The sequence below is a fragment of the Mustela lutreola genome, chromosome 12 (genome assembly GCF_030435805.1).
Source record: "Mustela lutreola isolate mMusLut2 chromosome 12, mMusLut2.pri, whole genome shotgun sequence".
In the NCBI taxonomy this organism is placed as follows: Eukaryota; Metazoa; Chordata; class Mammalia; order Carnivora; family Mustelidae; genus Mustela; species Mustela lutreola.
Genome location: NC_081301.1, coordinates 30,533,282 through 30,651,570, shown reverse-complemented (window position 1 = coordinate 30,651,570; position 118,289 = coordinate 30,533,282). Strand labels below are relative to the sequence as shown.

Here is a 118,289-nt window from a genome sequence, read left to right as displayed (position 1 = left end):
ACCAAACATTGAGTAGCAAGGATTTTAGGTCATGGTGACCTCCACGATAGCTCTCGAAGCGTGGTTTTCATATCCCCTCCCACCAGAGAATATGGGGGTGCCCTGACAAAGCAAATGCTGGGTGCACCCCAGAGCTACTGATTCAGAATCCCCAAGGCTGGACTGGAAATCTACACTTTTAACAAGCTTTCCAGTTGCTTGTTAGGTATAATAAAATTCCAGAACCACTGCTAATAGGACATCACCATGGCGTGATAACACAGATCACTTCACTTGCATACTTGTTTCCAGTAGATAAAGCCTTTTCACATCCTGTTTCTTCTGTACCTGTGCAGCAGGATGATGAAGGCAGTACCATCAGCCCCACAGTGCTGACAAGGAATCTAACATATCCTGTGGTGAAGTGCTGGACCCAGAGGTGCTCTGACTCCTAGAAAAGTGTTCTTTTTATTATTTTGTGGCTCTCTCTCCCACTTTACCATATCTTCACTTATACTCCTACACAAATTAGAAGTTCTTTTATGTCTAAAAAGCTTTGCAGAGCAATTTTCTTGCTATGATGCTTTTAAAGATTTCAATCTAATTTAATTTAGCACATTAAGAAGCACAGTTTATGCTTGTAAGCATAAAGCTACCCAAGGTCATGGCAAAAAAAAAAATGTTTGATGAAGTAATGAAGAAATAGACTGCATTGAGGTCTTTTTTTAATTCTCCACCTAGATTTACCTGTTGTTAACAGCTTTTGTCTCTTTCAAGCACTTGAAAGCTACAGACATTATGACACTTTGCCCCTAAATTATTCAGCATGCATGGACAAAGGATGGGAACATGCTCCAATATTACCATGATCGCATTATCACACTTAAGAAAACTGATATTAACTCAATAATATCATCTATGTGTAGTCTACAATCAAATTTCTCTAGTTGCCTTAAGAATGGTTTTTATTGCTGTTGATTTTCTCAGATTCAATCAAGGTTTATTGCACTTGGTTGTTTGTCTTTTTAGTCTAATTTAATCTAGAACAAACATCTCTCCTTTTTTTTGTTTTTCGTGACGTTAAATTTCTTTTAAAGTCTAGACCTTGTCAATGTGCCCCATATGCTGGACTTATTTGATTACCTCCTCAGGATTAGCTTCAGGTTAAGCCTCTTTGGCAACACTACCATGTCGACAATGTCATGTACTTCTCATTACATAACTTGGGGAGTCACATGGTTGAAAGCTGCCCCACCATTGGGGAAGCTAAATTTGATCACCTGGCGAAGACAACATCTGCTAGATCACTCATAGTTAAAAACTTATCTGTGGGGTGATACCTTAAGACTCTGAATATTGTCTCCAACCAACTCCACCCAATGATTTTAGCATCCATAAATACTCATCACGCTGATTAGTCATTTCATGGGGATTGCAAAATTATGATTAAATCAGTCTTGACCATTTGCCAGCATTCATAGGGAAAGATGGTATGCCACATCTGAGAAAAATCTGAATTTAGTTTGCACTGGCTACTCAGAGAGCAAAGGGTCCACTTTGCCCCAACCTTCTTAACGAAATATCTTCCTTAGAACTCCTCTGCTAGAGTGCCTATTAAGAGGGGTAGTTTTTTCTTTTTTCCCCCCACCAATGTTAATGCCCATCTGAGAGAAAGGGCTTCTAACTTCCTTCTAAGCACTCCTGCTTTAGGTTGCTTCTCTGATCTCTGCCTCTGATGCTATGGATCTTTCCTGAGCTCTGCTGGGAAAAACACGTTTTCTCTTCCCTTAACATCAGTGACCACTCTTCCCAAATCTGACCCCAAATTTCTCTGTAGTAGGGACTTGGTCAGTAATCTGGCCAAGAGGGCGGGCAAGAGTACCTGATTTGAAGCAGTGTCTATTTCATATATTGCGTGTTTTAGATCAGTTAAAAAAAATAACTTTGTATAAAAGATAGGGAGAATGCAATTGTCCATATCAATGATGGTAATGAAGATTGGGGTAGAAAGGCTAAGAGGGAGCTCATGGGGATCAGAGTGGGGCCATAACTGCCTTAAGCTACCTTTTGACCCAGTCCCTCCCCCACTATCCCCACTGCACCCGTACCTCCCTTTGTCCCTGGAGAACATCAAAGCCAGGATCCAGGAATTTCCTTGATATCTCAATAACAAATCTACAAACCCACTTGATTCGGCCTCCATTCACTCTGCCTTCCCTCTTATTACAAAGAACATGTCTTCTCTAACGTTAATCCCTTCAGTCTCTGCTTTGAATTCCACCTCTTCCTGTCTTCTCAAGTATCTTGACTATTTTTTACACTGTGTTGTGTATTCAATTCCCCCCACCCCACTGGATCTTTATCATCATTGGTTTTGCATTTCGTTTTGGTTTTTGAGTGAGTGAGAGGGAGTTGGGGGCAGGGAGGGACAGAGGGAGAGAGAAGGAATCTTAAACAGACTCCATGCTCAGTGTGAGCCCAACCCCGACACAGGGCTAGATCTCATGGCACTGAGATCTAGCTGAAACTAGAGTTGGATGGGCTGAAACTGGGCTGAAACCAAGAGTTGGATGCTTAACCGACTGAGCCACCCACGTGCCCTATCATCATCGTTTTAAATATTGTACAGTCTTGTCGCCCTTGGCCCGCAAGGACGACAATGAGCCTGGTATGGTGTTAATGCTTCATTTCCGTTTATTTAATCAACTTCCTTAGCTTATATACAGCAGGGTGACCAATAAGGGGTCAAGCAATGGGGAGAGCCAATGAGAGTCCTGTTACTATGCTGATTAAATTTGATACAGCCAATAACTATGTCCTCCTTTAGGCGGGCTTCCGGCCGGAGGCAGTCCCCGACACAGTCTCATCTTCCACCCACAGTCACCTCTAGCTTTGTTTTTCTTCACAGCCAAGCTGTCTAAATGTTCTGTCTCCACTTCCTACTTCCCACTTATGTTTCAGCATGCTATAATCTGGATTCTACCCTTACCACTTTACCACTGAGCAGGCTCTTGCTAAGATCACTGATGACATAAAGTGGACATATCCATTAGACACTGTTTAGTACTCATCTTGTTTGATCATTCAACAGCATTTGACCAGCTGACCATGTTTTGCTTCTTTTTTTTTTTTTTTTAAAGATTTTATTTATTTATTTGACAGACAGAGATCACAAGAAGGCAGAGAGGCAGGCAGAGAGAGAGGAGGAAGCAGGCTCCTTGCGCAGCAGAGAGCCCGACGTGGGGCTCGATCCCAGGACTCTGGGATCATGACCTGAGCTGAAGGCAGAGGCCTTAACCCACTGAGCCACCCAGGCGCCCCCATGTTTTGCTTCTTAAAACACTTTCTGGTCACTGTAACATTGTTCTTTCCCCATTTTCCTCCTAATTTTCTGGCCATAGTTCCCTCCACTGGAGATCCTCAGGGCTTTAGCCTAGGCCCTCTTCTCATTTTATAGTATTTCCTACACTTTTAAGTCATCACACCCACTTCCATGACTTTAATTAATTTATCCTCTGATGTCTCCCATACTTCTGTGTCCAGTGTAAATCTCTTAAGAACCCCAGACTTATAGGTCCAACTGGCTCAATATAGATGCCTCACTGGCCACCCAGACTCAGTGAGCTTACAACTGAACTCATCATTCTCTCTCCAAACCTGCTTCTTCTCCAGAAATGGCTATTTTAGTAAATGCCACTGGACCAAGGGATAACTCCGGCTTGACACATTCTCCCCACATCTAGTCAGTCACCAAATTCTGTTGATTTTCCATCCTTAATCTAATTTACTTGTTCCCATCATCGCTAGTCATCTAGGGATGACTAGTCCCATTATCACTCACCTAAACAACTGCAATAGCTCTCCCATGGTCTTCTCAGGTACATTGTACCTTTCTTTCTTTCTTTCTTTCCTTTTAATTTTTTTTATTATTATTATTATTATTATTATTTTTATTATTTTTTTAAGGATTCATGCCATAAGTTTATTTACAAACATATTGAGTATGTTGAATTCAAGAGTTTGATCCATTTTTCAGAGAGACTGCACCTCTTAAAATGTTCCTTTCCACATCTGTTTGATGGATCAATTAAAACATCCTTACTTCTTAAGCAGTTGATGTCTTACTATTAAAAAAGGTGCAGCAAATCCAGATCCAAAGTACAAAGTCATCATAACTAGTAATCGCCACTTGTTTTCCACTGAAAATGGCAAATTCTTCCCTGGGCCCTCCTCATAGTGGCTCCTACGGACCACAGAGGTTGTGAACCTCCGGACACTCTGTCCCAACATAGCGCCATTGGAGGTTCTGCGAAAAGCGCAGAGCCTGAGACGGTACAAATGGCAGCAACCCTGACGTCCTCCTCTTTTTAATTTTTAAAAGACTTTATTTATTTATTTGACAGAGAGAGATCACAAGTAGGCAGATAGGCAGGCAGAGAGAGACAGGAAAGCAGCTCCCTGCCGAGCAGAGAGCCCAACGCGGGACCCGATTCCAGGACCCCGAGATCATGACCTGAGCCGAAGGGAGAGGCTCAACCCACTGAGCCACCCAGAAAGGCACCCTCCACTCTGTACCCGGCAGCCCCAATGATTTTTTTCCAATAGCATCACTGAAATATAACTAACATACCTTACATTTCACACCTTTAACTAAGTGATCTTTTAAAAGCACAAATCTGAGCAGGCAATTTCCTCTTTATAATCCTAGGATAGAGTCTGAATTCTTGCTCTGGCTTGAAAGGCCCCATGTGATCTGGCCTGTGCTCCCTGAAGTCTCTAACCTTATTCTTTATGTCATTCTCCACCTCACTTTCCAAAGCACCAGCCACAGCTGCCTTCTCTGCTTCTAAACTTGCCATATTCTTTCATTTTTCCATGTGGAACTTTCTTCATGGAATACTGTTCTCTTTCTACCCCCTTCTAACTCTTTCGTCTTCCAGCCTTAGCTTCCGTATTGCTTCTTTGGCGAAGCTTCCTTGATACCCTCCATCCCTGCTGTGTGAGGGGTCCCTGTCCGATGCTTTCACACATGCTTTGCAAAAACCCTTCACAACTGTAGTTGTTTGTTTTAAGTCTGACTCCCTGTTTGACTCTAGGACGGGGACTGTGTCTGTTTTGTTCACTTGTGCATCCTTAGTGGCTAACGTAGTTGCCTGGCACCGAACAGGCAATCTCTGCACACTGGTGGACGGATGTGGGATGAATGGTGCTACTGTCACCGCTCTCCATGCACTGCCCTGACCTCTGCTCCCACTGTTGTTGAAATCACCACTACCGGAGCTGCCCTAAGTCTTATCATCATGGCTCTGTGTTGAGAGAAACAGCTTCAGAATGTAGTTTTTATTTCACCTTTATAAATTCCTTAATTAGGAACCCAGATTAAGTGCCAAGTCTAACTGTATTGACCCTGATGCTGAGTCCCGAGGCCATCAGACTGTAGGAAATAATTTTCAACTAAGAGCCAAGGAAGGAGAATTAGAAAATGGTTGACTCAATTTAAGCTCCCTTGTACATATGCAGATGAGTTGCTACATACAGTGATTGGATACATACATGTAACTGTGCATGTACAAACACAGAGCCCAGCTGTCACACTCAAATATGCATACATACGCACTTTGAGGCAACCTGATATATACTCATTCCCTACATATGTACACAGAGAGTAAAATGACATATGCTTGGCACTTTTGCATATGTACAGAGGCAAGCTGATACACTCATTACATATGTATACACAGGCAATGACATATGTTCCATACATATGTATACATACAGTGGCAAGCTGACATACTTAAATACACAGTGGTAAAATATCATTATTTAACTCCATTGGACTCACTCTAATTCCTCTATGTAGTTAGCTCCTTGCTTTGTCTCTCTTTCATGATTCTTAGCTCACTGGATGCCATTCTCCAGTTCTCAGACTCTTGGCTGTAACCTCGTGTCCTTCCCTTTGACCCACCTGGCTGTTTGCTACCACTTTTCCTCCCAGTAGCTTGACTGCCTCTGCCCGTTAGCGGGCTGCCCTCTTGCTGGTCTCTCGAGCAACCAGCCAGCTCACCCGAAGTGTTTTGACCGCTGACTTTAACTCTTTGAGTTTTGTTTTAGACCAAGGCTCTTGAGTCAGACAGACCTTGATTCGAGTACCAGTCTGGCTGCCTACTCGCTGTGTCACCTGAGGAAAATAATTTAACCCCTCCAAATCTCCGTTTTCTTAGGTACAGAATGAGGATAATAATAGCACCTTCCCCTTTAGGTTTTGGGAACATTACATTTGATAAAAAACACAAAGCTCTTATCCTAGTATATAAACGCAGGTAATGGCTCCTGCCACTAATAATAGTATTTATTTATTTTTAAAGATTTTACTTATTTATTTGAGACAGTGAGCACAAGCAGGGAGAAGGATCAGAGAGAGAAGCAGATTCCCCGCAGAGCAAGGAACCTGATGTGGGGCTCGAGCCCAGGACCCCAAGATCATGACCGGAGCAGAAGGCAGACGACCCTCAACTGATTGAGCCACCCAGGTGCCCTAATAGTTAGCATTTATTATGTGCTTACTTCGCCACTCCTTTTCCTATCCCATTATTTATCGAGTACTTACAATGTACAAAGCGTGATTCTAAGAATTTTACCCATAAAAACTCATTTTTATCCTTACAATAACTCTATGAAGCAGATAGAAATTTTATCTCCATGTTACGGATTTTGAAACTGAGGCAGAGAGAAGTTAAGTAACTTGCCCAAGGTCATAGAGCTAGCAAGCCGCAGAGTTAAGATGCAAAACCAGATGGTCTGGTTCCAGAGCTTACACTCTTAATTACTATGTCATGCCTCTTACTAACATTTATGCGTGATTGTCTTTGTCAGAGACGCTATTTCTTTGGTACCACCCTTTATGAGTTAAACCCTCGGAGAAATTTTTGAATTGCGGCTGAAATTTTCCATTTGCTGAAAGATGGAGAAAGATCTTTCTTCTGTATTCAGAGCAACACCAAAGAACTAAATGACATGAAGACCTGCCGGAAAAACCGAGCGAGGCCTCCTCAGTCTCCCTACCCACTCACAAGGACTGTTTGGGCGAGATGCTTTTCAAACTGGCAGAATTATAGTGGCGAAGCCTGTTCTCCAGGTAGAGTGAGGCTACTTCTCTGGATTCCCATAGCACTTTTTGTTCAGATATCTGTAACCCTTGTCTCCTTGGCTTCTGCCCATCTACATTAATTGAGGACCATTAAGGGGATGTGGGTAACAATCACAGTGCTTTCAACCAGAGTTATAATTACAAGCAATGTAGTCACATTACTGTAATCCCTGACTGATCCCAAGAAGACAAGGGTCTCCTGACATGCTGGCAGGGGGCTCAGGATTGTTTGCACACACTCCTTGGTGGCTGCTGTCTTAGTGGTGTCAATCTTTGCTCCATTTTGTATCTGATGATGATGCCCCTCGAGCTGCTCCTGTTAGTGACACGGTGGAGCTCTGGAGTCAGAGTCCGCTGACTCCAACCTCCTAGCTTTGTGGTTTGTCATTTAACCTCATAAACCTCAGTTTCCTAATTTATCAAGTGGAAATAATGCCTACCAACAGGGTGGGTGGGATGATCGGTGACAACAAATCCAAAGTGGCTGGCAATATCCGGGATGTGGCAGGCCTGCACTGAATTATAGTTGCTGATCCAACAATGATCAGCATCCAACAATCATTCTCCCCCACCCGTATTACTGTTACGGGGTCTTCTCACTATCCATGAGAGAAGCAGGGACTTTGTTTTGTCCCCTGCTGTTTCTCTGCATCTAGAACAGTGCCTCAATCACAGCCGGTCCTCAGTAAATATTTGTTGAATCAGTGAATGAAGTTTAAAACAAGCTGACCTTGCTCTCTGTCTTTACTACACTGGCCAGCATTCAGACCCTTTTCACTCACAGGCATTTGCTAACGATGTTCCCTCCACCCCGGAACACTTTCTCTTCTCTTAGTTAATTTCCATTCAACCTTCTGGCCTTAGCACAAGTGTCACTGTAAACAGGTAAACCTCTGACCTTTCCCTTCATAGCATTTATCAACATTATTGCAATTTTACTTTTTTTTTTTTTTTTAAAGATTTTATTTATTTATTTGAAAGAGAGAGATCACAAGTAGATGCAGAGGCAGGCAGAGAGGGAGGGGGGAGCAGGCTCCCTGCTGAGCAGAGAGCCCGATGCGGGACTCGATCCCATGACCCTGAGATCATGACCTGAGCTGAAGGCAGCGGCTTAACCCACTGAGCCACCCAGGCGCCCCGCAATTTTACTTTTATTTCGATAATTGATTAATATTTGACTATAAACATCATCAAGAAGGAGCTAAGTCTATTGTGCTCACCATTGTGTTTTCAGGGAGGAGTAGGCCTTCAGTACAAACATACTGAATGAATGACTTCACTCACTCTTAAACATTTTTTGAAAAGACTGCTTATTCTAGGAAGGTTAGGGGGGTTGGCCAATTTCCCAAGATGGGCCAGAGGTCAATTCCAGGCTTGTGTCAGTGCTGCATCATAAATCATTCCAGTGTTTCTGGACTGAGCTCAAGTGCTGTGACTCTTTCCTACCAGGGCCAACTTGTCAGTCCCAAATTGTCTCACTGCCATTTATCAGGGCTTCATTATGTAGCTAGACCCTATAGCAGGAGGTCCAGAAAAGCCAGAATTTGGGCCAACCTGGGAGTGTGGAGGAGATTTGCCATTTACTCCTACCCCTGCCCCCATACTCCGTCTCTATTTAGTGTGTATCATATTGAGTTGTAATCATTAATTTTCAGAGGTCCTCTTACTCTCCCCTCAAGACAGCAAGGCAGAATAATCTCTTGCTCCCCATGGCTACTGTGGTGCTTAGCACACAGTGGATGCTCACAAAGATTTCTCGAAGGAATACAATGTTTTCCAAGGACAAATCCTTACTGAAGACAAAAACCAACTCACAAAAGAGGGTACTACCTTCTGCTTTTTAAAATTTAAAAAATTTTAAATCTGAGTCAATAAATCTCTTTTTAAGTTAATTTGGGTTGGGTTTTCTGTTACTTGGAACTGAAAGCATTCTCTCTCTCTCTCTTTTTTTTTTTTTTTTTTTAAGAGAGAGGAAGGGGTAGGGGGAGGCAGAGGGAGAGGGAGAAAGGATCTTAAGCTGGCTCCGCACCCAGTGTGGAACCTCACCTGGGCCTCTATCCTACAACCCTGAGATCATGACCTGAGCCGAAATCAAGAGTAGAACACTTAACCCACTGAGCCACCCAGGTGCCCCAGAACTGAAAACATTCTGACAGAGCATAAATAATGGCATTCAAGTATAGGATTTCTGATAGATTACTATTAAAAAAAATATTCACTCCCTACTCACTCCCTTTCACTCACCTCCAGAATAGAGTTCCTACCCCTTTTCTTTGGTTTCTGCTATGATACTTGATTTAGTCAGTGGGATGTTAGCAGACGATGTACAAGCAGGGGGATGAAAAATGCTTGCACAGTTGGGCATGTCCCTCTGCACCACTGCCAACTTCATAGAGTTCCCTCTAGGCAGCTGCTGCCCCTTCAGCTGGGGCCCCCAAAAGAATAATCCTGGAGAAGATCAGAGCTCAACCTGCACATAGGAGTCTAGCCCAGCTGGACCTGCAGCTCGAAGCAGAGCTATTCAGCCAAGCCTAGCCTAGACTCATCAACCCAGACCTGAGAGAGATGAATGCTTATTGTGGCACACTGCTAAGGGTTTATGGTTGGTTGTTATGGAACAATAACTGACTGTTCTAGGTTAGGTCAGGGGTTTCCAAACTGGCAGTCTATCTGAGTTACTAGAGAACTTTAATACACATAAGGGGTATTTGAGTAGTCTCCTTCCCACCTCCAAGCATTTCTGGAGTGGTGTTCACAAATCTACATTCTTTTAAAAAACTCTGGGTGATTTTCATGTAGTAAGTCCCATACTCTTTTGCTGTCTAACATTTTGGAGCCACCAATATTAAAGCATGTGATAGGGGTTATATTAGATGACCAGTAAAATCTTTTTTCCTCTCTGAGTTTGGATGATTGATGTCAGAGAAACCATGTTTCTGAAGTAGAGTCCTTTTGAGTTTGACAACTTTTGAGAAATCTGAGCTGAGTTTTTCCTACCTAATTCGGAGAAAGCTGCAAATGTAAATTAATTTGTGATGTATGGCCACAGGGTTTTTGCGTTTTATTTAAGGGTTGTCTCCTCTTAGTATTTCTGCCTGGACTATGGTTGGCAGTCAGGGTGGCTCAGTGGGTTAAGCCGCTGCCTTCGGCTCGGGTCATGATCTCAGGGTCCTGGGATCGAGCCCCACATCGGGCTCTCTGCTCCTCGGGGAGCCTGCTTCCTCCTCTCTCTCTGCCTCTCTGCCTGCTTGTCATCTCTCTCTGTCAAATAAATAAATAAAATCTTTAAAAAAAAAAAAAAAAAAGAAAATTAAAGGCAAAGTACTGGGGTGGGGGGTGGGGTGGGTGGGTGGGAGAGCCAAGACGGAGGGCTAGAAAGAAGCAAAGAAGAGGTCATGATGAGCAGAGAAGCTATTGAAGAAATGCTCTGAGAAGGAGCCTGTAGCTGTGACTTAGCAGTCAGGAACCCGAGATCACACCTGAATCAGAAGCCAGAAGCTGAATTTTCATTGTAACAACTGCCATGCCCCTGCTAATAGTTTAGAGGTTTGAGGCAAATCTTAACAAAATATTAACATATGAATTTATAAAGAAGGATGCTGAAAATATAATATAAAAGAAATTAAAAGAAATTAAAAGAAAAGTTTTAAATTATAACAATAAAAATTTTCATCGCAAAAAATTCAGACAATACAGAAAAATATAAAGGATAAGTGCCAATTACTCATAAACCCACCTTTCAGAGATAATCACAGTTAATATATAGCTGTATATTCTTCTTGATTTCTTTGCTAGGGATGTGTACACACACACATATTTTAGAAATATGATTTTCTTATGCTCATCAGTATCCTTTTTTCCATGTTATTATCATAAATATGTTAATGTTAATATCATAAATAAAACTGCAAAATATTCCTCTGTACAAAGAGGTACCATACTTTATTTTCCACACGTGGACATTTAAATTATATTTACTACTACAAAAAAGTCATGAACATCCATATATACATTTTTGTGTGCTTGTACAATGATTTCTTTAGGATAAATTCCAATACATGGAATTCCTAGATTTATTTATTTATTTATTTAAAAGATTTTATTTATTTATTTCACAGAGAGAGATCACAAGTAGACAGAGAGGCAGGCAGAGAGAGAGAGAGAAGGAAGCAGGCTCCCTACTGAGCAGAGAGCCCGATGTGGGACTCGATCCCAGGACCCTGAGATCATGACCTGGAGCTGAAGGTAGCGGCTTAACTCACTGAGCCACCCAGGCACCCTGGAATTCCTAGATTTAAAGGATAAACCTATTTTTAAAAAAGATTTTATTTATTTATTTGACAGAGATCACAAGTAGGTAGAGAGGAAGGTGGGGGGAGAAGCAGGCTCCCCACTGAGCAGAGAGCCCAATGTGGGGCTGGATCCCAGGACCTTGAGATCATGACCTGATCCAAAGGCAGAGGCTTAACCTGCTGAGCCACCCAGGCACCCTAAGGATAAACCTATTTTAAAGGTTTTTGATATATACTCGAATTGCCCTCCCAAAATGTATAAATTAAGAGTGCCAGGTTTTGTTAGTTCTTTTAACTATTGTTAATCATGTTCAGGAAAAAAAAAATCTTGTGGTTTTAATCTGACGTTTATTACTAGTGGGTTTAAATACCTTTTCATATATATATTGTCTGTATTTTATGTTAAAAAGACAAGTTAGTTTTTCATTTTTCTATTATGTCAACTTTTTCTTCTTGATTTACATTCTTTATAGTAAGTATATTGTCTCTTATTCACATTGAAAATATTTTCCCTGATGTGGCTTTGCTTGTGGTGGCTTTTCACACATTTAAAAATTTTGAGTCAAATTTATCAATTTTTCAATGAGATTAAAAAAATTTCAAGGTGAGAAGCAGCATAATCTGTGAAAAAGGCAGAAGACTTTCCAACAATTCAGTCTATTATCTTACTCCCTGAGGGTCTCATCTATCATGTGACTGAGGGTCTCATCTATCATGTGATGGGAAGAGCACAGGACTGGGAGTCAGATCACTTTTAAGTCTTTGGGTCCCAACTTCCTCATCTGTGGAATGGGGATGAGAATGAAAACTCCCTTGCAGGGCTGTAAAAAATGGGAGAGAATGCTCGTAAAGAGAGCTTCGTCCAGGTCTTGCATATGGCAAATCTTCTCTCTGTTTTAGTTATTGGTGGGAAAGGACAATATAGACTTTTAAAACAGTATTTAAAATTCAGTTGGTGTATGAAGGAAAGGGGTGGGGGAGAGGAGCCTAGAAATTTAGCCATTTACCCCATCTCTAAGAACTGCAGAGTTGGAGTCCGAACTTGGGTTCCAGTTCGAGTCCGGTCCATTTCTTGGTATGCGACCTTGGACAAGTCACCTTCACCTCTCCGCGGCTCAATTTTTTCACCTAGAAATTAGATGTATAATAGACCACCTGCCCTTCTTTCCCAGCCCGGGTGCTGGGCGAAGGAAATGCTTCAAAACCACTTGCAAAGGGCGGCAAAAATGTCTGTTACGGTAGTACTTACGGAGCATCCCCGCTGGCCGCCAGTCCTCCGCGGCTCCGCGGAGTAGCGCCCGCGACCCCCGCCCTCGGCACTCCCGCCCCGCCGCAGGAACAATAGCTCCCCCGGAGGCGGTGCCGGCCGCGGGCGGGGGCGGAGCTGCCGACGCGGGCGCTAGGGGTGTGCGCGGGGCGGGGTCGCAGCCACCCCACCCGCCCGCGGCTCTGTCACGCGCCCCTCACCGGGCGGGCCGGGGTCTTTGTGACGCGGTGGCGACGGCCGCGGACACAAAGGGAAGGCGAGCGGCGAGTGAGGGGCTGGGCCTGCCCCCGCCCCACGACCCCCGCCCGCCGCGCGCGCGCCCGTTCACGCCCCCAGCCTCGGTCTCCCCCCGCCACGCGGGCTCGTACCCTCGCGCGCACCCTCGCGCGCCCGCGACCCTCGCGCGCGCCCGGACCCTCCGACTCCGTCCCGAGCGCGGCAGGCCGGGGCCTGGCGGGCGCTGCGGGTGGGACCGGGATGCTGAGGGGCTGCTCCCCGGCGCAGCGGCGTTGCTGCTAGGAGGCGCCGAGGTAGCGGCGGGGCTCCCGGCGCGCGGCTGGATGCCCCGGGCCTGCGGCTCCCTGCGCTTCCCGCCGTCCAGGGGCGCCAGCCATGGGCGCCGCGGCCGCTGAGGCGCCGCTTCGGCTGCCTGCCGCGCCCCCGCTCGCCTTCTGCTGTTACACGTCGGTGCTTCTGCTCTTCGCCTTCTCTCTGCCCGGGAGCCGCGCGTCCAACCAGCCCCCGAGTGGCGGCAGCGGCGGCGGCGGGGACTGTCCCGGCGGCAAAGGCAAAAGCATCAACTGCTCAGGTAGGAGCGGCCGGAGCCCGCCCCTGCGGCCCCTCCCTCCGCTGCCGCCGCCGCCGCCCTCCCCGTCCTGGCCGCGGCGCTGGGAAAGGCCCGGGCGCGGGGCTCCGGGAGAGAGGGGCCCCGGGGGTGAACGAGGGCGGAGGGCAGGGCGCGAACATGCCTCGGGGGGCTCGGGGCCCGGCGCTGGGCGTGGGGAGTGGCCGTGCGTGCGACCGTGTGTGTCGAGTGTCTGGGCGAGAGCGGCCCGGCGTGCGGTGAGGTGGTGGGGACCGGACCCGGCAAGGCGGGGGAAGCCGGCCAGGGCTCCTGGTGTGACCGTGGGTGTGCATGCGGGAGCGCGTGTTTGTGTTGTGAAGGCTCAGGGGAGGCAGGAGTGTGTGTGTGTGTGTGTGTGAGAGAGAGAGAGAGAGAGAGAGAGAGACAGAGACGGTGAGGGGCGCGGGGAGGGGGCGCAGAGCCTGAGGGTCAAGGGAGTGACCATGTGCTGGGGAGGTTCTTGGGACACTGGGGTCTCGGAGTGATCCTGTGGGTAAAGGGAACGGGTGGCCCAGAGAATATTGGTTGACGATGGTAGAAGTGACTGTGTGTGTGTGTGTGTGTGTGCATGCATGTGTGCATGTGTATATGTCCTTTGGGCTCAGAGGTGGACTCCGGGGGCTTGGAGTGACCGCGGGGTCTGTGGATGTGATCAGGGAAAAGTCTTGGGGCCCAAGAAATGACCCTGTGTATTTGTGCGTTCTGCATGGGGCTCGGGGATATACCCTGGGGAAATGCATTGAAGAAGAAGGATGGAAGTCCTGGAGTGAACCCCGTGTGTGTCCATTCAGAGGGAGGGAGCTAGGGAGTCATCCTGTATAGGGTTTGGGTATAGAAAGAAGTAATTAGATCTCAGGAAGTGCCTCTGTGTAGCTAGGTGTGACCCTGGGTTTTTAAGGTGGTGTGGAAAGAGGAACCGGTTCAAAGAGAATCATTTTGTGCGCGTGTTTGTATGTTGCTGGAGGGCCTGGAGATTGGCAGCAATGGGAGCAAGGGAGTCACCTCTCCCCTTTTCCGAGGCCGCCCCCCACTCCCCTTGAAAACAAAGAGCTTGCTGGGGCTCTAATGGAAGTGACTGGTGATGAGGCTATCTGGGCGGTAAAGTTCCTGCTTCCTTTCAAAAGGGGTCCCAGAGGAGCCCTGGGGCAAGGAGAAGCTTCCAGGTCTGATTTAGGGGTGGTGGGGTGGGCCCTCCTGAAGCTGGTCCAGCAGATGGTGGTCATCATAAGCCACAGTCTTGCTAACTTACCCTTTTATCAATTCTTAATTCTCCACTTGTCTTCTCTAAACCAAGGGGGCGGGGGAAGAGGCCTGGGGGAGGAGGGAGGGAGGAGGGGGGAGGAGGAGGAGGGGAAAGAGGGTGGACTTCAGGCCACTGGGGGATCCACTGGCCAGCCTGCCAGACAACCTTTGTACCTTTGGGCTATTGAAGCGGCATTGTTTCTGGGGGAGTGAGGAGGGAGCAAGAGGGCCTCAGCACAGATGCTACCCTATGTGAAGAAAACCTTTGGCCTGCTGTTTAGATTTCAAAGTCTAAAATCTCTTAGTAATTTTCATAATGGTGTGTTTTATGATGGAGGGATTTTGAGCTCTGTAAACAATGGCATGTCCTTTAAAAGCTTTTCCATCCATGTAATAACTTTCACTTTATTTTTCTAATGTTAAGTGGGATATGGGATAAGGCTTTAATAAATAATCATATATTCATGGTTAAGAATAAAAACCATTTGTATATTGGAGTGTCTTTTTGTAGCAAATATTTGTTGTTATCAAACTTGTAAGTGATCGCACCATGTCAAAATATTTTACTGGCTAATGTGCTGTGATTATTTGTTCTTGCTAAGCTAATTTGTCCTTAGCAAAACACAGTGTGTGCTGATGGATGTTTTTGTGTATGTTTTCTAATTCTTTAGTGCAAAATACAACTTTTAAGAAAGGACACAGAGGGCTGGAAACCCTCATGGTGTAGGAAAAGGGGACTGATTTGGAGATCATGGCTCTTGCTAAGCAGCTATGCTATTTAGAGCAAGTTAGTCAATTTTTCTTTATTTCCTCTTCTATTAAGAAAGGGACTTGGATTTAATAATATCTAGCCTTCTTTCAAGGATATATTAATATACATGTCAATGAATTAGGCTTATCAAATAAAATGTTTTTTAATGCTAAGATTCATTTTGATAACTCTGGGTTTAAACCTGGAGTTTTGGGCTGTCTGGGTGGCTCAGATAGTTAACCATCTGCCTTTGGCTCAGGTCATGAACCTGGGGGTCCTGGATTGAGGCCCCGCATCAGGCTCCCTGCTCAGCTTCTCTTTCCCTCCCTGGTCGTGTGCTTTCTCTCTCAAATAAATAAATAAAATCTTAAAAAAGATAAAGCTAGAGTTTTAACTAAATGATACTTGTAGATTCTTGTTATAACTGTTTCTAGGATGAAAATCCAGGAGTGATTCATATGGAAAAATAATTTTTTAAGAATTATAATGTGCATCTGTTAATGCAGCTTGAGATTCACATAGATTTTTTTTTTTTTTGTAGTCGCTCTTATTACCCAGGTATTTCCACATAAATTGAAGTTTATTCCTTTATTCCTATATTTGATTTTCAAAATCTAAATGCTGGCCTTGACTTCCTGTTAATTTTCTTTAAAAAAAATTTTTTTAAAAAATTCAATTTAATTGACATATACTATATTCTTAGTTTCAAGGTAGAATTTAGTGATTCTTAAGTTGCACATAACACCCAGTGCTCATTACTTTAAGTGCCCTCCTTAATGCCCATCACCCAGTTATCCCATCCCCCCACCAGCAACCTTCCAGCAACCCTCAGTTTGTTTCCTATAGTTCAGTTCCTGTAAATTTTCATTTTTAATTTTGGATCATCATTTCAGCCTTCTGACCTTTCTGGAGTCTGATTCTGTGAGGCTTAGTGTGTTTTGGTCACTCATAGCATTGTGGCCCTTGCAAATCTAAAAAGCAGGTCTATGGCTTTAATTAATAGAAGATGTCTAGATCCTGGAAAAAGATATAACTGTGATATTTTACATGAGACTTCCTGCTGAATTGGTTAATGTTGATACATTAATCAACCAGCTCTTCAACTACCTATGCATCCTCGTAGAGTTTAACAGATTTTTGAATTTCTGCTGTTCAACATTTTCCCATTTTGTTCACTAGACTATTATTTGAAGATTCTGTCAGATCATCTTGTTAGAATCTGTTATGTATATGTCTGTATCATTCTCCCTGTTCCCATTTTAGTAATCTAATAGCAAATGTTGTGTAGCCTGCTTTAATATTAATAAAGAGCCCAGGTGGCTTTACTTTTTATTGTGTTCGAAATGTATTTACCCATTCTAGACTTTTTCAGGGGATACATGGCAAGTTTACCCATAGATGTTTTTCTGATAGGCAATTCTCCTTTTTTGAAAATGGAGCATGCATTCCTTCATCTCTGGTCTTCTGGCATCTTTTCAAGATAGCTTAGATAATCAGCAGTCAGATCTAAAAGTTTTTTCAGTATCATAGAGTGTGATTTGTTTAGATCAGAATGCAGATTCTCCCCCCCCCCCATTCATTTTTTGTTTTTATTCTCAATTGGGCACAGCATTATACCTAATTATAAAATATTCAAGAAAAGAGGTTCTCTACCCTCGGGTTTCCTGCAGTTCTGTGGGATTTATTTATTTATTTTATTTTTGTTTAAATTCAGTTAACATATAATCCTATTACTAGCTTCAGAGGCAGAGGTCAGTTATTAATCAGTCTTATATAATACCCAGTGCTTACTATACCATGTGCCCTCCTTAATGCCCATCACCCAGTTATCCCATCACCCCATCCCCCTCCCCTCCAGCAACCCTCAGTTTGTTTCCTATGATTAAGAGTCTCTTATGGTTTATCTCCCTCTCTGATTTCCTCTTGTTTTATTTTTTCCTATCTTTCCTATCTTCTCTGTTTTGTTTTTTAAATTCCATATATGAGTGGGATCATATGGTAATTGTCTTTCTCTGATTGACTACTCAGCCATCAAAAAGATGAAATCTTGCCATTTGCAACTACGTGGATGAAACTAGAGGGTATTATGCTTAGCGAATAAGTCAGTCAGAATGCAAATTCTTTTGAACTAGCTCTGTATTCTGTAGCGATCCTTTCTTCCTGCCACTTACCTCAGATGTTAGCTTCGTTTTATCAAGAGTTCTACCCTTTAAGATCGAGCTCCTTGATGATTACCCAAGCAAAGAAGAAGCTGAATGGGTCTGTATTTGTCCTTGTCTTCTCTTGATATTACAAAATCTTCCCAAAACAGTGGGCCCTTTGTTTATTTTTTTTTATTCTAAACACGCCTTTTTTTTTTTTTTTTTTAAAGATTTTATTTATTTGATCAAGAGAAACATAGCAAGAGAGGGAATACAAATAGGGAGAGTGGGAAAGGGAGAAGCAGGCTTCCCTCTGCGCAGGGGGTCCGGTGGTGGGCTCCATCCCAGGACCTTGGGACCATGACCCCAGCCAAAGGCAGATGCCCAACAACTGAGCCACCCAGGCGCCCTAAACAAGCCTTTTTCTTTTTTTTTAAATTGTTCTCATGCTTGAGCTTTTCAGTCATTCTGGAGTTTATAATTGTTGGTTTGGTGTTTTATATCTTATTTGCACTTAATCTTTTAATATCTAACTTATCAGAAAGTTCCTGTTCCTCCAAAGAGAAGAAAGTTTAGAAATACATGATTTATGTGAAGAAAGATGAACTTTGAACCTAAGGGACCAGGTGACCTTAAACATGGCATTTTTTCCCCCTCATTTGTACCATGAAAATAATGACAGTGCTTCTTTTTGACTCTAGGTTGTTTGAAAAGAACAGATGAGGCTAAAACAGATGAGGAACACTTCCGTCTTAGGGAATGTGGTTAAAGAAGTGGAAAAATATACTGAGAGACCAATAAGTGACATCTGGCGATAGATACAAGGTGGAGGATTTGAACTAGGTTTTAAAAAAGTGACAGAATTTAGAAATGGGTCCTCTGGATTGTGATACGGTGGTTAGAATGGTACAGGTGGTGGAAACTTCATATTGAGACATGCCTTGTTAGTAGCAACTTAGGATTTCGGGGACTAAAAAGTGAATTTTTAAAAAATCTTTGTGGAATCTCGATCAGGATTTCTAGATCCCTGCTATGTAATATGTGGGTGTTTATTAATTTATTTATTGAACCTTGACTGAGTACCTGCTTTGGGTACTCTAATATGCTAGATGTTAAGGGAAATAAATGAGAGGCCATCCCTGCCTTCAAGGGCTTCATATTCTAACAGAAGTAGTTAGCTTCTTATAAATCTGTATGAAGAAATTTCTATCATTTGGGCTTTCTCTCAACTGTCCCCCTATCCACCTCCCAGTTAATAAGCTTTTGTTGAACACTGACAGCACTGGTTGTTCACAGAGTTGAACAACCATCTTGACTATCTAATGACAACATTTTCATCACCCCAAGAAGAAACACCCCATACCTACAAATAGTCATAGTCGCCTCATGTTCCTCTCGCCCCACAGCCCGTGGCCACTGTGAATCTCCTTTCAGTCTCTTTGGATTTGCCTTTTTGGACATTGCATGTAGATGGAATCAAACAACATGTGGCCTTGGTGACTGGCTTCTTTCACTGAGTGTAGTGTTTTCAGGGTTCATGTATGTTGTAGCTTATGTCAGAACTTCAGTGCTTTTTATAGTTGTATCATATTCCATTATATGGATATATACCACGTTTTTTTATCCATTCCTCAGTTGATGGACATTTGGATTGTTTCCACTTTTCATCTGTTATGAATAATGCTGCTGCAAACATTCATGTGGACATTTTTGTGTGGACATATGTTTTCAGTTCTCTAGGGTGTATGTATACCTAGGAATAAAATTTTTGAGTCATGTGGTAACTCCATGTTTAACAGTTTGAGGAACTCCCAAACTTGTTTTGTTTTCTTCTTTCTTTTTTAAGATTTTATTTATTTGCTACAGAGAGGGAGAGATCACAAGTAGGCAGGCAGAGAGAGAGGGGGAAACAAGCTCCCTGCTGAGCAGAGAGCCTGATGCAGGGCTCAATCCCAGTACCTTGAGATCATAACCTAATCAGAAGGCAGAGGCTTAACCCACTGAGCCATCCAGGCATCCCCCCCAAACTATTTTCTTTTTCTTTTTGAAGATTTTATTTATTTATTTGACAGAGAGAGAAAAACCGTGAGAGAGGGAATACAAGCAGGGGAAGCGGGAGAGGGAGAAGCAGGCTTCTCGTGGAGCAGGGAACCCAATGTGGGGCTTGATCCCAGGACACCCAGATCGTGACCTGAGCCCTGAGCTGAAAGGCAGATGCTTACTCTCTGAGCCACCCAGGCGCCCCCCACCAACTGTTTTCCAAAGCAGCTGTACTGTTGTACATTTTCACCAGCAATGAGGGTTCCAATTTCCCCATATCCTGGCCAGTACTTATTACTGTCTTTTTGATTATAGTCATCCTTGTGTATGTGCAGTTGTATATCAGTGTGGTTTTGATTTGCATTTCCCTAATGACTAATGATGTTGAGCACATGTTTATGTATTTATTGACTATTTATATATCTTGTTTGGAGGAACATCTATTCAGATCCTTTGCTGGGCTTGATTATAACATTTTGGATTGGACATTCCCTTAATAAACCATACTAACCAGTTCCTATTGCACACAGATGCTTAAGCTGGTAGATTAGCTTGAGTTGGCTTATGTTTCCTTTATTTTTCTGCTTACCAAGAATCATTTGTGTTTGTTCTCAAAATTATTTATACCAGTGGCCCTTTGAGTATAAATTAATAAAAATTACTCAGATTGGTGTAATATTAATGCAAAAATTTATTTTTTATGAAATGCTTTGGATTTCATAAAGACTAGAGACTGAGAGAATTCCCTTTCAATGAATTAGATTGTGGTCAGGACAACTGAAACAGATTGGGGAAACCTTATATATCTCTGGAAGGATTCTGCTCTTACAAAAATTTCAGTACTTTTAAGTCTCCCTTTTACTTTAAAGGAAAGGAAAATGGACATTGTAGATAACAGGTGAAGTTTATACTAGAAAGGAGGGAACTGTGTTTGGTAGACTCAAAGGTTTTGGTGCTACATGAGGAAATGTATGTTTATATTTTTGGAGTTCAAAATGTATATGTCTCATTTTTAAATAATTGGATACTGACTCATTTTAAATGATTTCCTACCTGATTCTTGATTAACTGATTAGTGGTCACTCATAAATGCTTAAAAAGAAAGTTTTCACTGTCCAGGTGACCTAAGGAAGATATGAGTACAGTTTTGAGGGAATGAGTAATTCTGGTTTTTAGGAATAAAAAAAAACACCTCCCTGAGTAAGTGGCACTCAGTTGGGCCTTCCAGGCAGAGTAGAATGTCAGCTTGAAACACTAGGCACACTTTTGCCTGAGGGCTTTGCTGTTGATACTCCTTTTGCCTGTAACCTTCTTATTCCCATTATTTATCCCCTCAGATCCTTCAGATCTTTAATGTCACTTTCAAAATCATGCCTTAAAATTTCGGTTTTTTCTATCTTCTATCCCCTCTGCCACCTTAATCTTTCCTATTTTTTTTTTTTTTTCCTGGTCCAAGGCACCTTCTCCTATGTGACCTACTCTACATGTTATTGTCTGTTTCCTCTGTGTAGCTCAGAGAGGGCAGGGAGTTTTATCTGTTTGGGTACAAAATTAGGTGCCCCTTACATATTTATCTGTAGAATGAATAACTGAATGAACATAGAAACTGAGGAGAGCTGGGAAGGGTGGGTATTCAAGCCCGAGGGAATGGTGATAGAAGGAGCACAAAGGTGAGGCAGCAAAGGGAATCTTTTGGGATATTGGGGTGTGGGGATTAAAGCTAGAGATGAATCACATGTTGCCACATTAGTAGAAGGCCTTGAAGGCTGGACCAGAGGTTTGACACTTGCTCTGAAGATGAAGGGAAACAATGGATTTGAGTGACATCATGGTTTTAGAAAGCAGAGGCTGGCAATGGTGAAGGTGACTGGGAGAAGAAAAGAGACTGGGAGCACAGTGTAGAGAACAACAGCGGACGTGGGCAGAGCTGAGAGCACTTGTTTGGCCTGCAGTGTTTTTAAAAATTGCATTGGTTACTAACCATTAAAAATCCAGAGGTTTCGCTTAAAAAGTTTGAATTGTGGTCTTCCCTTCTAAACTGTGGAGGTATTGGCAACATTGGGCTCTTGTTTCTCCAGGGCAAAAGTCGGCCAGAGCTGTCCGATGGGGTGTGAGCACTTCTCTTTGCCAGTCCCTGCCCAGCTAGGCTTTCATTGATCTTTTTCTCCCTTAGCTTCTGGATCTTTTGCTGTAGGAGGCGGTGTGAAGTGTGATGCTTTTAATTTGAGATGGAGAGCTTGTTTGGAGGAAGTCAAATTGGTGTGTATTTCTTTCCTCATTGCTGTTATTCACCATGACCAAGTTGGATGCAAGTTCTTTTTTCTGCAGTGCCCAGCCCTGAGTACCTCTCCTGCCAGTGTTCCTTGTGACTTTGACTGCACTCCATTCTTTTCCTTCTCAAACCTTTCCTTGAATCTACCTTCTACCTCTTCATATTTGAAAGCTACTCTGCATTTCTCATTATACCATTTTCCTTGAAATGTTCTCTAATGTTTGTATCATATCTATTTTTTTGATTAATTTTATATCTTAGTACTACCTTCCCTCAATTTTCCTTTTTATTCTCTCTTTTTACATTCTTTAGGTGGCAACTGATCATTATGTGTCTTTTTCCTTATCATGAGAGGCATTTCAGGCAAAATTCCTCTCATGATTGTTATAAAACATGTAAGTGTGGATATGTTACAGATACTTTTGTTTTGTGGTTTTTGCATTATGGTTTAAGAATGGGGCATAGATGGGCGCCTGGGTGGCTCAGTGGGTTAAGCCGCTGCCTTCGGCTCGGGTCGTGATCTCAGGGTCCTGGGATCGAGTCCCGCATCGGGCTCTCTGCTCGGCGGGGAGCCTGCTTCCTCCTCTCTCTCTCTGCCTACTTGTAATCTCTCTCTCTGTCAAATAAATAAATAAAAAATCTAAAAAAAAAAAAAAAAAAGAATGGGGCATAGAACTTGTAGCTTTTTGTATTAAAATTAGGTGTCTCTCTGCCTCCTAGTAGGAGAACAAATTTTGTGTGTTATCCTTGTAGTCCTGGAAAGAAAGCATTAACATCCTTGGCTTCTTAGTCCCCTGTTATATAACTATTGGTTTTACTTAAAATTTTTAAATTTTGAATTAATTTCAAACTTAGAGAAAAGTTCAGTAGTACGCCCAGGTTTCCCAGTTGTTAAGATTTTGCATTTGCCTTATCATAGTCTCTTTCTATAACTTTCCCTATTTATCTGTCTAAATCTTTTTTCCTGAATCTGATTCTGCCAGGTTGGAGCCTACCAAAGGCAATCATTTAATTTATGCTTTGTATCAGTTCCATACTTTTTTTTTTTTTTTTTTAAGGGAAGCAGGCCCCCTGCTGAGCAGAGAGCCCGATGTGGGACTCGATCCTAGGACCCTGAGATCATGACCTGAGCCGAAGGCAGCGGCTTAACCCACTGAGCCACCCAGGCGTCCCCAGTTCCATACTTTTAAAAACTCTTTGTTTTGTCATTTCCTGCTAATGAAATAGTGAAGCCTCCAATTACACTGATAATAGGTTTATTTTGTGTAGTTTTTCTGTTTTTCTTGTATTTTTGTTATTCTCTTTGGGACATACGCATTGAATTTTATTTATTTCATTTGTTGTTATACTTTTAATTTTGTGTAGGGTAGATTTAAAGTATGTCCTGTAGGGGCGCCTGGGTGGCTCAGTTGGGTGTGTCTGTTAATTTTGGCTCATATCATGATCTCGGTATCTGGGATGGAGCTCTGTGTGGGGCCTACTTAGGATTCCACACTCCACCCCACCCCACCCCACCCTGCTCACATGCTTGTGCCTTCTCTCTCTCTCTCAAAAACTCAAAAACAAAAGTATCTCCTGAAGTCATAATGATACCCATCCTTTTCTAGATTTGTGTTTGCCTTTTAGTTTTCAAGTGTTGGGGTTTGCTTCGCAGTACAGATGTAGACTGTTTTTTAAGCATTTGCCCACTGACATACAATGAGGTAATGATATTTGTGCTACCCTCCATCATCATCATCATTTTTTGAAGCGTGTAATCTATTAATCCACTATTTTTTAGTAGTATGGACACAAGATTGTACAACCATCACCACAATCAATTGTAGAATATTTTCGTCCTACTCCAAGGAAACTTCATACTCTTCAGCATTCACTTTCTAAACCCTAGTCCCCCAGCTCTAGGCAGCCACTAATGTACTTTTTGCGTATATTTGCCTGTTTTGGAAAGGCATACTACATTTTGCTTATCCATTTATCAGCTAATGGACATTTGGATTGTTTTCTTCTTTATGGCTCTTATAAATAATGATTATGAATAATGCTGCTATGAACATTCATGTGCAAATTTATGTCGGGACAGATGTTTTCAGTTCTCTCAGGTTTATACCTAGGAGTAGAAGTGCTCGGTCATATAGTAAACCTGTTTAACATTTTGAGGACCTGCCAAACTATACTCCATTTTACATTTTCACCAGCAATGTGTGAAGGTTCCAATTTCTCCACATCCTGATCAACACTCATTACTGTCCTTTTTTTTTTTTTATTATAACTAACCATTTCATATTTTTAAATCCCCCATTTCCCCTGTATATGTCCCTTTCTTTAATGGAATTTAAATTCTTAGTTTCTTTTAAGCTGCATTAATAAGTGTTAACTCATTTATTCCCTTCCTCCTTTTCCCCTTCCCCCCCTCATTTTCATTGTAAGAAACATTGTTTTTTTTTTTTTTTTTTTTTATTTATTTTTTTTTTTTGAAGATTTTATTTATTTATTTGGGATAGAGACAGTGAGAGAGAACATGAGCGAGGAGAAGGTCAGAGGGAGAAGCAGACTCCCCATGGAGCTGGGAGCCCGATGTGGGACTCGATCCTGGGACTCCAGGATCATGACCTGAGCCGAAGGCAGTCGTCCAACCAACTGAGCCACCCAGGCGCCCCAGAAACATTGTTTTAACAGAAGTATTTTCATTATTTCTACAATTAGTTCCATTATTAGCTTCTCTCATGGGATAAATGAGGCATTTAAGAGTTGGCATACATTCTCTTCTCATGCACTTTGAAATTGTTTAAATCCTAAAATTCCCTCAGTATTTGCTTTCAGTTTATTAGATGCTTTACTCTTAATCCTTTGTTACTATTTGAATAGATTTCTTTTTTACAGGAGTCATGTATTTTTCATGGCTCGGTTGTCTCATCATTTTTTGAAAAGTTTCAGGTTCTTAAGTTCTTAACACATTCTTCTGCCTTCAGAAAATTTGGCAGGTATTATGTTTTTAGCTACAGTTCCATTTCTCTTATTTTTGTGCGGATATTCTGAGTTTTCTCTTCCATGGTTAAAAAGAAAAAAAGAAAAACCCACACTTTTTTGTTGTTGTTCTTATACAGGCAGTATTTGTTTGATGTAATAAAGAACTTGAGGAATATGGAAAAATATAAAGAAGAAATCTGTGATGATTGCCGTTCTCTCCTGTAATATCTTAATGTTTATGCTGAAATTGCTTCATTTTATTCCACAAAAAATTTGAACTTTTTTTTTTTTAAAGATTTTATTTATTTTTGTGAGAGAGAGAGAAAGAGATCGCATGCGCGTGGGAACAGGTTTGGAGGACAGTGGCGGAGGGAGAAGCAGACTCCCTGCCCAGCACGGATCCCAACAGGGGAATATCCCAGGACCCTGAGACCATGAACCAAGTGGAAGACCGATGCCCAGCTGACCGAGCCACTCATATGCCCCTCTTTTGGGAATTTTAAGTTTAGTTTATTTCGTCTTAGCTTTCATCTAATACTGTTTTGCAAGTGAATGTAAACTGATATTTCTATATCAGTTCTGTTGTCCATAGCCTAAATGGTACATTTAGATTCCTCTTTGTTCACAAGTCATTTTAGTCCGTGTTTAGTGTCCTGTGTTCATTTTTTTCATACTTTTTTCTCTTTAAAGTGGTTTAAGGTATTTTTTTTTTTTTTAAGATGGTGCTGTGTGTTTAACTTTTTGGTCCCTTCTTCAAGTTCAGATCATAAGTATTCCCTAATTTCCACTTAATTAGACCTAGGGAATTTTTTTTTTTAAAGATTATATTTTTTTTTTTTTGACACAGAGAGAGAGATCACAAGTAGGCAGAGAGGTAAGCAGAGAGGGAGGAGGAAGCAGGCTCCCTGCTGAGCAGAGGGCCTGATGCCGGGCTCGATCCCAGGACCCTGAGACCATGACCTGAGCTGAAGGCAGAGGCTTAACCCACTGAGCCACCCAGACGCCCCGACCTAGGGAATTAAAAAAAAAAAGATTTTATTTATTTATGTGACACATAGAGAGATCACAAGTAGGCAGAGAGGCAGGGAGAGGGAGAGGGGGAAGCAGACTCCCTGCTGCGCAGAGAGCGCACTGTGGGGCTCAATCCCAGGACCCCGAGACCATGACCTGAGCTAAAGGCAGAGTTGGACACCCACCGAGCCACCCAGGTGTCCCCCCCCCCTTTTTTTCAAATTCTTCACTATTTTATAATGGTTTCCTGGGGTTGTGATTGTATCTTTTTAAGGATTTGGTTTTGGGAGCACTTGGGTGGCTCAATCAGTGAAGCATCTAACTTGGCTCAGGTTATTATCCCAGGGTCCTAGGATCCAGCCCCACGTGGAGTTCCCTGTTCAGTGGGGAGTTTGCTTGTCCCTCACCCTCTTCCCCTCTCCTGCTTGAGCTCTCTCTGCCTCTCTCTCAAATAAATAAATACAGGCTTTTAAATAAAAAGGTAAAGTTTTGATTTTGGTTGTTTTACCTAAAGAGGAAAAGTAACCTGTATAGTTTCCATTGCTCTTTTGTAAAGATCTCATTCGCTCCATAGAATCCTATGAGAAATTATTATACCCATTTTTACTCCAGGGAACAAGGGAGAGACTTAGTACTTGCCCAATACCAATGAGTTATTTAATCAAATAATTGGAACTGCAAGTCTGGAACTCTTCCTAATGCAGCAGGGTTTTGTGAAGTCTTTTAAGATTTTGTTTGTTTGAGAGAGAGAGTGAGAGATTGAGTGAGAGCGAGCGAGCGAGCCTGAGCAATGTGAGGGGTAGAGGGAGAAGCAGGCTCTCTGCTGAGCGGGCAGCCTGATGCAGGGCTGGATCCTGGGACTCCAGGATCATCACCTGAGCTGAAGGCAGACATTTAATCGACTGAAACACCAAGGCACCCCTGTGAAGTCCTTTTTAATGTTCTTTTAAAATAATGTCAGGTTCTCCAGTGCCAACTTGCAGCTTGTTTTGTAGATTTTTGTCTTTGTGGGTGACTTCCTGGTTTCTGGCTACTGCTTCTTCACTTAGTGTTCCAGACACTAAGGAATAGTGGTTAGAAATTGAGCCAGATGCAGCCACTATGGAAAACAGCATGGGGGTTCCTCAAAAAGTTGAAAATAGAGCTACCCTATGACCCAGCAATCGCACTACTGGGTATTTACCCTAAAGATAAAAATGTTGTGATCCGAAGGGGCACATGCACCCGAATGTTTATAGCAGCATTGTCCACAATAGCCAAACTATGGAAGGAACCCAGATGTCCATCAACAGATGAATGGATAAAGAAGATGTGGTATGTATATACAATGGAATACTATGCAGCCATCAAAAGAAATGAAATCTTGCCATTTGCAACGATGTGGATGGAACTAGAGGTATTATGCTGAGCAGAATAAGTCAATCAGAGAAAGACAATTATCATATGATCTCCCTGATATGAGGAATTTGAGAGGCAACGTGGGGGGCTTGAGGGATAGGGAAGGAAAAAATGAAACAAGATGGGATCAGGAGGGAGACAAACCATAAGAGACTTTTAATCTCACAAAACAAACTGAGGGTTGCTGGGGGGAGGGGGATAGGGAGAGTGTGGTTGGGTTATGGACATGGTGAAGGTATGTGCTGTGCTGAGTGCTGTGAAGTGTGTAAACCTGGCAATTCACAGACCTGTACTCTGGGGCTAATAATACATTGTATGTTAATAAAAAATTAAAAAAACAAAAGAAATTGAGCCAGAAGATGATATTGTGTTTAGATTTATTTATTTATATTTAAAAATTTTTGATGGAGGAAATGTGCTAATTGTGCTTGCAAAAATCTTAAAATACATATGTAAACATGTGTATGTTGTAGAATATAAGTTAGATTGTGGCCCTATATAGTTTTATAACCTGTTTTTCTTCACTTCATAGTGGATCTTGGTCTTTCCATATCAGTATGGAAATATGATTCTACCATATACTTTAATGGCTGCATAGTATTTCATCAATAATTTATTTAATTCCCAATGGGTGAATACTTGGGCCATTTTCTACTTTGCTGTTATAAAAACTGCTGTTGTTAACAAATACATAGGTATTTTTCTTCTGTCCTTATTATAATTTCTTAGAAATAGAATTATTGGATTAAAGGATAAAGGTTTATAAAACTTCACTATGGGGGCACTTTGGTGGCTCAGTGGGTTAAAGCCTCTGCCTTTCGGCTCAAGTCATGATCTCAGGGTCCTGGGTTGGAGCCCCACATCGGGCTTTCTGCTCAGCAGGGAGTCTGCTTCCCCCTCTCTCTTGTGATTGCCTACTTGTGATTTCTGTCTGTCAAATAAATAAATAAAATCTTAAAAAAAAAACCTTCATTATATACTGCCACATTATTCTGTGAGAAGTTCTGCCAATTTATACTCTCATGGTTGGTTTGAGTGCTCATTTTCCATACCTTCTCCAGTGCTGGTGTAATAATCGTAAAAAAAAGCTAACAGGGTAGCACTTAAGATGTGTCATGCAGTGCTCTGAGTGCTTTCCATATCTTTAACTCTATGCTAACATTATGAGATGGTACTTTTTTTTTTTTTTTAAAGATTTTATTTATTTGACAGAGAGAGATCACAGGTAGGTAGAGAGACTGGCAGAGAGAGAGAGAGAGAGAGGGAAGCAGGCTCCCTGCTGAGCAGAGAGCCGGATATGGGACTCGATCCCAGGACTCTGAGATCATGACCCGAGCCGAAGGCAGCGGCTTAACCCACTGAGCCACCCAGGCGGCCCATGAGATGGTACTTTTACTGTCCCCATTTTACAGATGAGGAAATAGAGGTGGAGAGTGGTTAATTACTAAGGTCACAGAGCTGATAAGTATAGAGCCAGTGTACCGATGTAGGCGATGTTGTCCTAACCCTGCCTCTTAGATATCAGATGATAATGCCTGTGCATTTTTCTTTAATTTTTTTTTCAAAATTTAATAGGACTGTTTTATCTGATCTTAAAATTATTTTTTAATTGAGACATAATTCACATAATGTAAAGTTTGCCATTTTAAAGTATACAGTTCAGTGGTTTTTAATATATTCAAGACGTTGTATAACTATCACTGCTATCTACTATATAATTATAGAACATTTCCATCACTCCAGAAAGAATTTCCATACCTATTAACAGTCAACCTCAATACTTCTCTGCTCCCATGCTCTGACAACCATGTAGAGATTCTGTGTCTTAATGGATTTACTTATTCTGGGCATTTCGTAAAAATGGAATCATACAATGTGTGGCCTTTTGTGCTTGGCTTCGTTCACCAAACATAATTCTTTCAAGATTCTTATATGCTATAGCGCATATTTGTTTTATCTGATTTAAAAAGTAATACAAGTTCATTGTAAAACTCAGACAATTAAGAAAAACACAGAATAAAGAAGAAAGTTCAAATTTCACCAAGAGATAACTGTGGTTTATATTTTCATGTATATACTTTTCAGATTTTGTATATAGGCATTAAAAAGTAGTTTGTGTCATATATTTAAAAAAATCTGCCTTTTGGGGCACCTAGGTGGCTCAGCTGTGAAGCCTCTGCCTTCAGCTCAGTTCATGATCCCAGAGTCCTGGGACTGAGTCCCGCATCAGGTTCCCTATTCAGCAGGGAGCCTGCTTCTGCCTCCACCTCTGCCTTCTGCTCCCCTTGCTTGTGTTCTCCTTCTCCTTATGTCAAATAAATAAATAAAATAAAATAAAAAATCTGCCTTTTAAAAATGTGTTACGTCAGGAAATAGGAAGATTCTTCATCATTCTTTCTAATAACTGCAATATAACAGTTTATAGATCTGTAAGAGGGAAAACACAGGTTTGCCAAGCTAGTGAGAAAAAGGAGTAGGAGAGAGAATTGCAGTTTGGAACCTGTGAATAGGACTAGATAGGACTGAGAAGACCCCGAGGACCTTTACTCCCCCTCTCTCGGGATCTGGGTCTTGTCTTCTTTCTGATCCTGCACTAGACCATCCTCCCCATCTCCTTGCCTGAAGCAGAGGCATTTAGAATGGAGGCAGCTGGGAATGATTGTAGGTGTTGGGTGGAGGACTGACACCTTCGAAGTGGTACTTAACAAAGGGTAGTTTGGCAGTAGTGTGTAGCATGGGATGACAAATATCAGAGTCAGATAATTGTGTGGCATATGTGAAATTTCTTTTGTTAAATATAGCTTAGAGAGTTTTAGTCATCTTTGCCATTAACGCTTTTTAATATTAATAATATAAACTACTTTAAAAAAAAAGATTTTATTTATTTATTTGACAGAGTGAGATCACAAGTAGACAGAACAGGCGAGAGAGAGAGAGAAGCAGGCTCCCTGCTGAGCAGAGAGCCCAATGCGTGACTCGATCCCAGGACCCTGAGATCATGACCTGAGCTGAAGGCAGTGGCCCAACCCACTGAGCCACCCAGGCACTCTACTTTTGGTTTTGTATTATGAAATACTGAGTACAGTTAATTTTCCCTCTCATATCTTTATGGTAGAGGATAACTAATATAATATGGTTAATAAATGAGCTGAGGAAACATTAATTTCTAATTCCTCTCATTGCTTAGACTCATGTCAACATTAACTAAATCTACTGTTTGATTTTTACCCTGAAATGTATTTTCAGTGATTTGTGTCATTAAATGTGTCCCTTAGATTGGTCTGGAGAAAGAAAATAAATTTTATTGTGTACCTACTTAGTCTGGGTACTGTTGCTTTTTAGAACACATCTAATCATTACAATATCTTGGGAAGGGAAGGTTTTTTTTTTTTTTTTTAAGATTTTATTTATTTATTTGACAGAAATCGCAAGTAGGCAGAGAGGCAGAGAGAGATGGAGGGAGAAGCAGGCTTCCTGCTGGGGAGAGAGCCCAATGTGGGGCTTGATCCCAAGACCCTGACATCATGACCTGAGCCATAGGCAGAGGCTTTAACCCACTGAGCCACCCAGGCGCCCCAGAAGGTGTTATTCTAAAAGGTGAAGAAGTGGCATGTGAACCTGGCCCTTGTTGACCCTTAAATGAGGGCATAGTCCATTATATAGTAAACTGTCTCTGGGATTGTGTTTGAAATCACATTCCCTCCCAGCCCCCATTAATTATAACCAATATAGAAACTTGAGAAGAATCATCCATTGCTCAATTGGTGTAAACACAGTACCTTTACCATTTTAGTTTTTTTTTCTGGCTGGATTTTCCTGTATGCTTTTTTTATACATAATCTTAGTACATGTGTATAGTTTTGTTTTCTTTTTCATTTGACATTTATAAGCCTATTTCCATATTGCCCCATATTATATATAACTTTTTAAATAGCTCTACAGTATTCCATGGCTATACCACACCATTTTGTGGTGTGGGATATTTTATTTTATATATTTATTTATTTTTATTATTTCTTAAAGGTTTTACTTGTTTATTTGATAGAGACACAGTGAGAAAGGGAACACAAGCAGAGGGGAGTAAGAGAAGCAGGCTTCCCACTGAGCAGGGAGCCTCATGCTGGACTCGGTCCCAGGACCTTGGGATTATGACCTGAGCCAAAGGCTTAATGACTGAGCCACCCAGGCGCCTCAGTGTGGGATATTTTAAATATTTAAATATTTCAAATATTTATACTGTAGAGACTGGGATCCTGTCAGTTTGGATTGGTGTATTTTTCTAAAAAAAGGAAGGTTTCCAAATACTGTTAACATCTAGACATGTGTATAAACCCCTTGAAATGAGGTTATTGTAAGAACTAAGAACAAAGTAAAGAGTTGGAACATGTCCTATGGGTAGTCAATAAGAAATCAACTAAAGATGTACTAAAGATTCACGTATGTTGATAAGTACTTCACATTCATTGTAGGACTTTCCCCCTGTAGTGCTCTGAGGACTGGAAATGGCAGATGAGATGGGTTTAATAAGGTTGGGAAAAAGCAGGTTTAAAGACTTGTAGTGATGTAAGTGGATGAGGATGCTGAGAGAGACGAAGCAAGACAAGAGGACACAGTGGGATGGCTGAGGGCAGAATGTTTTTATACATAGCAGCTCTCTTGTCTTGGTGCCTTAAGATTCTTGTAGTTAGTTGCTTAATCAAGAAAGTTATTTAAAGTGGGGAGTCACAAAAATAAACTATAAATGCATGTAGCATTTTATTTGAACTTAAAAACATAAATATATAGGTTTATTGAATACTATTTTGGTTTAAGATTTTTTTTTTTTATTTTTAGGGAGAGAGCAGGGGTGGGGGGGGCAGGGGGAGAGAGAGAGAGAATTGTAAGCAGGCTGTAAGCCCCAGCAGGGAGCTTGATCCCATAACCCTAAGATCATGACCTGAGCCAAAATCAAGTGTTGAACACTTAACTGACTGAGCCACCCAGTCACCCCTATTTAAACACCATTTTGAAAGAAAGCCCAGAATTTTTCTTTGAGAGTAGTTGGAATTTTCTTTCTTGAACATGCATACATTGGTTACAAATACCAGTTTTAATCTCTTTAAAAGGGAATGTAAAGACAGGTGGGTGCAGAATTCTAGATTTTTCTCTTGCCTGTATGTAATACAGTAGCATCTTTTTCAAAGTGGTTCCCCTTAAGTCTTGCCATAGCATTCAGTTTTGTTTTCATAACAGTTTATTTTCATTCTGTGAAATGTTGAAACCATGTAATTCCAATAACAAATACATGGACTGGTTAAAGCACAAGAGCAGCTCCCCTTGGTTGGAGCTAAAATCCTGAAGAGTGCTGTAGAGAGTGGCCTAGTAGCCTTGGAGATTCATTGTGCCATGGGCATTGGTTGGTACATTTTACAGAGAAGAGCATACTTTGGTTTCCCTGGAGAGTTGGTTAAGTTGGAGTGAAGTTCTCTGAGTGCTGTGGACATGGACTGAGCAGTAAGAGAAGGGAAAGGAGTGACTAAATGAGAAGTGGTCAGAGAGTTGGGCGAATAATCAAGATTATTAGGTTGGAAGGGGAGGCCAGGAGTAATCAGCTCCTGTGGAAAGGCCCATAAAACAGTTGGAAGGCTAAGAAAAAAGTCGTGAAACCTTTAAAATAGGAGCTTCTGCTGACCTTTGGCAGACTTTTGATAGGAAGTGGGAGGAAGCCAGGCTCACAACATGTTGAAGCATTATTAAAGGAGGGACACTCATTCTGAGCCAGGACTTGACATAAATTTGATTGCAATATATTGGGAACCCTCTATTGAAATGAAAACTAGCCGTGGTCATGCGCAGAGATCTTGGAGACTGATGTGTGACTCATTTGCTTTATAGTGATCATGTTAGAGAATGAAATGTAAAGCCTTTAATCAAGGCTTTGGTCATCTTTGTTGTTTGTTTGTTTTTAAAGATTTTATTTATTTATTTGACAGAGACACGCAGCAAGAGAGGGCCGGGGAGTGGGAGAGGGAGAGGCAGGCTTCCTGCTCAGCAGGAAGCCTCATGTGGGGCTCCATCCAAGGACCCTGGGATCATGACCTGAGCTGAAGGTAGACACTTAACAACTGAGCCACTCAGGTGCCCCTTTGGTCTTCTTTGACAGTGGTTCTCGGCAGAGGGTGATTTACTTCCCAGTGGACATGGGGGATGGTCCTGCTGACATCTAGTGGATAGAGGCCAGAGATGTTGCTAAACATTCTCCAGTGAACAGGATAGCCCCATGCATCAAAGAACTATCTAACTCAAGAAGTCAGTAGTGTTGAGGTTGAGAAGTCCTGAATTCTGTTGTAACATCACGCAAAGTTTTTTCACTTTTGACTCTCCATTAGTGTTAGCTATCTCGAAAGATTCCCCAGACTACTTTGTTTAATGGAGGGGTGGTAGAAAAGTCTCTGAGTTTCATTTTGAAATGTAGCCCAAACCTAGCTAGTGTTGCTGAAAGTTGGGGATTGGGGCATCTCAGGTTCAGTCAGTAGGGTTCCTTCCACGGGTGCATATTGTTTCCCAGCTTTGAGATTTAATGAGCATGGAGACAAGTTTTACATTTAGAAAATTGTGTGATGGGCGCATTTGCAACCAGAGCAAAATATTTTTGTTGTGAGCCACTGTTTTGAGTGCTTCTTTGTGTAAATTATTTCTATTTGGAGAGTTGATTTTTGAGGGCCTTAGTAATGGCTCATCTGTTTTGCTGAGTTTCCTTTTTGGGTTCAGGAAGGCAGCTGTGTAATCATCATCATCATTGACAGGTAATAGAGTGCCCTCTTGATGCCTGGTACTATATTGAATACTTGAAAAGAAATAACATTCAGAAGATGGTACCAAAATAGAATTCCTTCTGTACTGAGTTTGAGCTAAGGCGTTGGTTTTCAAATTTGTGAGAGAACTAAGAATACCAGGAGGTCACGATGCTCTTGATAAATGTATCACGTGGACAGAGATGTAGCACCAAATTATTTAAGACTTATGCTCAGAAATATTTATCTTAATTAAATTTTTGTGCAATCAATGTGTCAGGTTTATGTTTTATTATATGTCTCAGTGACCTGACCAATAGTGGATTAAATGATAAGGGCTTTATTTACTTATTATGTGTTTGTTTATTTGCTATAACAGTGAGTCTGAATGCATGAAATCCAGAGTAGGTGTGATGAGTCTATAGTTCTCTTTCCATACTCTTGCTCTTGTCTTTCTGATCTACCATCTGTAGCTTGTTGCTGTCATCTTTGTGTGTGTAAGATGGCCACTACAACCTTAGGCAAGGGTTTTACTCTCCAGGAAGGACAGAGAGTGAGTGGAAGAATAAAGGAGGAGGGCACAGAGATTATGTATAAACTGTGGTACATCACAAGGGGGTCTGGGAAATACAGATAGTTTAGCTGAGCATCTTGCTTCTCTGAACAAAACTGGGGTTCTCTTACGCAGTAAGAACAGATCCAAGGTAGACAATTAGCTGTGACTGCCACAGTAACAAAACAATTTAAAATGTACATTCATGAGCTTGTGACGTTCATGATCTTTTGTTCTCATAAAACGCTTGGAATTTTCCTATTAATATTCTTTATTTATTTGTGGAACATTAGTTTTGTTGATAGCTAGCAAGGAAGCAATCTCAAATATTGAAGGTTTAAGAAGTATGTGAAAAAAAACTTTTAAAATGAGAAAACTCTTGACATTGCCTTTTTTTCCCCTTGCAAATGAGAAAATGAAATTCTTACTTGATTTTAGTACGCTTCAGGACACCCATTTTCATAAGGGGCATATTTAGGGAACCACCAATATTAGTATTTATATGTACTATTTATTTACTGTTTCTCTACTTTCACTTAAATTATTTTTCTAGATAACATTCTTTCAGTATTACATGTTATGGGCAATGAAAACATTGTTTTTATTTTTATTTTTTTTTAAGATTTTATTTGAGAGAGAGAGAAAGTGCATGTGTGCCGGTGCATGAGTCGAGGAAGGGAGAGGGGCAGAGGGAGGGGGAGAAGTAGACTCCCTACTGAGCAGGGAGGCTCCATTGTAGGACCCCGAAATCATGATGTTCACTGAAGGCAGGTGCTTAACCGACTGAGCCACCCAGGTGCCCCTAAAACATTCTTTACTTTTAAATGTTGTTTCTAAATTCTGTATAGTGATCCTATATTAGTTTTTTAATCCTATATTAGTTTTATAATCAGCCAAAAAGTTTTATTAATTTTTCAAAGTCAAAGTGAGTCTTGCCATTGTTGACACTGCATCATCTGCTTCAAATCCATTTTTATCTCCTACTTCTTGAAATTCCTAGGGCAATCATAGCATGTACAACAGCATTTTCTTCTTATAGACTATCTTGAATTCATCACTAATTGTTCCATATGTTAGCAAGATCATAGGCTCTCTCTTATTTATTTTTCCGCATGTCCCAATTTCTTAACATAGTATTAGATATATAGTAGATACTTAATTGTTTCTTGATCAACTAAATAATCACATTTAACACATTAATACACATGAAAATAGCATGAGTTTAATAACTGGATAGGCATAAAATAAGACATGACTAATAACCAGTGTGATCAGAATTTCATGACTTTTACTCTTACCTATTAATGTAGAACCGCTAGCTCCCCCAAATTGCCCCCCAAATTGTTTATTCTTGGAGTCACCAAAGGCTGTTTCATGTGGGCTCACTAATGTATTCTGGCCACTGCCACATAGCATGTCTTTTTCTTCTGCCCTGTTTGCTGTCCCTAGATAGCAGAGGGGTATCTCTGTGCCCGATTATCTCCTTGGCCTTGAGCTGTCCTGCCAGGTATAAGGCTGAGCTGGGGCTGTTGAGGTATCCCAGCCTCTTTTCTCCCCGGCTATTATATCTTGTTGTGTGGACGACAAAGCAGAGCTCTTTAATCTTGTTGCTTCAAAGCTTTCAGTGAAAGCTGCTATTTAGTTTCTCTCTGTAGCTCTTCTGTTATGATGAGCTCTTGGGTCTAGGCTGGGGGAGCTGGCAGGTGATAGACACCAACCAGCCTGTGCACGTGACCACTCCTCCTGTTCAAGCTTTGGTTATTGTGCCAGGCTTCTCTGTCTCTCTCTAGTAAGCGTGATTATTGTCCCAAAATGTTTCTTATTGTAACCTCATGCAAACAGATGCTTTGAACAACTCTCAGTCTCCGGAGACAGGTGAATCTTAGTGGCAGGAATGATTTCGGTTCTAGACTGCAATCCCATTGTACTGTAAAAATACAATAGGTAAAACATACCTCAAAGAATCTCATGCCCAAGTCACAAGTCAGAGCAACTTAGAGCATGATCTTGGCCCAGAAGTAGAATAAAAACTTTACTTTTTCTTGTTTTATATGTCTGATTCTGTTGGAACCCAGTGTGAACTTTAAGGCTACGAAGGAGGAGAAATGCACTAAATTTTATTTCTTGAATTGTACATTTGTTTTTATTTCTATGTCCTCTAAAATTGGCTGTGCCTATATGGTTGAACAAAGATATTATGCACGCTTATTCTCTTCTCCCGAGCAGTTCTTTATTAATACTTAGTTAATTCCTTGAGTTTCAAGATGTACATACATTAGACAGTATTGGAACTGGACCTTGTGTAAGTTCCTAGTAGGAATGTAGGTAGATAGAAGAAAAAAAGCAAACTCCATGCTTGGGATTGAGCCTTAAGTGGTAATGCAAATCGTCAAGGGGGAGAAGGATGCCTGAGCAGAAATTGGGAGATACGGGAAACCAAGAGCATAGAGCCTCCCTAGCCAAATGGCCAAGGTGAAAGGAATCAAAAGATGAGCATCTGCCTGAAATAGTTTGTGAAACAATGAGAACAACAAAATAGCTCTAATAGTTTCATGTTACCTTTCAGCTCTTGTCTTTTTTTTTTTCATTTAAGGAAAAGAAAAATTTTGTAAACTATAGTTACATAGATGTATTCTTCACCTAGTGCAGTGCTTGGTTCAGAGTGGTTATTCAGATAATTACTTTTTTTTTTTTTAATTTTTATTTATTTATTTGACAAAGATCCCAAGTAGGCAGAGAGGCAGGCAGAGAGAGAGGAGGAAGCAGGCTCTCTGCCGAGAAGGGAGCCTGATGTGGGACTCAATCCCAGGACCCTGAAACTATGCATGACCTGAGTTGAAGGCAGAGGTTTAACCCACTGAGCCACCCAGGTGCCCCCAGATAATTACTGTTGACTCAACTCCCTGGGTATTTAGGTACTTGACTGCCGGTCCCTCAGAGGGTAAGCTAGGAGGAGTAGGAGACCCAAGATACCATGGTAGAGCAGTGAGAACAAATGGGGGCAGAGAGAGGCAAAGACATATTACTAGTCACTAGGTACAGAACCTTCTTGACTCAGTCCAGTGGGTCCTGCTTTGAAATCTAGAAGTAGAAAACAATCAGGGATGCGAGATTGCTGGAGAAATGTTCCCTGAGATCTGTTTGCCAAGACCTCATCATGATTCTGAGCTGTAGGAAAGTTTGTGCCCTCCCTGGAGTACCTCAGCTACTGAGCGACATGGTCAGAAGCTAACTCAGGCCTTCCTGTTCCCACACATTTGTTCACCTCCACAATGGGCTTGGTTTTTTTAAACAATCATTTGTTTCTTCTTTGCTATTGTTGCTGTCATTTTATTGTTTGTTGTTATCTCTCTCATTCCAGATAGGGTGGATATAAAAATTGCCTTATAGTGGTTTTCATTCAATTCAATGTGATACTAGAAAGCTTAATTTGGTAGTTCTAGAGAAAGACCAATGGTCTTAGTGCAGGAATGAAATGACCACAGGATGCTAGTATTGTTGATTGGCTCTGCTTCCTGTGAGAGTAGAATTAAATGAGTCATTTAAAAATTTTAAGAGTACTATTTTTAATTCTGTGCACACAAATGCTCCATATATATCTATTATATGAAATTCAAGTTTACTTTATAATTTTTTGGTAATTAAAATAGTCTGTCTAGAGTGAGTTATGATCATCTTAAATTTATTTGGGTAGCAAAAGGATTATTTCTTTTAATTATTCTTATTTGTTCTCCTTAAAGTAACTTAATCCTTAGAAAAATAGATTTAATCTAAGGGCTTGCCTGGCTGGCTCAGCCAGTAGAGCACGCACCTCTTGATTTGGGGGTCATGTGTTCGAGCTGCATATTGGATATAGAGATTATTTTTTAAAAAATCTATAAAAAAGAAAAAAGATAATCTAAGATAATAAGACAATAGTAGGAAAGCTGTCTTAAGCTCTTGGCAGGCCAAATAGAAAAATTCTGTAAATTTACCTTTGGGAATTCTGTGAAATCCTGAAATTTTGAGTTTTATTTTGGTTTGAGTTACTATTAGACATACTATTCTGCAAGATTCTCCTTGGGGAATTCTGAACATTTTGTGTCCTATGGGACTTGATTTTTGTATGTTATATCTTATTATTATACTTGTGAATGATGTGATCAACACATTTTAAGGTTTTTCCCCCCTTTTATATATGTACATTTGAGTACAAAATGACATGAAACTTTTTTTTTCCTTCTTTTTCAGAATTAAATGTGAGGGAGTCTGATGTAAGAGTTTGTGATGAGTCGTCATGTAAATACGGAGGAGTGTGTAAAGAAGATGGGGACAGTTTGAAATGTGCATGTCAATTTCAGGTGAGGAAACCAAATCTACTTTGAAAAATTTTTAGGTTTTTAATATTTTATTCTGCATTCTTCAAATTAAAAAGCTTAAAAAGCCTTGAACCCTGAAAGAAGTTGGGTTCACAGCCCATTGATTTTTCTTTTGTCAGATGAAGTACTATTATTTCTACCTTCCTTGCTTTTTTTCTTGAGTTAAGAGGACAGATTGACAATAATAGGTTAGAAGATGGTTTGAAAAAATATTAAAGTTCTATTCAAATGTAAGTTCTAATTGTTACTGAAAGGAAGTGAATCTCTTATTTAAAATGTTGATGTTTTGGGAGGGCACCTGGGTGACTCAGTTGGTTGAATGTCTGACTCTTGATTTCAGTTCAGAAATCCTTTTAGACTCCTTATAGACTATATTGAATCATGATCTCAGGATCACAGGATCAGAGCCCCATGTGGGGTTCCATGCATGCTCAGCAGGGAGTCTGCTTGAGATTCTCTCTCTCTGCCCAACCCCACCTCCCACCCCGTTGGCTTTTTTCCACTTTCCTTCTTTTGTAGTTTTTTCCCATCCATTAAATTTATTTTTTACATTTTTTATTCTTTTTTTTTTTTAAAGATTTTATTTATTTATTTGACAGAGATCACAAGTAGGCAGAGAGGCAGGCAGAGGGGGAGGGGAAAGCAGGCTCCCTGCTGAGCAGGGAGCCCGATGCGGGGCTTGATCCCAGGACCCTGAGATCATGACCTGAGCCGAAGGCAGAGGCTTAACCCACTGAGCCACCCAGGCGCCCCTAAATTTTTTATTCTTTTTTTAAGTTAATTTAATTTATTTGAGAGAGAGAGTGAGTGAGTGCATAGGCAGGGGGAGAGCAGCAGAGGGAGAATGAGAAGCATGCGTCCCGGTGAGCATGGAGCCCAATGGGGGGCTTGATCCCAGCATCCTGGGATCATGACCTGAGTCAAAAGCAGATACTTAGCTGACTGAGCAACCTAGGCACCCCTAAAATTTTTGTTTTATTTAAGTATATTTGACCTACAATGTTACATTAGTTTCAGGTGTACAACATGGTGATTCAATTTCTTTATAAGTTATGGTCTTCCCTTCCATTTTTATTTGCTGGTGTCTCATTTTTTTAAGCCAAAGAACATGGCTGACTTGGTGCCTCAGGATAGGCTAGGGTTAGAGATAAACTAGACAGGGAAACCTCAAACTAACATCTTCGCTTTTCAGATGCTCTTTTAAGTTGTAATTCTGTTTCTTAAAACAAAACAAAACAAAAAACTAAAGAGAAAGGATGTGAAATGTGTTACATTCAATTTTTCCTTTTTTATTTGCTGTGATTAAATTATCTGGCTTCAGAATATTGTGCAGGATCTGGTTCCTGATTCAAAATTTGAGATGAAACAAAGAAGAAACGGAAATTTTTTCCACTTGTGATCTTATTCTAATTGTACCCACCATTTTGGATTTTAAGAGAAGGAAGTGGTACAAGACTAGGGACAAACGCAAAGGACAGTCAGTATTTCTAGTAACCCTGTAACCTCAGGAACTTCCTGTATGATCCATCTGAAAGGAAAAGGCACGTCTTCTCTCCTTTTTTATGATATTGTAATAAGAATCAGAATCAGAGAGCTTGCATATGAAATCTCTTTGAAAACTATGAACTATCAGAGGAAGGGTAGGGGGTTACACTATTGTCTATCTGGACAAGCTCTTCATAGTCAAAAGAGGCTTTACAATCCACTGTTAGTGATAATAGTCACCTTTGACATGGCTTCAGCTGACCTTGTGCCCACTCCTACATGGTTACTCATGCAGTGAATGTTCCGACTAGTGTGTTGTGTCTGGCTTCCCTGCCTGCACCCCAGATCCTCATCAAAGGGATAACAGCTAAAGCAGGCTTCTTTCCTTAAAAGAAGTTATTGGTGTACATAGTGTAACTCAGCCCTCATGGAGTTTTCTTGTTTCTGTTCTTCACATTAGATAATTTTTTATCATCTATCTTCAGGTTCCCTAATCCCTTCTTTTGTCCTCTCCATTCAGTCCATCCAGTGAGTTTTTATTTTTAGATTTTTTTTTTTTTGGTAGGGGGAGTGGCTGGGAGGGCCAGAGAAAGGGAAGAGAGAAAGAGAGAGAATCTTAAGCAAGCTCCACACCCAGTGCAGAGCCCGATGCGGGGCTTGATCCCATAACCCTGAGATCATGATTTGAGCTGAAATCAAGAGCTTGAATGCTTAACTGAGTCACCCAGGCACCTCTCAGATGCTTTATTTCTAGACTTTATAGTTTTGATTTGTTTTTTTAAGATTTTTAAATTTATTTTAGAGAGAAAACAATGGTTGGTGGGAGGGCCAGAGAGAGAGGGAAAGAGAATCTCAAGCAGACTCTGCACTGAGTGCGGAGCCTGATACAGGACTCAAACTTATGATGCTAAGATCATGACCTGAGCTGAAACCAAGAGTCAGACGTCAGCTGACTGTGCCACTCAGACACCCCTCTAGTTTTTATTTCTTTTTATTTCTTTATTTACCTATCTATTTATTTATTTTTAAAATATTTTATTTATTTATTTGACAGAGAGAGATCACAAGCAGGCAGAGAAGCAGGCAGAGAGAGAGGAGGAAGCAGGCTCCCTGCTGAGCAGAGAGCCCGATGCAGGGCTCGATCCCAGGACCCTGAGATCATGACCCGAGTCGAAGGCAGCGGCTTAGCCCACTGAGCCACCCAGGCGCCACCTAGTTTTTATTTCTTGACTGAGATTTCCTATCTTTTCGTTCATTACAAGCATATTTTCCTTGAGTATAGATACTATTGCTGCTTTAAAATATTTGCTACTTTCATCTGAAACATCTCAGGGATCATCTCTGTTGATTTTTCATTTGAGAATGGATTGTGTTTTCCTTTTTCCTTGTATTAGAGTAATTTTGAATTTATCCTAACATGTCAGTGATATGTTTTAGCGTTTGAATTCTGTCATGTTCCCCTGAAGAGTATTGTTATTTTTGAAACAGTTAAGTTGGCTGAACTCAAACTACAGAATGCTGAATCCCTGTTGTGGGAAGCAACACCAATATTAATTTATTACTTTTAACCTTAGCTGATCTACTTGGAATATATCCCATGAGTGGTTTGGGAGTCAGCCAGAAATTTGATAGGAATTTATATACAGAATCTCAGAGTCCCTTCTGACTCTCTCCTTTCTGGGGTTTTCTCTCTCTTTTTAGAGGCTCTGAGGTTGCCTTGAACTCTGTCCTTTGGTTGTTAAGCTAGAAGATTATGGGTTTCTTATTGGTGTTTTAGTCACTTCTGTATTGGGAAGACTGATCTGTTTCCTCTTCCAACTGTCTTAAATTTCTCTAGGTTAAATTCTTTGATGTGGAGTTGTTGAGAAGTGGGATGCTCATGGGTAGATAACATTCTCACCAATAGCAATCAGTGTATCTGATGTGCTTGTTTTCCCTTGGCCTTCTGATAGTGGATTTTTGTTAATCCTTTTAACAAAAGGATTTTTGTTAAAATTTTGTGAATCTGTAAGGAAATGCCAGGACCCTGAGATCATGACCTGAGCCGAAGGCAGTGGCTTAACCCACTGAGCCACCCAGGCACCCCCTGCTATGTTTTTTAAAAGAGTACTATGCCCATATTAAACAACTTGAACATTATATAAGAAGATGTATAATATATTGAAAAAACGTCTTCCTTTCACTCCAGATTACTAATTGCTCTCTCAAAGGCAACATGTGTTACTTTGTATTACCTTATAGAAATATTATGTGTTATACAAGTGTATGTAGTTAATCTTGAACTGCACAGGCTTGAACTGTGTGGGTCTACTTATACATGGATTTATTATAGTACAGTACTGTAAATATATTTTTTCTTCTATATGATTTTCTTTTTATTTTTTTTAAAGATTTTTATTTATTTATTTGAGAGAGAGAGAGAGAGAGAGAGAGAGAAAGCACAAGCAAGGGGAGGGGTAGAGGGAGAAGCAGGATCCCTGCTGATCAGGGAGCACGATGTAGAACTCGATCCCAGGACCCCGGGACCGTGACCTATACCAAAGGCAGATGCTTTACTGAGCCATCCAGGCAACCTCTTTCTTCTTTCTTTCTTTCTTTCTTTCTATTTACCTACCTACCTATCTATCTATCTGTTCAAAGATTTTATTCATTCATTTGTCAGAGAGAGAGAGAGTACGAGCAGGCAGAGTGGCAGGCAGAGGCAGAGAGAGAAGCAGGCTCCCTGCTAAGCAAGGAGCCCGATGCAGGACTCCATCCCAGGACCCTGGGCACATGACCCAAGCCAAAGGCAGCTGCTTAACCAACTGAGCTGCATGGGTGTCTCTTAGATGATTTTCTTAATACCATTTTCTTTTCTCTAGCCTATTTTATTGTAAAAATACAACATATAATACATGTAACAAACCAAATATGTGTTAATTGACTTTGTTATTGGTAAGGCTTCTTGTCAACAGTAGGTATTAGTTAAGATTTGGGAGAGTCAGGTTATGCATGAATTTTTGGAGCCAAATCCCCATGTTTAAGAGTCAATTGTAGGTGGGGCACCTGGGTGGCTCAGTGGGATAAGCCGCTGCCTTTGGCTCAGGTCATGATCTCGGGGTCCCGGGATCGAGTCCCGCATCAGGCTCTCTACTCAGCAGGGAGCCTGCTTCCTCCTCTCTCTCTCTCTGCCTGCCTCTCTGCCTACTTGTGATCTCTCTCTGTCAAATAAATAAATAAAATCTTTAAAAAAAAAAAAAGAGTCAATTGTAGGTGTTTTCATTTCTCTTTTCAGTACTAACTCACTCAAAATATTTGTCTTAGGTTCCTTTTTAATTTATACAGACTACAAAAATGTTAAAGAAGTTAGTGTCATTTTCATTTTTAATAATTTTTGACATAAAGACATTTTGAATTTTCATATCATATTTTTCTATTTTTGTTTTTAGGATTCTGCTTTTCATCAGTTGAAAGTGTTTCCCTGCAACTCTAAGATTTAAAAAATAGCCTTTTGGACCTTTTTAAATGTATTTAGACAGCTAGAAAATCCTCTCATGATCTGTCTGAATCCCTAGCATTCTTACTGGGTGGCAAAGCAGGAAGAGAGAAATAAAAGTTAGGAGTTGAGATCCCTAGACATTTATCCAGTGCTTGCTTTGTGTTCAGTGCTAGACGCTGAGGATATAAAGATGTTTGAAGACAAGTTGCTTGCCCTGTAGGAGCAAACTGCCTAAGGGCTTTACAGCCTGATTTGATCCTGCTGCTGAATGAACCTTCCTTTGACAACTCTGCCTCCTTATAATTTATAAATCTGTTCAAGTTAGAGTTAGGTTATTGCCAGTTGAAGAAAAATCACCTCTTATGTCCATTAAACACTTCTCTGCTGGGTGCTTTAGCAGTATCTTTCAATTCCATTTAAAAAACTTGCTTGTGATTCAGCATGCTTTTAGTGTTAATATGAGCTTTCTGGTATATAATTTAAACACATTTTAAAAGATAATAACAGGATTTTAACTAAAGTCTAAAATTGTTTTTTTCAGTCTGCTAATAAGAGCTATTATATAAACAAAGCAACTTTTATTTTGTACCGAGAAAAATGATCAAACTTGCATTTTTTCTTTAAAACATGGTTCATGGGGAGCGCAGCCAGCTAAGCATCTGACTCTTGGTTTTGGCTGAGGTCCTTATCTCAGGGTCATGTGATTGAGCCCCGTGTTTTGATCTGTGCTAAGTGTGGAGTTGCTTAAGACTCTGTCCCTTTCCTTCTGCCCCTCCCACTTGTGCTCTCCCTCGCTTTCTCGCAAATAAATAAATCTGCAAAAAAACCCCCCCAGAAAACCCAGAACAAAACACTTGAGTTATGTACAGAGAGGGAGGACCTATGACTATTTCCCTTTTTTCTTTCTTCCTATTTGTTCTTCTCCCTGGAGTTCTCTGGATCATGTCTTTTTTCCTGTACTTATCAGTATCTGTTCTTGCTAGATGTCATGCCTTCTTATTAAGATCTTTGTATTAGGGGGGCGCCTGGGTGGCTCAGTGGGTTAAGCCGCTGCCTTCGGCTCAGGTCATGATCTCAGGGTCCTGGGATCGAGTCCCACATCGGGCTCTCTGCTCAGCAGGGAGCCTGTTTCCCTCTCTCTCTCTCTGCCTGCCTCTCCATCTACTTGTGATTTCTCTCTGTCAAATAAATAAATAAAATCTTTAAAAAAAAAAAAAAGATCTTTGTATTAGGGTTCTCCAGAGATATAGAACCAATAGGAAATATATATGGTTTATATGTCGGGGGGGATATGGAGGGGAAGTGTTTATATTATAAGGGATTGGTTTGCTTGATTGTGGAGGCTGAAAATCCCATGATCCACTCTCTGGAAGCTGGAGGTCCAGGAAAACTGGTAGTATAGTTCCAGTCCCAGTCTGACGGCCACAGAACCAGGAGAATACCCATGTCCCAAATCAGGCAGGGAGAGCCATTCTCCTTTCCTCCCCTTTTTTGTTCTACTTAGGCCTTCAGTGTATTGGGTGATCCCACCAACATTGACTCAGTCCATTGATTCAAATGGAAATTCATCCAGAAAACTGTCGTAGAGCATCCAGAAATAATATTGAATCTGTGCACCCTGGGGCCTAGTCAGGATGGCACATAATATTGACCATCCCAACCTTGTTGTTACTCTCTTATTTATTGTATTCCTGACACACAGTTCCTGACACACAGTAGGTACACAACAAATGCTTGCGTGGATGTGGCTCCAGAGCTGTGCACTTTGCACCTTTCTGAATTACTTTGGATCATGTTCTTCCGGTAAATAGAAGGTATAGGGGAGAGTTCTTTCCCCCAGTGAGGATGGCAGTGTGGAGGCAGCAGACCTCAGGTAGAGTCAGGATCTTGGGTTAAGTCAGTGCCCATGTTAGAAGTCACATGTTGTTAAAATTGTCCAAATCCTATCATTTGCCCATAACAAAATGAGACATTCCTAAGAGAGACCCCCAGACACAGACTGATAGAGCAGCAGGTCTGCATCTTCCATCTCATGCTCACTCCTAGGTATATGCTTGTTAGGTTGGATTTTGGGGTCATAGCCTCTACTAGTGAACCACCTGTTTACTACCACTGAGTGACACAGTGACACTGCTGAATAACTTGAGTGTGTAGTGGTTAGAGTACATCACACATCCTAGAGTAGGAAATCAGGTTTCCTACTCTTGGCTATGACTCTGGGCAACTACCTAAGATTCTCATTAAGATTCAGAAATGATGAGAGCATAGCAAAACCAGCTAATACTTATTGGGAATTTACTATGAGATGGATTTTACTAGAGATGGATTTCTCTTATTCCTCACAACAACTTTATTAGGTAGATGGTTATTATAATTACCATGTTACAGGTGGGGAAAACGGTGATGATACTAGTCCATAGTCACATGGATACTGGTGGACTTGGAGATCATGTATTTCTTCCTGTTTTCTATAGTGTTTACCTTGGGACTTCGCATTCCACAGGTATTGAATAAATGAATTTTGATAATAATAAAATGACGTTATATAGCTAGTGCTTCTTAGCTTATTACAAACATTGCCAAGAATTTCCCTCTTACCTAACTTGATCTTTGTAGCAAGCAGATGAAGTAGGTAGCATGGGATTTTCATTCTCATTTTTGTGGATAGTTGATAATTATTTTCATTATCAATGTGAAAAAAGGTGTGAGAAAGTGGTATAATTCTCTTTTTTAAAAAAACAAATAAAAGAACAAACTATTCTGGAGTAGAACTAAGTCACAATACTATAGTATTACATTCATGAATATGAAATAAACTATTAATATTCATGCCTAGTTTTGAGAATTTATTTTTGTTTCTTTTGCAGTGTCATACAAATTACATTCCTGTCTGTGGATCAAATGGGGACACTTATCAAAATGAATGCTTTCTCAGAAGGGCTGCTTGTAAGCACCAGAAAGAGATAACAGTAGTAGCAAGAGGCCCATGCTACTCTGGTATGTGTGGTATTTTTCTGAGTAAAATTTAGAAATGATTCTACCATGGTTTCTAAAAGGAAATTTCCAGTCAGAGGTGTATTCCCAGAACTGCTGTACGGATCATTTGTGTGGGGAGCTCTTTTTTGTCAGCATTTCATGTTGCTTTTTAACCCCAGATGGTCGAATACTGTGTTACATCCCGTACATTGTTAATGCTTATTGACATTTTCATGGGGACTTTGCATATCTTTTGCCTTATGGTTTAAATATTAGATAGAACAAGATTTGGCGTGAGAAATGATATGGGATCTGTTTTGTTGATTTTTATTTTCTTGGTGCGGGGGAGGGGTGGAGACTATCCATAGAAAGCCATTAGTGGCATCCCAGGATGTGTCTCTTTCCAAGCTTGTCTCTTTTTATATCTTCTCTCTTCTGTCTGCCAGTCTTTGTCACCTATCTTCCTCCAGTTTTTTTGTATTTCTTCCTTCTCTTTTCCTTCCTGAATCGGTAGCGATTATTTTTGGAAGGCATGGATGTAAGTTTCTTACTTGCATTTGTATTTCGGGGCAGGAATGCAGGTGATGTATTGTAATTTGAATTACTGTATGAAGATTAGCAGTAAAGGCACAAAGTACAAACAGATTCTGCCAGGAGATGCCACGGAAGAAGAACTGCAAAGGGTAGAAGGGTAAAGCTCAACCTTAAAGCATAAGACAGGAGATTTCAAGTAAACAAAAGAGAATGTTATTTCTAGCACAGGGACCAGGACTAATAAAAAGGCCAAATGAGATGAACAACACTGGCCCACTGAGCAACTAAAAAGACCAGTATAGCAGCTCACAGCTTAGGTGATTCAATCACTTCTTACATGGTGCAGTGTATTTCTTTACTTTCCCTTTATGTTACCGTGCCTGTGTTCAGAATTTTTACTGGGGCTCCATTATATAAGCATGAATGATTCATTGTCTAAGTGGTTGATCTCAAATTCCAGGTCCACTGATACCACGTGACTGAAAGTCCCCCTGCTCTAAATTACATGATTGGTCCTTGTGGCTTGACCAGCCTTCACCGTAGGACTGTTGTGTATAGCCAACCCCACCTTAAGATCTGATGTGGTCAGTGCCCTCCGTAAACATGACACTTCTATCAGGTATGATATAGATTACCTTTCAGAAGCTGAGACAAAAACCAGACCTGTCTTTGGACAAAGACAAATTCTTTTCCCTACACCAGATAATTAAGGTGCTTGGTGAAATGATTGTGTTCTTGGGCCAATAGACTATTGTTTATTGTGATTCTTGTCTATTTCGCTAAGTACCTTGTGTTTCACAGACTTGGTTTAGAAACGAAAAAAGAACACAGAACCTATTATAATCCCAAATTAGAAGCAGGATGGTAGATTTGAAAAAGCACTGCACAGGTTAAAACCTGTGGTGGGTGTTAACTCCAGCTCTTTCTTACTGTATGACCTTGGATAAGTCACCTAGCCCCTCTGAGCCCCATTACTTAAACTGTTAAATGGATATCCTCTTGGGATTGTTAAATGAGGATTGAATCACCTAAGCTGTGAGCTGCTATATTGGTGTTTTTAGTTGCTCAGTGGGCCAGTGTTGTTCATCTCATTTGGTCTTTTTATTAGTCCTGGTCCCTGTGCTAGAAATAACATTCTCTTTTGTTTACTTGAAATCTCCTGTCTTATGCTTTAAGGTTGAGCTTTACCCTTCTACCCTTTGCAGTTCTTCTTCCGTGGCATCTCCTGGCAGAGTTTGTTCGTACTTTGTGCCTATCTCTCAGTATATATCCTAACATTTCGTTTCTCTGACACATGTGTCTCCTGCCAGAGCAGTTACTTCTCAGCAGGAAGGCAGTATGCCCTGCCTAGGGAGGTACAGCCTAGTCCCTGGGTAGGGGGGGAGTTGTGTGGATGGTGGAAGGCACATGTGCAATGAAAATACAATCTACAAGAAGAATTCAGTCTCATTATCTGGGGAGTCACGATATTTAATTTTTTAAAGAATTTTTAAGGGCACTAAGGGAAAGGAAGGTATGGGGATGGTTTGAAAACTGGTTGCGCGTGAGTATCTCATGCACCGGGGCTTTCTTATTTATCATTTTATTCCTAGCATTTATCATATTGCCTAGCACTTAATATGTACTCAGTCAATATATGTAGAATAGAAGGAAAAAGGGAGTGTTTTGCTAAGAAAAGTTTGGTCCTAAAACAATTTTAAATTGAGTTCTATTCTTTCTTGTGTTTTTTTTTTTCCTGCTCTTCCAATCTTTCTTTTCCTCCGTATTTACTTAGATGTAATTGTTTATGATCAATCAAAATTGAATACAATATAAGACTTTATAAAATCCCATGAAGATTTTACAGTAGACATTACAAAAAATATGTATTTTTCTTGTTCCTCCTGTTTCTACCATGTTTTGGGAATTCGATCGTTATCTGAAGGAGATTAAAGGGGAAGGAGTGATATTATGAAGGGCATTGTCTCCTATTCTGGGGAACTCTGTGAAGAACTGAAGTGGGTTCTTGAGGATGTTTCTCCCCCATCGCCCCGAAAGTGCTGGATAAAGTGCATCAAGTGCATCACTTGCCATCTCTGCTTTTTACTATATCATGCTGATGATACTATAGCATTACCCTCTTTGTAACATGCTCTACACCATATGTTGGCCTTTTAAGGATTTATAAAATAAATGTTTCATATTAATTACATTTTAGGCTGACTTCTTGCTGGTAATATTAAGGGAGGCTCTTAAATTTCATTAGTGATGAGTATCTCACCTACATCTTGATGAGAGTCCTTCTGGTTAAGTTTCCTAGACGAAGCTAATTTTAGCAGTAATTTGAAAACCTCAGCTCTGAAGTTCTTCCCTTTTAAACCTTGAGGCTTTTTCTTACCTTTTGGCTTTTGGCCTTTGTCCACAGATTTCATTAAGATTTTTGGAGCAAGACCCAAAGCTCTTTTCCTCCCTTTCTAATAAAAGTAGTTTATTCATTATTCCTCTCAAGCTTTAACGAAATTAATTTTTTTTTCCTTTTAAGTGAGTTAATTAAAATTACTTTTATCTAGCCATTTATTTTACAGTGTTTGTTGGCCTTTACTCTGTGTAAGGCACCTGCATATTTCCTAAATGGGCTACAACAGATGTATGAGGTATAGATGATTGTGTGTCCAAGGAATTTCTATTTGGAGAAAGACATGGAATAGGTATATAAGAACAGTTTAGTTCCATATTAAAAAAAAATAACAAAAAAGCTACGTGAGAATTCCTATCATAGTTTGATTTTTTAAAAAAGATTTATTTATTTATTTTAGAGAGCGAGAGAGCAAGTGACCGCCCAAACATGTGTGAGTGGGGGTTTGGGGGAAGAGGCAGAGTGGGAGAGAGAGAGAATCTCAAGCAGACTCCCTAATGAGCAGGGTGCCCAATGCAGGGCTCGATCTCACAACCCTGAGATTGTGACCTGAGCTGAAATCAAGAGTCAGATGCTCAACTGAGCCACCCCATGCACCCATCACAGTTTGATTTTTGATAGGAAATTTTACCATTGGATAAGATGAAATTTCCAGCAAAAATATTTCTATTCATTGTTTGTTTTTATTCTCAGATAATGGCTCTGGATCTGGAGAAGGAGGTAAGTTTCAAGTACCCCTTAAAGGATGTTTGTTTTCTGTCATTTTCTGTTTTGAACAGCTTTATTGAGGTAATATTCACATACTATACAGTTCACTCATTTAAAGTATACAGTGCAGTGACTTTTGGTACATGGAGTTATGCATTCATCACTGCAATCAATTTTAGAACGTTTTCATTACTCCAGAAAGAAACTCTTAGCCATCATTCGCAACCCTAGGCACTTTGTATCGTGCGGTTATTTTTGCTAAAGTTTTGTTGACTTTACAAAAAGCGGAAATGTAACTCCTGTTAAATTTGAGATTGCATCAAAGTGCCTTCTCCTTGGGATCATCCCCACAGATGATTTTGGGTTGCATCAGAGTATTGGTGAATCTCTCACCCCTTGCTTATAAATTTTTGCTCTTAAGAAATTTTCAAGCTTTAGGATTATAAAACTCTGGAGCGAGTTGAGCATGGCAAAGAGAAGGCTTGCAGAATAAGTGTAGTAGAATCTGTGTCTTGAAATTTTATTTTACAGATATATAAATCACTTCTGTTTAAAAAAGTAACATCTGGTAATAGCATTTAACAAGAGTTTAGTCTAAATGATCGGAATTAAGAATGATTAATTTATGTCAACTCTAATGAAGCTGTCATACTTAGTATCCACGGTATGCAAAATAAAGCTGGAGGTACTGTGGAGATCCACTCAAAGAAAACTTACTCTAGTAAAATTTCACACTTAAACTGACGAAAATTACAATCATCCTTTCGATACTATCGAAACCTTACTGCAGACTTCCACATTTCATAGAATCCTAAAATGTCAGAGTTGGAAGGCACTTCAAAGGTCACTTTAGGGAATAGAAGAAATGGGATGACAGTTTCAGAGGGGAAAAATAATTAAAGCTATATCCCATAATAAGATGTGATTTAAATAGACATGTTCAAGCAGAGGCTTCATGATCACTTATGAAGGACCATCAGGCCATCAATTCTAGACCTGAGAGCTGGAAAGGATTTTAAGAGAGATCATGTAGTCTAATCCCTGTGGTCAGATATTCAGTAAGGAAATTGTTCTTATACTAAAGAAGTGGAAGTTTTGTGTATGTCAAGATTTGTGTCAAGATTTGTGTAAATAGTGTAAATACTGGATATCTTGCTCCGAGGATGTAAGGTGGACAATTTCTCTTTAGGGAATATGAGTTTAGAAAGGCCAAGTGCTTTGTTCGGATTAGTACATAAACTTAAGGGAGCTCAGGGTGACCATACCAAAGCCTCAGAAATACATAGGATTCTCTGGAATCAGGGAGTGTTCATAAGAATTTGGGTAAGATTTCTACTTAAAGTGTAGGCAGACACTAAAAAAATGGAAAGTTTGGAAGTATTACCAAACTGAGGCATTTTAGGCTTATAGATTTTTCCTTTTCCTATCTTCTTTACTAATTGACACCCCCTGAATAAGTTGTTCTTTTCCAAACCAGAATGGGAGATCCCTTGAGAAAGCTGAATCCCCAAATTGCTCTCAGAACAGAGCTCCCTGCCCAGTTTGAAACGATCAGGGTAGGATCCATTTTAGTTGAGCCCCACAAATGTAGAAGCCCTTAAATGTGGAATAGGAGTTGGGGACTTAGAGGTATGCACGGTTTTTTGTGCTGGATCGTAGGAGACCCACACACTTCTGTTTTCTGGGTACTTACGGCGTGCTAAGTGGCAAAGTAGGAAAAGAGATAAGTCTTTCATAAGGAGACCCCTTTCCTTTCACAGATTTGGAGATAAATATATATATATATTTATTCTGGAATTAGTTGTTAATAGAGTAAGAAAGGCAGGTTTGAAACTGATGTAAAGAAGTGGTTATACTCTATTGCATTTAATCATTTATTTGCTGACCAGCATCACACACACTATTTCAGTAGGGTAATCACTGGACCAAATTTATTACCCATGTTTTACTTTCTCTTTTGTATTTAAATCTTTTTTTTTTTTTTTTAAAGATTTTTATTTATTTGTTAGAGAGAGAGAGAGAGATACAGAGCACAAGCACAGGCAGACAGAGTGGCAGACTAGAGGCAGAGGGAGAAGCAGGCTCCCTGCCGAGCAAGGAGCCTGATGTGGGACTCGATCCCAGGACGCTGGGATCATGACCTAAGCCGAAGGCAGCTGCTTAAACATCTGAGCAACCCAGGCGTCCCTCTCTTTCGTATTTAATGTTATGTGATAATTCTTCTAAAGACAATTGTCAAAACCTATATTGCACCTTTATACATAGGTTAAGGGATTGTTTTGCTAGTACCAATACTTATTTTCCTCATAGATTATGTTGTACTCTGTATTGGCAGCATTTTTGGGCACAAGCATTGATAGATTTTGGAAGTGATTATTTTCAAGAGCTCAGGTTTATTTTCCTTAGAAATAGGATAATGGCTGCTGAAAACATGAAGCTTATCTGGAAAAGAACCCAACTTTTGCTTGAAAATTTAATTTTTCTTTTTAAACAGAAGAGGAGGGGTCAGGGGCAGAAGTTCACAGAAAACACTCCAAGTGTGGACCTTGCAAATATAAAGCTGAGTGTGATGAAGATGCAGAAAATGTTGGGTAAGTTGATTGAGGGAAAGGGATGCATTTTCTTGGAAGTTAATCATCAGCACTATTATATTGTAGAGAGGGATCTTTCAACCTGATTCTAGGTATTTTATATGTGCCTTCTATATTTTTTTGTTTAACGGTGTTTGTATTAATTTTTCTCTTATGTTGATATAATATCATAGCTATTGAAGTTAAAGTATTGTATTTTAGAATGAGAATTCATGTATAATTTTTTTAGGTTTACCTCTCCCTTTATTTTTATTGACAGTTTTATATATTTTATCCTACGTGCCAATTTTATTCCTCAAAAATACTTTTATTCTGAATTTTCCTACCATTATACTTTCTACTAGTATTAATACGTTTCTCTTTTTCTTAACTTGCATTTTTATGTAAAAACTTTGCATGTATTTCCATAAAAGGAAAATCCAGAATTTGAGATATAGTAATTATTGTGTAATGAGTAAAATATTTTTAGAAATCCCATTTTCACAGACTGACCTGTTGTTGTTTTATTTTCTCACTCATATTCAGCCTTCAGTAAGGTGGGTTTTGTAGCTGGACAGCATTGTCTGTCCAATTTTCACATGGTATGGGGTGAAGAGCAACAATACTGACATCATTAACACAGTTATGTTTGTTTCTTCCTGTTTATTTATTCCCATTTTCAACCTCTCATTTCCCCCGCGGTGTTTGCATTTTGCATAGTTGATTCTAAAAGCTTTAATGCTGACTTCAGGACATTATAGCCCAAATGGATCTTCACATCCCTAATTTCCCCTTAGTGGATAGTTTAAAACACTTATTTTATAGAGATTTGCACTTTCTTCCTTACTCACACATATTTTCACTGTGTGTTTTCTGGTCCTAGGTTTTATGCAGCCCTCAAATACATATTCAGGTCTTTCACTGAATAGTAGTAATATGGTTTAATTAGCATTAATGCCCATAGGGAGTTTTGAAAATCAGGATCACACCTTTTTCAGGATTATGGTTCAAAATTGGCTGTTTGGGTGGTATATGGTAAAATTAATGTCTGATAATTTACTTGGTATATATTTTAAAGGTGGTGAGAATTGGCATAAGACAAGTTTAGTAAAAAGTGAATTTAGCAAAAGTTGCATTTGCTCTGTTTCTACATGTTGGTCCCTTGGGTTGACATGTGTCCATCCATTTCAGTCAGAGTGACTTGATTGGGAAGTACATGTTTTCCAAAGTAGATGTGGGTCTGCACAACAGGAAAGAAATGATGAGTGATATGGACTTGCAGAGAGAACAGACAAGAGATGTTATGTGCTCCTCTTCTTGCTTTGTGCTAATGGTATGGCATGATGATGTACTGGGGGTGTGTGTGTCTACTTTTGTAGAGATTTGTTCTTTAAAGTGTTTTCGTTCAGGTCTGTTCTATAAAGGTGTTCAGAGTCAAAATAGTTGTCAGTGATTGATTGGCTTGGTCTGTTGATCTGTTCTTATTCCTTTGATGGTAGCTCTCTCCAGTCCTATTTTAGACATTTCTCTGCTCTCATATTTCATCCCTTAATTGAAAGAGATAGAGATCTTTTGCTTGGAAGTAGAACAGTTTCCATCTAGTCTCAGAGGCAGCTTCACATATGACATCTCTATAGTAGAATATACATCTTTCTAGGAACACCACCTCATAATATAATATGTACCCTATGCCCAGTCAGAGTAACTTCCTTGCAGGTACGAAATTCTTTTTGTGCATCTGTTTGAGGACCTGCAGCCAACGTTTTTGCAGATAACAGGCTTTAAGCATAAGGAAGTGGGCACAGACCAGGGAAGAGCTTACCAGTAGAAAGGAGCATGCAAGCTGAGGAGCCAGCCAGGGAACATGAAGACTGGGACAGGCGGCCAAGTCCAGGCCAGGACATTGGTGCGATAATGGGAAAACATTAAGGAAGCAGTTGGTACTTTTACCTAAATTTAGGTAAGTGATTAAGCTAAAATGGCTAATCCTACAATGGAAGAAGATATTTTAGGACATTAGTCTTTTATGTATAGAACACTTACTACTGATTGTAGTGAGTTTAACAATTGGGCATACCTCAATGGCTATTGTATTTTTTTTTTTAAACTTTTAAGTGGGCTGTGGTACCGAGGAAATTATTATTTTTTATTTATTTATTTGACAGAGATCACAAGTAGGCAGAGAGGCAGGCAGAGAGAGAGGAAGGGAAGCAGGCTCCCAGTTGAGCAGAGAACCCAATGTGGGGCTCGATCCTAGGACCCTGAGATCATGACCTGAGCTGAAGGCAGAGGCTTTTTAAACCACTGAGCCATCCAGGTGCTTCAGTACCGAGGAAATTATAAGGAGGTTATTTAACTCCTTCTGGGCACCTTCTGTGGGTTTTTCATGATTACTTCCAGGTAAATAGCTGCATAGTTTAGTTTGCCTAAGGGTAATTCTGACCCAGCCCACGAAACCTTTTCAGTAGGCAAAACTGAGAGATGTACATATGTAGCTGTAGCCACCCAGCCTTGATTTTTATCTAAATCACCCATTGTTTATTAGGAAAATGTTATTTAATTTTTTAATTAAAAGTTTAAACTATAGGGCACCTGGGTGGCTCAGTGGGTTGGGCCGCTGCCTTCCGCTCAGGTCATGATCTCAGGGTCCTGGGATCAAGCCCCACGTCGGGCTCTCTGCTCAGCAGGGAGCCTGCTTCCTCCTCTCTCTGCCTGCCTCTCTGCCTACTTGTGATCTGTCAAAAACAAACAAACAAACAAAAACAAAAAAAACAAAACCAAAAAAAAAAAAACAACAATAAAGTCAGAGGTTTTATGGGGCAGATTCTACTAAATTCCAGGAGAGTCGTCCGTCATGTCCCCCCACTCTCCCCACCCCGCCATTAGCCTGTTTGGTTCCCAGAAAGAATGCTGTTATCCTTTTCCTACTTCCAACGACTGATGCTTGATGACTTTTTAAAAAACACTGCCCTCTTCAACCTGATCCCAGCTGAGATTACTTTCCTTTCCTTATTTTCTTCTGGTCACTCTGATTACTGGCTGCTTTTAAATTCCTTGTTTTTACACCTTAGCTGCCATCTAGAAGGCCACATGCCTATCTGTTTTGTATCAGTGACTTTTAGGTGTTTTTAACCATAGCTCCATGTAAGAACAAGATTTACACTGTGACCTAGCACTTGTGTGTGTATACACATGATAATAATACATATTAAGTAAAACAAAGTTGTATGAAATAATAGTTACCTTTATGAAATGCGAAGTATTCTCATTTTCTATCCGATTTCCTTAAAAAATACCAGAATTGACTTCTTTTTTTTTTTTTTTTTTTAAGATTTTATTTATTTATTTGACAGGGAGAGAGAGATCACAAGTAGGTAGAGAGACAAGCAGAGAAAGAGGGGGGGAAGCAGGCTCCCTGCTGAGCAGAGAGCCCGATGTGGGGCTCCATCATGACCTGAGCTAAAGGCAGAGGCTTTAACCCACTGAGCCACCCAGTCACCCCCAGAATTGACTTCTTTATCCACTAGTGATTATGACCTATAGTTTGAAAAATATTCCTTGATACTATAATTGATACATTTCATGTTGTATATTATATTTCAAGTTATCTTTTAGGTATGGATATTCATTTAAAAATATTTTTTCTCATTTTGTAAAAGGCGAAAGATTTATGTGATCTGAAGAGAAACCAGAGTATTTTTTTTTTAAAAGAGTTTATTTATTTATTTGACAGAGACAGAGATCACAAGTAGGCAGAGAGGCAGGCAGAGAGAGGAAGGAAAGCAGGCCCCCTGCCGAGCAGAGAGCCGGATGTGGGGCTGATCCCAGGACCCTGAGATCATGACCTGAGCTGAAGGTAGAGGCTTTAACCCACTGAGCCACCCAGGCGCCCCTGGAGTATTTTTTTCTCATTTTGAAATGTGTTTTCTATTAGAAGAAATGCTTATACCCTATCTGGTTTCCTAGGGCAGCTAAAATCTCTTGCTTTAAAGCTCTCTTTTTTTTTCTACTAGTTTAGAAAACAACCCTAGCATTTTGTGGGATCAGTGGTATGTAACTTAATTCTTTGCTTATTAAGAAAAGTGCTAATTTTTTATTTAGCCATTTAAATGGAAATTTATTTAAATATATTGTTTTAGTATTTCATATTGTATAGTGTGTTAGATTTTTCAGCTATTGTTACATAAATTGTTTTTTCAGCTCTTTAGGGCAGTTCTGTCTGGTGGCAAGAAGTATTATCCTGATTTTACAAGTGAAGCTGGTCTTAGAAGAGGCTGAATGGCTTGCAGTTGCCCAGAACACAGGTCCAACGACAAGGGATTTTTCTAATGTGTTGTGTACACCCTGATGTTCTCAGTGGTGGTTGCTTCGTCCCTGAGCTTACAGCTGCATTCTGCTTTGTGTTTTGGGTTCTTTGAAAATAATTTTTCTTCTCCCACCTCAGGTTCTTAGCCACTGCTTCTGAGTACTGTTAAGGTGCTTTGACAATGAACCTGAGTGTAGATGACCCCAGCTTTTAATTTTGCTTCTCTTCTTTCCCAGAATAGGAGATAATAGATCTATAGGAACGGTGTCTAATGTAGGAATAAATTCTCAATGTAAAAGAGTAAATAGGTTCTTCTGAGTGAAGTGTATGGCCTTTATTAATAAATAAAACATGTATTTTATCTCTTGTTTGCTCAGTGGCTAATTTATTTTATAATTTAAGTTAGTTTTAGCTTTGAAAGGCTTTTTTCCCTCTCTTCCTTCCTGAAGCACATTGTGCCTCTCCAGTGACACTCTTGGTGTTCACATGGGTTAATGATAGCTATCTTTATTGATGCTTCCCTTTTGAATTTATACCTGGAGCTAGGTTGTGAGGTTCTAAGAAATTTGACACCCCCCCCCCCCTCCCGAGGTGAGGTTTTGGTTTTCTGTTGTGACCATTGTGAAGTACAGTGGATGGACTTTTTTGGGGGGAGGGAGGGGGTGTTTAACAGAACTTTATTTCTCATTCCCGTAAAGTCTGTCACAGTACTGTGGAAGTCTGCAGAACAGCTGCTCTCCTTGTGGGGGGCTCAGCATTCCAAAGCGCTTTGAGTTTCTGGCCCCTGTTTCTGTATGGGCTCCTAGGATGGAGGCAGGAAGAGCCTCAGAGTCTTGCACCAACAAATAAAGGCTTCAGCCCAGATCTGCTTAGTCTTAAAACTTGGAAACAGCTCCTGCTTTAGAGCACGTTGTATTTCTTGAACCATATGTTTGTAGCAACCCCTCCTTTTCTTTTCTTTTTTTTTTATAATTTTTTTTTTCAAGATTTTATTTATTGATTTGACAGAGAAATCACAAGTAGATGGAGAGGCAGGCAGAGAGAGAGAGAGAGGGAAGCAGGCTCCCTGCTGAGCAGAGAGCCCGATGTGGGACTCGATCCCAGGACCCCGAGATCACGACCTGAGCCGAAGGCAGCGGCTTAACCCACTGAACCACCCAGGTGCCCCAATCCCTCCTTTTCTAAACAGCATTTCTAATCTGGCCAAAGCTGAAGTGACTGCTATAGGATGGCCATCAGTTGTTTGTCTGGACAGTGGGGCCAGATAATCCTAAAACTCCTTCACATCAGTACCTTTATAGTCCTGACCTAAGTCTCTACCCACGAATAGTTTGAGATTAGGTAGAATCATCAGGCATAATGTCAATACACAGGTGAGTTATAAAAGTCCTCGAATTACTTCTTTTGAACTTCGTGTATGATGCCGTTTGTGGAAATAGTTCCTGCTCTCCTGCCTTTTTGATGTCAATCTTTTTGGAGATGCTCTTTCCCTGAGTGATGGGAGATTTCAGAGTTGCTCAGAGAATCACTGTAGGTATGCAGTGTGACAGACAACATTGATAAACAGTTAATCTACCTGCTTGGACATCTTTGTCCATCGTGGGACCATTTTCTGTTTGACACAGATGGCTGGTCAGTGTCACAGTCTGATGAGTCTCTCTCAATAGGTGCAAGGAAATCTTTTTTCTGGTTTAAGCCGAGAAAGTGATGCTATACATGTGTGTCCTCCATTATGTTTTCCTTTCTGGATGCCACATAGACTTTTTAAAAAAAGAACCAAAGAAGTTCCTCTCCTTCCATTATCTATTCTTTATTTCTTCCTAACCAGAGATGACAGTAGTTTTTTGTCATTTAACATTGCCCTTCTCTGGATATATAGAATACAGACTTCTAAAACTATTTAGGTTTAATAAATTCGTATGCCGGCCCCTTAGATTATAATGGAAAAATAATTATAGGTTGTTCTTTTTCTTCTGATAACTGAAAACAACACTATTAAATATTAGTTTATACATAATATAAGCTGGGTGTTAGCAATAGCAGGCTCCTCATCCAGAAATACTTTCCTACTACAGTACAGAGCCTTCCTACTACTACTCAACACTACACAGCTGCCAGTAAAGGTTTCCTTTGAGAGGTCTGTTTTTAAAATGCAGAACACCATATCCCCATAACCTTTTGCAGTTTTCTGAATAATGTGCTACTCTTTGATAGTTTGCCTCTTATTCCCTCTGCCTGGAGTCCCATCTCTCTTTATCTATCTAATTCCCACTCTTCCTTCTCAACTTGGATGAGGTGTGACTCAGGTCACAAGTCAGTGCCTCTTCCCAGAAGCCTCCCTTGCTCTCTTCCACAATCCCTATGAGTTAGGTGACCTTATTCTGTGTTGCTCCTTGTTCTTGAGAAATAACCTCTGCATGGCACTTACGCTGTTGGGATCACTAGCAGATGGTTGGCTCCCTAAGGACAGGGACTTTGTCTTGCTGATTTCTATACTGGTTGAACTTGCCATAAGGTTGGATTGTAGTATACCTCTGTAGGTCTTTGTTGAATTCATGGCTGTTCACACTAGGGCTTTATTACTCACTTAGAGTTGCACACAGGGTCATTGTATGGATTTAATATACATGAAAAGACTGGTATCGTACTGAACTTTTTGCAGGCTTCATAGATGTTTGTTAAATCTAAACAACTTCACATGAATTAGTTTTTTTTTTTTTAATTTTTTTATTTATTTGTCAGAGAGAGAGAGAGAGTGAGAGCGAGCACAGGCAGACAGAGTGGAAGGCAGAGTCAGAGGGAGAAGCAGGCTCCCTGCGGAGCAAGGAGCCTGATGTGGGACTCGATCCCAGGACGCTGGGATCATGACCTGAGCCGAAGGCAGCTGCTTAACCAACTGAGCCACCCAGGTGTCCCAGGTTTTTTTTTTTTTTTTAAGATTTTATTTACTTGTTTGAGAGAGTGAGCATGAGCAGAGGGAGGGGGAGAGAGAAAGGGAGAGAGAGAGAAGCAGACTCCCAGCTGAGTACGGAGCCCAATATGGGGCTTGATCCCAGAACCCTGAGATCATGGATCTGAGCCAAGTGCAGACGCTAAACTGACTGAGCCACCCAGGCATCCCCACATACACTGGTTAAGCCAGCGTTTTCTTTTCTTTTTTTTTTTTTAAAGATTTTATTTATTTATTTGACAGACAGAGATCACAAGCAGGCAGAGAGGCAGGCAGAGAGAGAGAGAGGAGGAAGCAGGCTCGCCGCTGAGCAGAGAGCCCGATGCGGGACTCGATCCCAGGACCCTGGGATCATGACCTGAGCCGAAGGCAGAGGCTTAACCCTCTGAGCCACCCAGGCACCCAAGCCAGCGTTTTCTTAACTGCTAAATAAACTTACCATATCACGAAGGAATAACATTTTTTATATAAAGTGAAGAGAAAGGAAGGGAAAGGATAGATTTTTTTTTTCAATAATAATAATACTGCTTTCATATGTACATAGTATTTGATTTCAAAGAGCTTTTTACAAATGCTTATTTGGTTCTTTCACCAGTATTATGAGGTATTATCCCTATTTTAAAGACTTAGAGTTGTGATTTGCAAAAATCATAGAAGTCATTGAATTCATTTGTGTATGTAGATATGCATTCATGCCTTTGAAATTTGCGGTGTTAGAAACTCAAAAGCTTTAAAAGGCTTCACAGTAAAAAATCTGCTTCCTTCCTCCGTTCCCCAGCCATTCAGGTGTCTTTACTAGAGGCAGTCATGTGATGTTTATTTAATCTCCCAGCGATTGTTTTAAGCGTGTACAAGCAAGAAGGTACATATATTCTCTTTCTTTCCTTTTTTAAAACTGATGGTAATACACTGTGCATATTGATCTATGCTTTATTTAAAACTTCTATTGTAAAATATGGCATACGTATGTACACAATTCAAAGAATACTACATCTGTGTACCTAACACCTAGAGTATAAAATAGAATATTGCTGTATTACCAGTGTGGAGCATTAACCCAGCTGTAGAAGGAAAGGGCTGTAGTGCCATGATTGCATAAAAGCTTATAAAAGAAGATACATGGAATGGTTTCTGAGTCAGAATCTTTCAGTTTCCTGGACAGTTTACAAGATTCCCTTCAGGGGGCGTCAGTGGGCAAGAGCTTGAGTGAGTCCTGGGGAACCCAGGGCTTCTCATGGAGGAGACACCTGGCAGGATTCTGGTGTTGCCGTGTATGGATGACTGGCAGGGACGTGGTCAGAGAAGGGCCTGCTCTGTGTTCTCTCCTTCTTATCTTGCCAGAGCTGACCTCTAGCTCTCAGAAGTCAATTAAATGAGTGTGCTCAGAGTGAGGCAGTAGGACATGAGGGGAAGAGTGGGGACACTTCACCACCATATGGTAAAGATGAGCCAAGTGTGGATCAGAGTCTGGAGCAGGCTTACCTGGGCATTCTGTGCCCTGTCTAAGAAGGGCATAGGGGCATTAGACCTCTTAGTAATTGGTAATCACAGCCATCGATAGGACTGTGCAGAGTGAAGCTGTTCAGTAGGACTGGTTGCCCTCGAATAGAGCTGTCACCCTGGTATCTAACTTGTGTTGTATCTTTTCCAACAACAACCAGTTCTCTACTTCTCCTCTACCAACCAGCTGTTCCACGACTCAGTTCACTTCTGATGCTCTCCACTTGGAGTTAGCCCAGATGATACAGAATGAAGGCACAGACCCACAAGACACCACCTGACAGTGAGGTTCCCTGCGTCTTCTCCCAGCATACTTCCAGCTTGGAGATTTTTACAACCTCCCCTCAGGCTTCAGAATTTGCAAATAGGACACACGGCGCTACACTTACCGTTTATTGGGAAGGACGCAAATGGGCAGCCAGATGAAGAGGCGTAGAGGGCGAGGTCCGGAAGGGTCTTGAGGAGTTTCTCTTCTGTCTCCATGGTATCAGGTGCACCACCTTCCCAGCACGTGGGTGTGTTCACCAACCTGGAATGCTCCTGTTCAAAGTTTTTTATTGCGGTGTCATTATTGGTTAAATTATTGGCCGTTGGTGACTGAACTCCATCTCCATTCCCTCTCTCTCTTCCCTGTTCCCAGAAGTTAGGTGGGTTGGTTTGGGGTGGGAAGTGGAAGTTCTGACTTTACCGTGGTTGGTATTTCTGTTGTCAAACTGGTCCCTCCCTTCTTTCCCACAGTGAATCTCACAGTGAGTCATTCCCTTAGCATATAAAAGATTCTCCCATCTATCAGACAGTTCCAAGAGTTTTAGGGGCTCTGTGCCAGGAGTGGGGGACAAAGACCAAATATATCTTTTGTTACCCCACAAGTATCCTAGAAATTAATTTGCCTCCCCTTCTGTATGGAATAGTCTGCTTCTTGTATTTTTGTTTTTATTTCTTGGTTTTACTCTCTCATTTTAGTCTATTTTTCAGTAGCTTCTTGAAAAAGGGTACAAGATGTTAAAAAAAAAAAAAAGCCAAAAACTTTTGAGATTTAATGTTTGAAAGTTGTTTTTTTTTTTTTTTTAAGATTCTATTTTTACATAATCTCTACACCCAGCATGGGGCTCGAACGCACAACTACAAGACCAAGAGTCACATGCCCCACTGGCTGAGCCAGCCAGGTGCCCTGAAATTGTTTTTATCTTACACCTAATACTTATAACTTCTCAAGTACATATTTCTAAATGGGAAATAATTTCCCCTCAGAATTGTGAAAGCATTGCTGTGTTGTCTTCTAACTTCTAGTCTTGCTGCAGAAGCCTGAAGCCATTCTGATTCCTGATCCTTTTTGTAAGATCTATTTTCTGTCTATTGAAGTGTGTAGAATCTTTTGGTCAGTATAGTGGAATTTTACATTGTTACACCCTTTCTTAGAAATTTACTTATTTCTGATTTGAGAAATTTTCTTCAATTAGCTTTAAAAAAATTTTTTTTTCCTTAGTAATCTCCACAGTCAATGTGGGGCTTGAACCCACAACTCTGAGATCAAACGTCACATGCTCTGCTGACTGAGCCAGCCAGGCACCCCTTCTTCAGTTAGTTCTATGATGATGACTTCTTTTCCTCTCTTTTCTATTTGTATTTCTGTTATTTAGTTATTGGACATCCTGGACTAGTCCTTTAATTTCTTACCTTTTCTCCCATTTTCTATTTTTTAAAAATTTTGCTATGCCTTCTGAGAGATTTCTTCAACTTTATCTACCTCCCCTTTTTTGAGTTTTTTTTTTTGTCTCTGCTGTAAAGCTTTATTTATTTATTTGAGAGAGAAAGAATAAGCAGGTCCCGGTTCAGGGGAGAGGCCAAAGAAGGGAAGGAGGGAGGGAGAGAATCTCCAGGAGACACTTCACTGAGTCAGGAGCCCGATGCGGGGCTTGATCCCATGACCTTGAGAATATGACCTGTGCTCAAATCAAGAGTTGGGTGCTTAACCGACTGAGCCACCCAGGCGTCCCTGTCATTTTAATTTCTATGAGCTGATCTTTGTTCTCATGGTGCTCCTTTTTTAAAATTCTTTAAATCATATCTTGCTGCTTTTTTATAATTACAGTATCTGTGCCTGTGAAATACTGGTTGGTGTTCAGTCTGCTGTAAGAATGAGATATCCTCTTTTATTCGTTTTTATTCAGTGAGTTGTAATCTGTTACTTTTGTTGATGTTTTTTTTTTTTTAAAGTTTATGTGGCCTTAGAAGGTGAGTTAGGGAGTATTCCTTCTATTCTCTGGATGACTTTGTGTAAGAATAGATTTTTCTATTTATTGAATGATTGGAATGAATGTGTTCATAAATTTTCTTTTTTTTTTTTTAAGATTTTATTTATTTGGCAGAGAGAGACACAGTGAGAGGAAACACAAGCATGGGGAATGGGAGAGGGAGAAGCAGGCCTCCCACTGAGCAGGGAGCCTGATGTGGGTCTCGAACCCAGGACCCGAGATCATGACCTGAGCCAAAGGCAGGTGCCTAACGACTGAGCTACCCAGGCACTCCCATAAATTTTCTTTTTAAAGGACACCTGGCTCTGAAACTGTCTTTGAAGAACTTTTTTTGTTTTTAGATAACCAGTTTAATTCTTTAATGATTAAAATACCATTCAGCTTCCATGTCTTGTTCCAGTTAAATTCGATAGTTAATATTTTTAAAAAGTTACTCATTTTACCTAAGTTTTCAAACTTGCTGTCTTAAAGTGTCTTATAATAATCCTTCATCACCTGTTAAACCATAATCCCCACCGGATGTAGTCTTTTTCATTCCTAATGGGTTTTTCTCTCTTTCTGGATTACCCTCCTTTGTAGATATGGAAGTCTTTTCAAAGGGCCAGATTTGGCTTTATGGATCCTTTCTTTGTAACTTTGTTTCCTATTTCTGCTGAGATCTAGCTACATATCCATATCTATATCCCCATGTATCTGTATCCATTCTTCTGTTTTTTCCATTCTTTTTTGTTTTCACTGGACATATTTCATTATTTTTTTTTTCTAACTTCTTTAATTGACTCCTAGGGATATCATTTTAAGTCCTTTTTTTTTTAAGACTTGAGAAAAAACTTGAAGTGTTTTTGTCTTGTGATCTTGGGCTTTTTACCTTTGTTCATATTCATCTTCCCTTTTTATAATTATCTGTTGTCAGGATTAAGTAAGGCAAAGGTGAGTATTTTCACACAGTGGGTGCAGAGTAAATGGTTGTTACATGTTTTGAATTTGGCACATTTACTGAAGTGATTTCTTTCCACCCTAGTGCACACGCCTATGCTTTGGGCATCCTGCCCTCCGCATTGCTGTCAGTGTGCAAACAGCTGTAATCGCTGTAATCAGTAGCATCAGCAGCCTCTGGAGTCTAATATTTTCCTCCTCTGCTCATGGTTTCACTGAGCTGGACTTCCTTGGCATAGTAATTTTATTTTCTTTCCTCGTGTGCCATTGAGAACAGTAGCCATGGTTTGTTCTCCGAGTTCTTAGTCTGACCTGCAGTGGTGCCATCTCGCCGAGGAATGCTAAGTTTCTCCTACAGTCGGTCACAGTTGTGCTCAGTGCCCACTGCTGAATCACTTGTTTCTTCTCATTGGATTGGTATGGTATCTTGCCTTTGTTGCTGGGCCTTTTCTTATTCTTGAAACAGCTCTGTAATCTTTCATTAGCCACTTTTTCTCTTTTATTGCCATTCCAACTTTGGTCCCTTATATCCCGTCAAGCTGGGGTCAGCAAGGATTTTCTTTAAAGGTCCAGATGATAAATATTTTACACTTTGCAGACCAAATGTGGTCTCTGTCACATTCTCAATCCCCACACGCCTGCTGAAATGTAAAAGCCATTTCTGACTTTAGTAAATACGAATTGTTAATTTTTTTTCTGGTGCCTAAATTTTTAAATTGTGAAATAGAATATATATTTAAAAATGCATGAAAACTTACACACTTGGTTTGATGCACAAAAAAGAAACAAAGTTTTGTGAATCCTATCTCCCAAATCAGAAATAGAATATTATCAGTACTTCAGAGCTGCCCTTTGATGTTCTCCCTGACTGCATCTTTCCTCTACCTACCTAGTATCCTGCATTCTCTTTGCTTTTAAAATGGTTTTACCACATATGATAAATCTCTTAATTGATTTTGAGTTTTGTATAAAATGGAATCATCTCTCTATGTACCTTCTTTTGCTTAGCAATTACCTTTTTGGGATTCATTCATGTGAATGCACATGGTTCATTCAGTTTCACTGCTTATTGAATTTAATTTTTGGACTTTTACAGTGCATTTTACTGTTGATGGACATTTGGATTGTTTCCAGTCTTTTGTTCTCATGAGTAATGCTGCTTTGAATGTTCTTATTTACATTTCCTGGTGCACATGTATATGAGATTTTAAGGGACCTTACCTACCAGTGAAATTGTTGGGCCCCTGCAAGGCTAGCTTTGTTAATATTACCTATGTATTTATGCTTTTGTTCTTTATTTGCATTTCAGATCTTCTTTATGAGATCATTGTTCAACTGCCTTTATGATTAACTTTACTGTTAGCCATTGCATGACAAATTCTTAAGTTATTACTTCTTCCAAATTACTTTTATTTTACCCTCATTCATGAAAGATATTTGTCTTTATATAGAATTCTATTTTATCTCAGCACATTGTGGGCATTATTTCACTGTCTGACTATAAATAATTTGGCTTCAGTATTGCTTTTGAAGACACTTGTCCCTCTTATTCTTACCTCTTTTAAAAGTAACCTTTCTCTTCTTTCTGGCTGCTTTTAAAATATTCTTTTTTGTTATTGCTGTAAAATTCCACTGTGATATTTCTTTGTCTAGATTTCTTTTTAATAATCCTGTTTGGAATGTATCAGGCTTCTTGAATATTTAGATTAGTATCTTTTTTTAGTTTTCGAAAGTTTGACAAAGAATTGCTGAGAATATTGCCCTTGCCTCATTCCTTTTACTCCTTCTTGAGGTCCAGTCCAAGTTTTCCAAATTCTGTCACTTCTGTCTTCCATGTCTCTTCATCTTTTTTTCCCTGTGTACCACCTCTATACTCTCTGCTGTGGTTTGAGTTAATTTCCTTTGACTTGTCTTCCAGTTCCCTAACTCACCTTTTGTTTATCTAATTTGCTGTTAAGTCTGTCTATTGCGTTTTTAAATTTCCTTTTATTTTTTATTTTTTGAGGGAAAGAGAGAGAGTGTACAAGCCATGGAGCGGGAGGGGCAGAGTGTGAGGAGGAGAGGAAATCCCAAGCAGGCTTCCCGCCCAGTGCAGAGCCCAGTGCAGGGCTCTATCTCACAACCCAGAGATCATGACCTGAGTCTAAATGAAGAATAAGATGCTCAATTGACTGAGCCACCCAGGTGCCCCAAGTTTTTTTTTTTTTTCTAATAATACATTCTTACCTATTCGAAATTCTGTTTGGTTCATTTTCTTCCTTCCTTCCTTTCTTTTCTTTTTTTTTTAAAGTTACTTCTACCCTTGAGAGACGCATACTTCACTGGCTTATCCAGCCGGGTACCCCTGCTTGGTTCATTTTCAGATCATTTTGTTCTACTCATGTTGTTTTGTTTGCTTATTTGTTGTAGATACATGACTGAGTGAGTATGATCTACTTATTTTTTTCTCACAAGTGTATCTTGGAAAATGTTTGAGGTCGAGGATAATAAAGTTGGTTTCTCCAAAGGAGATTGCATTTGCTTCTGTCAGCTGCCTAGGGGCCTTTCCAGTCCTTGGCTCTTAAAATAAACTCTGGGCTTGAGGTTTTTCAGAACACCCAAGTAGTATTTTAAGTTGTAATTACCCATGTGAGGGCTGGCTTGTGGCTTTCAATTCTCAGGGGAGATGTCTTTCTTCCCTCTCTTCAGTGCCATGGCTCAACACAGCATTTTCTTTCCCACTTTAAATAGTCCCTGTGGAATATGGAAACTCATTTCTAGTTTCCCCTCATGTTGAGAGTTGTAGCTTTTTGAGGTTCCAGCTTTCCCAGGGTCTTCAAACTCCCCATCTTAGGTAGGTCAGCATTGTTTGTCTTCTATTCCCAGAGGCCTGGAAGGCTACAAAAGTTGATAATTGAATTTACCCAATTTGGTAAACACTTTTCAAGGTAAAAATCAGCTTTAGCCAGCTCAGTTGACCTTTCTGTGTTCCTATCTTCATATAACTTTTATTCTGAATATTCCTTGATTTCTTGTCAACTTATGAATGCATTTGAGAGAATATTTTAAAATACTTTTCCTGTAATTTTTGTTGTTTTCAGTGGGAAGCTTAGCACAATCTCTGAGTCTACAGTGTTGCTGGAAGCAGGAGAGTCTAAATTTTTTAAATTTCATTTTTATTTATTTATCTTTTAAAAGATTTTATTCATTTATTTGTCAGAGAGAGAGTACAAGCAGAGGGAGGTGGGGGGAAGCAGGCAGAGGCAGAGGGAGAAGTAAGCTCCCTGCTGGGCAGGGAGCCTGATGTGGAACTTGATCCCAGGACCCTGAGACCATGATCTGAGCTGAAGGCAGAGGCTTAACTGACTGAGCCACCCAGGTGCTCCTGGTTTTTTTCTTATTTTTATACTCTGATTTAGATTTTTTTGTTCTTGGGAGGAGTGATCATGCCTGGGATCTCTTGTGCAGTGTCAGTGTTGAGGGGACACTCAGCAATACAGGTAGATGTGCAGCCAGAAAAACTTTGGAGAGCTTTGATTTTACATGTTTCATATAAAATTATGTTTTTTAGTCTTTCTAGTTATTTGGTGAGGTTGGTATATTATTATAACCTCTATTTTACAGATCAAACTAAGACTTAGGGGAAGAATCTGGACCCAAATCTAGTAATTAGTTGGGCTGAGATTTAGATTCATGACTTTTGACTTGGTTCTGTGCCCTTTCCACTACGGCATGTTGCTTTTTAATTAACATTGTGGACATTTGACATCCCTTGATTATTGTATCTAGATATGAAAATTCTGGGGAAACCACTGGATTAATAATATCCAGATGAAATTATCTCTAAATTATCACCTGATAGAAATTGTTAGCTGAACGTTCACTTCGCTTAATTTTTTTTATCAGTGACTTAAAACAATATATTGACTTCTGTTAACAGCAAGCAGAAAAGAAGAAAATGAGAAATACAGCACTGTGAAATACTTTTGTTGTAAATATAAGTAATTTTTGTCTTTTCCAACAGGTGTGTGTGTAATATAGATTGCAGTGGCTACAGTTTTAATCCTGTGTGTGCTTCTGATGGGAGTTCCTACAACAATCCTTGTTTTGTTCGAGAAGCATCTTGTATAAAGCAAGAACAAATTGATATAAGGCATCTCGGTCATTGCACAGGTAAAATCCATTCTACTCATCCAGAGACCTGTCTTTAATATTCTGTGTCTGAAATCTTATTTGTCATTTAAGTAGTGTTCCATATTTGTAAAATGAGAAGTCTTTGATGTTCTATTTGTTTCTTCTATTACTTTGTATTTTAGATTTCTTTGTTGTTACTAATTCAGATTTTTTTTCATTTATTTTCATCTTCTTAAGACTCAAATGATGCTTTTCTGTTGATCAAGTAGTTACTAAGCCCTTCCTAACATAGACTTGTAGATACATTTATAGTTCTTAAAGGTTGTCTCAAATTTATAGTAATGATTATAGCTGTTTAATAGTCAACTTATTTTAATTATAGTAAAACTACAAGCATTACCATATATTCATATTTTTTTCCTAGAGCATAAAAGTTCACTTTGTTTTCATGTTCTCTCAGTAGTTTTTGCCCCTACATATTTTGTACTGTTAGAGATTTTGGTGTGAGGTTATAGAATGTAAGGAAAACTTATTACTTTTAGTTTAAAATTCTTTCTTACCAAGAAAATTCTTTTCTTGCTTTTTGTCATAGTTTAGAGCCACGATGCCAGCTAAGAATTTGTTTGTTTTCCATTTCAACTAGAAATATCCAGTCACTAAAGGCAGAACTTCTCAAGTTCCTTAGTAATACACATATGGGCTAGGATAATGTGTTCTTTCCTAGTAACTTAAAACATACAAGAGCTGACACATTGTCATAGACTCGCAGGTCTTTCCTGCTTACAAGCCCCAACCCTCCTGCCTTTTTTGGACTTATTAAGGGGATATGTTTTTATCTAAGCTGAGGGGAAAATGTTGTAAGCCAGAGTTTAGTACTTTTTACTGGTAAGAAATTATTTGTGAAATACAACACTAGGGATTGCAGTATCTCTGCTTTAAGCTACTAGAGAATGCTCAAGAAGCTCCTCAGAGGATTTCCAGGTGCAGATCAGATAGGGTGGGAGAACACACCATTTGCTGATAGAGACCCCTTGTAGGTAGACACTCTACCTAGCCTTGCTCTTAAAGTGCATAGTTTGTTTTTCTTTCATAGAGTGGCATTTAGAGCCCAAGTTGAAATAGTAGCTTAGAGAAATAATGCCTTTTATGAAGAACTGGTTCATGATTGAATGGTTCTACTTGCAAATTCAAACTTCAAGTAGGTCAACCTTGAGAATTTTACTAATTGAAATTGATGCCTATTTAGAATCCTTTGGAGTAGTTGGTCCTTAGCTTTTTTTTTTTTTTTTTTTTTAAAGATTTTTTTTATTTTTATTTATTTGACAGAACACAAGTAGGCAGAGAGGCAGGCAGAGAGAGAGGAGGAAGCAGGCTCCCTGCTGAGCAGAGAGCCCGATGCGGGACTCAATCCCAGGACCCTGAGATCATGACCTGAGCCGAAGGCAGTGGCTTAACCCACTGAGCCACCCAGGCGCCCTAGCTTTTTTTTTTTTTAAGAGATTTTATTTACTTATTTGACAGACAGAGATCACAAGTAGGAAGAGAGGCAGGCAGAGAGGAAAGCAGGCCCCCCAGCTGAGCAGAGAGCCCGATGTGGGACTCAATTCCAGGACCCTGAGATCATGACCTGAGCCAAAGGCCGAGGCTTAATCCACTGAGCCACCCAGGCGCCCCTGGTCCTTAACTTTTATCTTGGTCCTTTTGGTAATACTTCCGTTCATACCTAATCACACCTTCCCTTTCCTTTCTCACTATGTAGTGGGACGCGGCAGCTTGTCTTCCAACATGCATTTTTGACATTTTTTTTTTTTTAAGATTTTATTTATTTGACAGAGAACACAAGTAGGCAGAGAGGTAGACAGAGAGAGAGAGAGGAAGGGAAGCAGACTCCCTACTGAGCAGAGAGTCCAGTGCGGGGCTTTATCCCGAAACCTCGGGATCATGACCCAAGCCGAAGGCAGATGCTTTAACCCACTGAGCCACCCACGTGCCCCCAACATGCATTTTTGGTTCAGGTACAGTGTTCCCAGTCCAAATACAGTTCAACAGTCTGGGGTCATTTCTATCTAAGTTTTGTCTGATAACAAAGCTGAGATTCCACCTTTATTTTAATCTGATATGTTTCCAGAGAAACAGTGGTAGGAGAGATACATCTTGAGATTATTGTCCCTTGGAGAGAGGGCTAATCCTTTGCCTTTAGGGTCTGTGTTATTTTAGCTTGCACAGGGAAGACTTTTTAAGGAGATGACATTTGAGCTGAAATCTAAATGAAGTTAGGTTGTTCATCTTGCAGAACGTGTATATATTTGGGGTGCCTTGAGGCCTGAGATAGAAATGGCACAACAGATGAAGAGAATGCTGGGAAATGTGAGCAAGATAAGTGGACAGAGTTGGGAAGGACTGGAGCATTTGGAATATTTGGGAGCTTCATGGTATGACTTAAACATCCCGTGTGTCTTAATCTGAAAACTTTTCTTTTATAGACACAGATGACACTAGTTTGTTGGGAAAAAAAGATGATGGACTACCATATCGACCAGATGTGAAAGGTACTGAATCGTGATTTTCCAGATTTCGGCCAACTATTGAAATACGGTCATGAGCTGTCCTTCGTAGCTCTATTTCCATTATAATGATCATTCCAGCTTTGCTCTCTCTAGCAATACATTATGGAATATATTATTAATAATATTAAAAAGCTAAGCTGCTTATTCTCAATTTACAGAGTTCTCTCATATATACTTTAATTAAAATTTTGATTGAGATACTGCAGATTCACATGTAGTTGTAAGATATTACACTGAAAGATCCCTCATCTTTGCTTTTTATTTTTTTTATTTTTTTTATTTTTTTAAAGATTTTATTTATTTATTTGACAGAGAGAGATCACAAGTAGGCAGAGAGGCAGGCAGAGAGAGAGGAGGAAGCAGGCTCCCTGCCGAGCAGAGAGCCCGATGTGGGACTCGATCCCAGGACCTGAGATCATGACCCGAGCCGAAGGCAGCGGCCTAACCCACTGAGCCACCCAGGCGCCCTCATCTTTGCTTTTTAAATCCTCTTTACTTCTTTAGAATATACTATTAATGCTTGCCCTCTGTGCACAGGTCTTTGATCCTTATTCCCTCTGCCTGGAACTTTTCTCTAACTAATATTCATCCTTTCAGTCTTAGCTTTTCCCTTAGTCATTTCCCTTTGGGAAGTAATCCTTGACCCTAAGTCTAGATTAGGTGTGTCTCTATATACTCTCCTATGCAAACACTTAACCTACTTTAATTATAATTGTCTTTTTTACTCATCTGTATCCCCCTTTAGGCTCTGAGTTTTGTGAGGACGGGAGACTGTGTCTGCATCTGTCATATTGACTTTTGTATTCCTAACTCTTGGTAGAATGTTTGGCACATACTTAGGTGCTCCATACTTGTCAAAAGAATGGAAGAAACTCAAAGAAACTGTAGGATTTATTGGTACAGAGTCTTATATGTAGTAAAAGAGCAGCAGGGATTGGATTCCAGGTATCTTGACATTAACTCCAGTGCTCTTTGATTTAATATGATTCTTAAACTACTCTGAGGCCTAAGGACCAAGGGGAACATTGAGGCTTTATGAGGCTCTCTCTAGTGAACTGAAGCAGGTCTAGATCATGGGACTCCTAGTTTGAGACTTAAATATAATTGCTCTTTCACACATGCATCTTCTACCCATTTGTTAGGTTATACTAGTGGAGAATTGTTTTTAGGTGTGTGATCTACCTTTTATGCCTAATTTCGAAAAAAATGTAAAATGAGAATAATAATAGTACCTATCTCATAGTTTTATAAAAATTAAATAATATAGGGGCTCCTAGGAGCTCAGTCAGTTAAATGTCCGACTCTTGGTTTAGCCTCAGGTCATGATCTTATGGGTGGTGAGATCAAGCACCAAGTTGGGCCCTGTGCTCAGTGGGGAGTCTGCTTGAAGATTCTCTCACTCTCCCTCTGCCCCTGTCCCTCCTTGCATGCTTACTCCCTTTCTCTCTCTCAAATAAATAATTAATCTTTAAAAAATTAAATAATACCTGTCAAATGCTTAGAAACAGTATTGGACATACTCTTAAGTGCTTAAAAAATAATAACTTATTATCATTGAACAATTTGTTATTTTCTTCACTGGAATCCTATCACACCCGAATCATTTATATCCCATGAGCTCCTGAAGTATCAGTTTCCTATGTTGATACAAGTGCTGTTTTTAAAATAGAAAATCTCCTGTATTCCCATAGGAGACATAATACATCAGCTGTAGTTTTATTCTCTATACTGTTAGTACATGACCAGAATATGAAGGCTATTTTTCAGTAGGTAGAAACTCATATTTAAGGTAATTTGGGGAATTGTATATGCCCTAAATACTTGTCTGCCTTTGATAAAACTACAGCGGTAATTTAGTGCCTAGGCCACTTTTGAGATACTGAAAATTCTTTATACATAAGAATTGACCTGTAACTCAAATGAAATTAGATCTAATTTATTATGTGCCTACTTTATAGTCGTCATTTCATCAGACCCTGTTAGTGGGTAGAAAGATACCAAATACATGACATCCATCTTTAAGAACCCTTTCGTTTAGGGACGCCAGGGTGGCTCAGTTGGTTAAGCAGCTGCCATCGGCTCAGGTCATGATCCCAGCGTCCTGGGATCGAGTCCCACATCGGGCTCCTTGCTCAGCAGGGAGCCTGCTTCTCCCTCTGCCTCTGCCTGCCATTCTGTCTGCCTGTGCTCGCTCTCTCCCTCTCTCTCTCTCTGATAAATAAATAAATCTTAAAAAAAAAAAAAAGAAGCCTTTGGTTTAGTAAGAAATGAATATAACCCTCTAACAAAGTAAAAATTTGTTATTGTTATAAATGTGGTTAAAAGTGCAATGGGAGTTCAGAAAAGGAGATTACTATTTGGTGGCAAATTGTGAGGATCTGAAGAACTAACGGAAGAGGTGTCTTAAAAGCTATGTTGTCCTAGGAAATTTAAACTTTATTTGTAGGCAGTGGAGAATCACTTTGAAATCAGCTTTGAAAAAGATAAGGCTGCAAAGTTAACCAGTTGAATGAACAGTGCCTGTCAGTAAGATGGTGCTTATTATTATATATATTGGACTGAAGACGGGAGATCTGTTAGATAGATTCAAAGGGAATAGACTTTGGCTTAGATTAGAGGGATAGAGAGTTTAGATGACTTGGATGATGGTTTCTATTTATAAAACTAAGGATGTTGGGAGGGGAAATGTGTTTGAGGTAAGGTAAGGGAGAAGTTGATGTGGAGGTGAGTAATTTTGGAGTTTGAGTTGCTTGTGGAACTCTCCGCATGGCTTCATTTAGCATAAATTTGCAATCTTCGGAGATTGAGGTGATAGATAAGTGAAGTCCTAAGGATGAGTAAGATAATAGAGCTTCATTGTTTAGACTCTTGCACTCTTGAGATAGGGCTAGGATGACTGATAAATCAAATCTTTAATTTCATTTCAATTAATTTAAATTTAAATAGCCACATGTGGCCAGTGGCTACTGTATTGGGAAACACAGACATAGAACATATCAAGAGTGGTAGAAAGTTCTGTTAGACGGTACAGTTACTACAAAGGAGAGGAGGCTTAGGATGAAGCAGAAACAGGTTCCAGGGAATACCTAGAATGCTGCAGTGGCACAGAAGCCAATACGGAGGGGTCACATAAAGGTATCAGAGGACAAGCATTGAATCTGAAGACAAGGGAATCATTGGTTATCGCAGAAGAAGGAGTTTCTCTAGAGTTATAAATATGAAATCCAAATTGTGAAAGAGTTGAGAAATGTTGCAGTAGTGGGTAGTAGAGGTCAAAATGTAACTATTTTGTATCCCCCCCCATTTGCTTCTATTTTTTGTCCTCACAATCATTTGTAGGAGGCCTTTAGTACATTTTTGTGTCCCCAGTACACAACCAAGACTAGGTAGGCAGGCAGGCATCTAGGGATGGAGGCTGCAAAGTGAAAAGCAGCAACACAGCACCAACACAAAGCTGGACAAATTGGAAGAAAGTGCTTAGTATGGAAGATTTTTAAAGTTGAGCTTTTGGAGAATAGCGCTCATGAAATGGAACATTTGACTGTCCAGCATGGTGGCTGAATTGGTGCTTTTTTGGGCTATTGGGAAATTTCTGATAAATACTGAAATTGCAGTGTTGGAAGCAGTGTTGTAGTTGTTGAAGCCACGCAGGGTATGATGGTTGAACATGAGGGATGTGGGAGATGGGTATGTGACATTTTAAAAACTTGATTGTAGAAAATTTCACGCGTATATAAACAGAATAGTATAATAAACCCTAAGTTACACAATACATACCTTCAGCAGTTTCCAGCATTTTGTCATTCTTATTTTGTCTATATATCACTACCCACTTGATTTTTATTATTCTTATTTTACAGGTTTGTTTTTGTTTTTGTTTTTGTTTTTGTTTTTTATGGAGGTCTAATTTCCATTCAGGGAGCTACATGAATGTTAAGGTATCAGTTTTGAAAAATGAATTTTATTGGAGTCTCTAACATTCCCATCTGCCCAGGAAGCTCCTTTGTTGCATGTGACATTTCGACATGACCACTTTTATCCAAAGGATATTTTCCTACAGCCTAACATCTAACCGTAACACCTTTTTTACTTCCAAGACTCTCTTGCTTCATTCCTGAGGTTCACTTCACCCCCAGCCCCCATCCCATCTTTGGCCTCATCTTCTCAATAGTCTCTGTCCTCCTGCTGACCAGGGATGCCAGAGAAACTGAGGTATTGGTATTATTTTTCCCATTTCTTGGGGACTCCCATTTGCACATCTTTAATACAGCTCTTTTGATGTGCCCTTTTTAAAATGGTCTTGATAAAGTCCCCTCGTTGAATGGTAAAACTGAGCCAGTTGCTAAAATCTTGTGGGAGATCTGAGAGTGTGTGCTGTGGGGAGTCATGGGGAGGACTTTTAGAAGGCCACCTGGGTGGATGGTGCAGACCCCTAAGGGATGAAGGTCATTGGGAGAGGAGAGTGGAGTATGATCTGGAGGTGACAGGGGAAAGTGGAAGGAAAAGGGATGTAGGAAGTAATGTGATCTTGGTCTATCAGGGAAATGAAAGGAGTACTTCCTAAGGGGATGGTTGAGGAGGTGGATGAGTTTATTCACATCAGAAAATGTGTTTCACGGGGCCGTGTGGAAAGGCTAGGAAAGGAGAAGTTAGGGTTTGTATGGAAAATAGGGGGTTTTAGGAATGAGTTGGGAGCTTTTGGTAGGTAGGCTTTTGTACCTGCCTTTATACCTTTGATGGGGTCTGAGGAGACTGGGGTTAGGGAACGATGTATGGAGGGATATGTTCGTGACAAGGCTTGGGGTGCAGGGTAGTATAGGGGAAACAAGAAAGAATATATTAAATATTTTAACTGTAGGGATCTGTAGAAATGAGCCTGAGAGTTCCTGGTACAGTGTTGATGTGGTTGTTGTGGCCTCAGCAAATGACCTAGCAGGTGCATGTTTTGGTTGTTAATAGCAACTCCTTATGCTTTATTTGGGTTGTGCATTGATGGACCAGGACAGCCCTCCAGTGGGACATGCCTTTGCAGATAGGCCATCTGCAAAGGTTTTCTTATAACATCATTGCTTAGAACCATACTCTCCTTTGTATTTGAAAACACTGCCGCTGGTGGTAGGTTTTGTTTCTGAATGCCTCTGTGGGTGGAAGGAACCACTGGGTGACCGAGTGTTCTCTTTATATCTCACACACACAAACATTGTTCAGAGACGAGCACTTGCAGCTGTTCACAGAGCCTGTCACTACTTGCCTGAGGGCATTGTTTGGAGAAGACCATTCTGTGTCCAGTTCTTGCTGTGAGAGACTACATCACTGCTATGGTTTCTGAAACTGTGCTTCCTGATGTCTTAAAGCCTTTTTCCTTTTCCTTTTTGAAGTTAATCTAATTTACGTGGTCCAGAGAGCAGGTGCTTGGACGTTCTGCTTTTGTCCATTTCCTACACATCTCCCAGGGCAGTGTGGTGAGATAATAGTGGGATGGTTCAGAGTTTGCTCTATGGAATCGGACTTGGGCTACACTTAAAGGCTGTGTGGCTTGCTTTTGCTGAGCCTCAGTGATCATATCTATATAGCTGGGATGCTAATATCTACTGCCTAGGATTACTCTGATTATGAAATGCTGTATCACTGGATTTTTCACTTGGAGATGTATGTGTATATATATATATACATACATATCTATCTCCACTTTCACTGGATATATCACTTGATGTTACTGTGGTGACTGTTGATACTTTTGTTTTCTGTTTTCATTGTTGGTACCGGGCTGTGGTGAAAGGTCTCACCATTGGTGAGTCTACCTGTATCTAGGTCATGGTTAATGTGGTTCATGGCTATTCATCAATTCAGTGGTTATTGCTTGTGTGCCCTTCCGTGTGTCAGCCGCTTTCACGTATTTGTGTTAGTATTTGATCCTCGTTACAACCATGTTATCCTCCTTTTGCAGATGAAGAAGCTGAAACTGCAAATTTGTGGCTCATGTAGAATAGCAGAGCAAGGACTAGAATGCAGGCTTTTCTGACTCTAAGCCCTGGTGCTCTTTTTCTTGTATCATAGCTATTCCAGAATTCTCTTCTGCCCTCTTGCTTGCTTTCTTCTCTTACTTTCCTTCAGAACTTTAATGTACTTTCGGCTGTCACCTTGGTGAACCTTTGTTCTCTAGCCTTAATTTAGAGCTTAATCTTAAGCTCTAGTTTCATATATTCGTATGTATTGCCTGGAACATAAAAGGTGCTTAGTAAATACTTTTGGATGACTCTAGCTAGTCAGAGGTCTAAAAATTTTTTTTAAAGATTTTATTTATTTATTTGACACAGAGAGATCACAAGTAGGCAGAGAGGGAGGCAGAGAGACAGAGGGGAAAGCAGGCTCCCTGCTGAGCAGAGAGCGGATATAGGGCTGGATTCCAGGACCTAAGACCATGACCTGAGCCGAAAGCAGAGGTTTAATCCACTGAGCCACCCAGGCATCCCTAGAGGTCTAAATTTGAACTCCGCTTTACTACATTTTTCTACTGACCCTCCTGTCATTAGGCTCATTTTTAGAGTCTTTTTTTTTTTTCAGTTTTTTTTTTTTATTTTGGTGAGATGTATATAACAAAATTTGCCATTTAAACCATTTTAAGTGCATAGCTCAGTAGTATTAAATGCATTCATGATGTTGTGCAACCATGACCATTCATTTCTAGAGCTCTTTCATCTTTTTTTTTTTTTTAATTAAAGATTTATTCATTCAGTTGAGAGAGAGAAAATACATGCACATGGAGGGAGGAGCAGAGGCAGAGGGAGAGAGAGAATCTGTAAGCAGACTCACCGCTGAGTGTGGAGCTGCATAGGGAGCTCGATCCCATTACCCCGAGATCACGACCTGAGCACAAAGCAAGAGTCAGATGCTTGTTTATATGACTGAGCCATTCAGGGTGCTCCTAAACCTCTTTGATCTTGTAAAATGGGAGCTATACCCAATGAACAGTAGCTTTCCACTTACCCTTCCTCTCAACCCTGTAACTATCATTCTTTTTGTTTCTATAATTTTGGCTACTCTAAGTACCTCCTCCCAGTGGAATCGTACAGTGTTTGTCTTTTCGTGTCTGGCTTATTTCAGTGAACATAATGTCCTGGAGGTTAATCTGTATCGTGGCATAAGTCAGAATGTCCGGGGGGCCTGGGTGGCTCAGTTGTTAAGCGTCTGCCTTCAGCTCAGGTTACCATCCCGGCATCCTGGGACAGAGCCCCATGTCAGGCTCTCCGCTCAGCAGGGAACCTGCTTCTCCCTCTCGCTCTGCCTGCTGTTTCCCCTACTTGTGCTTCCCTCCTTCAAATAAATAAATAAATAAATGAACAAATAAATAAATAAATAAATCTTAAAAAAGAAAGTTAGAATGTCTTTTTTGAGGTTGAATAATGTTGCATCATATGTATGTACTGCATCTTGTTTATCCATTCATTCATTGATGGACACTTGTGTTGGCTTCTACCTTTTAGCCGTTATGAATGTTGCTGTGAATATGAGCATATAGCTATCTCTTTGAGACTCTACTTTCAGTTCTTTTGCATATATCCCCACAAATGGAATTGCTGGATCGTATGATTAATTATATTTTTAATTTTTTGATGAACCACCATACTGTTTTCCATAGCGGCTATATCATACATTTTCATCAGCAGTGCTCAGAAGTTCTAATTTCTTTGCATGCTTGCCAACACTTAAATATTTTGTTTTGTTTTGTTTTGTTTTGGGATAGTAGTCATCCTCATGGGTGTGGAGTACTGTGTTATGGTTTTGATTTGCATTTGCCTAATGATTAGTGATGTTGAGTATCTTTCGTGTGTTTATTGACCATTTTTTCTTTGAATTCATGCATATTTTCCTTGGAGGAGAGTCATTTTGTATAATTCTGTATTAAAAGTATCTTCAAAGGATAGTTCTGTTTGCTAAATGCCTAAAGTACATTGAAGGGGTTAGTGTTGGGCAATGTTTGTAAAGATGGTTATTGCAAAGTATCTAAAGAATGGGACTGGGAAGTTTGACCTTCAGAAAAAAAATTATTGGGTGGGATTTTTTTTTTTTTAAAGATTTTATTTATTTATTTGACAGAAATCACAAGTAGACAGAGAGGCAGGCAGAGAGAGAGGGAAGTAGGCTCCCTGCTGAGCAGAGAGCCCGATGCGGGACTCGATCCCAGGACCCCGAGATCGTGACCTGAGCTGAAGGCAGAGACTTCAACCCAATGAGCCACCCAGGCGCCCCTGTTGGGTGGGATTTATGGGGTAAACAGATAACAGGGAAATCAGTAGATAAGGAGAGATTTCATTCAACATAAGGAACATTTGATAATATTGGAATAAATTGTGTTGAGTTCTTCACTTTTGAAAGTGGTAAATTAGAAACAGGATTTCTGGGTAGTAGCTAAAGGGATTCCTTCATCAGACCAGATGGCCCTCAACAGCCCTTCTATCGGGGCGCCTGGGTGGCTCAGTGGGTTAAGCTGCTGCCTTCGGCTCAGGTCATGATCTCAGGGTCCTGGGATCGAGTCCCGCATCGGGCTCTCTGCTCAGCAGGGAGCCTGCTTCCTTCTCTCTCTCTCTGCCTGCCTCTCAGTGTACTTGTAATTTCTCTCTGTCAAATAAATAAATAAATAAAATCTTTAAAAAAAAAAAAAAAGCCCTTCTATCTTTTAGTTTTGGAGAGCTCATTTCAAAACATCTTCAAGCTGTATTTATTTTTTCTCTAATATTTATTCCCAGTGCTAAGCTCTAGCTTAGCTTTTCGTTGCCATAAGTTTGGATTATGTAGTAACTTTCTAATTGGTCCCCTGATCTTCCTAGTTCCCTTACCTCTTTATCTTGCATGCTGTTACCCAGTTAAATTTTTTAACAGCTTTTTGAGACACAATTTACATACTGTCAAGTTCACCTGTTTAAAGTGTGCAATTCAATTTTTTAAAAAAGAGGCACCTGGGTGGCTCAGTCAGTTAACTATCTGCCTTTGGCTCAGGTTATGATCTCAGGGTCCTGGCTCCTCTGGCATTACCCCTGCTTTTGTTGTCTTGCTCTCTCTCTCTGTCCAATAAATAAGTAAAATCTTAAAAAAAAAATGTAAAAGTAATCTCTACACCAAACATGGGTTGGAACTCATTGCCCTGAGACCAAGATTTGCATGCTCTACTGGCTGGGTTAGCCAGCACCCTCAATTTAAATTTATTTTTAAGTATATTTAGGATTATACAAGCATCATATCAGAATCAAATTTTAGGCCATTTTCATTACCCCAAAAGAAACCTCACACCCATTAGCTATTACTCCCTATTCCCCCTAACCACCAGATCTTGGCAACCACTTTCAACTATGTAAAACATGGCTTTTGTTGTGTTACTGTCCAGCTAGGAGGCCTTCATTGTCTTCCTTATCCATATGATTAAGAAAACATTTTAGGTGACACTTGGGCGAACTAGTTGGTTGAGCATATGACTCTTGGCTTCAGGTCAGGTCATAATCTCAGGATTGTGAGTTCAAGCTCTGTGTCTGGCACCATTCTTAGTGGGGAGTCTGCATGAGATTCTCTCCTTTTTCTACTCTTACTCAAATCAATCAATTAATCAATCAATCTTTAAGAAAACATTTCTCACCTGGAGTTCCTGTTTTTCCATAATCTGACTTCAGCTTATTTTTCCAGTTTTGACCTACACCAGTTTGAATATCCAGTTTGAATATCCAGCTCTTGCTGTTTCTTGCTTCTTCTCATCTGTTTCTTGTTCTTTTTTCTTTTTTTTAAAATATTTTATTTATTTATTTGACACAGAGAGAGAGATCACAAGTAGGCAGAGAGGCAGGCAGAGAGAGGGGGGGAAGCAGGCTCCCCGCTGAGCAGAGAGCCCGATGCGGGACTCGATCCCAGGACCCTGAGATCATGACCTGAGCCGAAGGCAGAGGCTTAACCCACTGAGCCACCCAGGCGCCCCTGTTTCTTGTTCTTATTGAGAATGCTGTGTGCATTCCTTTTGGTTTTCACTCTTCTTCCTTTTGGTTCCACTAGCTTCCTTTTGGTTTCCACTCTTCTATCTGAATAAATCTGTATATGCTTTGAGAGCTAACTTAAGTCCTGCCCTTTCTGTGAATTCTTCCCTGAGTGATATCACTTACAATGAGTTCTCCTTCAAGCTTGAACTTCCCATAGCACCCCCTATTATAAACCCTTCTTTTACATTTAATTGTTGACTCTCTTGTGGTAACTCTTCTGTTGTGTTTTTCAGTTTTTTTGTGTGTGGATGTTGATTCCCTGAATTGATTGTAAGCTTCTTAGAGGCAGGGACTGTGCATACTTTTTCTTTATATCTTCTGTAGCTTATTTGAGCGTATGGTTGTGCACAAAAATAGTATGTAAGAATAATGGAATGACTAGAGGCAGCACTGAGCAGAATGCTTAATTTTTTTTAAAGCCTTTTTTTTTTTTAAAAGATTTTATTTATTTATTTGACAGAGAGAGAGAGATCACAAGTAGGCAGAGCAATCGGCAAGGTGGGGTGGGGGCATGCAAGCTCCCCACTGAGCAGAGAACCTGATGCAGGGCTCCATCCCAGGACCCTGAGATCATGACCTGAGCCTAAGGCAGAGGCTTAACCCACTAAGCCACCCAGGTGCCCCCAGAATGCTTCATTTGAATTCTGTGACAACCACAGACTTTAGTCTACTAGACCTGTCCATGTTTTTACCAACTGAGCTATCTGCCTTCACACATGTCCATGTTTTTAGTTGGCTTTGCTTTGCCTAGAGCCTGATACCACATTCCGTCATTAATTCATTCAGTAAATGCTACTGGTGCTGTACTTTGTTTACTCATTTTTCAAAACCCTGTTTTGGATTTAGTGAACTTTCTCTTATTGCTGTGATGTAGCTGGATTCTCTGATAGCCTTAGTTCTGCATCATTCTCGAAATCTCCTGCTGTTTATAGGACTTTCTTATGGTCGATTAGTACATTACCACAGCCTCTAAAGACCTATACAGTACCATTATTATACGGACTATAAGATCTTATTATTATAGGTTGGTATATAACCCCAGTCTCTATAGTCCCACTATTATATACTTTGTGGTCTAATACACCATGAAAATATCATGTTCTGAGAAGTTGCAGGATGATGAGTGCTGTGGGAGACCGTTGCATTCCTCAAGTCACTTATGGGTTGATTGCAAATGTAGAATAGCACTTTTAATTTGAAACCATAGCCAGAAAAGTACTATGTTCTCAGTGTTAGGAGTTATACAGAAATGAATAATAAAAATGTCTAGATTCTTAAGGAGCTCACAGTCTCATGGTACACACTGAGTTTAAAAACCCAAACGGTTCTAAGACAATACCATGAGTATTGTAGTAGAGAGGTGGGTGCTTAGGATGATAGCCGCCCTGAAGTAGGGTATGATTTCTTCTGCTGTGGCAGAATTATAGTTTGGGAGCTGGAGGAGACTTTATGAGCCCTTTGAGGATAGGATATTTTTCTGTCCCCAGCACCTAGCACAGTCTCTGGAATATGGAAGGTAATTAATAAATGATAAATGAATAATCATCTATACTGTGTTGTCTTACAAGGTAGATATTGAGTACTTGAAACATGGCTAGTTGGAATTGAGATGTGCTGTGTTAAGAGCTCACCAGATTTTAAAGGCTTATTTAAGACAATGTGTGTAAAAAAAAATCACAGTTTTTTATATTGATTATATATTGAAATGATACTTATTTGATGTATTAGATTAAATATGTGATTAAAATCAGTTTACATATTTCTTTTTACTTTTAAAAAATACGACTACTAGAAAATAAAAAATTACGCATGTCTTATATTATGTCAGACAATGCTGATCTTACTCAGCTGCTTTCGACAAGGTGATTTGACCGGGGTCACAAAGAGCAGAGGTACCTTAAAATTGAGAATTTACATGTTGAATTTCTTGACTTCTGGTTTAGTTTTCTTTATAGCCCTAAATTAGTACAATGTAAATACATAAATTTTGAGGTTAAAATGACATCAGTTTGGTCTTATCAGGATTCCTGATAAGGTATTACAGTATCCCTGTAATCCTCTCAAAACTACGGGAAGTACAGATTCTGTTTCGATCCTGACTTTATAGTTATGAAATCTCAGTCTTAGGGTGGTATACTCAAGGTCACATAGCTAATAATGCACAGAATTTAAGTTAGAACTGTGAGAAACCGATAGGAACCTGGGGATCTTTCCTACATAATGACAGGCCTATAAACGTTGGGGACTCTTGAGTTCATAGAGCTGAGGATGAATGTATTAATGAATATACCCTCCCCCCGGAAAAGTTTAAAAATCCATTGCAGAATGTGTGGGTGTATGGATGAATATGTGCTTATGCAAGTACATGAGAGACAGAGACAGGGGGTTTGGGGGGAAAGAGAGGGATAAGAGAGAATGAATGCATGAAATTAATTTTGAGGACTGGGTCCTCATGCTTCCATCTTTCCTGCTTCTTTTATCTTTCTTTCCTGATTTTCTTCCCCTTTCTTTTCTTTTTTTTTTTTTTTTATTTTATTTTAAAGAGGGAAGAGGAGGTGGGAGGGAGGGGCCGAGGGAAAGGGAGAAAGAGAATCCCAAGCAGTCTCCACCCCCAGCCCAGAGCCCTACATGGGGCTCACTGTCAGGACCCTGAGATCATGACCTGAGCCAAAGCTGAGTCAGATGCTCAACCAAACTGATCCACCAGGCACCCTCTCTTCCCATTTCTGACATTGAAATTACTTATCAGACTCCCATTTTCTTCATTCAACTCAGTTCAGTTCCAATCAGTATACCTAAGTCTGAACAGATGTGTATCAGCAAGGTAATAATGGTTCCCTTTGGTTTCAGGTGATTTAAAATTCTATTTGTTCTCTGTGTCATTTGACTTTTTAATGCAATAACATATACAAAGAAAAACCAGTTTTAAAAAACAGCAAATATATTTTCATTTGAAAGAAAAAAATCAATATGCTTAATAGTTTTCATTCCAAAAATAAACCTTTCACCCTAAAATTTCAGAGTCCCATAACTTTCTTTCTGCCATTCCATTCTTTTTTACTTCAATTTCATAGTCCCCAGGTGAATTAGAGTTAAATCTCCAAAGGCCAGTGCTGTAATATACCATCTCTTGGTTATAGAGATGAACTTTCTTGTAGAGGTAGCATTTATTTCTTTAGCCAAGATGTTTATGTTTTGGGGGGGCAGATTTTTTGTAAACAATAGTAGCTCAGGGTGGTCATATCCTGCAACTATTTTTTTTTTTTTAAGATTTTTTATTTATTTATTTGACAGAGATCACAAGTAGGCAGAGAGAGAGAGAGAGAGAGGAGGAAGCAGGCTCCCTGCAGAGCAGAGAGCCCGATGTGGGGCTCGATCCCAGGACCCTAGGATCATGACCTGAGCTGAAGGCAGAGGCCTTAACCCACTGAGCCACCCAGGCGCCCCCCTGCAACTATTTTTAAATACTTTGACTCTAAACAGACTGCTGTGTTTATGTCAGAATGAGATCTCAGTTCTTACTCAGACCCCAATCTGGGCTTCTGGTAATTTCTTGTCCAAATTACCTTGCTAATTTATTTATTGTGAGAACTTTGAAAAGTCCCTATTTTTCAGTTTGCTTTTCACTGTTTATTGACCTGGTTTATGTTCTTTTAAGATGCTAGTGATCAAAGAGAAGATGTGTATATTGGAAACCACATGCCCTGTCCTGAAAACCTCAATGGTTACTGCATCCATGGGAAGTGTGAATTCATCTATTCGACTCAGAAGGCTTCTTGTAGGTAGGTGAACACCTCCAGGTCAGAGGTGAGGAATTTTTTCCTTCAGTCACTGCTCTGTAGAAAGCAATGAATTATGGATTAAATATTACCGAAGAGTAATAATTATTTGCACTTGAGTCAAAAAATAAATTAGTGGCATCATTTGGAAAGCACTGATAAGTATAGTATGCAAAATCAAAACCAGATGTCATATTAGGGTTTTAAGATTGTGGACTTAACATTTTTAATACATTTTTTTCATATAAAAATATGCCATATTCCAGCACTATTTTGGTTCAGGCAATCTGTCACAAGGTGATTTAGGGACTAAAGAATGTGTTAAGAACAGAGAACATGGAACTCAAATAAAACATAACACTAAAATAGATTTCTAAAAATAAGGGAATGGGGATGTGGAACCAGGTGTGAGGAGAGAAGTGGAAATGGGAAAGGTGTAAATCGTCAACTGTCTGATGCCAGAGAGGTTCTGCGACTTGTTCAAGGTCAGCAGCAGCAAAACTAGATCTCAGATTTCCTGACTCTCAGCCTAATGATCGTAATGCTTTTTGCTGTTCTGTGTCTGTTTGCTGGTAGCCCTTCTTGCTGTTGCTGCAAGCTGATCCTCTACCTCCTGTCGGTCTCCTTAGCCGGCTTATGTTTCCACAGACGAGGGGAGATTGCTGTCATTCTGCTCACTCCTGCCTCCTGCAGTTGGGCCAGAATCCTTTTTTCTCTTTCTTAGTCGAAACATCAAAACATGAAAAAATACTATTCTTTTATTCTGTCAACCTAGAAGCCAGTGGATCTTTCTCTCCAGAAAGTGAAAGAAAGCTGTTTGAAATCAGGTCTCCTCGTCCCTCTACCCTTAGCTCTCTTCTCCTGGCTTTTTCATCTTCCTCCTCTCCTCCTGCTTAAAAAATAAAACAAAAATACTACACACTGTTAATGATTAAACAATTTTTTTTTAAAGATTTTATTTATTTATTTGACAGAGAGAGATCATAAGTAGGCAGAGAGGCAGGCAGAGAGAGAGGAGGAAGCAGGCTCCCTGCTGAGCAGAGAGCCCGATGTGGGACTCGATCCCAGGACCCTGAGATCATGACCCGAGCTGAAGGCAGCGGCTTAACCCACTGAGCCACCCAGGCGCCCTGATTAAACAATTCTTTATTAAGCTTTTGACTTTTTCTTGATCAGAAGTGCCGCTTGACTTCAGTGGAGCTATCGCTCTGCTCCCACATCCCCTTTCTTGAATGTTAAAGAAACACAGCTGTACAGAGGGGAGCAGGCCAATTTTAAAACAAAATCATTTGGAGGAGTCCTCATATCCGTCCCACGTGCATGCATATCTTGATAGAAGTTCAGATCGTGATGTTCTCTTAGGATAGGGCATCTTTCAGGATACCTAAAAGTGAAGGATGAGAGAGGTCGATGTCCTGTTAGTGAAATGATACCAGGTCACTTTGCAGCATTTATTTTTCCAGTAATTGACAAGTGAGACGATTGAATGGTATAAGCTGTTAAAGGCTTTGGGAGCAGGTCCACCAGATGGGCCAGTTCTTGTCTGTGCCCTTCAGAAGTTACTTAAATGTTTAAGCCTCATTTTCTCATTTCTAAAATGGTAATAATAATACCTACCACCTAAAATTGTTGCTAAAACTAAGTGAGATAATATATGCAAAGTGCTTAGCACAATATCTGGTCTTCCGTATACATTTAATAAATAGCAGTTAATGTTAGGAGGTTGTAAGTGTTGTTTGGTTAGGGATTCTATTTTGCTAACCCTGTCTTCCCAGTGTCTAGGGTGGGGCCTGGCCCATTAGCTACTTAGTAACTATTTTTTGAATGCCATGTAATGATGATCAGTTTTTCCTTATTCTCCAGACTAGAGATGTTTTTTAAATGCCAGAGAATCTCTTTTCTGCACTCTTGTACCTCCTAAAAAGCAAGTAGATCTTTTTCTTTGTCTCAGCATTTACAAAGTCTGCAAGAATCAGGCCATAACATCACGTGTGCTTTGATTAGTAGGTGGATGTGTTTGGGTAGCAGGAAGCAGGCAGGGATGAACAGCCGTTAGCCACAGTCCTATTGTTAGGTTAGAATTTTCTAGCATTATCCCACCATTAATTTGTTTGTTTAATTATTACTTACTTTGTAGCCAATTCTTCCTGGCCCTTGGATCTCAAATTCAGGTATGACAGGGACCCAGGGATCTTGGCTTCCAAAAAACCCACCATTTGGTAGAAGAGACTAATAATAAAGCAGTTAAAATATAATATGAAAAATTCTGCCATACATAGATAGATATACACGAGATGATTTCGGACTTCGGACAAGGAATTTCAGCCCGAGGAGAGCGAGCAACATGGTGAGAAGAGGGGAGGTCTTACACAGGAACATTTGTGCCACCCCAGGAGCTTGCCCTTTATTTGAAAGGTAGTAAGAAGGCACTTATGGATTTTGGTTAAGGAAGTTGTGATCAGATCTGAAAGCTATTCTGGTGGTTTTGTGGAAAATGGATCAGGAGACTGAATGTCAGTAAGGAGTGAGAACCTGAACTAAGGAAAGGAGTTAGAGTTTCACTGAGTTTGGCAGATGAATTGCAGAGAGAAGATACGGTGATTCAACCCCTAGGTTTTGGTGACCGGTTGGGTTTGTGGGGGAGCTGATGGAGGGTCGTGGGAAGGAGGAGTCAGGAGTGTCCTCGGGGTTTCTGGCTGAGGCAGAATTGAGTGGAGAAAGGGAATGGGAAGAGGGAAGAGCTTTAGGGGGAAATGATGTTCAGTGTAGTATGCTTGGTCTCGAATGCCTGTGGGGGATCCACTTACAGGTGTCTAGTAGGCTGCGGGATATATATTGGTTTGAGAATTTAAGTGACAGATGCGGGTTAGAGGCATACGTGCGGGATTCTACCCTAGCATATACCTCGCAGCTCCTACCCAGCCTAGCTTCCATGCCTCTAGGCCTCCAGTTTATTCATCATGGCACCTGTGTCCCTCGCTCCTTGCATGTCTTCATCCCCTCCTTATTCTTCTTAAACTCCGTGGCTGGTCATGGTAGTTCCTCTCTTGCTTTATCATACTCACTTGACAAAACTCTAATCCTGATTCGTGCCTTCCTGCCTGCTGTATACACATACAGCTGAACTGCCTACATGGCAGGTGTTGAAAAGCACACCACCTGGTTAAGGCGTCTCCCTGACATTTATACTCAAAGCAGGGCCTATAGGCTGCCAAGTTGGCCTTCTGACCTACAGTCCATTCATTCTCCTTCTGTCCTAGATGACAGCTTTCTACGGTCACCCTTCTCTTCAGATTGTCAGTACCCCCCTCATCCTTAGCTGACCATCTTGTTTCTGAGTTCACTGAGAACACTGAAGCAATATGAAGAGAACTCAGACTTTTTACTCTCACTTCCCAGAAATACTCCCCTCTTTTCTGTGTTCCATATATTTTTATTTATATAATATGTAATTTATATGTATTTATATTTATATACTTTTTTATATGTATAATTATAAATTTATTTATATTTTCATTTCTTCTGTCTTGGGGAAAAAACCCTCACTGTCCTACCAGCGACCATCCCATTTCTTTTCTTTGTAGAACTTAAAAGAGTTGCCTACACTCTGTCTCCACCTCCTTAATTTCCATCTCTCTTGAATCCACCCGAGTAAGCTTTTCAACAACCAGTAGCATTTGATATGGTTGATTGCTCCCTCCTGTGTGATATGCATTCATCACTTGGCTCTAGGGATTGCATTCTCTCTCTGTTTTCTGCTGTCTCGCTGGCCATTCTTTTGCATCTTCTTGGCTTGTTCCCGTTTGCTCCCTGACCTCTCTCAGTGTTGGAATGCACCAAGGTCTAGTTCTGGTCCTCCTCGTTAGTGATGCCATCCAGCCTTAAAGCTTTGCATGACATAGGCTGATGATTCCTACTTTACGTAAGTCCCAGACCTCTCTCCTCAACTTGAGACTCATAGATTCATAGACTCATAGATTCTCCCTCCTTGATGTTTTTGCATGGATGTCTTGACTCATCAATTTCAGCAGGACCTAAGATGATCTCCTGATCTGCCTTCCCTCCCCTAAACCTGCTCTACCTGCAACCTTCTTCATCTCTGTTAATGTCAACTCCCCCTTTTCCTTTGCTTAAATAAAACACCTCTGATACATCTTTGACTTCTCTCTCTCTCATATACTCTATACCCCGTGAGTTGAGAAATTCTATTATCTCTATTTAGAATATATCCAGAATTTGAGTTCTTCTCACGATTGCCACTGCTATTCCTAGTCTGGGTCACCATTTTTTTCTCCCGGGCATTACTGCCACAGCCTCCCGGATTGTATCCTACAGCTCATTCTCAACACAGCAGCTGGATGGAGACTTTTTTTTTTTTTTTTTTTTTTTTTTTTTTTTTGGATGGAGACTTTTCAAATGAAAGTCAGTTCATGTCATATCTCTGCTGAAAACTTCCTAATGGCTCCTTCGTGTCACCAAGTGCAGAAGCTCTATACGTCTTGGCCCCTTCATCTCTCCATCTTGGTCCCCTTCTTCCCTTCAGCTTGCTGCTCCATGCCGGCCACACTTGCTATTCTTTTTCTTTTCTTTCTTTCTTTTTTTTTTTTTTTAATATTTAATTTATTTATTTGAGGAAGAGAGCGAGCATGAACAGGGTGGGATTTTGGGGAGGGAGGGGCAAGGGCAGGCAGAGGACGAGGGAGAAGCAGACTCTCCACTGAGCAGGGAGCCCAACGTGGGGCTCGATCCTAGGACCCTGGGATCATGACCTGAGCCAAAGGCAGATGCTTCAAGTGTGGGGGCACCCCCACACTTGCTATTCCTGGACACGCCATGTCTTGTGCTTCCTCCTTAGGGTCTTTGCACAGACTCTTCCTTTATCTGCTGTGTTCTGTGTTCTCCTTCCTGTTGTCCACATGGCAGGCTTCCTCAACTCTTTCATGTCTTCGCTCACATTTCACCTTCTTAACGAAGACTACCCTGTCCATCTTGTTTAAAATTGCAACCTTCCCTTCTTGGCCTATAACTGGCACTCATCATTTCCCTTTACTAACTCTCCTGTCTCTCTTTGTGTAGTTCCATCAACCTCTAAGAATACCATTTAATTTACTTATCAGTGTTTATAGACCCTCCCTCCCCCAATTAGAGGTTAACCAGATCAGGAGTCTTCATTCGTTTTACTCACTGATGTATCCCAAATACCCACTACAGTACTTGGCATGTGTCAGAAGCTCAGTAAATGGGTGAGTGGATGAATCAGCCCATGAGGCATGGTAGTGAGTGAGATGACTAGGGACAGTGTGTGGCATGAAAGAGTAGAGGCTGTAGAGGACCAAATGCCTGGATCTGTCTTTAATCAGTAAGGGAAGAAGTAGTAATAACCTAGAAGTCATTACTTCAGGTATTTGGAGAAAAATCAGTTGCAGAAAATAATATCCGAAGAGGATTGCCTGAATAATATATGGCTTATACATTCTTTCTGATATTCTGATTTTAATCTTTGGATTAAGCTAAACTGTCAGAGAACTTCATATCCAGGACACTGTTACAGCTCCCCATGGAGCTGTTTTTATTTTATTGAGCTTTGACTTTTTACCATTAGCCTACCACAAAAGGCATTATTTTAAAAATCCTGTAAGATTTCATTACATTTTTGAATTTATTACAGCTATATTATTGAGGTTGATGTTCTCTGTATCAGAAAGTTCCCTCTTTAAATCAGGACCAATGAGACAAAGTCCCCTTGAATCTACTAATGAGAGTCACTATGGTTGTTTTGAACAACTGGTTTGATTTTATTTTGTGGAGATTGTGTTTTATGTTAATAATTTTTCCACTTTCTTGTTTTCATTTTCTTTTTCATTCTTTTTTAAAGATTTTATTTATTTATATGAGAGAGTGTGTGTGTGTGTGTGTGTGTATATGTGAGCAGGGGGAGAGACAGAGGGAGAGGAAGAAGCAGATTTCCTTCTGAGTAGGGAAGTCGACACGATCCTCGATCCTAGGACTTCAGGGTCAGGACGTGAACAGAAGGCAGATGCTTAACTGACAGAGCCACCCAGGTGCCCCTTTTCTTCTTCTTCTTCTTCTTCTTTTTTTTAAACCAGTGGTTTTTAGTATTTAGTATTTTTTTCAGTTTTGCAGTCACCACAGTCAGTTTTAGAACATTTCATCACCTCCAGAAGAAACTGTGTGTCCTGTAACTATTACTCCCAAATCTCCCTGTTCCCCTCAGTTTTAGACAATTACTAATCTATTTTGTCTCTATCGATCTGCCTGTACGTGGTCTTCTGTGTCTTCTTTCACCTAACATTATGTTTTCAAGGTTTATCCATGTTGTAGTGTGTCCGTGCTTTATTCCTTAAGACCATGTTTTATGATCTGCTTACCAATTGATGAATATTTGGGTTGTTTCCACTTTTTGGCTATTAATGAACAATGTTGCCCTGTATCATTGTTTGCAAGTTTTTGTGTGGACTTGTGTTGCTTTCAGTTGGGGAAGTGTCTCGGAACGGAATTGTTGGGCCAAATGGTAACTCTGGGTTTAACTTTTGAGGACTGCCAGACTGTTCTCAAAAGTGCATTGGCCATTTTTCATTCCCTACACTATCTTTGCCAACAGATATTATCTGACTTTTTGATTTTAGCCATTCTGGTGGGTATTGAGTGGTATCTTATTATGGTTTTGATTTGCGTTTCCATGATGACTTACGATGTTGCTATCTTTTCATGGGCTTATTTGCCATTTGTATATCTTGTTTGGAAAAAAAAATGTCTATTCAGATCATTGTAATGATTTGCCCATTTTGTAATTTTTTCTTCTTTTTATTAATGAGTTTGTAATAGTTACTAATTTAATGTATTCTAGATACAAGTCTCTAGCCAGATAAATAATTTGCAAAAATGTTCTCCTGGTTATCTTTTCAGTTTCTTAATAGTGTCCTTAAACACAAAAGATTTTAATTTTTATTTAGTCCAGTTAAACTGTTTTGTTGCTTGTGCTTTTGGTATCCTATCTAAGAAATCACTGCCTAATCCAGGTCATGAGGATTTATTTCTTTTTTCCCTAAGAGTTTTATAGTTATAGCTCTTATATTTAGGTCTATGATCCATTTTGAATTATTTTTTAGTGTATGTTGTGAAGAAAAGGCCCAGCTTCATTCTTTCACATGTGGATGTCCAGTTGTCCCTGCTTTTCTTGACGAGATTATTTTTTCTCCTTGAGTGGTCTTCACACTTTTGTTAAAAGTCAGTTGACCGGGGGTGCCTGGGTGGCTCAGTCGTTAAGCATCTGCCTTTGGCTCAGGTCATGATCCCAGGGTCCTGGGATCGAGCCCCGCATCAGGCTCCCTGCTCAGTGGGGAGCCTGCTTCTCTGCTTCTCCCTCGCCCTCTGCTGCTCTGCCTGCTTGTACTCTCTCACTTTCTCTGTCAAATAAAAAAATAAAATCTTAAAAAAAAAAAAAATCAGTTGACCATAGATGTATGGGTATATTTCTGGGATCTCAATTACATTCCGTGGTCTGTAAATCTATCTTACTACTTTTTCTTTCTTTCTTTTTTTTTTTTGTCCACTAGTAAACTTAGAACTTAATGTGAAACTTTCTGGCAACTGTATATGAACCTCAGGCATGGGGATTAGAGGACTCACATCACCCCTGGCTTCTTATTTTCCTACTCCCAGGTTTCTTTATGTGTGCTCTATTAAAAAAAAATTTTTTTTTTTTTAAATGAAGTGTGGTATGTAAATAACTACGCTACCCTTGCATTTCAGAGGTTTTATTAATCAGGTCTGACTGAAGGCTGGCTAATTTATACATTACACTTCTGTCAGCTAAAACATGTGAAATTTCTGTTAAATATCTTAAATGTTTCCCCCTGTCAAATTATTATCATCAGCTGATGTTGTTGCCTTTTTATTTACTTTTACTTGGAATTCAGATAATTTCTAAGATTAGCACCTACTTGGTTCTGTTTCTGTCACTAATAATCTATTTTTCTTTCCCCTTACATCTTAAATGATTATATTTAATGTATATTTAATGCATGCTGAAAGTGTGTTGAATATAATTTGGTGCTATGTTCAGAGAACTGTAAATGTTTATACCTATTTATTCAGCCATCCCATTTCCAAGTACCTAGCCTAAGGAATAACACTAAATATAGAAATATACACACTCAACAAATGTTTGCCATACCTCATTCATGATTGTGAAAAATGGAAGATGACTGACGTGTCTTAGAGTGAGGAATAGAGGTTAGCTGTATTATAGCTACTGAATGTACTGTTAAGTACTATTTTTTAAATGAAGATAATAAAGACCATTCAGTGACTTTAAAATTAATGTGCTGTAATGATGGATAAAAGAAGCACTGTGAAATAGACAGATTGAATAGAGTTTAAAGAAATACGCAAATGGCAGTGGTTTTTCAGGATAAATTTATCATTCTTTTATTTGTTTTTAATTTTAAAACCTAGGATTATTGAAATTTGCAATTCTCATAGGAATCTTTCTCCCCTCCCCCCCTTTCAGATGTGAATCTGGTTACACTGGACAGCACTGTGAAAAGACGGACTTTAGTATTCTCTATGTTGTGCCAAGTAGGCAAAAGCTCACTCATGTTCTTATTGCAGCCATTATTGGAGCTGTACAGATTGCCATTATAGTAGCGATTGTCATGTGCATAACAAGGTAGGTAATGACCTAAGAAATACCAACCTTTAATTAGAAGTGGGTAGCTGTTAAATTAAAGAAGAAGCTTGAAGCACACTCAAAATGATAGGCGCTTTAGGTCCTCCAGTCTATTAGGAAGAAAATTCTAGGGTCAGTTGTCTAAGGTTTCTATGTAGGGCTAACCACTCCTTATCTTGCTTCTTTAGAATATGTGCAAGAACTCATTCTCAGGGTTCCGGGTATAGCTGGGCTGTAGGCAGAGGGAGAATGAGAAGATTCAGTAGCATAGAGGAATTTAGGGATCTTAGAGCTGTACTCAGGGATGACGATGGTAGTAGCAGAAGGACCACGCCAAGATTTTTAAAGCTCTGGGGAACCAGGAGGTGTTTTTTTTATGCCCTAAGAATATACTTTTATCTGTAGTAAATGTAGTAAGAAAGGATGAAGCCAGAGATTAAAGAAAACCGTTTTTGTTATTATGTCTTAACATTACTTCATTTTCTGAAATACAGTCATAAGTCATCTGTAAAATTCTCCATCATAATTAAAACCATTGGCATTTATCATAACAGAACTCCAAATTAAAAGATGTATTTGGATACAGTAGGCATAAAATGGGTGTTTTCCAAACTGAGTGGACATGTGTAAGTCAAAAATGAATTGGGCCCCAGAAAAGTCCAACTAAAGCCCGTTCATATTGTCTTTCTGCTTCCCAGTGTCATGTCTTTTCATCTTGCTTGGCTCTTCCTACCTCCTTTACAGTTTGGTTCAGAAGTCATATAAACACTATCTCTGTACTTTTCTGCATTATTTTGGGCGAGGATCGGAGCATATCAAGTACCCAGATATTGGCAGGCCATAATGAGTTTATGGCTCTTCAGTACCCTCAGCCATCTGGAGCTGAAACGATAAATCTAGAAATTATACAAAAAGGTGTTCTCTGAGTAACAGGTACTTTTCTTAAAATTTAGGTGCTGAAGTCAGTGGGCTCTATTCCACAGAACAGATGATCTGCCTTTAGACAAGACTACTGGGTATAAAATGGCAGTAGATTAAAATAGGCACGTAATGATAAAAAAAAAAAATGACAGCAGAAAGGGCAAATAGAAGAAACCTGTGTAACATCAGGGCTGCCTGTGGCCATTTAATATAGGCTTAGATTAGGTCATTTGCCTGTGGTCATCCAGCTAGTAATGGAAGTACCTGGATTTGGATTCATTGCTGCTTGATTTCCAGACCATTTCTTTTTCCACTGAACCATGCAGAGGAGGGTCCATTTTGAGTCACTCTCAGGAAATATATTTGCCAAGTATGACCACTGCATGGGAGCAAGGTTCAGACTTGATTTTTGAACAGAGTTGGGGGGACGACTTGTTATGAATCATTTTTTCAGAGCATTGATCTGAGTGTCATCTGCAAAATTTCCCTGGAGGAGGGAAGATGTGAGGCCAGGAGAGCCATATAGGACACTATTTGAGGAAAGCAGGAATGGAGTAATAAATTATATGGAGGGTGAAAGAAAGAAATAAGATATAGATGAGGGAAGCTTTTGAGGCCTGTTGATAGTATCATCTTTAAGAAGATCAAAGGAGGTTCTGAGTCAGCAGGAAACAACTTTGAGCCAACCCCTTCCATTATAGAGAAGTCAGGAAATTGGAGGGCCTGGATGGGGAAAGAACCTTACTCAAGATCACGGAGATAGTTAAGCCCTTTTACCAATCCTAATTCAGCCTTTTATCCTGCTCTTTGCTTCTGTTCTCCATGTGCTATAATCTTATAAATTCTATTTCTAATAAGTTAAAATGACCTGACAGAATGTCTTAAAGTCTGTGCCTTCTAGCTGATATCCCAGTCCCATTTGCTGCCTTCCCAGACACTTTCAACATCACAGTGTTTTTGCAACCTTGTTACACTGTCTTCACTGCCCACTGTCTCCGCGACTGAAGGGTCATCTCACTGAATTTATCATGTATCTTTCCTTGAGGCCTGTCTTCTTATTGTGGTATTTCCCCCCCTCAAGTGTTTTGCTTCATGAATTTAAAATATTATAATTATATACTTGGACTTAGCTCCACTGAATTTTTAAGGAGTTCCTCTCCCACACAGTCCATTATGGGACAGCTGTTCACTTACCCTGTGGTGGCTGTTACATGAGAGGAATCTCCCTTTAAAAGGATATTCCCACTGACTCACTTATGAAGACTGCATGAGTAAAACTTTCTTCTTTTACGCTTGGAATCTTCTTTCATATTTTTAGACTCTTAGAATGATAAAATAGCAGGGACCTCAAACATTCTCCTAGCCAAATCCCTTTATTTCATAGATGACAAAACCATGGCCCCAGGGAGTTGAAGTCTTCCAACATCATGGTGAGTTGGTGACAGTTAAAGAGGTTTGCTTGGCCTCTCCACCATGGAATGGAAAGGATTCCATCACTGTCTCCCTCAAAGTGTTTTTAGGAGGATTAGTGAGATAGAATTTATGAAATATAGTATATGAAATGGAAGTGTTACCATCAAGACTTAAGGCAAAGCAGTGCTCTTTGAAACTGAATTAAAAACGTGGAACTTCTGGAGTATTCCTTGTCACATGACTTTCTTGCCATTAGATTATAAATTCCTAGCTGGCAGAGAGATATGGGAGGTTGGTCCCAACTTTTAATATTTCACATATAGGAAAAGGGTGTTGCACAGCTAGTTTTTTAGCAGAGTCCAAGCTTCACATTACCGGGATTCATCCCAGTGCGTTCGTTCCACATTGTGTGCCACAGCACTTGGTGCAGTGTACAAGCTTGCATGTTTGCATTCCAGTGGGCAGGCCCAAGAGCAGGTGCCACACAGTGAGGCTTAGACCACCATGGAGAAGCAGGTATGGTAAACTGAGAGGAGCGTCAAGGACTGTCCTTGTCCCCAGTATAACAGTTCTTTATCAGGTTCTGTGATTTGCCCAAGCAGGCTGTGGAACAACTTCTTTTGAGTCATTGTCTAAAATCACTAAGCATTTCCTGTTTGTGCATGCATACTTTTCCCTAATTACTCCTTCATCCAGGCTGTTCTTGTCACTTTGGGGGTATCCCAGTGCTCCACAGAAGTCCATAGGCCAGGATCCTTTCTTTTGTTCAAGGTTTATGTGTTATCAGTCACTGGGGCTAGGGAGTTGCCAAGTCAGAAGAAGGGTGGGGATTCCTCTCAGGGACACATACGCAGCAGTGGAGACCCAGGAGTGAGCTTTGCTTGTCCTCTACCTAACCCTCTCCCCTCTCAGCTGTGTAGGGAAGACAGCAGGGACAGGTTGGTTCTCAGCCTGTCTTGCATCAAACAGAATCCTTTTTTCCCAGTATGGCTTTGTGTGTGAAACGTGTATTACTTTGGAAACATTTGAAATACCTTAAACAAAATGATCTTTTTTTTTTTTTAACTCAACAGAAAATGCCCTAAAAACAACAGAGGACGGCGACAGAAGCAAAACCTAGGTCATTTTACTTCAGATACGTCATCCAGAATGGTTTAAACTGATGACTTTTATATGTACACTAACCATGTGATGTACATTTATTATGTCTTTTTTTAAAGAATGGAAATATTTATTTCAGAGGCCTTATTTTTGGACATTTTTAGTGTAGTACTGTTGGCTTGTATTTAGAATATTCAGCTACAACAGTTTTGGACTGTTTAGTAGTCTTTGTTTTATGTTTTTAAATACAGAAATTGAGTTCACAAATTTATACCACATGATAATTCTAAGACTTGTTCTTTACCCATGGAATGTAATATTTTTGCAAAGATGGACCACTTCACAAATGGTTATAAAGTCATACCCACTTATTCCACAATGACCACAACAAATGACCAAGCATGAACTAAAGGTAAAGATGTTTACAGATTACTTTTCTTACAAAAAAAAAGACAAAGAATCTAGAAGACACTGTGTTTAAATAGACATTTAAATGTTTTTGAGATTTAGTAACTGATTTTTTAGACACTGCCTATCGCATGAACTGTAAAGTTGTGTGTGTTAGATGTAAAATATTTATAAGCGGTATGGATTGGAATTTGATTATTCCTCTCTTTGAAAAAAAATAATTCTGATAATTTGGAAAAGTATCTGGTAGCAACGATGGAACGAATCACTGGAAAGTAGATTTAGATACTGTGAAAAGTGTCTGTTTAACAAACAGATTGGAATAAAGCCTCCTCTATCAGTTAAACTACTTTAAAACACGTTCATTTTTAAGAAAATATTTGTTTTAACATGAATAAACAAATTGTATCTGTGTTTGTGAATAAAATGCAAAAATGATTGTTAATGATTGGTGCTCTTAAGGTGAGCTTAAAAATTATCTAAGACCTCTATCCAAATTTGTCCTGTAGTAATAGCTATATTAATAGATTGTTGGTGTTTAAAGATCTGAAGTGTGAGTAGAATGTATTCAGCTGTTTAACATGTAGTTTAGGTATATGCATGTAGAATTTAAGAATATGTTCAAAATTAAATATTAATTTTAATATTTTGTTTGGAAAAGCATGTTATAATATAATGTTTTCACTATATGGCCTCTGTTTTGGTGTGTTTATTTACCACATTCTTGTTACTGATAAATCAGTACATTTAGTATGTGAAGTAAGTAGAAAGAGTTCAGTTCAAAATTCCCCTTTGCTTTTACAAATACTGTTTGAAATTATCTAAAGGCAGAAGCTTCCCCCAATATGCAGCATTTGCTTTTTTGGTCATTTGGCTTTTAGGCTTAATATTAGTAACATGGCAGCTTTGGGAACTTTTTTTTTTTTTTTTTTTAATGCTTTCCTCTTGTCTGCACACAGACTTATTTGAGTCCATTAGTCAGTCACCAAGCATGTTTGGAACAGTACCCAGTGCTCTGCAAGGGTTCATGTTGCAGAACAGTCATGTGTGGGTATTTGTAGTTATAAATACTTGACCAGTCTCCAGGGGTGGGGTTTCCAACCCTTTAAACAACCCTGTTGCCTGTTATCGAGCTAACTTTTTACTCTTAGTGCCAGAACTGATTGTGGTGGGACATCTTTCACTGAGAAATAACTAAAATGGAACATAATGGGTCGTCTTCAAATGCTGATAAAATCCACCAGAATCGCCTCTCGAGTGTCACAGAAGATGAAGACCAAGACGCTGCTCTCACCATTGTGACCGTGCTGGACAAAGTAGCCACCATCGTGGACAGTGTGCAGGCAAGCCAGAAGAGACTAGAGGAGAGACACAGAGAGATGGAAAATGCCATAAAGTCCGTCCAGATTGACCTGCTGAAGCTGTCACAGTCCCACAGCAATACAGGCTATGTCATTAACAAATTGTTTGAGAAAACTCGAAAAGTCAGTGCTCACATTAAAGACGTGAAGGCCCGGGTGGAGAGGCAACAAGTTCACGTGAAAAAAGTTGAATCCAAGCAAGAGGAAATAATGAAGAAAAATAAATTCCGTGTGGTAATATTCCAGGTAAGCTTGGCACCTTCGTTTGGCTTGATTACTGCAAAATGTTAACATCCTTGAATTGCCAACCAGTCATATGAGAAGTTTCCAGCACCCCATCCTAACTGTTGTCTATATTCATGGAGTGGAGCTCTGTCTCAGGGAGAATCCCAGGATAAAGCCATGTCTGTGTTGACTAATGTGCTATGCTATCAGTACTTGGAGTTTCTCAACCATTTTGTGTAACAGGAACTGTGGATCATAGCTGAGGCTATTTCTTGCCTTTGAAACTTAATATTGGGAAGGCTCTTTGAGCATATTAGCCATATCAGCACGATGCCCTTTTGGAGACTGAGAATGTTGGTTTTAGAAGAGATCTAAGAGGACTCGGGTTTAAAACACCTCTTTGTTGTATAAAAAAAAGAAACTGAGGAACTGTAGTCCCACAATGTGGTTTTCCCCTTTATTACAGAGAGCCTAAAAAGCCCTAAACAGTAAAATGTAAACTTTTAGGAATATTATTTTTCTTTTGGAATTTTTACATGTGATAATATGTAGATTACAATGATAATAAGAAAAACTCAACAAATAATCAGGCCATTGTTTTTATGGTTGTTACAGTTTTACAGATATTGGAGTCATATAAGTAATAGCTTCTCTTTGATTACAAAGTCTTTTGATTCCACTTTTTTGATGTAGTTTAGTGTGACATTGTGCATTGTGCTATGTTAGCATATTACGCTGCATTTGGCATTCATAGTTTTTGAAGTAGGAACACATCCATGGCAAAATGCATAGTATCTGAATATATTTTAAAACTCTTACGAATCAAAAGGAAAAAGTTGAACTCTCCTCCTGTGAAAGAAAAATGGGAAAGTCATTATCAGACTCTTCACAAAAGATAAAAGATCAGAATTCCACTTATGTCTGTTTAAGTATTTTCAGGTTTTAAAACATATACTCAGAGTTCTAAGGGTTAAAAAAGCCACGCACTTTCATATTCTGGTGGAAGTAGTAACTGAGTATTAACTAGAACAACATTTCCGGGGGGAAGTTTTGGTATACACACACACAAACACACAGTGTTACCACAGTGTATTTTTAAAACGGATGGATATCCCTGTGCAGAGGAAAAAATTTTCAAAGAGTAAAAACGAAGTAAGAACACAGTTGGACTATGTAGGCAGATACTTGTAAGACATGAGGGATGTTGGCCACAAATCCCCACAGCATTGTCTACACGTTAGGTTTCCGTCATGCTCTGTTGATGATGAAGTTACATAGGAATGGCAGAGTAGTATTTGGGATCTGTTTGTGGGTTTTTGTTTTTGTTTTTTAATTAACGTGTAATGTATTATTTGCTTCAGGGGTACAGGTCTGTGAATCATCAGTTTTACACAATTTACAACACTCACCATAACACATAACCTCTCTAATGTCCATCACTCAGCTACCCCACTCCTCCTCCCCCACCCCCCAGCAGCCCTCAGTTTGTTTCCTGAGATTAAGAGTCTCTTATGGTTTGTCTCCCTCTCTGATTTCATCTTGTTTCATTTTTCCCTCCCTTCCCCTATATGGAATCGGTTTTTAAGAACCTGTTTTATTTAAGAAAAAGAAGCCAGTGCCGTTGTTAGTATATGTAGTTAGTATATGTAATGGGGATTAGATTTGATATTAGAGAATGTAGGATCCATTCTTCAGTTCACCTCCCAAGGGCATTAGCAGGAATGGGTTATGTTGTACCCTTCACTTGCAAGGGGCATGCCAGGAAACATTCTTGGTATCTACCATTTCTCCTGAGAACATTTGTGCAAAGAGCAGACCAGGTACCAATCAAGATCTACAAAGGCTTGAGGAAAGAAGTTTCTTAGAAGTTCAAATTTATTCTTGTCTATTGACACAGTTTTTATTATTTTTTTTAATAGTTAAGATTATTTTCTATATTCACCTCTTTATTCCCTGAAACTTGCTATTTTTCTCTTTGAGTTTCTATAATTAGTTGAACAAGTAGATAGTATGGAGAAGCTACCGAGAGGCGCTAATTTAAGTCAGATCTCGTCCCTTGTAAGATACAGTGCTGTGAAGGTTCTATGAAATTAGGTTGCTCAGAGGAAGCCGGAGTTTGTCAGTAAGCAGCCGCTTTTATAGAGCTTGTAGAGAAAAGACAAAGGCAAATAACAATGGATTTGATGATTCATTAGCTGTTAGAACTCTATACAGTATGCACATGGTTGTACTTAGTTAAAATTAGTTCTTATACTTCATTCTCATAGATGATATGTATAAGTGGTTATACTGAGATCACCTGTCCTACTAAAATTAACTTGAAGCTGGAGTAATTCAGCTGTCGTATACTTCCATTTCCATTTGGGTTTTTCCCCAAAAGGTTTTCCCTGGATACATCTTTTGGGGACAGTCTTTATGGGCCTTTTATCTCCCACAGGAACTTTCGCCTAATCCTGGACATGGGTGTTAAAAAAATTATCTGCTTTTTTTCATACAGTTATGATTTCTCTTTGAACATACTATCACCTTGATGACCTTCCCATGCAGGCCGCAGTCATACCATCTCTTCTAGCAATTTTGCTTACAAACCACATACCTGTGGTTACCAAATGAGATGTTCGGCCATTCCCTAATGATGGGCCCTGGACTTCTGTATTCAAAAATTCCCCTAGCTAGGTTACTTTGGTACTCAGTCAAAGCTACTTTACCCTAACCATAGTACTCGCTTTGTTTTACAAAAGTCGTTTTACCTGGACTTTTACATAAAAGATATAAAGGGGTGCATGGGTGGCTCAGTTGATTCAGTGTCTGCCTTTGGCTCAGGTCATGATCTTGGGGTCCTGGGATCAAGCCCCAGGTCGGGCTCCCTGCTCAGCCAGTAATCTGCTTCCCGCTTCTCCCTCCCTCCCTCCCTCCCTCTTCACTTGTGCTCTCTCTCTGTCAAATAAATAAAATCCTAAAAAGAAGAGATAGAATATTTGGAAATCAACTGTAACTCAACCCCATAATCTTCGATTATTATTACAGTATATTCATCATTAATTCATGGTATCTCTGACTCAGTAGGAATTGCAACAAATAGATCCATGTCACAAGTACTTTCTCTGACTACTTTTGTTTTGTTTTTAAGGGTGACGTTATATAATCAGTGCAATTCAAAAGAATGGAATATGATTCCTGAGTTAAGCTATGTTTGATTCCTTCATAGCAAGATCGTGAGGGTTTTCCCCCTACCAAGCAATAATTATTTTTTGGCTCCTTCCTATTCTAATTATATTTTCTCAGGCCATACCAACCCACTTGTTGTTGCTGAAGCTACTCCCTATAGCAGGTGTCAGGAAAGGAGAGGAATAATTTTGCTGCTTCTCACTGATTCATCAGAGAGTTATGAGACGCCCACCTGTCTTTTCTTCTTTTTTAAGCTGCTAGACTCTCCAATCCTGTAGCCAAAGAATTTAATTTTAAGCAAGTATCCAAAGCAGTAAGGTTCCAAGGACCTTCTTGACTGTCAGGCTGATGGGTTTTGGAATAAGCCTATTTCTTATATATTATTATTATTATTATTTTGATTGAGTAGATTTAATCTGAATCTCAAATAGGAGCATAGTTTCTTTTAGAAATTTTAACTCCTGGGTTCCCTTAAATCTCATGATCCTTAAAGTTTGCCTGTTTAGTTTTATAAATAATCCCCCAGTATTTGGGTTTCTTTAGCAGCTGTGTTTCTGGGCTGGTTCTCAAGGGTCCCCAGTGTCTGCCATGTTCCCAAATAAAATTCTCATCCTTATCCGTTGGCATATCTGACATAGTTGGTCCCTCCCTCTCTTCTTGAAACTTTTTATCCTTTGCCTTCAGGGGTGCTGCTTTTTTGGATTTTCTCCTGCCTCACCGGCTGATATGTCTCCTTTCTGGTTCTTTCTCATCTCTTCTTTTTTATCTACACGTTGGAAATCCATTTATCTGTCCAAATACCAAAATCCAGAAATTTCTAAAGAAGTTTTCATAATGTACTGGGTAGCAAGACCTAGGATTGACCTGAACTCATTTGGTGGCAAAACTGATCAGAAATAGCACAAGTCTGTTCATACTCTTTATTCCACCTTAGAGTGAATATTCACATTCATATCCCAGAATTGTTTCTTCCGAAGGTCTGATGGGGAATGTAATGTAATATGTTGTTTTCCCCAAATCTGAAATATTCTGGAAATGTACCTTGGCCCCGAGAAGTTTGGGTAGCATTGAGTGTTGACCCATTCACTCAGTCTCTTAGGAGTCTCTTTCATCTCGTTTCATGATTGTTAGTTCTTGACATTAATGATTCCTAGATTTATATCTCTAGTCCAGACCTCTTTCCTGAGTTCCAGGCTTGCAAGCGCAGCTGCCTACCTGACATCTCAGATCCCAACCTTACCCTCCAGTGTCTTTTCCTGCTTTCTTCCCTATGTCAGTTAATGGGAGATCTATCCTTCTGCTGCTCAGGCCATGTACTCGAAAATCGTCCTTGGTGCTGACACTCCACATCCAAATCTAGCAGTAAGTCCTGTTAGCGCCTACCTTCTCAGGAGATCCAGAGTAAGGCTGCTCCCCACGGCCTCTGCCAGCGTCCTTATGCATCTCTCACCTGACTTACCTCATTGGTCTCCCAACTGCCCTCCTTGCTTCTTATCTCACCTGCTAGGACCTGTTTTCAACAGAGCCATCCTTTCATAGCATGGGTCAAATCATGTCACTATTCTCAAAACTTTTAAGAGGGCTTCCTCTCAGGCATGTCAGTTTAGTGAAAAGAATTTTCATGATAAAAATGTGGAAGGGGTGCCTGGGTGGCTCGGTCAGTTCAGCGTCTGCCTTCAGCACAGGTCATGATCCCAGGGTTCTGGGATCGAGCCCCGCATTGGGCTCCCTGCTCTTCGGGAAGTCTGTTTCTCCTTCTTCCCTTACCCCCGCTCATGCACGCTCGCTCTCTCTCCTTCTCAAATAAATAAAATCCTTAAAATTAAAGGGCTTCGTATCAAACTCAGAATAAGAGCCATGGTCTTTATTATTGGAGACAGAACTCTACATGAGCTGGCCTTCCCACTACCTCTCTTTCCTCCTCTTATTGCCCCTTGATCTCTCTGCTCCCACCATACTACTGCCTTCCTTGCCATTTTGGTTTTCCTCCCAGATGTGTGCATTACCTTCCGGTGTAGGCTAGGATGTCATCTTATCAGTGAGGACTTTCTAATCATCTTACTTACCACTGTATAGTCCCCTTCCCTACTTTATTTTTCACTTTAGCATTTATCACCATCCAACAGATTACATATTTAACTTGTTTATATCTCTCTCTACAGGAATATAAGCTCTTTTACTCTGTTTTCTTCCTAGGAGGTTCTCAGTTCCTAGAACATTGACTGGTGCATGGTAGGTGCTTAGAAACTGTTAAAGGTGTATGCCCTATTTGATTGAACAGCTATTTATTGAGTATAACTACTATGTACAGGGCTCTCTGATACTGGGTGTAAAACACAGGACACATTTCTGCTTTCATCAAACCTATTATTTAGTTGAAGGCCTCAGTAGACAAATGAGTGGAGTTCCAGTTCAATTCAAACAGTGATTAAGTTTTGTAAGTAGAGGTGTGTACATGTCATTCTGGTATAAACTGAAAAAAGAATTAGCTTCTTGAGGGGAAATTGGGGACATTTGAATTGATTCTTGAAGATTTTGTTGACAGAGCTGAAAAGGGATGAAAGGCATTAAAATAAGCAAAAAAAAAAAAGTAATAAAAGTATACAAAGGCATGGAGAGATGAAAACACTCTGTTTGAGGAGCAGAAAGTGGTTGTATGTTGCTGGACTGGAAAGTAGGTTTAGCTCAAACCGAAGAGCCTTCTAATCATATTAAAGAACTGAATTCTGTCCTGTGAGTATTGATGAGTTCCCAGAAGTTTTGAAGTAGAGAAAGGATGTGATCAGAGCTGTGCTTTAGAAAATTTTCCCAGGAAATACTTAGGTTATGCTTTGGAGGTAGACGTATTATTGTATAAGTTCAGGCTTGAGATGACAGAGACCTGAATTAAGACATTGGTAGAGACAAGGAGGAAAGAGGAGGGGGCAGGGGTTATTAAGCAGTGTTATTAACGGTGCTTGGTGACCTGTTGGATATGGGATGAGAAGGAGAGGAAATAAATACTTGGGTTGAAATTCCGAGATTTCTATTTGGGTCATACCTAGAGGGGGTGTTGGTGCTGGGAGACCCAGGAAAAGAAGTAGGTATGGAGAAGATGCTGTGTAGACCTTAATTTTTGGATGTTAAGCTTTATAGATTTTATTTATTTATTTATTTATTTATTTATTTATTTATTTAAGTAAGCTTCATGTCTGGCATGGAGCCTGTGTGGGGCTTGAACTCAGGACCCTGAGCTCAGATCTTGAGGGGCCCCTGAATGGTTTGGTTGGTTAAGCATCTACCTTTGGCTCAGGTCATGATCCTGGAGTCCTGGGATTGAGCCCTGAATCTGGCTGCCTGCTCAGCAGTGAGATTGCTTCTTCCTGTCCCTCTGCCCCTACCCCTGCTTGTGCTTTCTAGTTCTCTCTCTCTCTTTTGCTCTCTCAAATAAATAAATAAATAACATATTAAAAAAAAAAAAAGATCTGAGCTGAAATCAAGAGACAGACGCGTACCCGGCCCCAGGGGCCCCTGGTATGTTAATGTTAAGTTTGACGTGTGTCTATTACATCCAGGTAACATCTCTCTGTCATTTAGAATTGTTTGTCATCTTAGGAGAGGGGAGAGGTGAAGATAAAATATTTGTGCGGGTGCTTACCATTGGTTCGGCAAGCAGAGGAGTGGATCAGATTGCTCCAGCTGAGCTGGGGAGACGAAGCCACAAGAGACAAGGAGAGAGAAACCCTGAGAAAAGCCAACAGTTAAGGAGCAGGCAGAGGGTGCACAGCCCGTGGAGAAGATGGACATGCCGTGGCCAGAAGGTGAAAGAACTGATACCTAACGTGCTTTCTTTTTCTCTCGTCCAGGAGGAGATTCGCTGTCCGACATCCCTGTCTATTGTTAAAGACAGAAGCCTGACTGAGAATCAAGAGACCGAAGAGGATGTCTTTGACCCTCCGATAGATCTGTCTTCAGATGAAGAATATTATGTTGAAGAAAGCAGATCTGCCAGGCTTAGAAAGTCAGGCAAGGAGCGTATTGATAATATAAAAAAGGCATTTTCCAAAGAAAACATGCAGAAGACACGGCAGAATTTTGACAAGAAAGTGAACAGAATTAGAACTAGAATAGTGACCCCGGAGAGGAGAGAAAGGCTAAGGCAGTCGGGGGAAAGGTTAAGGCAGTCGGGAGAGAGGCTGAAACAGTCAGGGGAAAGGTTTAAGAAATCCATTTCTAACGCAGCTCCCTCAAGGGAGGCTTTTAAGATGCGTAGCCTTCGGAAAGCTAAAGACCGAACTGTGGCGGAAGACGCAGAGGAGGTCAGGGAGATGGGTGTGGACATCATTGCCAGAAGCGAGTCTCTGGGCCCCATCAGTGAGCTCTACACTGATGAGCTCAGTGAAACAGACCGCGAGGAGGCCAGGGCAGCGTATCCTCCCAGAGAAGGAGAGGCGATGTCAACCCCTGAGCCTTTGAAAGTTACTTTTAAACCCCAAGTGAAGGTAGAGGACGATGAATCTCTTTTGCTAGATTTAAAGCAATAATCATAAAGAGCAACTAAACATAAATATACATCTCTTCAATCACAAGGTTCTAGTTTAAATAGTATAGTCATTGACATTGATGACATAGTATAGTCATTTACATTTGTTCATAGGAAAACATGAATGATACGGCTGACTTCATTTCTGATGTTTAAAATCTTAAAGATAACACAAGTATTCTATACATTTCCTTATAACTTCCTTGGGAATTCCTTTTTCTTCCCTGGGCTTATACGATTCTATCAACTTTCTCTTTTAAGTCATTCTCATGGCAGCTGTGGATTTTTAAGTTCTTTTCTCTTGCCCAGGAGGAAAGTAGTTTCTTAGTGAGGGCAGTTAGGCGTTTGGTGTCTAAAACATATGAAGGAGAAAGTTGTAGCCATCATTTGCAAGTAAATTCTCAGTTTTGGTCTAGATGGGTGTTGTGGCCAAGCTCAAAAGGGAATAACCCGTGTGGGGATTATATCATCCACATGTTCAAATAGATTCATTAGTCAATTAGTAGTCACACCTCTTTTTGATGCTTTTGCATAAAAACTCTGAAGTGCTGGACTCGAGTGTTTTGTTCTGGCATTGTAGTTTTGCTTATACCACGCCATTTAGCAAGTCACCTGCTAATAAACTCATCAGTAAAATGGAGAGGGTTCGTCTCTCCAGTCTCAGAGGACTGTTGTGACGATCAAAGGAAATGTTACACATTCTGGGGGGAACAGGGAGCACCTCCAGAGAAAACAAACCCCACTTGTTCCTCAGGAACAGAATTGAAATAATTATACCTTCTGAAAAATACTTAAGCACCAAGCATTGAGGACCTAAGTTGGACAGAAGCCAAAGTTGGTCTTCAAAAGACTTTTCATAGAATAGGAATGAAATAAATGTTTGGATGACATCTTTTTTGTTGAAGACTAAAATCCAACCTTCGGTAGGGTCTTAAAATGTTTCCTGGAAACTCCTTTTCTAATATTCTTTTGATTTAGAGCTACAGAAGACTAGAGCAATCTTTGAACTGCATGAAGCATAAAATGATGACTGTGTGTCTTCAAGAGGACTTTCTAAAGTCTGTCCTGATGGCAGTGGGTTTCGGAAATGACCTCATGTTTCTGTTTTCCAGAGTGAACCCCTCAGGGCCTGTCTGTCTTAAACAGGGACCATAGGAATTCATTGTAGCTGGTTTGGGAGGAAGCCAGATTCCACTTAACCATTAGCTTTAGATCTAGCCAATCTGGAAGTAGATATTATTGCTAAGGAGAGAAATGGTCCTACTGGTTCTGCACTTCTGGTATGTTTAAATCTTCTGGTTTTATAATGGGGAAGAGATGATGGAATTGTTGAATTTGAAGAGTTTAGACAGGCAGCTTTCAGATCAATTTGGGTTGCTCCTAAAGTAGTTAAAAATGATAACAAATATACACAGATACAGAGTCAGACACACACAAATCAGCTTTCAAGTATTTGACTCGGTTACCCAGATATTTGGGTTTGGGAGTTTGATTCAACATCATTTCCTCTTCACTCTGCATGAATACATAAAATCATGAATTGTGCATCTCAATCATCTTTTTATATTGAACACTAAAGTGTTTACAACATTCTTTGAAAAGAACAATTTTAAAAATGTAGTTTAGAAAGAGCTTGGATGCCTCGTCACGTATTTCCTGAAAGCCATAATAAATTTGAATTTTAAAAAGTTTGATGTTGGTATCCTATTTGTAAATATTTTTACTAATAATGGATGCAGATAACATGGCATGAATTTGATATAGTAACCCTTCTCATAATAGATATGTTTCTAAGTTAAGAAGAATATAAGAAGTTTATAAGCCTTTTCTTTTTTCTGGCCCTATTCAGAATAAATATCAATTGGGCTAAAATATAACTGCAAACATAACTCTCAAGGAATTTTTGTAAAATTTTTCCTTACTGACTTATTATACACCAGACTTGATGTTATGGAGTATTTCCATTGAGATACATTTGAATTTTGATGTGGAAAGCATTATAACCTGGTCAGTGTTTTATCCTGGTAGACTTTGTACAATCCCAGAAACACAGTTGGATGTTAGCAGAGTTTCACTGAAACCTTATACTTCTTTCTCTGTACTAGGATTTTCCGCTCCATATTGCTTCTGTCTCTTGACATTTTCCACTCTATTTAGGGCATTTCTCAATTCCACATTCATAATTGTTTCTCTCTTCACCCCGTTTTCTTGATGTAAAGAATGTCTATTCATTGTAGGCTGTACAATCCTACATCGCCATTTTATGCAAAGAACATTCTCGTCAATGTTCCCTAGTTCAGAAGTTCAGACAACACAGATTTTCTGTTTTTTTTTTTTTTACTCTTCTGTGTTTTTGAAGTCATACATGTTAGATTCTAAACACTTTATTCAATAAAAACATGAGCGGGATTTAGCTTTTTTCCTTTTATGGGGCAAAATCGTGCAACATCCAGAAGACATCAACGGCAAGGACCGTTGGTGGTGTGGCTTTGTCTCCTACGCATGGCAGGTCTGGGGGCTTTCCTCGGAGAGTGTACGCTGGCCTGGTTCTGGCTCGTTCATTAAAAAACAGGCCAAGAGTGAAACAGCGATGAGAGGAGCATGAAAATCTAGCTTGCTGGGAATGTGTTGGGGTATGTGTGTGTGGTCTCCTTTCAACAAGTTTTCATAAATTTAAAAATACAAACTGAAATACAGTATTTTCATTTTGACTTCATTCTTTGCCCTTTATCCACATTGAAGTGTTTGGTTTAGAACAAAGCCTGAAGTTCATTGTAACTCTATCAGGTAAAGAGCATGGGTTCTATTACATAAAATATTTCACAGAAGCATTGTTCGTTCTACAATTCCATTCCAGGCCCAAATTACTGAGCCCCACCCCCCACCCCGCTCCGCCCCGAGACATGTTTTCTATAGCTTCTTTTATTGAACCCTACTAAAAAAATGACAGTTTACATTCCCAAGATAAATTGTTCTGGCATATTGGAGTCAAGACTATGAGAAATAATGACTATGGTCTCATCTTCAATTCTGTTTGAATATTGGGCACCCTGTTGGGTCTGTAGTAAATGAAAAATGAAGAAGTCTTAGGGCTGAATTTTGTGTATTATTCTGGTGACCCACTACTTCTGAGTTACGTGATGTGTGAGGATTTATAACTGTCCTTACCAGATCCGAATTCTTGAGTGTATTTCATAGGTAAATAGGAGACCTGTGATAAGTACCTCTTCACTGTGATTTGCTTAGGACATCCAAGGATCCTGGAGAGGTCGGGGTGGAGTGGTAGAATATACTCAGGCTTTGAATTTACTTTGCACATCTTCCTAACACCAGCTGTGCTTGTCCAGCTCCTCCCTTCCCCCAACTGCTCTGCCTCCTGATGCCTTTGCACCTGTCATTTTTCTCCCTTTCATTCTGGGAGAGGACGTTCAAGTTCTGTGGTAATGTCAATTTTCCTCATTTTGGCATTCTTTGGTCACCCCCCCCCCGACCCAGGAAGGGTATGATTAATTACTCCATATATATTCATTATATATAGCACCTTTATATGCCAGCTTTTATGTGAGGCACTGAGGATTCAGAGATGAATAGAACAGTCTGTGTCTCCCCTCCCTTGCACTTTCTCAACCCTTATCTTGGGCTTACAGTTTTCTGGGAGACCGTCAAGCAAAAATTCAGCAACGTGACTTGTGGTGTGTGTAAGATGATGGAACTGTAAAAATGGAAGGGGCTTTGTATAGAATTCTGATCATACATCAGTCATATAGCACTTACATTGTCTTCCAGTTTATTTGTTTAACTGCTTTCTAGACTATGCTTCTCAAGGGCAGGAACTGTATTTTATTCCTCTTTGGGTCACCAGCACTTGGGGGAGCCTCCCACGTGTTAGCTATCATTAAATACCATGAAGGACATGGTTCCTGCATGTAAGTTCTTCTTCCCCTGGTGGAGGAGTTAGGTAACCTACTGTTGTGATAGGAGCCTCAGATTTAAGGAAGGATGATGGGACCACAGAGGAAGAGCATCTAACAAGTGGGCTAGGGGCTGCCAGGCAAAGCTAGAGAAAATGATGCTTCACTTGCTATTTGAAGATTAACGAAGAGTCAACTAAATAACAGAATTAAAGACAAGATTTAGCTATGGAGGTTGTGTGAAGGTGTTTTGGGTTTTAGTCAAAGGCTATAGAGGAGCCATTGATGGGTTTTAAGCCATGGAGTGCCATGATTTATGTTTACAAAAGGATCTCTTATTACCATACCAGATGCAGAGAGACCAATTACTAGGGCCCTTGTGTTTTCCTAGGTGAGAGTAGTACTTGCCCTATAACATTAGCAGAAGTGTGGATGGGATAAACTTGGGGTGTGGGTTGTGATGGGGAGAAAATGATAACTGGAACTTGGGCAAGTGGCTGTGTCATTCATTGGGATAGGAAATATAATATTCTGTCCAGGGATTTTTAAAAAAAGATTTTATTTATTTGACACACACACACACAGATCACAAGTAGACAGGGAAACAGGCGGGGGGGGGGTGCAAGCTCCCTGCTGAGCAGAGAGCCTGATGTGGGACTCGATCCCAGGACCCTGAGACCATGCATGACCTGACCTGAAGGCAGAGGCTTAACCCTCTGGGCCACCCACACGCCCCCTGTCTAGGGATTTTAAGACCATATTCTCCTGAGGCTCTTCTTACTCTCTGCTCTGATAACCTTGGTTCCTGGTCTGTTGGCGTGGCCTGATACCAAGCCATGCCTATACTCCATAAGTTTCCACACTAGAGATTTGCCTAATCTTGCCATCATGATTCTCACCAATGTTTGAAGCAAAGCCTGATTTGAAGTGGTCCTTTCCTGGCTCTAGCAAGTGTGTTCTATCTACCCGGACTCCAGAGTCCTTGAGAAGCAGTACTGTCTTTTAGGTTTAAATTACTGTGAGAACTTCTTCCATTTCTATCTTTGCCCAAGGCCAGATTTCTACTTGCTCATTGTATGGTCCAAAGAAAAACTCCTGACACTTAGAATGGAGGTGTTTTGTTTCTTTCTTTCTTTCTTTTTTTTTTTCTAATATCCGTTGTTTGGCCCCTGAAGATTCCAGTTAGAGCTGTGATTGACAGTACAGTGTCAAAGCAGCTGACATTGTAGTAAAAGCTGCTATAACCTGGTACACTGACCAAGACCAATTACCTAGGTTTATGTAGTTAACTCCTATCAGCTGCCACGGTTCAATCTCATTGTGGGTACTGTGGTTGCAAATCTAATTCCCTGGTGTCTGTTGTGTTAGATCTGAGTCATGGCATCATAAATGTATTAGGGGTTTGAAGATGGGGTCTGAGGCAACCCATTTTATTTTCTCCGAAGTTCTGGCTGATAGAAGAGTTCATATGAGGATTGTCAGCAAAATGGAGACCAAGGTGTCATTATTACTGACTGGGAAAAAGTCCAGTAAATCTCTCAAAAGTAGAGCATCTGGTAAATTCTGTTGGACAATGTGTCTTGGACCTAAGACAGGAGATTTCTCTGCCTGCCTGCTCTAAGGTGGCAGTAGGGAGAGCAGCAAGGTTTGTGGAGTGGAAGCAGAGTTCATTTTAATGGCTAGTAGTGAAGCCCACAGGCCTGTCTCATGCTCACCCAGAGGGAGCTGCGGGATAGAAGACCTCCCCTCAGGTGAGCAGGTAGCAAGGAGATGAGAGGTGGAGAGACCAGGACTCCAGGACTGGAAAACCCACCACACCAGAACCTAAAGTCCAATTTGAAGCCACAGCCTGGTTTCTGCTATTGAGGCCTAAAGTGCAGAGTTAAACAGCCCCACAAAGGTAGCTGCTACTCCTTGTAGGTCTAGCTTGGACATAATGAATCATCTCTTTGGTAGGACCAAGGTGAGGGTTTCAGGCAGGTAGGTCATATCCCAGAGGGGAGGGCTGGAGAAATACAGTTGTCAAACAAAGTACAGATAAGTGAACTTATTTTCATAACAAAATTGGGGCAGTTGGACTTTGAGGAATGGAGTGGGTAAAGAAGTTGGCTACCTTCTAAGTTAAGCTATTTCCTGAACGATTCTTAGGCTCTCATTTCAAGAACAATTTTCTCCTGATGAGTCTGTGACTACCATTACCTTTGTAAGAGCAGGAACTCTGTCCTCAGAACATTACTGGGTTTCTCAACCTTCCTCAATAGATACTGTTCTAAGTTTAAATTTCGAACTAGAAGGAGCACCACAGTCTGGGGGGTTCAGTTCACTTTCTTGCTGTGAGTCCATTAAGGTAGTATTCCTGATTGAAGTTTGCCTGCCTTGTACTGTTGTAAAGCATCCAAGTTCTCCTTGAAATCTCCGGGGCTAATATTCATAACTTACTAGGCCTCATTAGGCCTTTTATCTAAAAAAGCTTTAAATTCTCAACAAACTGGTTATGTCGATATGTTGTTTTAAGATAAAATAAATCCATCGAAATGAGTTTGTCATTTTTTAATAAAGATTTTATTTAATTTGACAGAGATCACAGGCAGAGAGACAGGCAGAGAGAGAGGGGAAAGCAGTCTCCCTGCTGAGCAGAGAGCCCAATCCCAAGACCCTGAGATCATGTCCTGAGTCAAATGCAGAGGCTTAACCCACTGAGCCACCCAGGTGCCTCTGAGTTTGTCATTTTAATTGTATTAGCACCTTTCAAGTGGCCCCATTTATTTGGAATATTTCCACAAGGAAAAGACATTAACAGGATCATGCCTAGGATGTACTTGGCTATAGTTCAAAGCAATGGAGAAGATTTCAGAGGGACACATTCCTGTGCTTGTCAACTGTAAAGAAACAGGACAAAATTGTCTTCCGCAGGGGGAGGAAATATCCAAATAGGCCATAGGTCCACAGGACAGTGCACCAAAATGTTCTCTACTTGAAACTCCTACGTATTTCTCACATTTAACAGCAACAGCATTACCAGCAAACCTGTGTTGGAGAGTAAAATCACTCAAGATTTACTTAAGTGTATTTCTTAAAAAATTGTCATCTTCCAGTAATAATCAGCTTATGCATCTCCTTCCTATTTTTCCTCTAGGATGACTGCATCTGTGACAGTAGAGGGGCTGGAAAGAGGCCAAATAATTGGTTTGGGTCCAGAGGAGCCTGAATTTACTCCTAGTGTTTGATGCAACCCAGACTATAAGCATATGGTGGATTATTTTTCTTGACTACCACTCCCCCCGCCCCCCAGAAAGGACAATGATTGTTTTTTTCCCAGGGGCTTGAGGTGTAGGAGTGGGAGTGACAATGGAACTCATGAAACTTAATGGAGTCTTCTGGGCAAAAATACAACTCAGCTTCGAATTAAAGATCAAAGCCAGGAACACCTTTAAATAGTGCATATTGAATAATCTGGAAAAAGATAACTGGGTAGTTTTTATTGTCATTGAGGACAAAGCAAAATAAGTGGGTTTCAAATGCGGGGGAAGGAAATTGGGTTATCCACAAAGAAAGGCTCCTACTCTGCAGAAAAACATCTTTCAGGGAGGGTTTAAGAATTGAACAATCTTCTATTTGGAGGCAGGGTTGTAAATATGCCTAGAGATGAATGCATGTGTCATGTTTTTGTTGTTCCAGAGTTTTCCACAGTGGGCAGTCATGATTGTCATGTAGTTAAACCTTTTAAATATTATGCATGCATTATCTCTGAGATGTTAATGAGCAAGAGACTTTGCTTCACTGTAGTAAGAGAATGTCTCTTATACTTCCCGTAATTCAATGCCTTCTTTATATTAGGTATTTAATAAGTATTTACTGAATGAAAGCAAATGACTCTTAGAAGTGTGAGATCTTTTCTGAGTATCTTTGAATTAAGGTAATTCATTTATATGGTATTTAACTGAGCACCTCCTACAAGCTTGGTACTATTCTAGGCTCTGGGAATAAAGCAGTGAATGAGACAAAAGTTGCTGCTGTCAGAGAGTTAACATTCCAGAGAGGCTGATAATAAGTAAATGTAATATTTAGGTGATAAGTATTACGAAGAAAAATAAGACAGATTGTGGCGGGGGTGGGGGGGTGATGGTTAGGGCATTACGGGCGTTGTGGTGCAGCCTGGGTGCCATTTTACAAAGGGTGTCTGGGAGGGCCTCTCTAGAGAAGGTGGCTACAGTGTCCTGATAAGGTGGGTTCAGGGAACAGTGTGGCTGAAGTTGGTGAGGACAGGAATGGAAGAGTGGGGTGTCATAGGCTGTGGTAAAGTTTGGTTTTTACTCTGAATGAGAAGGGGACACATTGGACCTTGTTGAGCAGAGAAGTGACACGATCAAATGTATTGATCTAATTATACTTGTCGAAAAATCAAACTATGGTGTTGGTACAAAGAGCTAACTACAGTTACACTGCAAAAGAAATTACCAAAACCCCAAACGTTTTCCAGTTCATGCTCCCTCCTTAATAGCTTACTCCTTGGCGCAGCTCAGTGAAGCCCATTGCAGCTCAAGGCTGACATCTAGTGGATACTTTGAAAACCTTATAAACCTACAGTTTGGAACGCAATAGCTTTTGATTAGGAATAGAGGGTAAGCTTTAACATAGAAATCAAAAACAGGATGATAAAGCAGTTATTATTAGGAGAAGACTACAGATTTGCCGCCTTCTTTTTCTTTGGCTCATATTCAGGTAAGTTCATGTTTTTCTAGCAAATATTTTTTTAAAGGTGTTAGGTTTAGCTGCCATAAGATTGGAGCATCAAAATCATAGGCTTGTAAGGAGGGAATAAGTCAGGACCAGTGCGATCAACCAGGGGAAAGTGCTCTGGTTCTAGGGCTGGCCCTCAAAAGGTAGCCTGTGGTTGTTGCATGGGGTTGGTGGACACTGATGTACCAGGTAGGTCTGATCTCATGAGTTGGGCATAATGGGAGGAAGTTCAAGGCAGTGTGGAAATACTCAAGTCAAGTGAGGTTGTATGTTCCCAAAGCTTAGTCAGTAGCTTTAGCTTTTTAATTCAGTGTGTTAGTGAATAACTTTAGTTTTATAATTAGACATCTGGCTTCATGTCTTATTCTACCATTTACCGGCTTCGAGAACTTATACAAGTTGCACTCTCTATCACAATGTCCAAATAGTACCCACTATATAAAGATGCTTTATTAAGTCATTTAATTTATGCAAAGCACTTAACAACACACTGGCACTTAGTAAGCTAGGAGCTATTGTTCAGAGGAACCATAAGAAGCCATTAGAAGTAGAGAAGCAGGCTATTGTAATAATATCTTCCTTGAATATAGTAGAACTTAGCTTTTAACATGTTTGTATATCTATATGATCCACTTATCTACACTGATTGGGGTGGTTGAATATTCTGCTTAACTAAGGTACATCATTTATGCTACATTGAGATTAAAACCGTTCAGTGGCTTTAATTAGTTGTAGGAAAAAAAGACCCAAATATCTAGCTCTCCATGACTTGATTCCTGCCTGCCTCTTCATTTTCATCTCTTACTGCTTCTCCCTCTCAGTTTCTGCATTGTAGATGTGCTGGTCCTTCAGGTCCTCCAGCCCATTGTCCCATCTGTCGCAAGACTTACCAAAGGCAGTTTCCTTGTCTTGTCCACACCTCTCCGCGCTCACTCCAGTCCAACAGCCAAGCACACGTGTAGTAAATCCCTACTTGTCTTTGACACTTCAGGGAACTGTTCGCTGCCTCCACCCCACTATGCTGGGCAAGCCGCCTTTTCTTATAAGATCTCCTAGCATTCTGCACTTTTTATTTATTTTTATTATGCTGATGTTGCACAATTCTGAAATTCTGCATTTTTTTTTAAAAGATTTTATTTATTTATTTGACAGAGATCACAAGTAGGCAGAGAGGCAAGCAGAGAGAGAGGAGGAAGCAGGCTCCCCGCTGAGCAGAGAGCCCGATGCTGCCAGGACCCTGGGATCATGACCTGAGCCGAAAGCAGAGGCTTTAACCCACTGAGCCACCCAGGTGCCCCTGAAATTCTGCACTTTTATTTTTTCTTCAGAACCCTTATCATAGGTTTAAAGTATATATTTGGATGATTATTCACTTCCCAACTAGACTGTAAACATCTTGAAAGCTGAAACTATGTCTGCTTCACCCATTACTTCGTTTCTGCCACAGTGCCTGGTGCATTTAGACTAAAAAAAAATTTTTTTTTGAATAGTGAAGAATGTGGTCTAAAGAGAAGGAGCTTGAAACTAAAATGTAGAAATATGGGCGCCTGAGTGGCTCAGTGGGTTAAAGCCTCTGCCTTCAGCTTGGGTCATGACCCCGGGGTCCTGGGATGGAGCTGAATCGGGCTCTCTGCTCAGCGGGGAGCCTGCTTCCTCCTCTCTCTCTGCCTGCCTCTCTGCCTACTTGTGATCTCGTCTGCCAAATAAATAAATAAAATCTTTAAAAAAATAAAATGTAGAAATAGGCAAAACACTTGGTGACTGAGTATGGAGATGTAGTGGGTACTGTGGTGTGTGTGCTCTTTAAGTATCAGGAACTTACAGTACTTTCTTTAACCTCACAACAAATGTTCAAGCAGAACACCACGCCGCCTGCCTGGAGCTGGAGCTGCGAAGGGGGCGGGACCTCGGTCTTGAGAGGATCCCTGCCTCCCTGGAGCCCTGCCCAGTCCCCCAGGTAGGCGGTAAGCCACGCTGCCGGGCAGGCGGGCTCTCCCGAACAGGGTTTGTTCCAGAAGCCACCCCCTACCATCTTGAAACAGGTCCCACGAGGAAGCAGGAGGAGTGAAGGGGGCGACAGGCGTGGAGAAGATGGACGCGAAGCACCTGCTGGATGACGCATGCGCACTGCTGGCGCGACGGAGAGCGCGTGGAGGTGGTCGTGGTGGAGGCGGTGGTGGGACGTCTCCGTGCGCAGGCGCGAGATGCTGCGCGGCGTGTG

General features: G+C 40.3%; 3 protein-coding genes across 4 annotated transcripts; 2 read left to right on the top strand and 1 right to left on the bottom strand.

Moving 5' to 3' along the window:
* Positions 1–3,947: 3,947 nt before the first annotated feature.
* On the bottom strand, positions 3,948–4,363 carry LOC131812224 (cytochrome c oxidase subunit 7C, mitochondrial). The gene has a single exon (XM_059141413.1). It carries the CDS (start codon positions 4,267–4,269, stop codon positions 4,078–4,080), a length of 192 nt encoding a protein of 63 aa, XP_058997396.1. The 5' UTR covers positions 4,270–4,363; the 3' UTR covers positions 3,948–4,077.
* Positions 4,364–13,136: 8,773 nt separating this feature from the next.
* On the top strand, positions 13,137–98,830 carry TMEFF1 (transmembrane protein with EGF like and two follistatin like domains 1). 2 transcript variants are annotated; one of them, XM_059141406.1, is made up of 10 exons: positions 13,137–13,493; positions 38,908–39,017; positions 46,866–46,995; positions 50,597–50,623; positions 53,106–53,202; positions 69,132–69,280; positions 71,725–71,790; positions 85,486–85,609; positions 94,140–94,298; positions 97,706–98,830. In XM_059141406.1, the coding sequence occupies exons 1-10, from the start codon at positions 13,298–13,300 to the stop codon at positions 97,788–97,790; spliced, it is 1,143 nt and encodes a 380-aa protein (XP_058997389.1). In that variant the 5' UTR covers positions 13,137–13,297; the 3' UTR covers positions 97,791–98,830. The 2 variants fall into 2 exon arrangements, with proteins under 2 accessions (XP_058997389.1, XP_058997390.1); XM_059141407.1 differs by lacking the exon at positions 13,137–13,493 and adding an exon at positions 18,250–18,289.
* On the top strand, positions 98,015–111,233 carry CAVIN4 (caveolae associated protein 4). The gene is made up of 3 exons (XM_059141408.1): positions 98,015–98,145; positions 99,293–99,748; positions 106,741–111,233. The coding sequence occupies exons 2-3, from the start codon at positions 99,341–99,343 to the stop codon at positions 107,416–107,418; spliced, it is 1,086 nt and encodes a 361-aa protein (XP_058997391.1). The 5' UTR covers positions 98,015–98,145; positions 99,293–99,340; the 3' UTR covers positions 107,419–111,233.
* The last annotated feature ends 7,056 nt before the right edge of the window (positions 111,234–118,289 follow it).

What these genes read in the sequence shown, in the direction of transcription:
- TMEFF1 (XM_059141406.1), top strand. Translation starts at nt 13,298, where the DNA reads ATGGGCGCCGCGGCCGCTGAGGCGCCGCTTCGGCTGCCTGCCGCGCCC. An exon ending in AATGTGCATGTCAATTTCAG is followed by an intron (nt 39,018 to 46,865) that starts GTGAGGAAACCA and finishes TTTCTTTTGCAG; the next exon opens with TGTCATACAAATTACATTCC. An exon ending in ATTGTCATGTGCATAACAAG is followed by an intron (nt 94,299 to 97,705) that starts GTAGGTAATGAC and finishes TTAACTCAACAG; the next exon opens with AAAATGCCCTAAAAACAACA.
- LOC131812224 (XM_059141413.1), bottom strand. Translation starts at nt 4,269, where the DNA reads ATGTTGGGACAGAGTGTCCGGAGGTTCACAACCTCTGTGGTCCGTAGG.
- CAVIN4 (XM_059141408.1), top strand. Translation starts at nt 99,341, where the DNA reads ATGGAACATAATGGGTCGTCTTCAAATGCTGATAAAATCCACCAGAAT. An exon ending in TCCGTGTGGTAATATTCCAG is followed by an intron (nt 99,749 to 106,740) that starts GTAAGCTTGGCA and finishes TCTCTCGTCCAG; the next exon opens with GAGGAGATTCGCTGTCCGAC.